Here is a 144,179-nt window from a genome sequence, read left to right on the forward strand (position 1 = left end):
TCCTTATGGTACGCTAGGGTGCTTACTCATGCCAGTTATAAAAAAGTTGCTTCCTATTAACCGGGTTAACTTTCTTCCTGCTGTTTTTAATCATCACTGAATGATATGCTTATTCCAAGCCAGATCATCTAACTTGTGTCAATATCTAATCAAAGGCTTTGACCTCAAGTTCTTTAGTGAGATCAATTATGCTGCTTTTACTATGAACAACCTCAAAATATATCATCAGTCCACATGTGTATGCTGGCGATATCAGGATTTATTCTAATGGATGTATATATGGGCCACTTAAGAGGCATAAAAGCGGAGCAGCCTTGTTCATGATAAATACATTGAACTATCAAGCTGTTTATTTCTAAACATTTCATTAACTCTAATCATTTATAAGGAATAACTGACTATTTTGAGTGTTTGTCTTAGACTTGAACTATAACAGAGGGAACATGTCCCAACTGTAGTGAATAAAACGGTAAGGGCTTGCAGCAGTAAGCCAGGATTCCAAGAAAAGCAAATCTGTTCTCCTAAATAGGTATCCAGAGAAGGTAACCACAGGTACTCTTATTTTGTTTTGTAATTTCACATTCCTGAAAACTTGCAGAGCTGTCCTCTTTCGTTTTAGCATTTTGTAGAAATGCTAAAAACTATTAATAAAACTATTAATATAAAACTATTAATGATGTCCATTATGCTGACCCTTGATGAAATTTCAAGGGCTCAGTGGCAGACTCTAGAAGGCCTGACTTCGGGGGAAAAAGATGATTAGTCAAATTAAATTAAGTATAAATAACTGAGTTTTGTGAGTTCGTTTGAACATCTGATCCCTTGAAAAAAATATTTTAACATCCTCAGAGTTCTTTTTTCTTATAAAAAATATATGCTGGTAAATCCAGTTGGCAATAACAGTCCAAGAAAGTGTGAGAAACGGCTGAATCGCATTACAGCGAGAAACCTGAAAAGACTTGGGTATGAGTATCTAAAGTAAGAGACTTGAAATCTTTCTGCTTTATTCACTGTAACCTTAAAGCTTGCTATTTGAATTAGTTTTCAAAGCGCTGAACTCATTCTTGAAAAATGAATGTAGACTTCCTGAGACATTGAGATGTTGTTGAAAAAACATGTTAACTCTTCTAGTGGATAGGTCTAATCCGTTACAAAACTGGAGGAGGTGAATGGTATCAGATCTGATGCAACTGATGAGCTGCTTCTTCAACAGCCACTCACTATGATTCCTAGACAAGACAGTGATAGATCAGTATGAATTCCCTAGCTATGGATATAACATAGCTTTGGATTTTCCTTGGTCTCAGTGTAGCCCTGGCAGAAACATGAAAGGCTTTAGAACAGTGTAATTCCATGACTGCTCCATAATATGCTGGCTAGCTTATACATACACTAGTATTATTACATCATAACAGAAATCTTCTTATAAAAAAACTATTACTACAGAGCCTAGTAATGACTGTATGCATTTAGAGAGAAAGTACAGCTTTGGCAAACCACTGATAGTAAGTAATCAAAAAGCAAAACAGACATACACACATTCTGAAGGCAAATCTGATTAAAGCATATAAGGGTTCCAAGTCTTCAGTATATGCTGTTTCCAAGCCCACATATAATGTCATTTACAAACTTCAGAAAAAGAAATTGTCGTTCATCAAAGGTAAATTTTCTGCACTGTCTTTTCCAAGAATCTCTTCAATAAGATGATTAATCAGTGCTAAACAGCAAATTATTTCTCCCTTCCTAACCACTAAAGTTAGGATAGAAAAGATATTGTGCAGTTTCTCAGGAATTATGTAAAACCTGAAGTTTGAATCTAAATAATTATTAGAAATAAGCCACTTTAATTATGTGAATGCATAAAAAGACCTAATACTTAATCAAATATTCCTAAAGCTGTTTATAATTGGAATACTTCTGTTCCGATCCTTTTCAAATGTCACTCCAATAGATATGGTAATTAAATTAATCGAGTCTCTTCCTTGAAATCTACATTGCAAAGAGCACTTGGCAAACCATTTGGATACAGAACTTCCTTCATATTGAATCTATTTAATCATTGTGGTGTTGCTGGGTAATGCTGTGGCTATATACCTTTATAACATTTATCTTAAATGATTTTTCTCTTTAACATACCTCAGAAACCCCAGGTAAAATGGATATTATGTCCACTTCACAGATGATAGAACTAAAGCAGGAATAGTCCACTGGTTTCTTAACACTAACCAATGAGTCAGACCTCGAAACTGAACACAGAAATGCCAGTTCCACACCTTGACTGCCAGTCACTTTTCCTTCCAGGAAACACAATACTGTAAGGCAACTCAACATTTCTTGTCATGCTGTTTCATGCATTTAAATACACTCGCACACATTTCCTTCAGCATACTATTTAAGAGCTTGCTGCTATGGAAAGGTTAAGCAATTTAACATATTTGGGGGAGTTACCTACTCTCAGTGGAGTTATACTTGAAAGCAAGTGCAGAAACGGGAAAGGGAGCAGAAAAGGTGTTGTTTTAAAAGGAAGTTTCATCCATGGTGACCTCCAGAGTGACAGCAAAACTATTGGATGACTTGAACATTCATACATTTAGATAGCTTCAGGGTTATCAGTATAACAGTAACAGCACTTGTGCTAGACAGTTTGCATAAAGACATTACAGCACAAACAGTTCCTAAAATAAACAGTAGACTTTTAAAAATTAAATTACATGTTTTTTCAAATTAGCATTAAATAGATTTACAATATACTAAATAGTACAAAAAAACCTGTAAAAACAATTATAAATAGTGATACTTATGGTCAGATAATAGCATATTTCAAAAGAATGATGGCAAAACATCACCACCTATGGAATCAGAAGGAAAGTCTTCCCTAATTTTTGTTAAACAGTGCTACTAAATTCTCCAAGTAATATTACACATCTAATTTGCACTGGTTTGCATCCTATTTTTCCATTTCAACTTTATTTTTAAGAAATACTTTTGACCATTCTACTTTCAAACAACCAGTTTTAGAACTCTCCAAGTTTTGTAAGTGCCCTTTGATTTACTATATCAACGCTAATATTTGGTCATTTTACTTTCTATGAGGTTCATTATGTTCTATGAGGATCATAAGATAACAGAGAAAATTAGGAGTGGTTATCCAACTAGATATTACTTACGAAGTATGGACTTAGTATAAAAAAAAAAACAATTGTCAACTGAAGTATTGAGAATTATCTCCAATATTCCATGATCTAAGCTTAAGACAAGAAGATACAACAGATTTGTTTACCTGCATTATTTGAACTCTTTCATTTACTGATTTAGTGCATTTCTGACCTATGCAGGTCAATCTTTCTACCGCTTGGTTGCATGCAAGGATCATGGCTAGACATCTGGCAGAAGCAGGCGAAACAGTGTGTTGCGTAGGCATTGTGTCTTTATTTGGTCTTATTTAATTTTATGACGGAGTGCAAACTACTGTTGTCAGTGAGATAACAGCAATAAAGCATGAGACTTTCTAGGAGGCACAGACAATGCTCTCACTTACCCTTGAACCACAGAAGTAGCTTTGTTTTGGCCCTCCTCTCCCAGGAGCAGAACGCACTAAGCGTTCAGATATGTTCTGACTGCCTCCAGATGAAGTTTGAGGAGTGTAACAAGTCATGGTAGATTGGAGACACTAGCGAAATCAGAGGCAGATTAGAGACACTTGGAAGAAAGAGCATTTCAGGAATTTTTCATAGATTTATAGCAGAGAAAACAAAACTGTTTTAGCTTTTGTACTTAGTTAGGCTTCACCATGCAAATACCTACTCCAAAACAAGATAATAAACAAGTATCAACATAAAATTATGTCTAAAAATAGGTAAAAAATAAATTATTTCATTTTTAAATGTGAGAATGCACTTACAACTCATTAATTCAATCAGCCTTTTCCTGTTATAGCTGCTCCAAGGAATTAGTTTTGTCGTAATTTAATACTGATCACATGATTTTACTTTTCAAAATAGTAGGTGTTAACTACTTTCTGCATACTATAAAATCATATTTTTCCCCAAAACCTTTTGCCACTAGGGATATAGAAAGCAAGCCCCCATTAGATCCGTTTTGAAGAGTTAGAGTCAAACCTGCCATATAACATAAAACAGATTGGTTTCAACTGTCTCTATAAAATTTTCAGCTACTACCTGGCCTATCCTGGCTATATATGTCTCCTGAATATACGTTCAGTCACCCTTTTTAACATTCAAATCTATTAATACAGTGTGATCACTTCTGTTTAACAGGTTCACTGCTGCTTGAGTAAGTGGACCGTGGTAGCTCTAGTTCCATAGAAAAGTCTTACTTATTCACATCATGCTAGTTTCTGAAAGTAACAGTTTAAAAGCTACCAACACCATACTTTCAAGTAAATATAAAAGAAATAGTAGTCCTGCTGTCAGCTTTTCAGAGGTATACTATTAGCAAGCCTTCTTTCATTAAGGAGTCACAGCAAATAAGTCTGTTGTCTTTAGAAACAAAATTAAAGAGAGTTTTTTGAGAAACTAGTGAAGACTAATATATCAATTTTCAAAGAAGTTCATCCAGATCAGCAGAATTATTAGCAGCACTAAGTAAAAGATATATGTTACCTGAAAGATAATAAAAAAGAAGTAAAATTTATCAATAAAAAGCTTTTTATCTATCCTAACTCCAAAACAGCCCTACATACCAGTCACTGCACTCTCCTTCCTCTCTTCTAAGCAGCTAAACCCAAGAATTGACTAACTAAACAGACTGCTCTGCTGCCAGACTTCAAATAGACTCTGAAGATTTACCAAAGTGCCTACACCTGAAGACACACTCACCTCCCTCTCCCTCTCCCTCTCCCTCTGCCTCCCCCTCCCCCTCCCCCTCCCCCTCCCCCTCAAGATTCACTCAACCTATTGCAGACACGACCTCCTGATAAGAGACTACTACTACTTAGAGGACAGCCTCTCCTTTACCCACCCAATATTTCTATAAACCAGAACTCTTCAAAAATTAGTTTCTTTGCAAAGGACCAGAGGGTGGGGTTCATGGCTTCATCAGTCTGAAGACAGATATATATTTAGTGGAATTTCCAAAGCACTTCTCCCTACTTCACGCATCATCAATTAAATCATCAGAAAAATCAGTGACTGATGTGCAGCCAACTGCAAACCAGTGGTACCAATGAAAGGTGGTTCTTTCCAAGATTGAAGAAGCAAAAAGAGTTCCTCTTTATTTTATATTTATTTTATATATTTATATTCAATAAGAAGGAGCAAATACTCCGTGAGCTGAGCAAATTCAATATATGTGACGTTGACAGAAAAGCAGTAGCAGAAGTATAAGTGGAGTCAACCTTTCTTCTTTTCCTTCTTGTAAATTTTTTCTCTATTCCCTGTATCCTTAATATGAGCATCCGTGTCCCCTGTAACAAAAGTTTGTCTCATGAACTATCTTTCTTTTTCTTTAATCAAATCTATTTGCTAGAGAGTAGAAAAAAATGTCAATAGGTCAACTTCAAGATAGTGTTAAGTGTAGAAAAAAGAGCTCTACCGATTTTACCATACTTGTCCTTGCTTATAGTGCTTCAGCATCTAGCTCACTATAATTTTTCTAGGTAAAACAGACATGGAGAACCACCATACTATCCAGTAGCAAAACGAAAATAAGCTTGAGAGATGCCATCTATTTTCTGAGAATGAGTAAGATGAGATGGTTGCTAATAGCTTTGTCAGCATCAGCAGCTTCATGGCAGAGGACTGAAAACTTCCAGAGCTTATCTAAGATAAAGTTAAACTTCTTCCGCTCTTGAGAGAACAATAGGTTCAATCTGTAGGCAGAGCTCATTCTCATACTAAGCAAATACCACCACTGATGTTTCTTTACTGTTTACACATTAGCACTAAACGAAGATATAATAACTGTACTTACTATTAAAGCCTAGGTACTTCTAAAGTAAATTAAGAAATCGCTTCCTGGGAAATGGGGTGAAGGCCAGTCCTGGTATGACTAAGAGTAAATAATCGAACTCTCCTCTTTTGGCATAAGATCTTTAATAAACTGTACATCAGCAGCTGATGGGCAAATTGAGAGCAGAAGGCTTGGAAATGTATTCTGAGCACAGAAGGGTCAATGTCATGTCTCCTCATTCTTGGTATTCTTATTGCAAGTCTTTCAGTGGACGCAGATCCAGAAGAGAGTCCAGTCAAAGGAGGAAATTGCCTCTGACAGATTTGTGTCCAGAATAAGGTTTCTCCGTTCCGTGTGACTACCATAGAGATCATAACTACACAAGGGATTCGTCCCATGCTTTTCACAACTGGAACTGATCATGGACTGAAACTGAAGACTTTAAGGAATAAATCTTCAAGATAAAATATTCTCCTTCTGTAATAAATACTAAATCATTTATCTCTCCTTGGAGTTCTGTATTATTAAATGTTATTTGTTAAATTAAACCTCTAACCATAAAAACACATTTCTTGAAGGTTTCTTATCCCTATTGAACTTTTTTTTAACCTTTGGATGGTTTCTATGTAAAATGGTAGACTGAAGTATTTTGGCCTTCTGATTATTTTTTGTGAATACTTTCCTCTAAAGTAGCCTAGACAATATTTATCCAACTTACGCAGGTAGCCTTATAAATATGTGCTATTATAGTTACTAATATTTGTAACTTTTGGTATGTATTTTATAAGAACTATCTGGACATAAAAATTCCAGAATACAAGCAGTCAGTTTGTGGACAAACACAGTTCGTCAGGAAATGACCTTTAGGATACAGCGATAAACTCCCCCAAAGCAAGCTAAACCTCAAGTTCAAAGTTAAAGCAAAACGATTTAAAATTCAAGGAATTGACTCATTGCATGCATGCGGGTTTTATTCTACCAAGAGCAAGTTTTGCCAAAGGAACGAATGAATCAGGCAGAGGCAGAAATCAAAATAATCTTTTGGATGTCTATCCTTTAGTAGTGTGGAATGTTCCCTTGTCAAGGTCACCTAAGTGTTGTATATCACTGCTGAAGGGGAACATTAATTAAAACCACCGATGATGAACACTGCATCTTTAGATGTTAATAAATGAAACTAAATGCTTGCTAGATTTTCCAGAAGTCAATCACAGCTTTAAATTAAATAACACACTAAATACCCCAAACCAGCACACAGTACTTTAGTGAAACTAGTACCAGAATACAAATTCAACAGAACAGTAAATTAATACATCATTCCGAGCAGAAATTTTTTGCTTATTTTTCTCTCTTCCTTTTTATAAGGCTTTAATTCTATTTAATTTTTTTCCTTTTACATAATAGATCCATCAGCACTATCAATGTTCCCATTAATCATACATCCAATGAATTTTACCTCCCTGTTATCCTTGGGTACAGTGCTGTCATGTGGGTTATGATATTGCTATGGAACATCATACAGTTTCCATTTATGCCTCCTGCTCTCAGAATAATTAATTTTTGAGCCAGTAAATTTTTTTCCTCTCCTCTTTATTTGAGCCAAGATTACGGGGGTTTTTTTAGGTTACTTGTATCTTTTTGCTAAGATATGAGGTACATATTCAACCGAGTTCATCTAATTCAACTATTCCACTTTTCATTCTGTACTCCATTGTGGTAAGTGCAGGATTTAATTTTCTAGAGCATAAATAGGTTTCCTGCACTCACTGCCGTACGTGCAAGCCCAAAGACAGTACCAAAAAGTGACAACCACAATGAACTAAACGATACACTCTAACATGAATAAAATTAGAAGACCTGAACACCACTAAGACTTAAAGGTTGCGCCTTTCCCCGGCAGTAACGTGTAGTGGCTTCCTTTCATGCTAAGATTGTTTCCCTCAAGCTTTTCTATTTGAACATCAGAGCAAATGGCCAGCAGTCAGGTCATTAGTGTAAGCCTTTCGGGGCCTGATTTCAATTGCATTCTCTGCTGTAGACGTCGTGGGCAAGACACTTGGCCCAAATATCTAATATTATTCTGTTGCCTAGCTCCTACTGATCTCAGTGGACCAATAGAGCAGCAAATGACAGTATCTTTGCGGATATGAAGCTAAGCTTAAGAAAGTCTTTGTCTTCCTGTGACCAGGAGTACATCCCATCCACGCGCACAATTTATTAGCATATCAGAGCACCAGTGAATGCTACAGATATTTACTTTTTCAATTCCCACAGTGCTCTCTATAAGTTATTTTTCCATGTTATCATAGCACCTGGGACCTAAAGTGAAATCTAAATCACAAGTATAAATCACTGAAAAAATATAACAAAAGACAGATCCTGCTCTAAAAGAGAGATATCTTGGCCTGAGATGCTTTCATTAAGTGTTTAGATAGCTTTAAGTACCTCATATTCTTAAATATCCTATGTAGCTTTAAATATATTGCTTGGTTGGTTGAGATTATTACACTGTGAAATAAAAATAAGGTCTATTTATAATCTCCCTTCTTCCCAAACCCTAAATACCGTCTCCAACTGCACATTTAAGCTCAGCTCTTTCATTAACATGCCTTATCTCTTGGCTATTCAGCCTCCCTTCTTATAGTTATTTTTGTTTGTTTTATCCTGACTGTATTCATTTCAATCTTCTATTCTTTCTCTTGTCTTCTTTTTAATGAGAAAGACAAGTGTTATTTACCTAGCAATATGAAAGAATAAACAATTAGGAGAAATTACCTGTAGTTTAAAGAGTAGAATAATTAATTACGTATCTATACATTTGCCTTCCTTGTACATCACCTCCAAGGTTCGTAATCCGATCTTTTATCAAGACTGAAGATGATCTGAGTTCACTACAGCTGGGCAAGCACCCAGGCAACAAGGGCACTGCTGGGAGAGAAAAGAAAAGCTATATAGCATACAATGCAATTACACTCTTCATGGACTGGACTTGTTTCAGAGCATTGAGATCACTTCTATCTCTGTCTCAAATCCCCTAGTTAAAGAAAATCTCAGCTAGAAAGCCTCACTGATATTCATTAGTCTAGAGTGGGATTTTTGAGAAAGTACTCAGGAGTGAACACCGAAGCAATGGAGTTTTGCCGATTACTTCCATGGGGTTCTTTAAAGTTCATCCCCAGTCCAAGACTTTAATTTCCAGATACTTAAACTTTCTAAAGTGCCACCTTTTAGTACACCTTTGTGTCAGGTCTCTGGCATCTGTGGCAAGTAATACCGCTAGTCTCAAACTTTTTAGAAATCAAAAAACCCTTTTACAACAACAAAAGCTGAAAGACTGGAACCAAAAAAGGAGGAAGCTGGAGGGGAGCAAAAAGAAAGGTCACCTGTCAGCCTCTTTACTCCCCCCATCCTTCATACACTTTGCTGGACCCCTCTCTGGGGTACTATAACTGTTCTTGCACATAAACATGTTTTCTTTTTTGAACTGAGAACTTCTTTTGATCCTGTCAAAGTTAGCTGAATGATATGCTATTGGATTTCGCACCTGTCAGGCCCAGCTCAGCTCTTACCCCTGCTCTCAGCTCGAGCTCTCCCAGTGACTTAGAAGTGAAAAGTCGTGCATCCAGCATACGCTGTCTCACCAGCAACCAGGAGTTCAAACCAGCCCGATGAATTCCTGCCAAACAGCGTGACGAAACAACAAGGACATGGCAAAATCTCTTCATTTACTCACTCAGTGCACAGCAAAAAAGACAGAAAGACAGAAAGACCTCAAATTGTTCATAAATAGGAATTTGATACAAACAAATGAATGCGATTTTCACTAAATTTTCTAAGCCCTCAGATAAGTCACTGACCATCTGGCACTCGGGAAAATAATAGCTCATGAAAATACTTTGGTGAAGCTGGGTATTGAAAAATTACAGTCTTTCTCTTTTTCACTTTTAACTGACTCGTAAAGCTGAGCAGCTTATAAATTCCGTCACAACAAATGTGATAATGACTCCTATCCTCTTCACCTTCTTAAATTCATTTTTTAATAGCACTTTTCAGCAATCCACAGTGACATGTTGTAGGTGGGCTAGTAGCTTAGAATAACTTCTACTAACTTCTACATACCTTCTGATTTCATGAAACATTTGAAATAGAAGCCTGTAGGAGGGAAAACCTTTTGCAGATACATTATTTGCAGGTCATGCTGTATATGCCCCTGTATAATTGCAAGATCACAATGATAACAGTGCTAAAATTAAGGATAACATTTGGAAAAAAACCCTGTATAAGAGATTTTAGTAGTTTCAGCTTTCCAGAATGCCATGTGCTTTGCAGTTGGTACCAAGAATACAGCAGATAATTTTAAACATAACCTAAAATTGAATTTGAACTACAAAAAGAACAATCAAATAAAATACTGCCATATACATTTGAACTATGCCATATACTATGTTCCCAGCCAACAGAAAAGAATATTTAAAATATATATATTTCTGCATCATTTTAAAGAACTCGTGAAGTTAGATATCAAGTAGTCAGTTCTGAAGGCATAGGCTTAATAAGGCACTTACTGTCAGCAGAAGTTTTCTTTGGTGGGTACCACAGCATTCATCACTTTTGAAATCGTGTCTATCACTCTAGGAGTTTTTTAAAAGCTTGTTTTGAAGTACGTTACTGAATGTGTTACTTGATACAGTCTGAAAAAATATAGTGTCTAGAGAAAAAAGTAACAAAGGATGAGTAAGTAACAGGAAAATAAACATATTGTAATGGAACTACATAAACAAGAGTAAAGAGATGCAGGCTAATAGATAATTCAGGGTTATGTGATGTAAAAGAAAAATCTCACTGTTAAGTGAAACACATCATTTGTTTTCTTAAATTCAGCAAATTTTATACATTTATAGTATTATATGCATAGCACTTTTCCGTTAATTGCGAATCAAGCTGGTTGGCTTGCTCTCTTGGGTGCAAGCCTTTGAGCTTGTAAAGCTGGAATTCCTCCCTAGTGTACTGCTAGACTAGGCGACCTCCGCTCCTGGACTGCTAGTCCACTGCTTGACTATTTGAGACTTTGACTACTGCTCCCTGAATATTGAAGCATTTCATACATCTTCTATAAAGGGCGCACAATCTCATACGCTAACTCTTTGGCTACCACTTGCAGACGCTGGAAGTTGGTATGATCACAGTCACAATTAACTTCATTCTTGTTCTCGAAATAATGTGACTGTTGCATGTGGAGAACAGACAATGAATGAGATCAAAGTCCAACTGCTGTTAATGCAAACAGGGGCAGAATGTTATTCCAAATGTTCCGCTGCGTTTTTCAATAAAAAGTACCTCAAGTTAGCCTGACAATATTATTTTTATATAAATACTGAATGTCAGAAACAGATCTGAGTTTATGAAGCTTGCAAATTTTATTGCTACAGGCATGAACATTTTAGGTTTTAGAGTTCTGAAAATGTATTACAAGGAGCTACCTAGCATTTTTGTAGGTGGGTTACCTTCATATGACAGCAATCAGTGCTCAAATTGACTTGAGAATTTGAAATATGTTCCTTGTTTAAAAACAGAAATTCTAGGCTTTCAAACAAAGAACAAAATAAGCATCTACAAAGCAGAAATACAGCACTCAAAATCATAAACTATATAATAATGAAGATGTGAATGCAGTTCCCTGCTCAGAAAATACGTGTCTAGTTTCCTTCCTCTATGATTAAGTCTTACCTATCAAACTAATAAATGGAATCTATCACAGTAGCTGCTAAAGACCTTCATTTGCAGAAAGTAAAATTCAGTATGATACTTGTGCATCAAAGGAAAACAAAATAAATTTGTACTTGAAAAAGCCTTCACACAGTGAGTTGCTCCCATTTCATCCACATACCTATAACGAACAGGCTATGTATTTAGTGTTTGATGAAAATGAGCCATATGATGATATATTAAAGCTGTTGAAACATCAAATAGTTCTCATGTTTTCTTAGTATCTTCCATTATATATTGAACAAGAAGGGTAACAAGACAGACCTTTTTCCTTACAGTGAAGGGCATTTAGATATAGCGGGAATATTACCTGAATGGAAGGCCTGAGTGAAAAGAATGTTTCCATTTGCTCACATGATGATTGTAGAAAAATTTTTTAACAATTTAAAAAAAAAATTTTTTTTTAAATCAGATATCACAACGATTGCTGACAGCTCCAATAGATACCAGTAGGATTAACTGAATCAGCATATTCTCCTTCCTTTTTTCCTGTTTTACTAGTGAAAATAACTATTCATAACTACTGTTAGGATGGCCTCCATTTGACAGCATGCTAATCTGGGAGCAGAATTATTCCTCACAATCAAATTAACAGGCAAAGGAATATATACTACAAGTGATCTAAACATTTTAGAAGTGGGTAAAGAAGGAAGTAAAAGTCTGGATTAGATCGGTTTTCCTACACCTGGCACAGATAACCTGAGTAAGAACTTCTATATATCTTGATTTGTATTCTTCATAGAAAACAGAAAATTACGTGCTTGTTGTGAAGAACAGCTCTTTTAATCATCAAGCTTACTTGTAAGTGTCACTTAATAATGCTACCAAACTGGCAGAGGAAATGATGATTTGATTATAAGTGCCAGATCCACATACAGTAACTCCTGTCACGATGTTGTAAGTTTATTAAGGGGATTCAGCTTGATTTTGAGCTAAAGAGAGAACCACTGTGATCCTATGCACAAGAGGAAAAGACAAATGATAGACTAAGATTTCTCTAGCACTTAGAACCATAATCTGATTTAAATTCTTGCTAGTTAATTTATCCGTGTTATAACAGTGCACACAGCTGAGACCAGAACCGGCAAACAGTAGTGCTTGCAGACATTAAGGACCAGTCACATCCTCTGAGACATCACGAAAATTAGTTCAATTCCGCTAGGCTCCTCTTCTTTTGAGAATGAATAAAAAAGTTTTTAAGTCCTTTGTTCATCTGACCTCAAATCTGATAAAAAAATACATCAGTCACAAATGATTACATTTTGCCAGTTTGAGATATTACACAAAATGGAGACTGTACACCTGAACAAAGGAATGAAAACCGTTTTTCTAAAACGGAACGTGAGCTGATAGGTGGAAGCCACATGAAAAAGGAAGAAATAAGTAAACGAAATAATGCCCGAAATAATACCTTTTTAACAACTAGATCTAATCTTAAAGTTTTAATTTCCTATTTAAATTTGCTCATAAAGAACTAGGTGACGAATACTAAGAAGGAATTCCCTCTCTTTTAAGGCTAAAAATATATTAGAAAGTTCAGTTTAAGTTTCTACCCTACTCTAGAAATGTTACTACTCTTCCAATTCTTTTCTATTGAAAATATATAACTTTTAGCAGTTTGTATGTATCCTGAAGTAAAATTTTAGACCAGTACAGTTTCTGATTACAAATAAACTAAGAATGCTTGCTTTAAATATGCTTGCTTTAATAAATTACTCTTCTACAAGGTTATTTATATTACTAACATTCTTTCACTGTGATTTGTCTAGGGTACTCCAAAATGTTCTTAAACTTCCCATTCTTTCCTTCCTGCATAAAACCAGTCATTTGCATCATAATTTTTAATGAAGCTCCTGCGTGAATGGTGAGTGATCACAAATGAAAAATAACCTTATGGCTAAGCTTCATTAGACTAGCCCAAAGTGAAACATTCCTGCATTTAGTCCATGTCTCCCTTGTTCCCATTACTAAACCCTATTTTCAGAATAGTGGGAAAGAACCTCCTTCTAATGATACTCAATTAATTTTAAAGGAACATAAAAAGATGAGAGTAAAAATACAGCTAAAAGGCAGGTAGGAAGCCAAAAGGCAGGTAGAGAAGTAAAATGTTGCCAGTGTTATGCTACCAATATCCAAGAATTTGCAAAGACTCCGTACGCTGCCATCACTTTTCTTGCCCATAGTAGACAGCCAAATGGTCAAATAATAAATACAGGGCCATGCATACTTACTGTCATCATGTTTACAAGCCCATAAACCTATTACAAATACATTTCCAGCTGCAAGGCAACAGGAAAAAAGCTAATTGATTTGGCACCAGAGAGATTCCTGACTGTAGCAGCTACTTGATGTATAAGCACAGAGCAAACGGTTTGAAAAGTTTCCAGAAACATAGGTACAGAAAATATTTTGTGCTAAAAACTTTCATGACATGCTTTTTATCTAGGTTTATTTCACCATGTTTCTTGTAATGTCTGTTTACTCTTTACTTCATTTTTTTTCTCTCCAAATTGTTTTGCAGTAAGATAAAATCTTCTCCCCTGGAAATAAGCCATTTATGTCACTGTAGCCTCCTAGGAGCCGAGCATCTGTACGTAAAACAATAGCTGAATATATATTTTTATATTAATTTTTGTATTAACTCCTTGTAGTGTTATAAAGCTGTATCAAGAATTATAAACATGGCACAAAAAGTAATACATGATTTTAGACACTGCAAAAACACATTTAAGCTCTATGCTATCATTACTGACAGATTTATTCATAGATTAATATGAAGTTTGAAGATATTTGACCACTTGTTTGGGGGAATATTTCTGGAATTGATACAGACATCAGCTAAGCTAATATAATTTCACAGAAAAACAACAGCACTTCAATTAATCTGCTCTGAGACATCGCTGATAAAGGAGAGATATTTCAATACTAAAGTGTATGGTATTGCCCAAGAAAGTGGGGGTTAGTGTAAACGGCAAACTTCATGAAAAGCTGGAGAGAGAAAAAAATGTTTGGTTGAGCCTCAGCAGTGAGTTTTGCACTGTTACAGGTTCATTTCCTGAGGCCTTTCTTCCTCTAAGGCTTTCGATGCAACATAAATCCCTCCAAGATGACTAATGTGCTTGACTTTATCAAGGCAGCTATTTTTTTGCAGATTCTTGCCTGCCTTCTAAACAACAAAATATTCATGGCAAGATCTAGGAAGAGTCTTAGAATTTATTGCAGGAATATAATCTAGTAGGGCTAGAAAAGCCTTTGAACGCATGTGAAAGTGCATTCACTTAACTGAACGTGTTGGTGAGTAGCCAACGAGGCCAGTGAAATGTCTGACAGAAAGGCTATGGAGACTGGGAAAGATGTTTGAGAACTGCTCTAAAACCCGAAAAATCCTAATGTCACACCGTTAAAGCTTACAAACACTACATGTTCTGGTGAAATGAGGATGTGACTGCAATCTGGTCTTCTGATCTGAGTATAGCACAGCTCTGTTTTATAATGTACTCTATAACAGTCCCTAATGTATCTATTCAATGAACCAAAGTACATAGTATATCTGGATAAATCTCTTTGTCTATGTTTTCTACAAATCATGCTTTCATCAATGTCAGCCTATGCTTTTGCAAAAATATTGCTGGCATAAATGGAAGCAAACCCACAGGAAACATATTTTTGAAAAACATTCCTGGTATAGAAAAAGTTGCTAATAGTAATGACAGTTTTTTCAGGCAGCCAAATCCATTAATGATGAAACTCATTCACAGCACTCTTTAAAATAAAGTTATCTTTAGAAATTTCATAATTTAATTATCCAACTCCTCTTTAAAAAAATTCCTTCTAAGAAATAAAATAGGAATACGACATGACATATAATATTAAAAACAAAACATAAAAAGACATAAATGAAACATTTATAGATTCATTCCAATTGCACAGATGAACCTGCCCACCATAGCTGCTCATGGAAGAACTTTGATTCCTATAACATTTTAACTAGCATATTGTAAATGACATATCCTTTGAATAGCAAAGACATCAAAAGGTAAAGGAAAATGACTATTTTTAATGTAATGGAGTATTACTTTGGTTAAAGCAGTGAAGGTAATGAAACCATCTGATTGTCTATACGAGATAGGCAGAGTCATAAAGAGTTTTATGGCTATATTCTGAGCAGCTGCTCAGGTCTTGTCTAATTGGAAAGATGCATTATAGCCAAACTACATGGCTTAGTGAAATACGTTTAGTATTTTAGACAGGAACGAAGCAATAGCATATCTTACACGAGTAAGTAAGAAAAGTTTCTTAGCTCATAAATTACTAATGATTATCTAACCTCAGTACTAAATTTCACCGTCTGAAGATGTAACTCCAACAATGTTTTGGGGGTTAGTACATTCACTATAGTGCTAGATATTTTGGTAGAAAAATTTTAGAAATCTTTTCTTTCGTTCTCATTTTCTTCATCCTCTGTTCTTATGTTTAATTTCAGTGTCCAGAGCCAAAAAAAGGATTCAAGGACCTGAAGTGAACCAACGCATTAGATGTAGGCACCCATATTTAAAAGTATGACTCTTGGCACTCACCATCCTAACAGGGCCCAGACGCTGTCAGCACGACAGACCCCCGTGCTCCTGATCGTACTCTTCTCCCCGTAGAATCTCAGTTTCCACCAGGCTTCTCCATATCACCCCGCATCATCAGAATTAACACACTTTACATGCTGCTCCCTTCCTCAGTCCTAGCTGGTCAGGCTGGTAAATGTTTTTGGAGCATATGCTCCAAAACACTAGTTCTTTTAAAAAACATTTTTAAAATATTCACTTCTGACACAGGTTCAACGCCTTCTTCAGCCTGAATAAATTCAGACCTACATGGCATACCTCCAATGAGCCTATACTAGCCAATTGCCTAAAAGCTAAGTGCTTCAAACAACTTCCGCATTTCGGATTGCAGCTTTCTTCCTAAAGCAGGTCTGTAGGCCCCGATCTGGCCAAACGTGCAAGAGGGGCACCTCAAGGCAGCATGTGTGATCATTGATGCATAATTTTTTGCCTGATGCAGTACCTACTGCCCTTAAATTAAGTATTTAAAAATTAAATTCACTGACGATAATCTCTAACAAACACATTTTTAACGGGTATCTTGGTGGTGTCTAGTAACAGCACTCTTTGCAGTACATATGAGATTATGGCAGAAAGTGAGTAAAAGCAGCAGCTCCCTACCACACCTGGGGATCTCACCCACAGCTTGAGCTTTACTTATGCAGCCTGTGGAGCGCCGTAGCGTGCTGGGGCCGGGCTGGTGACCCCGGGTGAGGATCAGGCCTGCTGAGGGTGGCTGGGCCATGGTGGGGCTGGAGTCGGCTCCGCTGCAGCGTCGCGGGACAGGGACCGATGGCCCCAGCTGGGCTGGGCCAGGCGGAAGCCTGAAACGATGTGAAAAACCAGAGCAGGTATGTTTTACTCTTATCAGTTAAATTCATCCCTACTATGAAAATTAAAATAGCTACACACAAGGTCAGTGGTTCATATACAGGAATAGGCATGGGTGAGCTTCTCCAGCAAACTTTGAGCCAATCATTCCAAACTGAGTAGGGTTCAGATCTATGAGTAGGATTCAAAAGTAGTTTTAATAGGTAGGTAAGTAGTAAGTAAGATGATCAAAAATTCTCTCTTCTATCATCTGGAATAAGAGCATGAACACTTCTGGGGGAAGAAATTCCCTTATTATCATTTTATTACTTCATAAAATTTGTTCTACTTTCTTTTGAAGCACCTGCTACTAGCTATGAAGTAAATCCAAATCCTGGATTGAGTGAAGACTTCTTTGATAAGGGATTGTAGGCAATTTTGTGCTTTTTTTGTAATTTAGAAATAGAAAAAAGGAAGAAATGGTATTGTAGTAATGCCCCTTTTTTTACTGTCATGTTTTCACTTTATAGATACTAATTTGAGGAAGGACCACTTCACCATCTAGTCTGACCTGCTGTATCAGTCAGTCAGGGAAAATTACCTCATATTTTCTGTAACAGTCTCTACATTTGCTTGAACTGTACCTCATCAGTAAGGAAGATGTTCAGTCTTAATTCTGTATTGTAGTGATAACAAGTCATCAGCATCCGTAAGGTAAGTTGTTTTCATGGTTAATTATCCATACCAATATATTATGCTCTACTTTCAGTATGAATGTACATCTGACTTAAGCTTCCTATCATTGGATTTTATGTATCCTTTTCCCTGCTCAATTTAAGAGCCATCCACTATCAGAAATTTCCTCTTCTCCTTCTGCCAAACAGTTCTGGATTCTCACGTAGTGTCCCTTTTTAATCTTCTTTTGGATAAATCAAATAGATGGAATTCAGTAAGTCTCACTCTAGGATCAGTTACCTTGTTTTCAGATCATTCCTATGACCTTCACGTCAAATCTTTTCCAGTGATTCAATATCTTGTGTTTCATTACTGATAAATACACCCAGTGCGTATATACACAGGGATCCCGTTCTTGCTGCCAACCAAAAAAAAGTTCACTAGAAATTAATGGCCAGCTGATTCTTAACCATTACCCTAAACCCTTTTCGGAATCATTGCATCTATGGCACTCCCCTTTACATTTTGAGCATGACTTACATTCTTTAATATTAGATGTATAAATTTGTGCTTAAATGTGATACCAATGACAATTTAGCAATTATCTGAGGATCTGTCCAGTTTCCATTTTACAGAATTAAAAAAAAAGGGTTTGTCACAGTCATTATGTTGAATAATATTTCACAGTGCAGAATATCTATGAGAGTCTACCCTGTTTTTCTTTTAACGTAAGTAAGAAATGCAGCCTGAATTCAACTGGAAGCTCTTTGGCAATGTTACTAAATTCTGGGTAGTAAAAGGCTCCTAAATAAAGAGTTAGATACTGGAGAAATCAAGCATGAAGTGTGGTAGACAGCTTCAAGCCATAAACAAGAGAGACTTCTCTTTCGTTTGCAGACACTCTGCAACAATGATGGATATTGCTGTGAATTTAATTTTTGAATGAATACTGCAGATCTGATTATGTGAAATAATCTATTAATCATTATATTTTCTTTCAAATAAATGCAAAAGAGTCTTAAGCCACAAAGAGCACATACTCATAATTATTGTAGGTATTCTTGCAATTCCTATTTCACTTAGATACCAGTTTCTTTTTTAAATTTATAATACTTAGCAATGAGATTTTCACTTTTCATACCCACATAAGGCAGAGAGAATAACTACTATTTATTACAGCTATTTGCTTCGTTACTGTACATGAGCCTGGATAAGAGAGTATCAACAGAACATTTCTATTATTAAATAGGTTGCTATTTACCTTTTTAGTTTCCCTCCTACCACTTTATGTAATATAATATCTAAAAATGCTAACTTGGGCCATCTGTTCTTATTCCTATTTCCAGCAGACATTTTTTTTTTGTTGCTGCATTCCCTTAGTTTGACTCATTTTAGCAGTACTTACTGAGGCTTATTCTGTGACATTTTGCTACAGGGAAATTCCATGTTTATTTCCATACAATTTAATAGACCTAATCAAAAAAATGAATATGCAAATTCTGGAAATAGGAAGACCTTTCAAAAAGAGGATGGTTAAAAAAAGGAAATAGTCTACTTACAAATATAGACTTGAAATATTGGAGAGCTGCTATAATGATGTTACAACCCAGAAGGAGTATTATTATTAGCTTCTAGACACTATAAAGGCACTGCCCAGATCAACAAATAGAATAAAGAAATAATGATTCAATTACCCTAAAAAATGAACGGGGGCAGAACTTGATCTCTATGAAGTTTTACAGATTAATAGTTTATTCCCTGCCAAAAGGAGAACAGAAATGACTAGAAATATTTGTACATTTGGATGGCCTTTCAAGCAAAAAAAAAGGAAATCTTTCCATTTCAACATTTTGCTGTCTATGTTGGGGAGAAGGACAGGAATAAGTGGCATAAAGCTGGCTAAGCATGGTTGGCATTACCTTTGGGATCCTGATGCCAGGAAGAATTCCCTTTAGCAAATTTTCTGTCCCTCCTTTGCAACAGTGTAAAAGAATCAGGGTTACGAATGTGATCTGACAGCACGTATCTGAAAATTCAGTTAAACTATCCATGAACAATAAAAAAGGATGTAAATAAGGAAATATGTCTTGATGTATAAAGAATTCCGGGTCCTTTGTTTAAAAGAGCCTAATTTATTTATTTTCCCAGGACTTCCTTTCACAGCTGCTGTGAAGAGATTCCCTCCCCCCCACCCCAGCGATTTCTTTCTGCAGGACTGTGACTGTAATGTCCATTAGCGAGGATTCTTTTGAAAAATAGTCTCCCCATCTGTTGTCTCTTTCAAGCAGCGTTAAGTAGTATTTTTCCTCCCTATCTACATACTCCATTTCCACTGTGCAGCAGCACCATGCAGTGAACACCTCGGAAACCTAACTGAGTGGAGCAGTCTCAAATAACACTTAAATCAAAGCAAGAATGATCTTGCCAGCAAATGGAAGTTATACTCATAAAAAGAAAGACGGCGTCTATTAGCGCATCCTAACCTGTGGGTTTGACTTAAATCCCTTTGTATCTCAGTAATGCCGTCTGCCTGAGAGTAATGCCGCTGTTTGTTCTCTGTTGCCTGTGCTCCTTGTACCGGCGGTGAAGCCTCAGGGAGAGGAGTGGGAGCTGGCAGGAGAGGGCCGCAGCATTGCTCCTCCTCGTCCTGCAGGGAGCCAATGGTCCGAGACTCACCGGGCCACCCGCCTGGTCCCCTGCCTGGGTGCTTCAAAGCCAGACTCTGGGAAGCGGGGTAAGCTTATTTATTTCAAGAGCGGAAGGAAAGACATTTCAAATGTAAAAAAACAATTTCAAGGCCAGTAAGTTAGTCAGCTTTAAAAGAAGACAAACTCTGTGGATTTTTGATTTCCTAGATCTCCACAGAGGTCTGTGAGAATTCAGGTTTGGATCTAAACTTGGGAGCTTTGCCACATCCCTCTGTGTTTTGCCCAAGATCTGTTTTGTGGACCTCAATGAATAATAAATAAATAAATAAATAAATAAATAAATGTTCTGCTAGTGGGTATGCAAACACGCTACTGCAGAGACACCACAAGTTGCTTCTGTTACTGAGGCTTTTACTCTGAAATTACATAAAATTTAATTAAGAAGCATCTCGGAAAAAAAGTCACTTATTTCACTTTAAATTACCAGTTTAAATAAGGATGCAAGCGCCTGCTGCTAGACATGCAGATATAAAAATATCAGGTTCGCCTGTACTTGGGGATTCATTCTGACATCACTGTTCTTGACTGTTCTGACCAAGACGAAAGTGCTCAATCCATTCGTTTCTCGGCTTATTCTCTGGGAGAAGTATGAAAGAATAAATCAATATTTGCTGGATAAAAAAGATCAAAAGTTCTGGGAAAATAAATCTGGCTTTATAGCTTCTAGAAGAGCATTCTTAAGAAAGGAGAGTTTATAAAATTAAACTGATAATTAAAAAGTACTTGAAAGCCTTTTTCTAATGGTTTCTTGCAGTATCAATTCAGTAGGGGATCAGTACAGTGTCACAGGGCAGAATGATACATTCTCAAGTGGATGAATTTGGGGATTTTCCCATTTCAGTTTCTACTAGATTCTATGTATCTGACAGTGGTAGTCGGTACAGGGATATTCAAAATTCATCTCTCTTGTAGTAGCTAGGTTAATTCTTTTTTTCTTGTTTTCATTTTTATAAATAATATAATTTTAGTTAATTTTAGTTCAAGTCCTCTGAATAATAATGCATCCCAAGGCCTTCACACTCCAAACTAGGTAATGCTGCCTTATCATTATTATCACACTATCAATTTTAATAATAGCACAATTGTTTAATAATTACCATTGCTAATAATAACCATTATTATCCTAACCTGACTTGACATAATAGTTTTGTATGTTTAAATTTATTTGAACTTACATAACTTTTCAGTTATTTTTGCTCTAAAAGGCAGTTTCATTTCCTGATGTTCTAATAGGATTTTGTTGATACATGGAGTCATTAGTTCTAATCGCATTGTAACAGCCCCTCTGATAATAAAGCCTTTAAAATAAGAGCACTGCAAAAGTAGCTTCCTTTGAAAATAAAGGCAGTTTACAGATTTTTTTCACCACAGAAAGGTACACCAAGCACATAGCATACAAAGCAGGCACAAAAGAAAAACGTAAGAAAAATACAGCTCCAGGAAGCTGCTAGTGGTTGTATTTTAAAAATAATTTTATTATTTTTTAAATAATTACTTTTTCCATTTTATGTAAAAGAAATATGAATTACAGTTCCTTAGTGGTCCGTTTAGCTAGCAGTTCTGTGTTTTACATTTTACGGTTAGTCCGTTCAGCACTAGAGGAGACCGGACGCACCCTCAACAGGTTGGTGGACGCTGCAGTGGGGCAGGCAGTCGCCACGCTCGAGGGCAGGATTGCCGACCAGAGCAGCCTCACCAGCCTGAAGGAATGGGCCAACAGGAACCTCCTGAAATTCAGAAGAAATGCAACACGCTGCACCTAGGCTGGACTAATCCCCTGCCATGGTAAGGGCTGGGGACCAGCTTGCCCCAGAGTAGGAAGAAATGGTGTTAACAGCGCACCCTGGCACTGCTGAGAGCCATCAGGGTCTGGAGGTCATCATGCCCCTTGCCTGGCCCTCGTTAGACTGTGCCTGAATTTTTAGCCCCAGCTTGGGGCCCCCAGTACAAGAAAGTTATTGATAAACTTGCATGAGTGCCCAGAGGGCCATGGCCCTGGGGAAGGAGGGTTTGGGCCATGTCAGAGCAGCTCTCCAGGGCCTACGTGGAGGCGGCTGGGATGGCAGCGCCAGGACCCTTGCCTCCCCAAGGGCATGTGGAAGCCCAAGAGGAAAGGGTCGTTAATTGAAACAGGGTAAACAATATTTCACTACAGCAATAATTAAGAAGTTGCACAGAGAGGCTGTGAGATTTCCATCCTCAGCGGTTTCCTAGACCTGGGTAGACCAAGCGCCAGGTAACCTGGTCTGGATTTGGTGCTGGCCCTGCTTCGAGCAGGCGGCTGGACAGGAGACTTGGCACCACCCTGCCCTGCCAGGGTCTTCGGAGTCTATCAGGAGCAGCCCAGGGTTGCACCCAGGCCTCAGGTTTCAGCCTGCCACTAAGTTCATTTCTACATGACAGATTTTTGAGGGAGATTTTGCATTCTCAGTACCACCTTGAAGTTTTGTACAGCTGAAGAGAGGTCAAATACTAACTTCCCACAATTCATAAAATTGTATGGACTTAAAGGAGCTCCTGAGAAAATAATCCAGTAAATCTGTGGTAGCCAGTTAAGGACAAAGATGTGAATCATCACAGTAAGAGAGATTTTTTTCAGTATACATTTGACCTACTAAGTGAAATGTATGGATGGAATAAAAATATATCACTTAAATTTCTCTTAATGAGCCAATATTTGAAATCTATTAGGAAGTTCATATTTTGGGGCATTATGGTCCTTGAAAATTTACAGTCATGAAGAAACATAGAAATCTGCTAATATAAGTAAAAGCTAGAAACTAGTCTGCAATAGAGATAACCAAACAATCAGCATTTCAGTGGAAAGGGAATGATTCAGATCTTATTTTTATTTCATTGTTACATGGTCCATGTTATTTATAGGTGCAAAAGAGGACAGTATTAGAGAAGAATGCTACTATTTATTGTTTTAAAAGAAACAAGCAAAAAAGGCAAGCAAATAAACAAACAGGAAAGAAGAATAAAAGCATTACAGGTCTCTCTCAGTCCCTGCACTTCGAAGAGATTTCCGGTGCAGACACAGTTCTAAGTAATATAAGACCAAATAAAATGAAACATAATAAGAATCAAGATTATCTCAGAAATATTTTCCTGAAAATCATTTCTTAGCAGTGGACTTTCATGTCAGAAAACTGAACTTGAGAGGTGGAGATGAAAAGAAGCCATAGACTTTACATAGCATCCTTAGAAATCACTTCTTTTTTCATTTTCTTTTGATCTTATAAGCAGTACTCCTAATTTTCCATTACTTTTTCTCCGTTTGCTTTTTATCTCATACACCTAATTTCTCATTACCTTTAAAATGCGTGGTTTTCCTCATTATTTTTCTCATCTAAATCATGAAAAATGCATCAGTCTTTTTTTAATATAAAGTAGCTTCAAATGTTTTCACTGCCCTTTGACCTACTAAATGAATGGATTTCTATCAGTTCCTACAGATAAAAGATATGTAGAAGATTGTCTTTTTACTTTTATGTTTAAAAGCTTGTCTGAATGATTGTCTGTTAGTTTAATTTTAGTGCATTATTTAATGTAAGCCTTTAGCTACAACACAGTATATATAGCACTTCTAGATCAGTCACGGCAAACAACATTGAAGGGACCTCATTCACCTATTTGACCTCAGCAAATTGCTCCAGTGCTTCAGGAGTCCTGCTATGAGAAATCTTTTCTGAGTTATGCAAAGATAATTAATCTAAGAAGCTATGCTAAATCTCCCGCGTCCTACACATCAGAAATATCAGCTAGCCTCTTCCCCGTTCCTTCAGTACATACTTGAAAATTGACATAGTTCCCCTCAGATTAAACTGAATGACTCCATTTTTGGCTTTCTTACTTTGAAAGCATGTTTCAAGATTTCTGGTCATTCTTTTTGGACTTACTGAAATCCATCCTGTTTTTTTCAGATACACGTCTACTTTTGAATGTCTGCTTGAATTGTAAGTCCTATTCTCTACACTGGCCCTGTCCCACCCACCAGCCCAGCATGGTATCCTTATGGAATTTAGTAAGAATATTAATCATTTTATTATCCAGATCATTAATGAAAATATTTAGGAATAAAGGTCCAGAATAAGGACCTGAAGAATCCCACTCAGACCTCCCTCCATTTTAAGAGCAAATGATTGAAAATTACTTTGGGAGAAGAGATTTCTAGAACTAGATCGTATGTCCCTAGTTTGCTCCAGAGGATGTCATACAGAACAACCAAAAGCGACAGAATGTTTATTCCCAATCTGCTGACACACACGATCCGTCACCTGGTATAATTTCTTTTCCAATGTCTGTTTGTAGCCACTGTTTGGAATGCGAACCTACAAAAATACTGAAGGTTTGTTTACAGAGATCAAGAGAGCTTACTCTGAAACAAAAATATGGTCACGGTATGAAGCTGTGGTTTCAGACTTTATCATTAGCTTTGTTGTGTATTTGCTGTCTCATATAGGAGGATGATTTATTGTTTCCCCTTTATCTGACATTTTCCATATAGATTGTATGTTCTCTGAGGCATAGACCTAAGTACATGTTTGTACAGGTCAGCATGATTCAAGAGGGGACACCAGTAGATATTATATTAAAAGAAACAAATACTAATTAATTGACAGTAAGTGATTGCAATAGCTTAGAAGATCTATTCACTCCTTGGAATTAGAAAATCCATGTAAAAAATCCATGTTCTAATCAGAAAGGGATAAAAAGCATAGACTCCAGCAGTTCTGGATGAAATGTGTATAGCTCACATTCTCTTCCAAACAGAACTTCTCAAGACTTTACACTTAGTGAATTTTGTTGCCAAAATATTTCAACAGATATTGACCATATTCTCACAAAATTTACCCCAGACAAGAAAGAAATGAATTTCAGCTCTAAATATATCAGCAGAACGTAAGTAATAAAAATGATTACATTGAATGAATAGATACAAAGATCACTCAGTCCTTAATTTAATGGTGTTAGTATTAATTATTAGCTTATTTTATTTTATTTGTAGTTTATGTGTAAGCTCACTGTCTACACACCCTATTTCCATACAACTGAGCATAAAAGAACGCTGATTGCAATTTTTTCTCAGAAAAATATAAAACAATGTGAGCGAATATGAATGGCCAGTCTTGTAACATCATACTCTTTACCCGGTGTAAATTGCCAGAGCATTATGAGAATTTATACCAGTTTGGTTTTAATCCCAAAATTAGATCCTAAAAATAGTTTCTTTAGAGCGTCACTTTTCTGTTGCCCGTGCTCCTATGAAAACGTGACAAGTATAGAATGTCTGCAGGATCAGAGCCCAACTTATTTAGCTTCACAATGTTTTAATACCATGAGAGAAAGACCAGGAAAGGAGGGACTGCCAACACATTGAATGGCTTTTATATATTCTTAGACAATGTCTAGCTAAAATGGAAATAATTTTCACAATCAACTTTCAAAATTCTCTTCCATTGAGAACATTTTCTATTCACATAAGAAAAAGAAGACAAGCAAAACGGGTGCAGGTATCAGATAAAGGACAGAAAGAGATAAACATGTCCTGAATAGAAGTTAATACCTTTCAAATAACTTAATTCAGCATTATATAAAGCAAAATATGGACAGAAAATAAGCCAACCATATAGCTCAAACTCAGAGATGGAAAACAGATGATGAATACTATGTTGATAACCATTTATATTGTCATGTGTGTTCTTACTCTTGTATAGCTAATATAACACTTTAGCACCCAATTAACTAGTTTGTATCTGTTCTTAAAATTGGTGAACAGATTGCTGCTTTTTTTTTAGTCTCTTGCTGTTACTGTCCTCCTCTAAATGGAGAAAACATTATTTCCAGCCTATTATTTACTTTCCACATTGATTAAACCATTAATATTTTGTAGGAAGGTATCAAAAAGCTTTTGTAATGATTATACAGAATGCACAGGACGTTCTGTTGGTGAGGTTTCCTGCAAGACGTCCACACCGTAGGCTGCCCAGAGCTCAGTACTCTCAATCCGTTCCTGACACGGGCGTTCCAGCTCCACTTGAGCTGCGCAAAAACATACCTGTGCCCAAATGTATTCCTCTGCGGGTGGCTGGATGTTTTTCACTACATTTACTTAGGGAGGAGATAGAGCCTTGCTGATGGCAATAGACTTTCAATATTGCGGGCACACGAAATAATGCTACTTCAAAACAGATCTTAAGATGATGTAAATTGTCCCAAGGCAATACAGAATCTGGCAATAAAGAGCTTTTTGCGCTGTATCTGAACACTAAATAAAATGTCATCTACGCTGTGTGTCAAATTAACCTCTCCAAACCAAAGGGATGACGATCACAGAAAAAGTCCATGAAGCTGGGACTGACCGAGAGAACGGCATGCTGTGAGCGTTCGCTATGTTACCAGCCTTGCACACTGGCATCTTAAAGGACTCACTGATGAACAAAGTTAGGTTTTTGTATTGCTAGGTCTCACCTTTATCTTGCTAGATCTCACTTTCCGGGAACGAGATGAAGTCAAACACACAGTAAAAAAGTTGTCTTTAATGAGAAAATAATGGTAACAATCGTAAAAAATGACAATTCGACATTAAACGGTTTTCCTGCAAGTAACGATCTTTCTTTCATTAATGAGAACAATAAAAGGCTACACCTTTCTGTGAGAAATAAGGCCTGTATTTAGATAACCGTAGCATTACAAAAAGCAGTTAAACATGCTTCTAATTCTCATCAAAGTCTGTGAGACTTAAGCTTAGGCTTTATTCTAAGCATGTATTTCAAGCTGCTTCCTATGGTCTATTGTCAGGAATTTACAGACTTTACTCTTCTGAAAAATATATATACTTGCGGAAAACCTGATAAAATATATCTCTCTGAAGGAAGCAATCATTCTTAAGACAGCTGAGGTCAGTTATTTTCTTTTTCTTTTTTGTGCAGAAACTGGTGTTGCTGTTCTTGCTGCGTTATAGATTGCAGAAAATTATTAACTGAAAGAACCTAGTTTTCCTGGGCCTATAAGAATTTTCATTCTTCATCTGGGACCAAGAATAATATTGTAGATGTGTACAGTTTAAATGAATAGAGTTTAGCATCATCAAGAGCCCCACTGTTTGCAAGAATAAGCATTAAAAAACTTAAAACCATACTCTGTAAAGAAAGTGAAAACACTGAATTGAGCAACCGAAGAAATAATGCATGACTCCATCCTCCATTCAATAACCAGACCCCACAATATTACAGGATGGGAAGGAAGCTTTGTCAGAGTCAGTGGGAGGGAGGGAGAAGGGGAAAACAGTTTGCAGAAAGAGTTTTGTTTTAAGGGAATACTAGATGTTTACAGTAAAAATAGCTTTTGTTAAAGCTGTTGCTGACAGGAGCTTGTAAATCAAAGTACTGTGAGAGAACTCTTAGCCAAGAACATATTTTCTTTACTGTTTTAAAACAAGGTCAAAGCACGTAAACAAATATAGTTTTGGGGGGTTGTGTTTTGGTTGCATTTAGACTATCAGCATTTTTTCTTGTAAATCAGGTACTCAAAAAGTGATTGTTTGAAAAAGAAATTATATGAAACCATCAAAATAAAAATCTCTCTGAAAAATGTTCAATTTGCATAAGAAACTGAAATAAGACATTTCCTGTATTTTAGAAAAGAATTCCCATTTTTATTGCCAGTGTCTAAAATAATTCTAAAAGGAAAAAAATAATTTCCCCAACAGCACAAGATTTTTTTAATTCCAACAATGCAGTAGGCTGAACCTGCTGAAAAATCGGCCTTAGCTTAATGGCTTTCTTAAAAGAAACTATTTACTATTTACACCTCTTTCATCTCATTTTTTTTATTCTGACACCTCAAGTGAATTATCGTAATTGTAATTAATAGCACTGAGACAATGCTTAAAGTATACTTTTTCAATTAGAAAATAAAATCCATCTGGAGTCCTACTTTGATAATCTAGAATATCCATTTTCAACACAATGATATGCAATCTGTCTGACTCCATCCAACATGAAATAAAGGAATGTCATAGTGAGGTTTTGTTTTAAAAAATTATTATTTGTAGTTGTATCACAATAAATAATTAGATTTAGGTTTGCCGAAGCAGACAAATATGTATTTGGATATATGATGCACTGTAGTTTAGAGTTCATTTACTTAGTATTGATATGAATTTATAAATTCTCACATTTGCAGCAATGTTCAGTTAAACTTGATCAGAAATATTCCTTGAAAAGCCTAAATTTCCTCTCCCCTAAGAAGTGAATAATCATCTCCACGCTAAGATCTTAGTCTGGCACTGAAGAGTGTACTCTCTATTCGCTCCACCTGCATACTGCTCCTCCACAAAATCTCCGCGATGTTTTGTGCACATAAATTAAGACAACCAGACCTTGAAGTCTTCTAATTGCAGACTCACCTTGCAGCCCCTTGACTGGCAGCAGTCCTACTTCAGTACAGACCTTTTTCAGTGAGCTCCTAAACTAATGAGATAGCAGGAAAACATACACAACCACATACACACATATGCACCGTAACAGCCTCTTAAAACATCAGATACCCTTTCTTCTATGAGCTGCATCTCTTCTGTAAGATTAATTTAATTTTTAGTTGTTTCCATTCTTTGATATACATTTATTTAGCTATCGGTAAGCAGAAAATGTATTATGAGATAGGCCTGGGAAAAAGTGAGAGATTGTCTCAAAGCTTAGAATATAGCCTAAAAAAATGTTTCATGCTGGATGCTCTTTTCCTCGGGAATTCAAGATTAATATATTTACCCAGGACTAGAATATGCAATGGGAATCTTGGAGGAAACCAAAATGCTATCAGTATTGTTACTACTACTATATATTTATATATAGTTTTAAACAAGCTATTGTTTAAAGTTTGTAGATTCATGCACTTCAAAAAGCTTTTTTTCTATAACTAGGATATCCCATTTCTGGATGAAAGTAATTTGAAATGGCTCGTATATGTTTCTAAGCTCAAAAGATTAGTTGATTTATAATTAACAATGTCTTCTAAATCATTACTAGGCAACTGAGCTACCTAGCACTGGAAGCTGTTTCATTTTCTGCCTTAAAAACATCTTTAACATAGCCTATAAAAACCAAAGTCACCTCTTACCTAAATCTTATGCCACCTGAAAGACAGTGAGACTAGTTTCAAGAATGTTTAGTCATTTTATTTTTGGTCTTTGTCTAAAACAACATGAGCAATTACAAGCTGAAACATAAAGGACTTCAGGATAGGGAACACGAGGTAAAAGAAAAAATACATGTAATCTGTTTCTGAATAACTTGGCAACATATTGGCATTGACAGTGTATTTATTTTTTAATTAACATATCTTTTACAGTCCTTTAATTTTTTGCATTTGTTTTTTCTTATCCATCCTTTTGTCTTCTTTGTTAACATATGATGCAATATTTGATACACATGAAAAAGTGATTTTAGCAGTAAGGAAGAGCAAGATTTTCTTTGGGCTTAGAGACACAGACACCTAGTGAAATCAATGGGAGTTGGGAACCTATTTGTAACTACTAATGGCCCTAGATGAGCTGTCTGCCGAAGTAGGATACCCTTGCGAATATTATTCTGCTCTGAGACGGAATGCATGTTTTTTGAACACTCATTTCGGGGTGTAAATATTTTCAGGAAGATTTTTTTTTTTCCATTGTAAACCTCTAAGTCATATGTTGCATAGATATGTGCACATTTCAACTTGAAGTGCTCAGGAGCAAGTTAATACGTGGGACTGATTTATCACACAAAGTGTCAGGAAAACATTTCACACGAGGTAGTGTCTTCATGTAAATTTGTTCCTTTGCGATAATTTACTGTGACGAAGTTCTAAAACATCCCTGTCTGATATGAGCTCGTAGCCAAAAAAAGTAGGAGCCCATACTTCAAAGACAAAACATGTTCAAATAGGAAAAAGCCCATCAGACTTTTGTTTGCTGGGCCAGTTACGTCTGCTATATATAAACAAACTTCTCCCTGCAAAAGTTGTCACAATACCCAAAGACTATAATATTAAAATGCATTAAGTGTCAAACCTGGTTTTGCTTTCTCTTCCCCCAGGCAGAGGGTACAAAGACAAATTTGCATTTGCAATTACTTACGACCACAGTTGCTATTGCTTGTGTACTGGCGGATCAGTTTTATGAAATGTAGCCAAGTATTCTGAGAGTTAAATGACTTCAGCTGTGAGAGCTACTACCTAGGAGAACAGCGAAACACTGACTTGGCCTTTACACGCTCCAGGGACTGCATCAGAGGCCCCTAACGCCCACTGCCTAAGGTAGCGTCTAAGGGTCAGTTGCACGCATCTGAAAATAAAAAATATAACTAACTGATGAATCTGAGCTGAAAAACTGATCTTAAAACAACACAAGTTTTAATATGCAGAACAGTCTATATGTTTTAATGCATATTCGTGCATCAAAAGCCAGTAATAGCGCCTGGACAACAGGAATAAAAGGTACACTGCCTACTGGCATTATATTGCCAATGGGCCATGTTTCTCTGTACACCTTAATGAAGTCTAAGCCCTGGAGGATTAGCATAACAGTGTGACATACCCTCCATGTGCCAGGAAAACCAGAAAACAACTCTTAAGACTTGGCACCAGCAAGTCTGTCTTCTCTTTCCGAACCCCTGCCTCTCTTGAGTACCATAATCAGCTGGATCTCTGGAGAGAATCTGTGTGACGATTTTGTAGGAAGTCATGGAATTATTTTCAGAAAAAAAAAAGAATGTGAAATATTTTGCTACTGGACAAATTTCAGTAAACACAGCATAGTGCAAAGCTAATATTCCATATATTCCAGCAGTCGCAATTGCTGTAGCTAAGACCATGAAAGTCTTTTGCACAGTTCACATTCTTAGGCCAACTACAAACAATTCCTGATCAAAATACACACAGCATCATCCCTCAAAGGGATTTTTTTGATAGCAGATGAGGAAGACTACAGCAGTAAAATCACAAAGGTGTCATGTTCACAGGTTAGGAAGGGAACCATTAGCAAACGTTGATGCTTGAACATACATATATATACATATACTTGTATATATATTTATATATATTTATATATATTTATAGTGGGAGAAAATTTGGAATACTGTTTATCTCAGAAGTGGTTGTATTTCACAGGTTGGTGAAGTGACATAAGAATACGGTCATTGACTGGAAAATTTAAGAATTAGGTTCATAACTTGTTACTTTCCTTGGAAACACTGATAAACATACAATGTTAGTACTAGATCTGGGCTTGAATTATAGCAGAAGGACAAGGCAAGGATCAAAGTGTTATTTCATTCAACTAATAATGTTGAATAATCTCCTACTGTTATAGTTAAAGATACGGTGTTTGGAAACGAAAAAAAGTTAGTTTGATACTGAAGGCTAGATCTGTGGGTTTTGAGGCTCTGGGGCACCAAATACTGTAAATTCCTACTTTGTATGTACATATTTTGTTCTGGCTTTGGACCTTGGGAATTGCTAAAGTGGCCTGACTATTGACAGGTTTGAGCAGGATCCAGGTGTCAAACCCAGTTCAGGCTAGACTAAGTCCAGACTGAAATCCTGATGCTTTTATTCCATTGGGAGCATTTCACTTGCTCTCCATTTGAATGTCAGTTAAAAGAAATCTTTCTTTTTTTTGGAATTTGGGGTTTCAAAATTCGGCAAGCACCAGCTTTTATAACCACCTAATGTTTCCTTTCTCTCCGGGAGGCACTTCCTGTAGTTGTCTAGGCTGATTTTATTAGGGGGAGGGGAGATGAAAACCTTGCATATTCCCCCTAATCCTATCACACACTAAATCACCTCATTCATACTGACTCCACCAATGCTGCTTTCCCCATTTCCTGAGTTACTTAGCAACAACCATCCCTCCCTTTCCACTCCCCCGATCCATCCTTTTTTATCTTCCCCTTTGCAATCACGATTTCCAGGCTGTTTAGAAAAATGAGGATGCTCAGCAGCGTAGGGCAAGCTTTTCCTTTCAACCTCTCTTTTTATGCCTGCCAATTCCTTCTCGCCTCCAAAATGAAAATCCAGGTTGCCTGCATATGTGTAATCAAAGGTTAAAAAGCATCCTGGCTGACACCACGCATGTGTTAATCTGTGCTGCAGCAGAGTGCATCATTTCCACTTTGACCTCAGAGTTAATCTGCATTCAGGCAGAAGCTCCATTGCTTTATTCTTTCTTTTCCTTTTTCCTCTCGTTTACTCGTTCTCCTGGTGCATCGGATTTTGTTGCATGTGTGTGAGTGGTCCTGTAAATGTGTGCATGTGTATGCGTTCCTCCTTCCCTCGACTGTTTTTATGCTGCGAGTGTGTGGATGTGGTTTGTTTTTTTTTTTTTTCCTCCCCATTATATTATTCCCCTAGATTTGGAAGCTGCTGCCTGCTGCCTGAGCTGACATTTTTTGATTATATCTGCAAAGGGCTTGTGCAGATCTAATTTCTGCCCCCCTGCATATTAATTCCCGCAGCTGGGCGCAATGTATCATCCCACTGACGGGACCTGGTAGGGAGGGGGGGAGAACCACTACCAAAAAAAATTAAAGAAGGGGACGGATCCATCTGCAACCAAGAGGAAAGGGAAAAAAAAAAGAGGGGGGAGAAAAACAGAGATGATTCCTCCAAATCCAACAAGCCTGGGGAGCACTGCACTCTTGAATCCTGCATTTTCTCTCAAAATGATGGTGTGGGCACTTGTGCTGCTCTCTCTCATCCAGTGGTAAGATGTGCTTTCTGATTCTGTTTGTTGGGGGGGGAGGAGGGAGGGCTGGGGGGTGAAGATGCTGTTTGCAAATTCGCAGAGCTGTAGCGAGAATGCCGAAGGTTTGGATAGTGGCATTACATTCATCTACCTCCTAGCAGCTGCAGTCTTTCAGCGTTTTATTTCTCTTACATTACTGTCGCTCTGAAACGGACAGGGAGGGTAGGCAGCGGGTGTGCGTGATGGTGGTACGCGCCGGCTGTTCCTTGGAATTTGATGCCATGTTAATGAAGCCTTTTCTCTCTGAATTATTGCCTGCTACAGTGCACGGAGTTATCATACAGCTGTGGTTTGTGGGCAGAATGTCAGTGCTTTCGTGCGCCTTTCCACCTAGGCAGCCACATCATGGCTGTGCCTGGGCTCCGGGGCTCCCAAGCGCTGCGCGTTTTTTCAGTCTCTGCCGAGCCAGCGCAAGGATTTAGGACCAAGGACAGAGATCCAGTCCTCTGCACAGCCTGCCGGCGACAGGCAGCTCAGTGCCGCCTGCATTTCCCCGCTAGCGAAATGCTTTTCATGCGATGGAGCGAGCCATGGGAGGTTATAGAGTGCTTGCTGATCATATAGCCAGTCATATTAAACAAATATTTACAATAGCATTTTTCCACGCACACCGACACGCAGACTGGTGGAAGAAAACCTGTGCATGCTGCATATGTGTATTGCATCCACAAACGCAAATAGGTAAAAAACTTAACAGCAGAAGAAGAAGGAGTTTATATGCAGATGGGTAGAAAGTGCGTGTGCTGGGGGGAGTGAGGGCTGCTGCAGTGCCAAGCGTTACGCTGAACCAGGCATTCTGGCACAAATTTGTGGACTGTGCATTTAACAGGTTAGATGAGAAAGTAATACTACATTGCAAAGTACCCGGCCTTTCAAGCGGTACAGACTTTTCCTCACAGTTGCACAAGCCCTGCTGTCACTGTCACACTAAAGTTAGTCCCCACTCCCTTTTCTATTACTAATGCTCTCTCCAGACAGGCTCCTTGTTCACATCTACCTTCTCTTCTCCCCACCTTTCCCCTGGATGCTGCCATACTAAAAAGTGACTTCTGTTTGCTTGCTTTTTCGTTTGCCTGCTTAAGAAAAATCAGAAAATGTAGTTGTACAGGTAGGATTTTATTTCTTAGTAAATTAAAAGGCCAAAGCTATTAGCCAGGGAAATAAAAAGTTACTTATTTTTATAGTAATTCATACAAAAAAGCTTGTGTGAAGAATTCCCATGGAAAGAAATGCAAAATGGTTGAAAATGGAGCAGAAAGTGTAATACAACTTGGTGAGCCTACAAGGAGGGATACTTTGTTATCTGGAGTAAGACAGCTGTAAGGCTCCTCAGACTTCGTAAGAATTGTTCACAATCACTATGAATAGAGCAATGGAAAATGAACTTTTACAGGATTTCAAGAAAGCAGTTCACCTGAATAACGTACAGGTCTCCAGCTGAGGTGATGACACCTCTGTTTATATCATTTCCAAAGGGAAAGAAGAAAAACACATGAAAGTGTGTTGTTTACACAAACGCAGGATCTCAGGTTATCTGACCGTAAGACTTCCACTACAATGATCCCAGATAGTTATTTTAACCCCTTTTTTCTTTTCAGTCATCTTGCAGAGTAACATAGCCCGAGAGGAATTTCCCAAAATTATTTCATGAGCTTTCAAAGAAACTACTTGTAATGGAAGTTAATGTTTATCTCAGCAAAAGGTTCTAGTTTCTGTTCATAACTATCTGATAGCTAAGATGGTTCCATCTGACACCTTCCTGACTTCATATTTTAAAGAATAAGTAGTATACTGAGAAAAAATATTAAATAGGCATGATTAAAGAGGAAAAAATTCTTCTTAGTGCAGAGTGAAAATATTTTAATGCATCAACATGAAAACAGGATTTTAATTCTAATAATGAGGACAACTTTCTCCTTCTGTTGAGGAAGTAGCCTTAACACTAGTTTTCGAAACTCATGGACAAAGCCAGAGTCAGAAAAGTTAATCCTAGATGCTGTTTATTTATAACCAGGATGAAAGCTGTCTTTGTTAAAAAACTCACCAAACAGTTCAGAGGGAGGGGAATATCCTTTCCTCACGTGTCACTTGTTTTGGACATTCAGATTCTTAGAGGCCAATGTGACTGAACACTAACCTACGTGCTTCATGTTATGCACATGAACAAATGCATTGACATCAGTCAGAGTACGCACAAAAGTTTAAGTACTTGCAGAATCTGGCCAAGTAATCAAACAGAAAAAAATGGATTACTAATATCTTGCAGATCTTCTTTCCCATATTGATACAAAGAAGTTATTTTCTGCAGAAGTCAATTGTTGCAACTCATGGACATTTTAAAAGATTAGAGAAAGAAAACGAAAGTTAGGGTATCATTCCAGCATTACTCAAAGCAGTTCAAAGTTTGCTGACTTCAGCAAATTGTGGTTTCCCTCAGTTCAGGTGTCACGCTACACCATCGCAATATTTTTTAAAATAATTTTATATCATTAATTTTATCACATGCACAGACTACATCCTTACAATTGTGCACATTAAAGTATTAAGAAGTGCTTTCATCTACTTTTTTTCTGTATCACGCTGCAAACTTCCTGCGTAAAGTTCCCCTGTCCTTCTTTCACTCAGACTTGCTTAAGAGCTTCGCTCAGTCCGTCCTTTTGACTGAAGCAGCGTCTCAGTGAAAATGAGTCAAGATCTAACTCTTCATTTTTGAAAGTTGCGCATTCAAATACTGGGTTTTAGAAGGAACACTTTAAAAATGTAAATCAAATAGTTTAATATTTGCACTCATTGCTATGGGGTTGAATTGGAACTAACATGCAGTTAAACTGACTGAACTTATAACTGAAAATTAATGTATTTTTCATGTAATAGAGCAAAGTTTCTGGTAGATTTAAAGCTATACTCTAAGCATTGTTTACATACAGATTTTATTTGTTATTTTTGTATAGTCCTTTGGCTTAACAAACTGTCAGCAAAAAAATCACATAAGCACAGTGCAGCATAATTGTCTGGCTCTGAAATGCTGGACTGTGACTACTTTTAATTGATTACTTGTCAGTGTCCAAGTAGTCACATGGCAACATTTCTATGCTACAGCTAGATACCTAAAATTGAAAACTGGTAAGATCCAGCTTAAAAAAGCACAGTCATAACTCATAACACTCATATTAACACCAAAATACTCTTGTGAATATGTGAATGTTTATTATTTTATTAGCATAGTTACTCAGTATGGGAATACATAAAAATGTTTCGTTTTTGTAGAGCCCTAGCAGTGTGAACTAGGTTCTTGCCCTGTAGGGTAAGAGATATAATAACCACGATTAAAAGGGACATGCATATCCCTAAACCGGAGAGTCATTTAAAATTACTGTAAAGGTTGTTAGCATCGGTTTGGTACTAATTCTGCAGCTGTAGCTACTCATACACTAGCTTCCAACACCTTCACACACTGTATAGCACTTATGTTAAGTTAGAGGTACCATTGAAGTCACCAGGAGCATTGTTGGAATAGGATGTTTCTCTGCAGGAGATGTTTCACAAGGAATGGTCCTACGTAAACAAAATGTCATGACAGAAAGCGTGAATCTATGAGCTGTCAAACTATGTCTTTAGTATTATCGTCTATGTTACCATGAAACTGAAGGTTTAGTGCTGACTGGCCCAGATACTACAGTGTTTGCTTCAACAGAGCTGAAAGCTGTCTGGGAGCAGGATATTCACTCTACTTCAGCACTTCGGAGGTGGCAAGGAAGGCAAGGCTGCCTTTGAGACTTCCATTGCCACGCTGCATTCCTGACTGCTACCCAGTTCCAGCTTTCATGTTGGGGTGCCAGCTGATTCAAAGAAGGAACTTGGAACAACTATTATTGTGGCACAAAGATTACCAAACAAAATGATCTAAACTGGATTTGAACAATTAATTAAAAATTAAAAATTTCACGATCTCATTATTAATAACTTGATGGAGAATAAAAGATTACAGACACTGTTTCCCTGCTGGCAAGTGCATAAGTTTGGAAATGTGAGAGAAGCTCTTTTATTAACATTTGCTTTAATGACTAAATCACTTAACCATAACTTGCATAACAAAATTCATATATTCCAAACTACTCTAGTGAATACGTCAAGGGATGTTAGAAAGTCTTTTGGAAAGAGGTTGAACCTCTGAAAATCTGACAAGTAAAACTTTCTAATAAAAATGAAAAGCCTAAGACACGATTTTATACCTAACTATAGAAAAAAATAGTATTAGAAGTGATTCTACTCTTTTAAAGTAATATTTCCTATAGGATTCATATTGTATGTCTTCTCCACGGCCTTCCAAACCACGCTTTTGGGTCTTAAGCTTAAAGCGTTGTAGGCTTGTATTGATCCAGAAAAAAAATCTTGTTGATTTGGATTGTGGTTGCCTTCTTTTCCTCTTTATGCTCCATTTGCTCAGCTGAGGTACGTCAAGATACTCCACAATAGTCACATACAAATTAGAAAAGGAAGGCTATTCTGATAGGAATGAACAGATGAAGAGAAAGGAAGTATATGTCTGGTCAAAGGAAACTCAATCCAAGCGTCAGTCCCACCATACTTTAAATCTTATCTATTTAAGTTATGACCACCACTTTCTCAAACAATAAACTGAACTGTGAATAAAAAGAAAACATTATTAAGGATTAGATAAAGCATTAGACAGTGGTGAGCACTAACTGACAAACATGCTTATAGGAGGGGTCTGCTGATTTTTTCACATTTCTGTCTCATATTCCTGCTTAGGGAGTATACTGATCAGTACACTACCTTGCAGAGATACATTCAGCTAAGCTCCAAAACAGTAGTTTTAAGGACCTAGGTCAATGACTGGCACTGACCTGCACCAGGGAGATGTACTAGCTCATATGAAGCTCACTCAGTACCCTGTAGCCTTTCCCTTATTATGTTCAGCTACTCAAACAGTAAAATGTTCTATCTTCCTGTCTACCAAGATTGTTTCGGGGCACTGAGTTTGTTTAATCATCTGATCATTTTGTGCAAGCATTAAACAGAATGCCTAGAGTCTACTGTGACTCTCTGCTTCATGGCTGGAGTCTGAACTCCGGCCTTGCCAACTACTGTACCTGCAGCCACACTCACAGCTGCATACAGACGAAGAGACAGACTATGTGAAAACAGCAGTGAATAATACAATACTACCTGAGGGCTGACTTCATATGCATTTGGGCTTAGAAGATATACACATAAAATAAATGATTAACATAGTGACTGTAGAACTGACTTTTTTAAAATTTTCACACTTCCTAGCCTCTCTAGTGCTGTATATATTTTATGGACATTTATTGTACCATAAATTCCCTTAAACATAGATGGTAAGATTTGATTGTCCATTTTCACAATGTTGTCTGCTGAAAATTCAACACCCTACCCTACAGCTAATGCTGAAAATCTCAGCAATCTTAGGAATCTCCTCAAATGATGGACCTAGTTTTATCCCCTGCTTGACCCACTGAAGTCAGTTTGTTGCTAACAGAAAAGCCAGGACCTACGCAGTATAATTTCTTATAGGTAGTTGTGTGTCCCTAAGTAAGAACTGGGAAATAACCCAAAGTTAGATTGTAACTCAATAAGACCCTTCAAGAAGTGTTTCTTACACTGCATAATGCTTTTACTCTTTGCAAAAAGCTCTCAACCTACGATCCAGCTAACTGATTTACTACAGCTATAAAACACTTTTTTTCTATCCGGGTGAAATTTATTCTGTATAGAAGATCAGCACAACAGGAATCAAGTATTTACACTCCACTTCAGCTCACAGACTGTAACACAAATTGATTTTAAGTGATGCAGAGGTCTTATGTTGGCCCTCTGGACGTAAAGGAGTTTCTCCATTAAAGAATGGGACTTGTTTTCTGTGAACAGAAGTTCTGAACAAGAACTAGGAAGACTTTCTGGCAGTCAAAGAGAAAAATGCATATTTATATATCTCCTTTTAGACAAGATGTAACAACTGATGATAGAAATAGATGTCCAGGTAACTTCACCAGAATTAGAGGTGTGCTTCTGGGCTCAGAGGTGGAGGTTGTTTTCCTTGAACAAGTTGCATGCACTATATGTTGAATAAAAACACTACATTCCTGCAGGAAGAATGAAGAAAGATTCACAAGTTCTAGAAAAAAAGTCCAATCCCATAGTCAGGTAGAAATCAATATAATCAATATAAGGATTATGAGGGAAGGAAGATCCTGTTTCATGGAGCGAGACTAAATATAAATTTACTGAGCATTAATGAAATTAGGGAATATGATTGCCCCGATGCATATACTGAACACAGGAAAAAAAGAGTGAAGAGGTCTTAGCTGAAGGGTAAAAGTGATATGAGAATGGAACAGCATCAACTGGCCATTTTAAACATACTGATTTTAGCATTTAGACTCAATATACCTTCTGATGACTTAAAATCTAATGTCCGTTGCATGTTTCTATTTCATATTAGATTATGGTACAAACCATAATGATGCTAATAAAAAGCATACTGTAAGAGTTCACCTGATGTATACACCCATGGAGCCATATTATCTTTGCAGACATTTTATTTAGGTGAATTCCTGTGTCAGAAGTCCTCCAGTGCAATCAGCAGCAGCTATTCTCTGAATTGGGGCCAATTTTCCATGAGTAATGTCCAGAAGTAATCTGCTTGGTTTGACTCTTCCAATTAAGAAGAAATTCAGTTTTGCTCTGTGCTAGAAGGTGGAGAAAACATCATTCAGTTTTACCTTTGGAAACTAGAAAATAATGTTATTTGCTTTTAAACATGCAAAATGTTAGAAATTCATTTATATCAGAAAGTGTAACCATCTTCTTCAATGTGAGAGTGAATGTATATAAAAACCATAATATTGTTTTCATCCATACGGAAAAGGAGTGGGCAGAGAGAGATAGTGGGTACATATCTTCACAAGTTCCAGCATCTGCCAACAGGCTAAAATAAATTGAGGTAAAGGACGGGTGAAGGTGGCAGGTTGAGAAAGCAATTGAGAAAACAGAAAGGATTATATCTACTCTGATTCTGGGGTATTCATATAGTAGTGACTGGAATCTGATACAGGAGTCTTGTCAGACTGAGTACTGGGTATTCAGTCTCACATACAGTGATATCCTCTTGTTTATATGACTGGGTAATATTTTCAGTGTAACCTCTGTTACCTCCCCAAAAAAGAGGAGGATTTGGTGCTGCTCCAAGCCAGTAGTGGGGAGAAATAATTCAGTGACTGCATAAGCGTAAGAGAAATCAAGAAAACACCTTCTCATACAAATGGCACTCTCAACTGCATAATGCTTTACCACTTGGTGTCCTAAGTGACATGGGAAAAGTTGACTACAGAAGCATTTGTTGTCCCCTATCTAAAGAACATAGAGCACCCAATGAAATCATCGGCTGGGCTGAAAACTTACAAAAAACAGTATTCTTTCTACTCAGTATGGTAGCTGCAGAGCCCAAAGGTTTATATAGATTCAAAAAGAAGAAAAATACATTAAGGGCCATTAAACTCCGTGGTAACACTTCAGCATGGGAAATCTCTAGCTGCAGGTTTCTGGAACCTGAGAGGTTTTACCAGGGAAGTATTGCTATATGCTTGAGCTGGTCTTTTGCTTCTAGCTAAGTTTGTGCTATTGGCATTTCTCAAAGGCAGGATACAAGGCAAGATATATGGTTAATCTGACCCAGAATAATCGTTACATTATCCTCTTATGTCTGCAAAGTGATGGCAGGTAATAGAACTTCACTTATTTATACAAGAATCTCAATGCAACAGACTGCTAGGGATGAAAATCACTGATGTGCAAGTCAAATTTTCTTATCTACAAGATCAGTTATATTTTTCTCAGATTTTGTTGACAGACATTTTCACACATAATTATTAATGTACAAGACAATATGTAGGCCTAACTGTGAAATTATATATGAAACTAAATATCACTTCTAAAAGATAGAACTTTCATCCGTTTGCAGATAGCAAGTAAAACATTAAAGCTATCACATTTCAGCAAAACCCAAGTCAATACTATGGATTATTACTATAAACAAAATGTCAACACGTGGAAAGAAAATTATTTTAAAAAATGAAGGAGAATAATAATCATTTTGAAAGGAATGGCACAAGAAGAAGATTTTGTATGCTATTTTTTATGCTTGCATTAGCTCTTTCCAAATGACGTAGGTAATCATGTATGAAATTGTACTTTTTACTGAAAGTCATCTTGGACTCCAGCTGAACCCTTGAGATGAAAGGCTAACTGTTCTCTGAGCCATTTATCATCTTAAGCTTTTTGAACACTCCATGTTTTACAGAAAAAGTACCTATCGTTCTATAGACCGATGATGAGAAATGCATTGTAAAGAGGATCGATCTCATGCTTACCCAAAATAACCCTCTGACAGAATTCCCTGGAAATCAGTGGGTGATACCAGAAAATGAATGTTTTCCTTCAATACTGATTCAATGTTACACTGTGTAGCATAAATAGCATGTTCTGGTCATATGATGCTTTTGTTAATCTGTAGTAAGATATCTTTGGATATAAACAGAAGTCTGCCTGCTGTGACAGATTGAGGATTATCTACTAAATCGCACTTCCGCTTAACTTATCTTGCGGAAAAATGTCCCTTAGATTACTTTACAAGGGAAAAGAGAAAAAGAGAAAGAATGAGAACAAGATCAATCAAGAGCAATTAATATTAATGAGGTAATATTAGAAAGCCTTATTAAACCAATCAATATGTTATCCAATATATTATTAAGTACTACTGCACTTCTGGGACTCTCTGGCCCATGCATACTTGATAGAGGAACCGTGCCACCAAGCCACTCTCAGTTATCTCCAAAATGGTCAGATGAAGAGATCAGGCATTTCTTGGCCTCTTCTTGTAGAATCTATAAAAGGATGGTATAGGACATACTCTGCTTTTCCTCTCCACAAAGTGATGAAGACACAAAAGACTTCATGCTGTAAATTAACACTAAAAAGACTTCAACCAGTTGTACAACAAATACTGATGGAGGTAAGGGAGAATGGTTCATTAAAAGAGCTGCAATCATCATAACTTTTGATAGCCTGAACTATATCTCTGGTTTCAACATTTATAGGCCAAAGGGTCATTCTACATAAATTTAGGCACTCTCTGTGCAGAAAACAAATCACCTGACCTAAAAAAGTCAGTAATACAGTCCAATATTCAAATGGCTAGCTAATGCTTATTTGTGGTAAAGGCCACTATTTTTAAAGCAATTAAGAAGTCATTGCTCCAAAGAGATACCAATCTAAGGGTAAACAAGCATGCAGATGTCAGTGAATGAAGAATATCACTAAATAATCAATATACAATTCAAATTACAGTCAGCTTGACTCTGTAGAGATGAATCACTGATATAGATGAGTCCCTCTTAGAGGAACTTAATGCAGAGAATAAGGACTTTACAGATACTATGAATAGGAGGCAGAAGAGAAGGAGATACAGAAGTGATATATAGAACTAGAATTACACAGATTTTTGACTATAGTGACAAGAAGCCTGGTATTACTTCAAATAGGAAAGCAACACAGGGATTCAGAAAGATGAGCTCTATGATTAAACTAACAGCCAGAGATGAGGAATGCAGGGCAGCCTTTCATATGAAATGAAGTTAGGCTGAGTATATGTTTTGGAAGTTAGAGAGAAAAGAGATTTGGCACTCCTATGAGAATACAAAGGAGAAAATTGATAGTGGTTCTTTGTTATGCAGGAAAAGCAGAGAGTTCACAAAGTAACTCTTTTACCACTCTAAGTAGCTTTGGTGAAAGGAATAGCCATGTAGTAAGAGGGTTTGGAAGAGAAGGTGAGGAGTGTGAACCATGTAATGGTATTTACAGCCGAGTAGCTGAACTTAAAACCGAGAAAACATCTTTTCACTTCTATGTGAAAAACTGAAGTAATGCATTTTGTTCCTACAGCCTGTGAGACCTGTGAACCCAACTCTGTTTGTGTACTACAATTGTGTTTTGTAAGGTAATAGATGAGCCACTATTTTGCTGGAAGAGGAGGATTTGGAAGAGGGGAAGGTTACCAGTGGCAAAATGCTCTGAAGATCTTAGAATGAAAACATAAATACTGCTGCTTTTTTACTGGACCAAAATAATTAAGTAGTGTCAAAGACAGCATTGTAGTGAATAACCATCTACGGATAGTTGTAAGCTTTTGGAGGCAAGGACAATCAACACTACATTCATAATGTTTTCTTATTTTATTTTCCTGATTTCTAAAGGAAAGGCTCAAAAGCCTCACTAAGCTGCTTTAAAGACTTAAAGCATGTGCTTAAAATGACTTAAAATCTTAATAAATCTCTAATGTAGCACATGAGATTAAACCACTACAAATGTCACAGGGCAAAATTCTGAACTTCCAAGTCCAGTGTAACTAAGCAGGCTCCAAGCTGTATTTAAGGGACATTCATGGGCAAGATAAAAATACTGTTCTCTCCCCGTGGTTGTCTTGACACAGAGCCACAACTCTGCCTCCTTGATGTCAAACAACTTGTAGAACTAAGATACTTGTATTTTCCCCAGGTGAAAACAGTGTTTCTTTTCTCTCCCAACACACCACTGCTGCCTCCAGAGAGTGCTCATTTCTCAGTAAGAACATTAGCCAATTCCAAGTTATTCACTGCTATTAATATCCAACTATTCCTAACATTTGACTCCTCAATAAGGATTATTTCTACAATGAGTTCCAGAATTTACTATTCAGTCATCTAAGGATTATCTGTGTGAAAGCAAACCATATACGGATTTGATTTGACAGGGGAATAGGAAAAATTTCAACCTTAAAGATTTCAGAAAGTGGATTTTATTTTAAGCTTTGCAATAAAACTTGTCTTTGGCCAGAGGCCAAGAATTTTAGCTCACATGGTAACTTTGAAAAAGTTTTAAGTGTGTGAAGATTTTTACAGAGTATTAACAGAGAAAATTGTTTGCAGCTTTATTTATATCATTTCTTAAGGGAAAAAGAAAGAGGAAACATACTATATCTGTAAAATCAATTATTCTGTTACAGTCTCCAAAGCAAAATCTCTCTTATTCTCTCTACATTAGACAAGCAGCAGAGGTGATTTAATTCATTGCAATATGTATTCAGACTAAAGAACGAGAAACATCTGCTATCTGTAATTGTGTTAACTACATATGTAATGTTCTAAGCTTCTCAACAAAATAGTAATAAAAGGATTTAATGAAAAAATTGGAAGCTTAATAACCAAATTATGTCCAATCATAAATAGTGCATATCTTAAACAGGACTTAAATAGGACTTGTCATTTTAGTTTACCTGTAAGACTTCCACACAGCACGTGAAGAACGTACTTCTCTCACAGAGCCCTCATGTCTGGCAGTGACAGCTTGGGAGACAGGGGCTGAGAGGCAGCTAAATGGGTTCAATCCTGCACAGTTCTGAGCATTCTGGCCTTCATCCAGGAAAGCACTTTTACTTCTGTTGAAATGTTTACTAGCAGGGTTTTCTGCATCAGGACCAGAATACTGAGCAGTTAGCAGTGTGAAGAACATAATCCTGGAAAATCTGACAGACGTAAGCAAGAAATGCCAACATTGCCAGTAAGTGTATTCAGGTTATATCCTCTCTTCTAAATTATTTTACTGAGAACGTTCTCTGGAAAACTGCAGGGCTTGGCATAGTACCTGTGCTTTATTTAAAAAAATATTTTCAGGCACATTCACCAAAGTTCCTAGAGTTGCAGGAGAACAAACTGCATTTAGAAGCTTTGCTTCACTGGCTTCCCAGGGAATTACTTCTCAATAAGAGAAGTACTCTGCCAAGTACTCTGCATGAGTCTGCGGCTCAAAAGAAGGTGTTGGACCTCTAGCAAATGAAACTGAAGATGGATTTATCTATGTGAGAGATAAGCTTTGATCAGTAAAACAAAACAACAAACGAAAAAATCCTTCCTTAGCTTCTGATCACTTTCCATTAATTTTAGGATTTTACCCTCTTTCCAAGTTTTGAGGTCTCCATCCTCACCTGATGGTCCTATCCGGCATCTACTCTAGCCATGAAAATACTCCTCCTGTTTTTAGAGATTGATGATGCGACTTGGTAAGATCCACCAAGGCCCAATGTAATCTCTGAATCACCCTCGTATTGTCAGGTGTTCTACATTTTTTACTTAAGAGCCACCTGTATCAAATCAAGCCAAGCAATTCATCTGTACCCACATGGAAGGGGAGTCTGAAACCATCTGCCCTTTGCCAATTACCCCATTCCTTGTTGTCCTGCCACTCAATGCTGCTTCCCTGGAGCATCTTCATGGATCTTGCCTCAGGGTCTGTATACTCCATGGCCTCTATAAATGACACCACTTGTGTGCAGGGCTGATGTCCCTGAAACGGAGTGCCCAAAGGCTGGGTCTGGACTAACGCAAGACAAGCTAGTAATGTCAGAAAGTAGCAGTTGCCTGTCACTGCTTGGACTAGTGCCTAGTCACCTTTAAAGTTTATTGCTGGTGCAGCGGCCTTGGTGGATGCTCCGTGGGAGCTCTGAAAAAGGGGCCAAGGAAACCTTGGGGGCCTGGACACTGTGTCCTGAATACGTGGACATTTTGTTTTACATTTGAAAAAGGCTCTGCAGCACATTTACTGGATCCATTGATTTAGCCACAGCCTAGAGCTGTAGTGAAGGGGTGGGGGTGGAAATTCCTCTTACATAATCTTTCTAAACGAAGGAAGTGTTTTCACCTTTGTGTGTCTTTCTGTTCTTTGTATAGTTCTCTATGGTATCTTCTGCACTCTGCATCATTCCATTGCTAAACGTATTTTGAAACTCTATTTACCTGAGTCTGCATCTCTGAGACCTTGATGTGGTTTTGCCCCTCTAGGAATTTCAGAAATAAATCAGTAATAGTTGTACCCTGTAATCTTTGTTCCCCATGCAGTTTTGCTTAGTAATATTTTTGGAATTTGTTTATGGCTACATCTACCACTATTTCTGACCCTAGTAGCCAGTTCCACACATTAATCAAACTCACTCATATGACCTTTCTTAGCTTCTGCTTGTGCTCAGTTAATGTTCTCATTCTTGCCCTCTTTCTGAGTTACAAAGCATCTGTCTTTCTCTGTCCCTGAATATCTTCTATTTCTGAAATGAGCTCCTAGCACTTTTGTCTTTAAAAATTTCATCCTTCTTGATCCTGTTTGATCAGAAGTGGAGCAATGCCAACTTATAAAATAAAATTCCAAGATATTTATGAGGGAGTGCCAGATAATGTGTACCAAAATATTTCTGGAGGAAAAAGAAAAGCCTGGGAAGTATATGTTTGTGTATCTGTGTGTGCTTGTGTGTGTGAAATAGGAATTGCTCCTACTTTCTTGGTGTTTTGACTAGCTTTAACAGTCACACCTAAATATACGGGATTGGAAGACTTTGCAATGATCATTAAGCCTAATGTCAGGCCCACTCAAATGTCAAAAACTTGAGAGCTACATAGAATTTGCATGGTATGTGCCTTACATTTTTACTTCTTGGAGTCTGATAGAAGGGGCAAAAAGAGAGAAATAAGACAGCAGCTGAATAAACACATCCTCAGTTTCTTCTCAATAAAGTTGTTGAGTCAGTTTATTATTTATTAGTTACCATCATTAAAACAATTTACCAGTTTTCAAAAAACAATGTGAAGTTCTTTCATAAAAAGCTGACTATAATTGATAGAGAGATTTTCTTTCTGCGGAATGGATAGCCAAAGCATATAGTTCACTTCTTTTTCTATACCATGGCATTTCTGTCTGAGATTGTATTCCAAAACATTTGTCATCTTGGGGGCATAAATAGGAAAGGAAGAGGTAGCAGCTCTGCATCAGTATCACCCTGGAAGGACCATTTGTGAATTGTAACTGCGTAGCCCTGTAATACAGCATTGCCACTGCTAATAACAGGCTGTAAGCTTTCTACTGAGTTTGCAAGGCCTCAGCCCTGAGGCTTGTCAGGCCTGCTCTGTCTGAACTTTTCTTGACCGCCCTGAAGCTTTGTTGTACTTGGTTTAGCTGTGACAGCAATTTCTCTAATTGACCAGCTGTCTTTGGGTAATTTGTTTTATTTTTATTTATCTTTGTACAGTACAGTCATAGTTTTAGGCAGAGAGCAGTAACTAGGAGTTTTACGCAGAAGGAGACATTACCGAGCCTAACACAATGATGCGGTGTAGAAGGTTACAAGCCTAGTACGACAGCAACGGCCGTGAGAAGTGGAGACACAGGATGTAGCGTAGAGAAGTACAGGCATGGGGTGACATGCAATGGGGCACAGGCTGGCACTGGAGTCCCCACAGCTATAAACAACTCACAAATGCTCAGTTAAAGAAATTCAGACCTGGACCTGGACAAAACTGGTTTAGGGGTAACAAAGAGAACTTGCAAGTGGTTTGAATTTAGCCAAAGGATAAGTCTTTGAGGGGATCTTTGTATCTTCACAAGGGACCAAAGCCCATTCTGTGCATAACTGATGTGGAGGCTTCCAATTTACTTCCTCTTAAACTCATCTAATTTTTACACACCAAAGCCTCTCTGCAAACCAAACAAATGTGCAAGAAGTCCTCACATACTTGGGAGATTTGCTTCAAGGCTGCTCTACTGCTCTGAACCAAAACACCGATACAGACACAGCCTTGTGAGGGACACAACAAGCAAGGCTTATGGAAGGAGCAAATCTGCCAGGAAGTCAGAACACAGCAGCAGAAGTGTAGGAATGAAACTTGGGTTCCTTATAGTCTTTTACTATGCAGAGATGGAAGAGGAATTCTGCAGATACAGATCTATCAGCTGATGTGCTACTGGAGGGAAGAAATACTACCAGCCATTCCCTCTGAAGGGGGCAGGTAATATCCTCCTATTTAAGAATGGGAGGCTGAAATACAGCTCTAACTGTACTATGGGATTATGTCCTGACCCATTCTTTTGGGGGAAGAGTTTTCTTCAGCCCCAATATGAAGGAGGAGACTTCCCACAAAATAAAGTGCTACTTTGTGGGATTAAAGGCCAGAAAATTGCCACTGAATAAGCTTATCTGGGTGCATATAAAAAGAGAGGTTCTGATGATCCTTATCCAGAAGCTAAGATGTTCATATCCTCTCCCTCCTCCCCCCTGAACTAGGGAGCCCCGGACATAAAGTCATCTCAGTAATACCAACCACAAAGAGAAGTCCACCAGAATTCTATAACAAAACCAACATAGGCTATTTTATCAGAAAGAAAAAAATTACTTATGGGTATATTCAGACACACTTGTTGACAATTTTCCTACTCAGCCGACACAGAGAAATTAACTTGCCACTTATACTCTTAATGTATCACACATCTACCCTGTGATCAGGACTAAACTCCACATCCACCCCTGCACAGTCTGTTTCATGAGCATGAGTGCAAATGGCGTCTTGCATGATATAAGTTAGTTTATCTGGGAACACATGGGTTACTACTGGTTACCATGCATTAAAACTGAAGTGAAATCAGAAGCATTGTTAAAAAAAAGAACCCAAGCAGTTTGGTTTTCACTATTTGCTTACACTCATTTTGTGAATGAGTTTGCTTCATGATGAGTTAATTAAAGAGCTGTGTATGAAACAACCATTCCCTGTTCATTCAGCTCTTCCTTCAAGACGTGTTTCTATCTGATAAACTTTCACTAATGATCCTTCCATGATCTGAAAGGAGTAAGAACTAAGAATATACTCAGAATAGACCAAAAAAGACATGCTATACTGTTTTTAATTATACATTTGACTGTCTCCCTCATCATCCCTTGCTTCATGGAAGATAGGGGCTATAATGTGGCTGCTAAGTGTGATGGCAGTGTGATTCCCAGCAAATCTCACTCCCAGCAAGGCATGGTTAGTGAATGTTTCTTCCTTCTGAATACAATGGTTTGCCATCGTGTCTAGACTCCAGCAAATGCAAGTAGTAAGGCACATATTTGTGCCTATTTATGTGGTAAAACTGGTATATGCTTAGATGCAGAGACGATATAACTTATCTTCACCAACACCTTTCACCAAAAAGTACGTTTACAGCAAGAAAATAGATTTATTCATAAGTGATGAGGTGTTAAGATTAGCTAAAGTCCACTCAGGTGTGAGATGCAGTCCAAAGGTGTCCCCAGGTGACAAAAACACATTTGCATGCAATAATACTATGCTAGTGTAGCGGGATAAGATAAGCCAATGCTCTACTTGAATCAATTAGCAGGAGTGGGAACTGTAAGAAAACTGAGGAGTAGGTATACTTCAGCAGGAGCACTGCTGAGCAAGCCTCAGAGGTGTTCGCTTTGGCACAGGCAGATCTGGAGGACAGGACTTGTGAGAGTGGGGATGCCAGTTCTAGGAAACAGGGTGGAGTGTCTCTATTTGGATCGATGTCTTAAGCCTGACTGATAATCTGCAAATGAAAAGGAAGAAAGAAAAATGTTGACATCATGGATTGCTAAAAAACTTGTTTTGTTCCCTGCATCTCTGTCTAAATTTATGAACTGCTTAATTAGGCCATTGACATTGCACTGTCCAGAATAGACACGTTTGATCCTGCAGTATCTTTGCTCTAGTGCAAGATCAGGATCCCTGCAAAACTGAAGCTGTACCCTCAGTTGAGAGCACAGGGTAATCTAACAGCTGATAACAAAGGTCTGGAAACCTGTTATATCCTCGGCTACAGCAGGGCCTCAGCACTGCATGTTTACACTAAATTTCAACACTCATAAAGGATTTCCTGATGTAAAATAAGTTACTTCTCACTTTCCTGCACTTAAGCCATAATAGAAACACCCTAGTTCAGCCTTGTAAGAGGACGAGGAGACTGTAATCTCTTCTTTATTCTGTGCTCCGTGCAGGGATATTCAAGATCTAACTCTCTATGCTCAAATTGCATTGTTATTTCTGTGAGGATTATACGCTATTCTGAGATCAGAATTATGTAGTACAGATGCAGCGATAATCTCCAAGTCAATGACTTTTTTAATGTTACCCGATAAAGAAAATGCAAAAAGAAAGGAAAAAAAAACACTTTGTTTTCTCATGAAAATAAAATTTTAACCTTGTTAATGACAAAAACAAAAATCATGTCCAACAAAAGGCTTTTCCAAAGCTGAGGAAGGCAGATCTGTGGCATTTATGTGCTTCCCAATCTTAACTAAGTAATCCATTGTAAAACTGGTGGAGCACGGGAACTTTTTTCACAGCTGCCATTCTAATTGCTTATAGCTTTGCCTTTCTAATCAGCATTTATGACAATATTGTCAGGCACAAATCACTAGGTGCTCTGTACAGTGAGGTATCATTATCCCAGTGTTTATTAAATGACTTGGCTAAATACAGCAAGTAAAAGGACATAGGTCCTTTAATTGGGATAAGCATCCAATGTTCTTGATTCCCAGCCACTACTCTATCGTGCTTTGCTGTGTACTGAGAGACACAGAAGATGGGAGGGACAAAATTCACTGAGGGATTTCATTTTAATGAGGATTTATATTCTGTTTAACTTGAATTTTAAACATCACATTCATGATGGGCAAATAAAAGGTATTCTAAATCTCAGGAAAAAAAAGTTCAGGAGGGTTATTCAATAAGCTAAATTGCTAAAATTTGGGGCATCTCCAATCATCCATTGATAAATAATGGGGTGAAGTTGAGTGCATCATGAATGATTTACCCAGAAGTGACTTCTCTCTGGGTGAAATTGCCATGCTGACAAAATACAGAAAAAAGTTTTGCAAGTTTTCTGTCGAAAAATGAATAAGAGTGTGTCATGGAATATTACAGAACAAGAATCTTTATTCTTTCATTTTTCAAATTTAATTGAGCAATACCATTGTTTTCCTGAGTTATTGTTGTTTAAACAGATGGTTGGAGGGCGCTTGTGTTTTCCTAATCTTACTCACTGAGATTTGAATCAAACTCTTTGCACCTCTTGTTAAATTATAGTAAGATTTTAGAGCTATCTTTTCTACCTTATTAGGGAAGAGAAATTACATATAATGTAACAGATGACAATTTGATACAGTAAAATGTAGCCAGGAGAGATGATGAGAGCTCACGCTAAAAAACACCTAGTCAGACCACATTTTCAGTAACAGCCATTAACTTAACTCCATTTCTTGAGCTCTGCCAGCTATAGCTGAAATCTACAGGAGCTGAGTAATAGCAAAAGGAGACAATCATGCCCAAAGTGCCTCAGATTTTGCATGCAGAGATGAATAGAACAGTTTTAAGAGAGAGAAAAAAATAAAAAAGGACAAAAAGAAGGAAAACCAAAAAACGAATCTTCTAAGGTTCACATAATTCCAAGGCTATACCTTTTACAATTAGATACAAATAGAAGATAAACCTAAGCAAAATCTATGATGCAGAAGATATCTGAGATTATTTCTCCTTTTTCTGTTCATTTCTATCTGATGCTTACTTTCCCTGTGGAACCTGTGGCTGCTCTTAAGTGCTTGCTATTTAACTGTGTAGCAATAACGACTATAAGAAGAGAGATATGCAAGTAGATTATATAACCTCCAGCAAATAAAATGTAAGAAAACATACTCATACAAAATTCCAGCTCAAAAAATTTAAATAATTGTCTTAAGTTACGGGGGTTGTCTGAATCATGCAAGAGCCATCCCAAACTCCTCCAGAGTTCTTGCCAGTATAAATGTTGCTCTTCCAGTGCAGGCTGTTCAGAATGAATGGTGTGTGCCTGTTTCTGTAACTGTCTTGCCTGTTCCTTACTGGCTATACATGTTGTTTAGTTCCTCTGCTTTTAGCTAGCCTCCCTGGGGGCAACACATATTTCCTACCTTTGCCAGAAAGTCTCATACTGTAGTGTAATTCCATTTTGGTCAAATATATCAGCCTAACCTGACAGATCTGAAGATGGAAGTCCTTTATCAACTTACTCAGTTAACATGCCTACACTTTCTGCTGCAGAAATTGCTTCTAGATTGTCTAGAAAATAGACATTTCAGTCTCCAGTCCCATTTCGTTCTTTGCCAAGATTGCTAACACTTGTGTTTGCTTCTGCTAATTCTGGTGACAACTGGCTATGAGCCCATTTAGTTTATACCAGAAATATTTAAAACATGATAATGACCTTCATGTTTATTCTCAACTTGAATTCAATCAATTGCATAGATGCAGCAAATCACAGGCCAATTTTTCAGTACAGTGAATTCAGAGTAGAAAACAATGTAAATACTATAAACCAAGGTAGCACTCTCAATAAATACACGCCAGATGTTTTTTTTAAGCATTTCACAAACTTACAGGCAGCAAACAAAAATTAAGTTGAATTTTTCATTTTCAACCTTTCTGTGTAAACACTGCTGTAGCCAAATTCAGCTGAATCCGTATATATGGAAAAGAGATGCTTTAAGTGCAACTACTAGGGGCTAAAATTTACGATGTGATAACAAGCAGTAGCTAATGTGAGTGAATGTCTTGGGGCAGATACAGAATGACTGTAAGATAAACCAGTCTGCTAAGACTGACAGTTTTATAGTGGCTAATAAAAAACCTGAATGCCAAGCAATATTTTAGTAGAAGTCAGTGAAAAGATTTAAGAACTGGACTGCGTTACTCGAAATGGCTGGCAAGTGCCAGTGAGGACAACGTGAGCTGCTGAATGACTGGAAGAAGGCCTATAAAACCCATAGTGTGACACTTGGTTGCTGTGTTGCCAGATACCATCTTACGCAGTGCAAAGAATAGTGCAAATATTCACAGGAATTGGGCGAGGCTTTACACCTCAGTGGAGGCAAAATTTTCAAAAATGACTTAGCATGGATTATTTGACTGCTGACAATCTAGGGTCTGCGTGTACTCCCAGTTGTCTGCTGGTAACACTCATCTGTGCTTCTTCAGTGATTCCTGGGTTTAGATCACTTGTTCTGCAACTTGTGGGCTCAGTCCTCGCTTAATCTTAAGTGTTTCAGCTAGAACTATTTATTTGTGAGAATTACAGATCTTTATGCTTTTTTTCTCGTACACTCCAGTACCTCTGTGGCTTAGGAGTGACTGAGAAACTGAGCTTTGCTTTGTTTTTAAATAGTGCTCCTGGTTGTGAAGGGAAGGTGACAGGTGTGTGCCTTTTGTCATTTCTAACAGCGTTTTCTGTTATGTTAGCAATCTAGGACTTTAGTCCGATCATTTTAGGAGAAGCTTATGAAGTACCACACCATATTTCTTTTTCAATATTTTAAATGATTTGAACAGGTCACGGAATGATAGCTTTAGCAGGAGCAGTTGTCCAGCAAATAAATGATCACGTACAGATGACCTACCTAAAATCCAGCCTACTGAAACCATTAAATAGGGCTTTACCCACTCTCTTTCTCCTTCTTGTTGAGGGCTTCCCTAGCCTCCCTTGCCACATGACTCTGTTAGGTGGCCAAAATGCAACTAATACACCCTTATGACCAAGTCTTATCATGTACTGGTAATGGACATCTACTTTGAGACACGTAATACAGCTTCACTATCCCATGAGATGACATCGATCTGGATTTTTGTCATGTGACAACTTCACTTTTATTTACATAACAAAGGAAAGGTTGGCACATACAGCCCTCATGCATCTCCATGAGAGTTTGCATATGCCAGGCCTTTTCCAAGGGTGGATATTTCTGCTACAGAAAAATCCTAGTTTAGCAGTTAGAACTACCCGCATTGCCATTGTGAATTTCTTTTTATTTAAGAATGATATGAATTTCCGTTTACTTTTGTAGAGTTTGAAATTATTGATTTATTTTCCAGTGTGACTTACATGATGTGATAGATATATTTCTTCTCCCATAAGAAATATAGAAATATCTTGTTTAAATTGACATCCAGCTCCTCCTTCTTGAAACCTGGGTACTAGCTGAGTCACTCTGAAGGTGATTAAACTGCTGATGAGACTGTTGGGAGTACATGTCCTTAAGAGATTGGGAAGGTGAGGAAGGACATGTTAGCTGGGTGTAGCACCATCATTCTGCCATCAGAAATTGGTGTTCACTGATTCAATATAACCTTCCAGGTGTCTCTGTAGAAGACTTCAGCTGTTGGCAGATCACTTGTGTTTTTAAAGACTTAGCCTTTATTAAGAAGGGTTCATGAGCACCACAACCTGCACTGTCAAATCCTCCTAATGCAGGTCCTCCATAATGGCCAAAACATTCCCCATGCTTCCCCCCTATTTCCACTGCGACTCAATCAGTATCAAACTATTGCAGCTAGATTATTTCCTTTCATCAGACTCTGAGAGGCTATTCGCTCTCGAGTCCAAGAGCCGAGCCTGCTCCGCAGTAACCAAGCTTCTCTGGAGAAACTGTGACCCTAGTGTTTCGAGTCCCATATGGCTCTCTTGCAACATAGCTGTCACCCAGTACCAGACCTGCACCCCTACCAGCGCCACAGAGCACTAGAAGGAGGCAGCAGGACAACAAGACACTTTCTCTTTCCAATTTCTCAGCCCATAACTATCAGCATACTTTCCATTTCCCTTCAGGGAACTTCTGAGTGCTCACTGGATCTCTCCCTTTACTTCCTAAGCAGAGCACTAGCCGGGGCTAGTGAGTTTCTGTGGATGATGTGGGTAACAGCAAGTAAATTATTTGGAAGGAGAATAATCTTTACATAATATGATTTACCATTCTTTAAAAATAAAGGAAGGTTGAGTATGGCAGTGGACATACAGTAGGAGAAAAGAAAACAGGTACCATTTTTAAGGCAAGATACGAGGCATGGTCCTGGGCACAACTTCAGGGTTTAAACAACACAAATAGACAGAATGGAAATGTGAACAGGGAGAGAGAATTTGGCCCATGGTTTTCTGTAAACATTTTCTATTTTATTTGAGGTAGTTTTACTTAAAATATGATCAGCAGTCAACAAAAGAGTATAGAGGTATGGTTACATTTCCGCAGATACTGTAATCTCCTGCAAATACTCTATTCTGTACACACTCATACATCTCATCTGCATACAGCATCTCTGTGTCTGCAATGGGAACATCGAATATGTCCTTCCCTCTAAATGACTGTGTTCTCATCATGAATAATGTATAACATACAGATTAGGGTAATTTTTTATGCACATCAGAGAATGAATTAAGTTGACTATTCATTAAGTTAAACAGTGCTGTTAAGTAAGACAGCAAGCTTTGTTTCAGTCCTTCACTGAGAGGTAGAAAACATCCATGTTTTAAGTGGAAGATTTATTGCATGTATGAGTAGTTCATTAAATCTTTGTTGCAGGCCCTGTAGTTTCTATGGACTATTTGGTATCAAAGACAAAATTGGTCAGATTTTTTTGACAAATAAACTGGAGTTTTTAGTTGGAGCTGAACTAATTAGTTGATGGCTATCCAGCACTCTCAGAGGTCTTTTTCTTTAGGCACTCTGTGGCCATTCCCATTCTGCTTGCAAACAGCAGTGCAGCAGCAGGCAGAATCCCACAGGGATAATTGACTCTTTTGTGAAGTTTCTTAATAGAACCCTTGGAAATGGTTAAAATTTGCTTCCTATATTTAGAAAAGTTAAAGGACACAGTCACAGCAGGTATAAATCAACATATCTTGGTTGAAGTCACTGGAATTATAGAGATTTTGACCAGCTAAATATAAGACCTCATGTCTGAATGTTGAAAGACTGAGCATTCATGGTAGGTTTTTGCTTCAGAGAAGTGTACCAATTTCTTTCTACTACTTTCATCATCACCCAAATAGCTCATTAAATGTCAAGTTGTGAAAATCATATTCCTGCGGATCAGGAAATATTTACTTATTATCCCTTTTGAATGATTTCTCACTAATAAAATTAGATGTTCACAATCTGTCCCTAAGTTTAGACTGCAAAATTATTGCTGCTGACTGTTATTTTTAAATAATCTATAGTGTATCTTGACTGACATATGGTAGTGTCTTTCCAAGAAATATTACATATGATTCTTATGGAAGTTATGTAAGACTGTCTCTGGTCTAGAGATGTTGTGGAACAGAAAACTGTTCCTATGCAAGTTACCAAAGTAGTGGATAAATGAGAGATACCATGAAGACTGTTAAAAGTTATACTGCTGGCTTAATGCAAGCAATTAACAAAAACATAGTAGTTTTGTAGTAGATAATCCACCTTTATCGTGAATTTTGAACCAAAGAATTTAAGCCAAAAGACTCCAAAAGATAATAAATGTAAGGACAGCTAAATGTCACTAATATAGCTATTCTTTGGATCTTGCTAAAATGATGATCAATTTTATGTAGATCTCAATCTTAATTCCAAGGAAGTGAAAGAAAAAAAAAATATTGAATCCAAAACGAATAGGAGTGGATTCCCAAACTGTAATGTGGACATCCATGTTTTCAAACTGCTTAAAGGGCAGTATATCAGCGCATTAACAAAGTCTTTGAATAACAGGCTTTGCTTTGTCTTCTGGACAAGATTCAGAAAGGAAGATGGAAAAATATCTTTTCCTAAGATATCAGTGATTTCTCAGCACAGATATCCTCTGGGACTGACTCAAGTAATTGTCTACTATTTCAACATATTTCCAGCATAGAAATACCACATTTAGCATTAAGGGATCTGTAAAAGAGGCTGTGCCAATGAAATGGATCATCTCTTCATTAGTTCTTCATCCCTTGGTAGGAGAAACCAGTTCTACCAGCAGTAGGTACCTCTGCCCATGGAGAGCAATGAGTAAGTGCTGCCCAGACAAGAAATGTACAGGCAGTAAAGACCAGCAAGGATCTGGAGAATCTGGCCCTGAACATTTAGTTAGTGTAATTGGTTTGTGCTTAAGTTAAACCTCACCAATGAGCACCCAAAAGAGCTATATAAATGTTATAAATCAAGTAACAACTTCTCTAATAGAGAATTAGGATTTGTGTGTATATTTTATAGTAAGAAAGCTAAGAAGCATGAGTTGAAAGTTTTTTTAACCTCTTGCATGGTAAAAACTTCAGCGACAAGAAGCTAAATAGACTGTACATTTTGTATGTAATTGTGGAATGAGTTACCAGTTCCTAGATCTTTACACATTTTACCAAAAAGTGAATTAAAAAAAAAGTGACTCAATCTTGTGCTGTTATCCCCACACAAAACTCCCTGTGGTCTAAATTAATGCCCTCTCTGATCTAAATTAATAAATGCTTATTAACATTTACTGATTTCTGCCCTCCAACTGCTTTGCAAAGATGTATTTCAAGTAATTCGACAAAAAAAGTCCCCCTTTATTTCAGGCACAGTCATGGTTATATATGTAAGTAATTATACTCATAGGAAGCTCATACAGGCTCAGCTGGCAGAACTGAGCAGGCGATGGGCCAGATGACCTCCAAAAGCCACTTGTAACTTGAATTAGTCTATGATTCCAGTTCTCAAATTCAGATTCTGACCCCCTTAGGCCCCCTCTTTTTCAAATGGGGAAACTGGGTCTGTGTGGAACGGTCTGGCACACATTTTGCAATAGCATTACTGTGAGAAGTGGAAATACCCCAGACAGTAAGAGTGTATCAGCGTATGAAGCATTTACTTTCAAAAATAACACTGTAATTTGCAAAAAGGTAAATATATTTCCGCTACTTACTATGTGATCACTAGATTTGGAAACCTCTAGCAGTCATAAAAATAAAAACAGATTTCAATAAGCATTTCAGAATAATCTAAGCTTTATCAAATTTGTTCTGGACATTAAAAGCACTTGCAAAATTTAGGCCATATTATCAGAAAGACTAATCTGACAGTCTTAAGGAGATGAATCAGGCTTTGTCATTATAACTTTCATTAGAATTAATGGCACTTGCATAGCTAAAGCCTTGCTCATCTGGGTAGAGATGCACCTCTGCTAGTTCTAGCTTGTATACAGACGGACATTTAGACAATTGGATATCCATGCCGATTTATGATCCTCTTGGAATTCAGATAAAAGCTGGAATTTAATGGCCTTTTCCCCTAGTTACATTTACTGTGTACCCTCTCCTCTCTTTCACACTAATCTCTCATAAAACATTTTCTGCTTTTTCAGATTTGGAGTGCCAAAAAGGCTTGAAATGGCAGATGAGCAAGTAGCTATTTCTTTCCTACAAATCATTATCAAGGGGAAATGGAAGCCTTAGGGCTCACGGGCTGCTCTTCCTTAAGGTTGTTCAAGTCTTGAGACAAGCCCTAGAAAAAGATATGCTTTTTCATCCTTTATTTTCACTATGTCCAGCGCACGAGGCTCTACTAACTAGCTCCTTGACTTTCAAAGCTTGCTCATCCCCTTCACAGCCAGGGACACATTGTCTTTGTGAAGGACGTGCTTGCTTTACTTTTTCTTTTCCCTGTAGAAGGACAGTTCTGCTTGGGAGAAGGGATGTTTAACTGGTTATATGACAGAAAGATGGCTTCTTATACATAAAGTTAGATTTATCCATTCATTTTGTGCAGAGTGAAAGCCTACAATCTAGTGTCTCCTGTTTGCAGTGACTCTGTTTAAAAAGCTTCCCTTTTCTGCAGGAGGGAGAACCCGGCTTCAGTTACTTTCCTTTGGATTGCAGCTAGAGCTCGGAAACTCCAGAGAGCTGAATAAACAAATGTCCCTCCCCAATTTGATTAGCATGGCCTCCTTGTCTCTACCAGCAGAAAACTGCGTAGCACAACACCAATTAAAACTCAGCTTTTGATTGCTGGTAAAAAACTGCAGGTTCAGGCCTGTGCAGCTCTGAAGCTGGGCTGGGGGTGCCGGGAGGCGGCAGCGGGCGCTGCTCCCCAAGCACAAGGACGGGCAGGTTAGCCAGCGTCCCGAGGAGCTTCCAAGCCGAGCCCTGGCAAGCGCTGACCGGCCTCTCTCCTGCACGCGCTCGAGAGACTGCACAGACTCTGGCTGAAAAAGGAGTATAATTAAATTTGCTGCTTTTGACTCATTCGTACCCAAACCCCACACATTTACAGTATCATTGAGAGTTTTAAAATCCAGCAGTGTTCAAACTTTGTCATAGAAGCAGGTCAGGAAAGAAGGGCACTGGCATATTATGCAAAAAAGCTTACTCAGAATTGCCTAGCGCCATGCTAGGCGTTCAGCTTTAATTACCACTGACATTCTGCAATGAAAATATCCATTGATGTCATATTCTGAATTAATTTCTATATTCTCCTCTGGAACTGGAGGCATTGATTTTAAAGAAAGCAAAACATCCATTAAACATAGGCTATTCGTTTCTGATTCCAAACTTGCCCCTTTTTACTGTGCTAAGCAGGTTGAATTATACCAGATCTGGTGTTATACTGCTCAGCAGCAGAAAGAATAGCAGACAGACTATTTTTATTCTCTCTGGGTTTTAGTTAGAGAAAGTAAAAACGAAAACCACTGGCAAAAATTTGTGCTGAACCTTCCAAATGCACAACAAGCTGAAGTTCATCAGAGCGGAGAGAGGCTGTGTGACAGTTTGTTTGAATGAATCTAATTATTGGTCTTGTCAGTAATGTGTTGCATCAAATCGTTCTCTCAAAGGGAAGTAATGCAATCGCACTGTCTACATACTAAGTGATATTTTGGTGGAGAGTTGCATAAGCTAAGTGACAATTAGGTTTGTTTCATAATATGTCCCACCTGAGTCAGTGAGAGAAAAAATACACATGCCAAAGGTGATAAGCACTGATGTTCCTTTGGATAGAATATGATCTCAACTGTACTAATAGGAAATTTTGCTAAAGTGAGCTGTAAACTCAACTGTTATGTGACATCCTTGCTGTCAGTCTCCTTACATAAAGCAGGCTACTTTTCAATGTTTTGTACAGTACTATTAAAACCAGGATTATGTGTGTAATGTCAGTCTCCAAATGGGTTGTCTGTAAATTCATATATTTCAAGACTTTCCTTTTCCTCATTTTTCTTTCTTTAACAGTTCCACTCAAAAGGGAGATGATGATTATGAAGATTACACCTCAAATAAGACCTGGGTTTTGACTCCCAAAGTCCATGAGAGTGATGTTACTCTTATTTTAAATGGCTTGCTGGAAGGATATGACAACAAGCTGAGGCCTGACATAGGAGGTATGTTGCTTTTCTTTTTAGCCCACTTCTGATTAAGTGGGCTGATTAAGAGAATTTTCACATTGTATTATGCTACGCAGGAAGCAGACTCTATTTAAAGTAGTTACGAAAACAAAATATGATGTAGTAAAACATCAGTGTCTCAAAAAGTAGCCGTGCTTTTGGAAGCTGGCGTCCGTCATTAAGATTGCTGAATACATCCTGAGACGCCTCTTGAGAGCGTTCTAATTTGCTCAGTCAGGCTGCCTGCAATCATCCATCTGCATAAGAAATTTGGAATTTAACTTTTGAGGAACTAAAAAGCCAGTCTGTCTCTTCTTTACATAGCTAAGAAATACTGTTAGACATTGTTAGTATTGTTAAACAACAGATCAGGAAAGGAAGGCCAAAGTGAGGATAATGTAGGCTGATCCTTGCATGATGTGACGGACGCAGAGCCACTGAGAGCAGCCAGTCTGCATTGACTGGTGCAGCATATGCGCTCACTGGCTCACAGGGCAAGAAGTGGCTGGGGAGCAGAGGAAGCATTTCCAAAAGATAAATTTAATCCAGTAAGGCTAACCCTCCCTGGATTCCCCTGCAGCCAGTGTAAATAGCCAGACTCCAGTTCGGACTCAAAAGGGAAGTCTTAGCTGCTCTAAACCACCTTTTGGAGGAACCTTCCCCTCCCCTGGTTAGAGAGGGAGTCCAGACAGACGAGTCTCCCCGAGTGGAAGCCGGTCAGCCTGAGAATGTCCCAGGTGTGCAAAGAACAGCCAGGCGATACCTCTGTAGAAGAGGTTACAGCAGGAATAATATTATGGAAAAGAGAACTCACGGGTGAGGCAGGCAGAGAGCAGCAAGCTTAATGAGGGAGGCTGCTTCTACCAAGTTTATAGAGGCTTATGAACCAGGGAATTTTTCCACCCTGAGGGATGACATGAGTTTTTAACCTTAAATGCATGTATATCCTGTAAATTAGCAGAGGAATTTGCCTCATTCTCCCAATCCAAGACTTTAGAGAACAGAAATGTATTAAGCATTCATAAACAGCATCTGGAAAAAAAAAATCTTTTAGCCAAGGTGTATGGGAATAATATAGTCACAATAGAGTAATTTCAAAATAAATGAATCTAACAGCTGTTTTTTATTCCTGTTCTAGAGCTTTGAGTAGTGTTGTTGCTTTGGGCTCATGAAACTTACTTAGCAGCAGCCATTTCTGCAGGCAATAGCAGTCATGTTGTATTTGGCGTTATAGTGTAAAATCAGTGATGCAACAAATCACAAGAGGAAAAAGTTTGCCTTCTCTGATAGTGTTTTGTCAGATATGTTGCTGTGATCGGACACAAAACGCACATACTCTCAGTCAGATATGACTCAGTCTAAGGTAATGACACTGGTTTCAATATTGGCAAATGATATAAGAACTTGTCCCACAGTGTCTCCATCTAATTTCAACTTGGAGATGTCACTGCCACTGTATATCTATCGTATTATCTTTTTTGGAGCTAAACATTTGAACGCGAGGCAACCATAGCCATACAACAGAGGCACTTTTTTGCCTGTGTTTGACTTGTATGTAGTTCATTTTGACCTTCACTCATGCTAGCAACTCTTGTTGTTTCTCTTGCAGTTAAACCGACAGTGATTCACACTGATATGTATGTAAATAGCATTGGACCAGTGAATGCTATCAATATGGTAGGTAAAAGATTGCCACGTTTAACTGTAATTTTAATGTTCACATTATTACAAAGCCTACATCATTTCTGAACATTATAAAGCTTCCATTATTTTTGATGTCGTGCTTTATCTGTATTATCTAAAAAGTCTCATTTTACTATTACTATGGAAGTGAGGACTGCATTAATCTATATAAAATGGCAACTAAACTGTGTGCTGAAAAAAAAGGCGTAATAATAACTTAATAGTTTTACCACATGCTCACATTTATATGACTGTGCTGCACGTTTCACTGCCTTGTAAGAATCTAACTCTTGTAAAACTGAGCTTCCAGACAAATTAGGCAAAAACATTCACCAGTGATACTACCATTCTTGCCAGCAAGAAATCAAAAAAGCCCCAATCCTTTCTCCTCTCCTCTTCCTGAAATTCCTAATGAGAAGTTAAATTATACGTCCATATGAGGGAGAGAGAGTTCTTTAGCATTACCACCACAATTCCTACTTCACTCTTACATTTTCTATGTGTAGAAAGAAATCTCAGATTGTTTTTTTCAGGTCTATAGTTCCCTTTCCAGCTACTGGCTTGCTAGTGTGTCAGGGAGAGCGAGTCTCCATAACTTTTGTCATTAACTGTGGGGCGGTGGAAATTCAAGGCCAAGTCTGTTCGAGTTATACCTGTCACAGATCCAAGGGAGTAAGTAATTCTTTTCTAGTTTGATCAGACATGGGTTGAGATATGGGGACACAGGATTAAAAAGAGGACCTCAATGACTCACTCACATTTTGGGTCAACCTATCCATAGGAAAATAATGAAAAAGAACAAGTATTAAAAAAATAATCTTTGGTAGACAACACCCTCAAAAATTGCCAAGGGTTGTTTTTCATCAATTCTATTATAGTCTATAGTTCATGTGTTTTTTGTTTGAAGTCAAGGAAAGCATATCAGGAGTAATGTGAAATGCTAAGTGCTATGTTTTCATCAGTATTTCTGGTTAACACAACAGGAATATACAATTGATATATTTTTCGCCCAAACGTGGTATGACAGACGTCTGAAGTTCAACAGCACTATAAAAGTGCTCAGATTAAACAGCAACATGGTTGGGAAGATCTGGATACCAGATACATTCTTCCGAAATTCCAAGAAAGCTGATGCCCATTGGATAACAACTCCTAACAGGATGCTCAGGATCTGGAATGACGGCAGAGTGTTGTACACACTAAGGTATTTACATCTGACTTTACTTCAAATTTCTCAAGGGAAGGCCAAGTAAAAATGTATTGATACACAAGTCCTGTGAAGTCAGGCCATTTGATATTAACTCAAAGGGAAAAAAAACATTATTTTTTCTATCACTTATTGGTACAATCCTGAAAAAGGGAAATACTGGAAGGTACTACTTGCATGTAATCTATTCAGAATGTTTGATATTGACACAGTAAAAGAGTTTCATATCTACCTATAGATTGCAATGTCTGGCTCACAAATAGTCACATTCTTATGTCAAAATCAATATAAGCACCATTATAGTAATTTATCTTCATTTTCATGTATGTTTTATTGTCTGCAAGTAATTTGGTCTCTATTACCTTTTACCTTTGTATTCTGTTAAAGTGAGGAATGTGAAGTATCCTTGAAGACAATATAAGAGATATTTTATGTTTGTCAAAGGCTTCTATTCCAACCTGATTAGACTTTAGCTAGATGAAGCTCAACCCTGCAAAATCATTTGATTCCTTAAACTTCTTGTGAAAATAAAGATTCTCTTTGCAGCATTGGTCATTTATGGTTTAATCCAAAACCCACAGATATATCCTGTTCCATTAATATTTTCAGGAATCTAAACTTCATATGCTAATCTCCAGGTTATTCAATGATGTATACATTTTTTTCTTTTGAGTCAGATTACCTTTATAAACTTTTCAATAATTAACAGTTACATGAATGCCTACATTTAAAAGTTACATATGCAATACATACTAACCTAAATGACATACCCCCAGTGACCACAAGGAAAGGTATCTCCTATGTTTGAAAAGCCTATATGTATTTTTTATTATATATGATATAATATTTGGCTCTATGCAAAACCCAGATCAAGACAGTATCTGTTTAAGAGAGCATATAATTTAAAATGAGAGTACATAATCAAAGACCTTAGGCATAGGACCACCGAGCTTCAGATTGCATTTTTTCTAAGTGTTTCTGGTTTTCTGCTTTTTTTTATTGGATTCCAAAAAGAAAGTTTTGAAGGAAAGTATATTCATTAGCATTTTAATAAACAGATATGAAGCTTTGGTTGTTAAGCTTTTAATATCGAAAGAACTGTCCGAATTACAAAAAGAGTTTCATTTCATAGTTATTTTACATTCATTACACACTGCATCACCAGAAGAGATAAGAGAATGATTGGAATTGAAATCCAGTGCAAATCAAAGTCAGTCTGATAAAGAAGATGCTAGATCTGCTTTTGAAATGTTAAATTGGACTTAGCTACACTACCTCCTCTTCAGACTTCATTACCTTTCTCTTCAAACCATTCAGCTTCTCTCATTAGAAAGAGATGTATCTGGTAGATCTTTAGAAACACAGTTATCTGACATTAATGTATAGTTAGTTGTTCTAGTGAGTCACAGCAAGCACCAGTAATGATTTATCCCATATCCTGGATCAACTCAAAAATGAAATGCGACAGTTTCACTGCAGATCTACGTTAAAGAAAAAAGGCAAAATATCTTTTTAGGAAACTGAGGAATGCAATGTTCTGACAGATGCACATGTGAAATCTTGCATAGAACATGTGAGAGACTAATTATTACTGTTAGTTCCTCATGTACCTAAGTATTAAGCAACAAACCTTGAATAATTTCCTAAAAAAACCAGTAAGAATCTCATCATTTGTGAAGCACATTTTTTGCCAATTGTGCCTCTCAAAGTAAAATAACTAATTCAGACTAAGGTTTTTTGTCAAGTAGAAACATGAGTGAAACTGGCTGGGGATGGGAAAGTTGGGACCACCTGGGCTGGACCATGACCATGAGCTGGTGGAGTTCAGGATCCTAAGAGGGAAGAAGACAAGTAGCAGGATCACAGCCCTGGACTAAAGGAGAGCAGATTTTGGCTTCTTCAGAGGTCTGCTTGAAAGAATTGCATGTGCTACTGCCCTGGAGATGAGTCCAGGAGAGCTGGCTGATTTTCAAGGATCACCTCCTCCAAGCACAGTCCATCCCAATCAGCAGGAAATTAAGTAAAGGTGGCAGGAGGCCTACATGCATGAAGAAGGAGCTTCTGACAAAACTCAAATGCAAAAAGGAAGCATTTAAGAGGTAGAAGCAGGGACAGGTGACCCAGGAAGAATAAAAAGACACTGTCTGAGCATGCAGGGACGGACTTAGGAAAGCCAAAACCCAGCTGGACCTGGGCTTTGGGATCTGGCAAGGGATGCGAAACGCAATAAGAAAGCTTCTACAGGCACATCAGCAGCAAAAGGAAGACTAGGGAAAATGTGGGACCTCTGCAGAATGGAGCACGAGCCCTGGTGACAAAGGACATGGAAAAGACCAAGGTACACAATGTCTTCTTCACCTCAGTCTTTACTGCTAAGACCAGCTTTCAGCAATCACAGGCACTTGAAACCAGAGGGGAAGTCTGGAGCAAGGAAGACTTACCCTCAGTGGGGGGTTTGGACACTGTCTCCCACAATATCCTCACTGACAAACTGATGAAGTACAGACTAGGTAGGTGGTCAGTGAGATGAACTGAAAACTAGCTGAACTGTCCAGCTCAAAGGGAAAAAAGAGCGTTTTACTGTGAGACTGGTTAAACAGCAGAACCAGTTGCTGAGAGAGTCTGTGGATTGTCCATTCTTGGAGATATTCAAAACCTCACTGGACGCAGTCCTGGGCAATCTGCTGTAGTTGATCCTGGCTTGAACAAGGGAGTTGAACCCCCGGGATCTCCAGAGATCCTTGCGAACCTCGGCATTGCTGTTCTTCTGTGATCTATGAAAACTGGCTTTCTGCTCATTAATGAAATCAAGTCATCAAGATCAAGAGAAAAAATATAAAAACAGTAGTAAATCCGAATCCATCTCAGATTCAAACTATATTAATTATATTCACCAGAGAAAAGGCAATATTAAAGGAAGACCTTAGCATTTTTTTGATTTGTATTATGATTATCTTGAAGTGAAACTGAAGATGGTGGAAATGAGGAAGAAAGGGTAATATGCTAAGCGCAAAGAACCCGTTCTACTTCTGTGTCAGAGACAGGACTTCCATTAATTTCAACGAAAATTAGATTTACTCCTAAATCCCTAATGTAGTTTCCTTCTGACTTCCTCAACTTGGTCACTAGTGGCCACAAGACCCCTTTACATACTAAAGTATGAGACACAGGGAAACAGATGCATGGAGCACCTGCATGCAGGAGCCAGGAAGTAGAAACAACTCATAGAGTTGCTCATTTGGACACCAAGGAGCGACAAAGAATAGAAAGTTGTATTTTTCATGGAGACTCAAGGAGCAAATAAATAGCACTCTGCTCTTCTATTTTTTTCCTCCCCCTTTCTCATTCTCCCTCTGCCCTCCATTCCAAAGCTGTTTCTTCTCATGGATTATTTGCTATTAATCCATCTATCATGCAGCTCATGACAGGGCTGCAGCTATGTATAGGCTAGCAACAATAAAGGTACTGAAGGCAAAATGGTAGAGTTTTCACTAGGCACATCAGGAGATACATTTTCTCTAATTTTGGTTTTCTAAAAGTACATATCTCTGCCTGAAAGATATCTGTATCACCTACGTGACCTGAGTTACTATATAGACTCTCCTAATATTATTTGGAGAGAAACATACATTTCTAGCACATTCTTTTTCTAACTTTATTTAGATGTCTATTTTGGAAAGAAATGAAGTATATCCTCAGAGTGCCTTTTTTTGCTACTAGCTATGAATGCAGTCTAGATGACTGTCTTGGATGTAGATGTCTAAATTTGGACAGAGGACTCACATCTGTCATTTCTGAAATAGATTTTTTTTTTCATGTAAAATACATCTCCATAGTGCATTATGGTGTGTTGTGACATAAAGATTTGTCACTTCTTGTGTGAGATGACCTGTATATTCACTTATGGATTTGCTAGTCATGAGTAATGCTGCCGTTTCAGATGCATAGGAACAAAACTTTAATACCTTATTCTATTACAATTTTGAAAGCAGATGATAAGGACCTTTGTAACTAAGAAAGAAACACTGCTTATCAATAACCATGATGTCTTACTATGTTTGGAATAGCCAAAATAATATATACATGTTGATACTTCCATTTAGGATAGCTATTTGCATATTTCAAAATCTTGTTCAATATTGGTAAGAACCTTGTTTCGCAAGTACACATTTCTAGAGAGTGTTCTGTATATTCTGATCTCTTTCTCCTTAGGCTGACAATCGATGCTGAATGTCAGTTACAGTTACACAACTTCCCCATGGACGCTCATTCCTGCCCCCTGGAATTTTCAAGTTGTAAGTAATATACCTAGAAATATATTCAATCGCTTTCCTGTCCCACACCAAATCACTGATTATAAATTTATATTTACACAGTCAGAGTCAGCTAGGGTTATATTCTTAACTAGACGTAGTCCCATGGTTTTCAATTTTATTTTGACCTTATTTTCAAGTACTTGAATAATATATGTTCAGAAATATAATATAGAAATATTAATATAAAAATGAAAACTTCTGGGACACATATGATTAATTTATGCTTATATCTTAGCATGACAGTAGAAATTTTTACTTTTATCATCTTATGGCCTGATACTTTCTCTTTGCACATGAGAGTTTTACTATTAGCAATACTTGGTTTCAAGGATGTTTGACTTCTTGCAAACAGGTCAAGGAGTGAATTCCTGGCCCAGCTGAAGACTTTTTTGGCAGTAACTGAAGGTTAGGCAAAATTGCATCCTGTCAGGTCCACAAAAACAAAAAAGTCATTTTTGAAATATTTATCTTAAGTGCTATTTTAATTTGTAATAAATAAAATGTGATGTTAGGTAAAAGGCACTACTAAGTAACTTGAAAAAAAACCAATCTATAACTTGCAATATGCAAGTTATAATAATTGCATATTGCAATATGCAATTCTCCAGATTTTCCCAGAAATAGAAAGTGGTAGTTTTCCTCCCCCAAAGTACAATAAAATCCTAGCAATGACTATGAAACAAAGCATTCTGTATTTTCCCTTGCAATAAGATGGTTACCCAAGAGAAGAGATCATTTACCAATGGAAGCGCAGCTCAGTGGAGGTGGGGGACACGAGGTCCTGGAGGCTTTATCAATTTTCCTTTACGGGGTTAAGAAATACAACTGAGGTGGTGAAGACTACTTCAGGTAAGACAACTGATCCATTTACCTTCAAATTAATTTAGGATTTTGTTTTAAAAAAAAAAAAAAAGGAAACCTCTGATTGTCCTGAACTCAGCACTGGCACTTCACAGAACAAATACAGGCTTTTTAGCATCTATGGCATGATCCAGGCTTTAGTATTTCTGAAGAAGAACTCACAGGAAGAAAAATGAATTGTGGTCCATTCTTGGATTCTCCAAAGCTGGATTTCTGAAAGAAATTCCTAGAACTGACAAGAGAAAGCCACTGCCAGCAAGGGGTGGGGAGGCTGGACCAGGCTGCCTCGCCTGCCTCGCTGTAAAAAACAGCATAGGTGAGCCACTACGGTGACAGTGATAAGCAGGAATTGGTTTTAACATCTTACCATCCCCTTCCCCATCTCCCAGAGCAGAATGTAGGCCTGGAAAGAAATGAAATTCAAAGTCCCAACCTCTTTACTACAGCAGCTCCAAGTGTATTTTGTTTCGGAGAACAGGGCACATTCAGCTCTCATTAAAAAGAACAGCCTCGCAAGCCAGAGTCTCAGATGATTCTCCTGCATATTTCCATCTCCTTGGAAACAAGTAATGGAATTTAAAATGATAAATGAGGAAGAACTCAGCTTTTAATAAAAATGGCAATTTAAATCCTACTAACTAAGCAGGAAAATAAATTCTCCTAGACATACATATTGTTGTATTTGTCAGTGGAAAGGAAATCAGTGAATATGAGAAGAATTGCATATTAATATTCTTGTATGTGCATGATATCCTTTGTCTTTGATTTCTTACTTTCAAAAAGAATAGTGAAATGAAAGCAGTTTTTCTTTTCAGGTTGCTTTTGATTTTTACCTCTATGTTACTGTTCTGGCAAATATATTGATTTAAATTCAAAGACCTTTGTGCTTATTCTGACTTCAGAAATATCCCCATCTACTAAAAGAAATAAGACAATTATTTCTAAAAGGTCACCATTGCTGTTATATTCAGAAGGAGAGTGAGATCTGCTACAGCTGAGAGCAGCCTGCTGTGCATTACACTGGAGTGCAAACAGAGAGGCTGAGAATTCAACATCCAACTTGTGAATCACTGGATATTAAGCACTGATGACATGTTTAGTCTTACGAACAGGGTAAAAATGGACTGAAGCCTCCCAGTTGTAGCCACATTTGCCTTATGGCATCTTCTGCCATTCTAGCTGAGGAAGATATTTAGTCAGCTATTCAAGAAAGCATTTGACCTTTCACATTTTTCCCAGGGAAAAAAAAATAAAGGTGCAAAAGAGGGCAAGAGAGGAGCGTGCGCAGGAACCATAGCTGCTAATAACTGCCATTACATGTGACACGGTGGAACTGCTCTCAGAGCAAAAATATAAGCAGCAATGCATCTCACCTCAGACTACCCCTGCAGCAGGCACAGCACGAAAGGCAGAAGCGAGCCAAAGCGTGGTCCAAGGTCTCATCCTGCCCAGGCTGAACACTGCCTTTACTTCAGACTTAATTTGAATTTCTTTTATTTGCTGTTCTTCTTTCTTTTTCTGCTCAAATCATTCTCCAATAAATTGGTTTTGGCCAGAGAGAGAAAGCAATAAATTCTTAACATGCTACAAGCTTCAGATCCACTGTTCCAGCACATCTTGCACGGGTGAATCAAAAGCAGTCCCTAATATTCTCCTATTGGGAAGACAGCATTTACTGGGAAATAAACTAAAAATAAAGGACAAACAGGAAAAAGACACATTCCCCTTCAAAGAGAAGCACTTTTCAGGGGCTAACCACTCGAGCTTGCACTACTCTCCTGGAGTACTACCATAACGTTGTGTCAGTTGTTTTTGATATGGTGACACATACCAGCCTTTTTAATCTGCTTAAACAAAAATAAGTAATTAGCAGTTAGCATGCACTTTAAAGCAGTAAAGAATCACTCTAGTTATCACTAGATTCCTAAGAAGAAATGCTCCTGAAAGCACCTCAGCATGGCTAAGTAGCTTTCAGGAGCATTTCTTCTTAGGAATCTGACCTTCTTAGATCTGCTGGGTATAAAAAACTTGGAAAAAAGTCCTGCTTCTTCTCCTGTCATTTCCACGTGTTTGATTTTCCTTGCTCCTTTTGTTTTTACGACCACAGCTAGGCATGAAAATCAGCTTTGATTTTGATCCAGGTGCATTATCTAAATAATCAGAAGGTGAAATAACAAAATCAGGACTGCTAGTGCATCTGGTCCATCTCCTACAAACACTGTGACACAGCTGGCAGGGCCTAAACAGTGTTCACTGTTTAGTGTGTGCTGGGAACTGCATTAAGTTCAGTATTCCTCAGCCAGACCCCTTCGCTGCCTATAATCACACTCTCACACGTACGTAAGAGTTTTAACAGTTTCTCCAAAAGAAAAGACATAGGAAAAAAGTTCCAAGTTCTTGGATTTATTTGCAGCCTATGTGCAGCCTGCAAGCAAACGTGAAGTGTTCGAATGCCCACACAGCCAAAGTGAGTCTCAGGGCTTTGTGCAGCTAATTCCGTGTTGTGGATGATGGGGTTTAGGTATAAACTAAATGACAGTCCCACTGGCAACGTTTCAGTAGGAATATGAGCTTAGGTACAATGGAGGAGATGATGGAAAGACTAAAGAGATTTTGGAAAGAGGAATATATTTCCCAAAATTCTCCCTCCAAACCAAACTTAAATGACAGGGAAAATTAGAGTAACCCGAACACAAGAAGCGGGGATTAGAGCATACAAGACTTAGCAGTTACTGAGTAGTTGGAGCCTCGGGAGTAGTGTTACGGCATTTATCATGGAGCCAGCTTTCCACACCTGCATTTATTCGACTTCAAAACAAACTCATGGCTCTGGCCACATGTCTCCTGGTGGCTAACACACCCTAGCCCTTCGCAGGGCTCTGGGCTGGCTTGGCCACTGAAGAGGAGAAAAGAATCGCAAAGCATGCTGAAACGCGGTGGCTACGCACTCCGTTACCTCACTTTCTGTCATGTCACAGCAGAACGTCCGCGACCTGGACAGAAAGGGGCAAACACCGTTTGTGTGTAAGGTTCAAAAGATCTGACACGCTTGCTGAAGTGACCACATTTATCTGCAGCTCTTCCTTTGCGTGCCCCGGCAGACGTTAGACAGCACAGCTGTAAGAGGTAAGAGAGCGCCAGATGTTGGACTTGCGTTCCTGAGCAGTTAGAAAATCCAGATAACAGCAGCAAAAAGCAACTGAACTCTTACAAACGGACCCGTTTCTCCTCTCTGAAATGAATCCCCATGAATTGTTACCTTGTTTCTCCCCCTTCTGAACTTCATTTTCTTCCAAAGTCACAGGCAACCAAACAGTAAGACATGATTTGGCTAGCAGAATCCAGGGTCCAGAATAGCTGGGACTGTTAAGAAAAGGTACTAGCAACTCTCAAGTTGCAGGTGCATGCACATTTCCTTAAAATGACCAGATACTCTGTACAGCAACGACACAGAAATCATCCAGAAAGAGAGGCAGTATTCCTCTCCCACCCTTTTTTTACAGTCAGTTCCATTATTTGGAACAAAATGCATAGTAAGACATAATATTATCTGAGTTATATAAAATACTCCATTTGACCTCATAGTCATATAAACTGAGATAGGTTTAAGATTTATTGTATCTTTGAAGTAAGTCCACGGTCACTGTTCAAACACTGCTTACTTAGTAAGAAATTACCCTTTCTTCTGTGTGAACTTTTTGCTCACAGTATAATACCGCAACGGTATTGCGGTTCTCCAATAAAAAGGGATGAGCTGGTAGAAAAGTATTTCCCTTGTCTAGGGTAGAAGTTGGACTGCCATCAGCGACTGAGTTTAGGGAATAAAAATTCAACTTTTCCTGAAATTTGGACGGACAAAGCCATGTGCAGTCTTTATAAACCGAGCTGCTATTTATTCTATAAAATCTTACCTCAATCCTAATGCTGAGGAAGGCAGTTGTTTTACTGTGACACGTTTAGAGTTCATGGTTTATTTTGTGTGTCTTTAGTTATTTAAGGATGTGTGATTTATTAGAGGTGCGATCTACCAGCGTGCACTAGTGGTAAAATAGCTGGTAAGTGTGACAGAGTGGACAGTTAACATCATAGAAAGAAAAAGAGTTGCATCACATCATAACCAGCAACAATAAAGAGAAGAAAACCAAAAAGGACTGCTCCAGCGCAGGACGTCCTTTTACATCTGCACCTAATTCAAACGCATGTGACTTCTTATTTTTGCTTTAAAAACAACATTTGCTATCTTATTTCTTTTCTGACCTTTTAGATTTAGTGTGCGTTAAAAATAAGAGAGATGAGAAAATAGTTTGGCAAGTTCACCACTTGTGAAACATATCAGGAAATGTTGCTGTTCTCCACTTTTTAGATTTGACTTTTCATGTCAAAATTAAAATATAGAGCTCAGCCAAAACCACATCATAGAAAAAAATGTGTCTCAATGTATACTGTTTAGGAGGTACTTCAAGGAAGATTTTCTAGGGAATTCTCTCAACTCTGAGACTCTGAGACTCTTGCTTGATTTGACAAGCAAGAAATGTAAGGTTTAATTTTTCCATTTGTTACTGCAATACAACAAGTGATACAGCAATTTACATTTTCCAGCACATAATGCACAAGTGGATGACACCAATTAGTGAGATGTTGCACTTTGAGAACAGTCTAAAAGAGGAAAATTCCAAAATTTGTTATTTGTTTCTTTAAAAAAAGAAGAGAGAGAGATTGTAGGAAGGAAATACTCAAATGCACAAATACAAAAGGATCAGTAGTTGTGCAGAGAAAACTCTGGGAGCTATAGTAATCCACAAACATATAATGGAGAATGTGATACCACAGCTGAAAATCCTACTTTTTCTGGGATAGGTTGCCCAGGTTGCTGTGGAACTTGGAAGGAATATTACCTCTTCTACTCTGTGAAAAACTGATGCCAAATAGATGCTCCATTCTGCTGGGTTAAAAAAAAATTCACTTTTAAGTGTGACATTTTACTAAAAAGAGGGGAGTCCACGAGACAGCAGTAAGTTAAAGCTTTAGAAAACATGACCTATGGAAATGTCTGGAAGGGTGGAGCTTGTTGGGAAGAAAATGTAATCAGTGATCAAAGGAGAGCTAATGCTAGACTTCTTACTCTGTAGCATTAAGTGAGAAATAATCAGCTGATTTGCATCAAGTAAAATTTAGGCAGAGAAGAAACAAACATACCCTTTTTAAACCATAAGAATAATCAGCACTAGCACAGACTACTTAGGGAGATTGTAAAATACTTGAAATCAAAGGTTTTAAGAAACAATTAAATATGTGTGAGAAAGAGTCTAGAAATACAGTGATCATATCTTAGACCAGGAGGAAAGGACTCGCTTATATCTTGAAAGTCTTTTCATCGATAAGTTTCTATGAATGTCATAACACTACCTTACAAACTCTAGTCCTGCTGATTACTCAATGTTTTTGAATGTACATCAATCCTGTTATCTGATATTGAACACGGCACTATGCACGATAGTTTCTGAATGCGTATATATGCGTATATGAATACTCAGGATAGACAGAGCTTCTGTTATTCACAGTTCATTTCTGGGACTAGATAGTTCCTTTTTCAGCCTGGACATTATCTAGTCCTTATTCGCAGAGCCAATCCTGAATTTTTAGTTAGGTATACAGGCATTATAAAAATAATCGATAAATAGCGGATGAACAAGTTGCACAGTATCCCCAAGACTGGTGAACCACCGTCTGCAAATTCCTTTTTTAGTGTCTCACTATTCGGCCTTTTGCAGAGCTCATGGGAACCGTGCAGTAGAGCCTGTGTATTGCTCCTGACTGATACACAGGGTCAAATCGGTAATGAAATATTTATCTCGTTATGCATCTTTTAAGCCACATCAACAGGTCTGAGTCTGGTTTCTGCTTATCAGGAAAATGTGGTCAAGGCTATTATTTTGTGGAAGAAGACATATTTCCAGACTTTTATACTTTATCTCAATGCTCTGTTGTAATGAAGTGCACTGCTGGCAGGCAGGCAGTTCCCAGTGGTGTCGTAATGGCCCTAACGACCAGGAGTCTTCTCCCTATGGTTCTCTATTTAGTCAAATATGGTATGACAGGTACATATAATATTTAAATATATTTCTGTTGGGAAATAGCCCTGGCATTAAAAATGGCCATAGGTGAGACACCACTGTGCCAAGAAACCCCTGGCAGGGGGTTTCCATAAACAGCTCCAGTTCTCAATACGGACTGCTCATAGCACACGGTATTGCCGAGGAATTCCCTCCAAGCACTGACAAACATTCCCTGTCTAAAGATTTTGATCTAGTGAATAAGGTACAAGATACTATGTACCTGTATGTTGCATTTGGCAGCATTTAAACATTTTTGTACTCACTTTGCAGAGGAGCAACTGATGACATAAGCTGTAAATCAGCAGAGGCTCCAGCCAACTGTGTCTTAGATTGTCTTGTGTATCTTTATTGTTCTTCTGATGGCTTAGGAGGTTATTTGTCTCAATATCCTAGTTTTTTAAACAGCTATATTAATTATTACCTTAGACATGCCAGCTAAAAGAATGTTGTCTCTCTAGGACAGTGAAACATTTAAAGCAGCAAACAGACACAATGGACTAAAAGGCTTTTTTTTAATGTTTGGTGCTTCAATGGAATTCCTTAGCTCCAAGCTAATATCCTTAATATCTTTAGGATACTCTTAAAACATCTTAATAATTGCATCCTAAGATCTTATTCATAATATACATTTTCTTATCATCTCTGAAGAAAGAGAGCACCAGTGAATATTTTTGCTCATAAATTCTTCATTTTTTTCTCATTTAAACTCTCCATCATTCTAATAATTCAGGACTATCCACATGAACCAGTGTTTAACATTACTGTATCTAACGTGTCATTATTTGAGTGAAAATTTAATGTAGAGCTCAGTTATTTAACTTTCACTCCCCATCCTTATGAAGAGTTACAGATGATCTGTGAGCATATGGAGGATTTTTCTCATTGTGGTGGTTTGCATCAGTTTGACAATGCCGTTAAGGAATAAGTGCAGTTTAAGGTAACCAGCCCTGCACATGATTACTTATGAAGGATAATGAATGTGGATAACAAACATTTCTCGAATAAGCCAGACGTTTGTATTTGTCCAGGCATTCATCAAACCACAACAACTAATGAACTTGCTTGCTAAAGCTGTAACTGTCGTAAAGTTTGTTCACTGAAAATAATTAGTCTAGTTCTCAGGATCGCATCTTCAAAAGATGTAGTACGATCTCCTCCCCCCAGTATCTGCTGTATACTCTCCTTTTTCTCATCCCAGTTGGTTAATTGTGTGGCAAATGAGTATTTATAGATGAATTCACATCATTGCATAAATGAGCTAATTGAGTTAGGCAGGCTTTTCCCTTCCTTCCTGCCACGTCGCCATCCGAGGCCTGTGCACGTGCACCTTCTCGGTGCTGTAATGTCACAGCAGCTCCGGCGCACTCGCCCTTGTGCTGTCCCCTGGGGAGGGACGAGAAGTCAGGGCCTAGCTGGAAGCATCCTGAGAGGCAGGTGCGGGCACGGGGGGCTGCTGCGGCCGGGCCAGGACCAACGAGTCCCCTCACCCTCGCACCTCACTGCTCTCGTGCCCCAGCTGCCCTCCTGGACAGACCGCAGAAGCCCGCACAGCCGCCTTCCCATCCCTGCCTCCAGCCTGACCCGCTGTGTCCAGCACGTCGCCTGCCGTCGTTTCGGAAGTCACTAGGGACCCATCCCAGTGACGGCAAAGCCACCTTGACAGGTTCGGTCTGGGAGTGAGCTTTTAACACACAAATCCCACATCCAACAAGAAAGCCTGTGGATCCAAGTAATATATATAGTTGGCTTTGTATTTATACAGAGTTGGCTTTGTATTTATACAGTTTCAGGCTTCTGCATTCAGGTTCACCTGCTGCTATCTACACGTATGGAGTTGAAAGACTCTCGGGTAACGACCCTTTCTGTTTTGGGAAGGGTTAAAGGCTTTCTTAAAGTTCCCGTGGCAGTAACTCAGCCATTGGACCCTCAGCTCTTCCTAGACTCAGTAAAGCCAACTGAGCCACCCCAGCAAAGTGAAGTGACGACCGTCCCGGGCGGGAAGGGCTGCTGGGGCATGAACTTCTCTCAGCATCACCCATGGCAACTGCCCTGTTGCACAAAGGCTCAGGAGGGTCACCTTTACCTTTCTGAAATTTATCTTTCTGAAGATTTCACATCTGACCATGTAACATGCGACGATTGAAACTGAGCTTTAGAAAGGGCAGGTAAGGATAAAAAAGATGAATATACAAGAAACCAGAGAACAAGGGATAATGTGAAGTCTTAAAAGCAATTCCACCAAACCTAATTGCAAGAGCAGAGATGCTGAAGGCAAGATTGGTTTTGTAAAAATATAATTTTATGGATTTAACAAAACGATGACTTCCATAAAAATGTTTGTCCATTTAGCTGCATGAAAAATAATTAGTTTTAGGAGATTTAAACTGTTTAAAAACAAAGAAAAACCATATTTTGAATGTTTCTGATTTCATGACAAAGTCAGCAAATTAACGGACTGATCATATCACTTAAAGCATGTCCTGCAAATAACTTAGACATCATACAAGCATTAGTGTTGCCTATAATGCCTTTGTGAATATATTTTCATAAGTACTGATGACTCTTCGAGATACAAAGCATATTAACACCCCAGTTCCCTGTTTAAAATTCCTGTTAGGTTTTTTTTTTTTTAATCAGACATCATCCACTGATTGACTTTAACAAAAACTGTTGCAAAATCACAAGAGAAAATCACTGTAATTCCATTGTTTGCAACTGGAGCTAGATCTAATTATAATGAATTGTGATGAGAAATCTTTAGTTCAAAAGGATTAGACATAATGGCTAAGCAGTTAAAGAAAAATGGATATTCACAATTACTTTAGCATTACAGTGATTTGGTATATTAAAGCACTTTCTAGAAGAATTTTCTTTAGAGTGAATAGGCATGCTGAAATTATTAATTTACATAAATGTTTTATTGTATGTTTAAATAATTGAACTTTAAGCAACAATAAATTGCAGGTTTCCAAAGCACTTCAGCCTTTGAGCTGTAGCGCAACAAAATAAACTCTGTAACCTGTAAAATGATCAGCAAAGCACTGATGTTTTATTTTCCTATGGATGGGTTTTTTCTCAACTCTTGTTTCATTAAAAAATAGTTTTGTAGTGCAATGATTTTAGGATGATTTCTTTCACTTTTTTTTCCTCATTTTTTTTTCATTTTCCATCATCTTCCCTCTCTTTCTGGGGGAAAAACAAATTCAGGAAGGATCTTTGAAGGTGATGACAACTTAATGACGATGGTGTGCATACTGCAGGGATTGTTCATTTGAAATAATGTTGGATTTACCTGGGGCATTTATAGGTCCTATATAATAAATGCATATGCCTCGAAGGTTGTTCTTGCACAGTTAAATCCCTTCAGTCTGTAAGTGAAATGTCTAGCTTCTGAATCGTATGTCATTACATAGCATTTCCAGTAACCTACTTATCTAAGATGCTGTTTTGTTGCAGGGAGGTGTCACTGAATTTGAATAGACATAACTGAAAGGCAAATTGGATGTAAGACGCACAAGGCTCCGTAACAAGACTATCAGAGTCACACAGCGTTAGCGGGAGCTAATAATACTCCAATCCACTCATAGAGCCAGTGTAAAAAGAATATGAAACCAATTTAGCACCACCAAGGTTAAAAAGACCTTACCAATCAGCTTTGACTTTTAATTTTTCTATCAATTAAAATATGAGAAATAAAAAGAAAATAGACCAGGTTGTTAAATAAAAATGTGTACAATATGTATATGCAACCCTATGATTACATATACGTGATTCTAATTCCCGAATACAATCTTGTAACTTTGACAGCACATTCTCACAGAGAAACATAGTAGTATAATTTTTGGCATAGTAGTAATATTTATATATTTGACATTAGGATCTTATGTTTAATGAATGTTAACCCTCCTTTTTTATTGTTAAACCAAACTCTTAATTGTAAATAGCGTGTTTTAACGTTGCCTTTTTAAAAAAGGCATAATTGTCCTCATTTTGATTTACATAGTAGAAGCTATAAATATGCCACTTATCTAAAAAAATGATACAGCCTATTAAGTGAATTCTTTGCTACTCTCAAGAAGACTGCATAATTAAGGCTAAAGAGCTGCAGGATAAAATTATGTAATAATACTTTCTTCTTCTATCATGCCCTACATAGGAGAATCTTAAAATATTTTTCAAGATTTAATGCATAAAGTATCACAACACCCTTTGTGTGTCTCAATGCAAGTGACTAGACATAATCATGAAACTAGTCAGCAAATTGTTACTCATTTTCTCATATGCAGTTCAAAGAAATGAGAAAATGGTCAAAAAACTTAGGGAAATCATGTATTATTGTTGGCTGTAGCTCATCATTTCTTCCTTTTCTAACCTTGAGAATGTACGTTTGAAGAGCAAGCAGTCAGTCGTACTGTTGTGGTAACAACCGGTCATACAGGGTTGCTTCTGTTCTCTGAGTGTAGGGGTTAAAAAAACAACTTTCATCCCTCACCCCCAGCAAAAGAAAACTCCCAAAAGTGAGCTCACACCCTACCTATTCCAAGTACAGATAGCAATGACTATTTCAGCTTACTTAACATCTCTCTTCTTTATGCAAAATACAAAAAATACAGCCAATAAAATACACAGCCCGTTATTTCCTGCTGTTATCCACTAATATTTATCTAAAAACAAAATAAAACAACTCTGAATCCTTCCAAGTACCCTTGTAGTTCAATAACATTTCGTTTCTTACATTACCATAGCAAACTACTTGACTGAAACAAAGCTATTAGGAATAATCAAAAAAGGTAAAAAATTCTAAAGAAAAAAGTTAATATCTTTGTTGTACAAATGCAGGAGCAATAACCAGAGTAATTTATGAAAGCATTCTGTCACTCCTGCTGTATTTATTCTAGAGCTAACGATTTTGGCACCATTTGTTACTGTTTTGGGAAAAGCAAGAATATTACTGAGTTTGAAGGAACCCAACTACTTTTCTTCTGCCTATTATTATTTTTTTACTCATAATTGTAAAAGCCGTATGACTAGATTGAGCAATATTGCAGAAATAAGCCCCAGACTTTCACGTATGGATATACAAAACGAAGAACTTGGTTGGGGGAATTTACTACTAGCAAATATAGTGCAAATAAGAAAAACTCACTTCAGCTCTATAAACCTGAGAAGAAAAGTGCGAGAGGAAAATATCAACCCCCCTAAACACTGGAACATAGAAACATGACGTTTCTCCCCACTTGTGAACTTGCTCATGTTATGTGCTGAGAGCAAATCCCACCGCTAGCCCCGAGGAGAGGCACCGCGGAAACCTCTCATCCCACACAGGCTATGGCAATTAGTTCATAGTAGGACATAGTCTCGTAAGTGATGCTAACGTTATTTCAGGGCTTGGTAATGACTAAGAATGTCAATGTTTAACTTTCTAGCAGCTGGCTGGTCTCAGATAACCCAGCTGGCACATCATTAGTTGTGGTAGCCCCTGTTCTGCGTGGAGCAGTGAGTCATTTTTTACTTGCTACCAGAGCTCCTGGCAGTTACGTTCTGAAACAACCAAATACAAAAGTAACCACAAACAGATATTCCCCTGCTGAGTTTGCCAGCTTTGGTGCCCACGTTTTCTTCATTAGGCTTCAGAGTTAACTATATCCCATAGACACACCTCTATACTGAGGAGTTGGGAGGAAAAAAAATCTCTACCTCTTCTCCCTCATTGGCCCACCTCACTCATATTGTTACATTCTTAAAAGTTTAAAAAGATTTGTGTTTCCTGGTGTGATAAGAGATTTTCTCTAGGGAAAATTCAAAATTAAAAATGAATAGTTTTGTGAGCAGAAGGAAGATTTCTCACAGATTTGCATCCACAGTAGAATTCTCTAGTGTTTAAGGAACATGTAAATGCCGATTTAAGCATTTTCTGCAGCTGAGGTATTTCTCACAAGTCTTCTCTAGATAGTTGCTCTGGAGTCTAACTAGAACCAAATTCATGCCTTCTTGGGGGAGGCAGCAGCAGATGGAGTGGCTCATGCAGTGAAAAGCAGTAGGGAAGCATTATCTGACAGCGCCTCCAATCCCTCTACCTTCCTTCGACAGCTTTACAGCTTCTGTCTTATGTTGAATGTGCAATAATCAATGTGTTCAGAACTACAAACTGGGATGACAATATGCTTCTCAAAATTTTAACAAAAGCTTAAACAGTACCAGTTTTGATGCTTATAAAAAAAACCTCGAGTTTGGTTTTTGCTTCATTTTGAACTAACTTTCACAAGCTCTGGAAATTCCAACCTCCAGACGGAACTCAAGCTCTAAGATTCCAAATATCCTAGTGAGAATTTTGGGAATTATATTGAAATCAGGAAACAATTAAATCTTCTGAGAGTTTTCAACTTCATATTTGTAGATTTAAGATTAGCAGTTATTTTATGCACGGTTCAGATAAGCATGTTGCCTTTGGGGTGCAGAATTAAAGTAATAATAATTTTCTCATAACCACTGATATTCTGGACAGAGATTCGCCAGCAGACCTGAGACCAAAAATTTTGCATAGCAAACGTTCACAAAATAACCTTTGACTGTAGCTTAGGCTGATTTTACCCATTTTCAGAGGTGCTAAAGTTGTTAATTTGCACAACCTATACTTCAAATAATGTTAGTTAACTGAGGGGGTTTTATTTCATCTGTACTGGCTAAAATCAAAGATAAATGTGATACTTAATATGACTAAATACCAGAGTCACTACCCAAGCACATGACTTGAAATACTACATAAATTAAATGGAAAGAAAGAAGTAGACTTTTAGAAAAGAGCAAAAAGGGCTTGTTTTCAATAATGGCAAAGCTGTAATTCTAATAATTCACTTATCCAGGGAATAGTAATTTGGCGGATATAAACTCTCTTTTTTGTTCTAGACATAATTTCGATGATAGTGGAATTTCTATCCAGGATCACAGTTGCTAGTTCATGGTAATACAACAAATGAATAAATTGTTTAATGTTGACAGTCACTTGGAGAACTTTGTTTACACCTGTTTTCACATCTTCAGACATTGACTTTGCTTTGCTTAAAAAGGTATTCACACAGAGTCGTTAGGATCAAGAGATGGGGAGGAAACTACATCAATACTACATGTATTTTTCAATAACTACTGTCACTCATCCTCTTTTGAACTTATTCCACTACTAGAAATAATAAAATGCTTAGGATTCATCTTGCTGGGAACCGTTTGGGATGCAACTTGAGAACAACAACTGCTGTCATTTTCACAGTTGAAAATGGAAGTTATCAACAAAATTTTGAGTTCTCCTTGTCACTCTTCTGAAGTGCTTTAAATGCTCTCTTGGCTCTCGCTACTCCTTCTCTCCCACCCACCGTATGTGCCTCTGCGTGGCAAGGTGCTCGCCAGGGAAAGGTGCCAACAGACACTGAACCCGAACACAGGCCAGCTGCCGGGCAGAGCTTGTTGAAGGGGGGGCACTGCTATCACCTGACCGGGATGTTGGTTTCTCGAAAGAAACTGATTGGCATGTCCACAGCCACATCCCTTCCAGGAAAGTCAGGGGCTCCTTCACAACAATTTCCATTATGTTGGGTGTAAGAAGTTATCGCTTGCAATTTTATTGCTTTACCTGTTTGGTTTTAACCTGTTCTGCTCTTTTGTGGCACCTGATTTTGCCTCATTTAGAATCTATCTCTATCAAGCTACCAAGCGAGATTATGAATGACTACTGTATTATTTCTGCATCTAACCCATCATCTCAACCCTTAAGTCTTTTATGATAGCAGCCTCCACAGAAAGATAAATGCAAATCCCATTGGGTCACTGTTTTGTGCATATTAACCTCTTCTGATGCCTAGTCATCTTTGCAACCTTATCTCTCTGAAGAGTAAAAAACACAGTAGCTGCTCTTCTAAAAAACAATCTAGGAGACGCTCCAGACATCTAGATATCAGGAACTTCATATTCCTATGCATGGATATATGTGCAGTGCTTGGTGTGGCTTGAATGGTAAAGCTCTGTCCACGATTTCCTCACCACAATTTTCAAAAAATTTTGAAAGAAGAAAGCGTTAAAAAGACATAACCCATGGGATTCACAGTGTTTTATCTTCAGTTTTTAAAGACGAGTAAGAGATTGCACTTTATGGCCTGAAAACATACAATGTAATCCTATTCACACTGTGATGTGGAATGTAGATTCCCAAGGGAACCTGTTTTGTAGTAGCTGTGAACATTATCCTGGATGTGCCTACTTGAGAAATAAATGTAGTCCAGATCCTCAAAGGTTTCCTTATAAAGGGTGAGTCATTTAAATGGATTTGGACCTGAGTGATTACATACACCTGGAAGCTCTACCTTTATTCCTGCAAAGCTGGTTACTGAGTAACTACAACTTGAAGTTGGTATCTGTAGTCTCAGGAGAATTTTTTGCATCCTAAATTTCATCTATTTGACTTGAAATGGTGATACTGGTTATAAATTATTCATGTTTCATTGCTATCTCTTTTGAGACAGGATCTTCAAACTAAGCATCCCCCTCATCTTTGTTCTTCCCTTCAGGCCTGTTGCATACAGGCCTGTGGCTTGCCTCACTCTTGTTCTTGGTATTAACTATAACTTTAGAGCATCATCTCATTGTTTGCCATTTTTCATGATTTCTCTCTCACTGACACCTCTTACTTTCTGAACTCTTCCTTTATTTACTATTTTAACCATAACCTAGTTCTTTCTGCTTCAGTGCCTTTATTTTTTCTTGTTCTTTGATTTAAAAACTCATTTTTTTTCCTTCTAAGAGCTAAAGAGATTCTGGGTTTGACAGCTTATTTTTCTTTCCTCCAATAATTTTACTTTCCATCTAATGTCAATAATCTCCTCTAAAAAGCTCAATAGTTTAAAAATACACCTAAACACATTTGCCATCTCCTTTCTTAGCATATAAATAGCTGTTCTGTTAGAGCTAGCTTCTTCCATTCAATTTCCTCACCAATCACACCTTAGACTGTTTTGTAACACCTATTTTTGGCAGTGTATGTTTCTGCTGTTACATGTTAGCTGTGATTGTGAACAAGATTAATTTGCACATTGCTGAAGGTTTGCACCTGGCTTCTGCAAGACAAAATGCTCAAGAAACCAGAAACAATTTGGAATCTACCAACGGAGCAGACATTGTCCTCAGGCAAACTGATAGCTAGAAAAGGAGGATGCCTGCCTCTCAAACATCAGTCTGCAAAAGCATTTTCTAGAGGAATGGCTCGAACTGGAAACAAATGAATTTGTGATTTTTTTTTAATGGTCCTAAATAGGCATATGCAATTCAGATGAAGGAAAAACCTATTCCACACTATTCTGCATTTCAAAATACAGCTATTTGGGATTTAAAATTTTTCACAAGGTTACAGTACCTTTAGAAGCATAAGCTGTACGTTCACTCTAAGGACTAGTAAAATTGCTTACAAGTTTTAACCTAATTATACTGCGGACACAATAGTTATATTAGGTAGGGATTTAATTTGGAAGAGAAGATACCAAATATTACATGTGTTGCATGCTGGCAGCACCGTGTATTGGGAAGCAAAGTGCAACAGGCAAATAAAGGCAGAGCTGAAGTAGCTGTGCAGGTAATGGGCACAGCTGTGTGTTTCCCTGTCGCTGACAGCCTAAGAAAGCCATGCATCTTACAGGCAGCTGCTTCAGAGGGACAATCTCCACCAGCGTCCGTGTCTCAGAAAAAGGAAACGTTCCTTTCACAGGGGAGTAACGTAGCCCTAGACGCAAGCAGAAACAGCAATTACCTGGCCCGTAAGCGGGCAGTACCTGTGCTGGGGACTCTGACAGCAGCTACGTTTGGCTACACGGTCGCACGGTCCTAGCGGATGGGGATAAGGCTCTGGCATTCCTGGTACACCGATAGACTGGACTTTGTTGCAATTGAATAGTGAGAGCAGCAACACATCACCATTGTAATTAGGAAAACACTAACAAGTACTTCACACTTCACTAATAGCTAAAAAGGGGACACAATCCTTCTCCCTGATCCTCTCCCCTTGCCTCCTGCACACAGACTCAAGACATCTTCAGGATTCCTTCACTCAAACAGTGTTTTTTTGAGTGCAAACTAAACTTTCCAGTGCAAGGGCTAAAAATCGCTGAGTCTGGACTGCCCCAGGTCATAACACACAGGAGTGAGCATGCAGACATTTGTTGGGGCTAGGAGGTAGCTCAGCTGAAAAATCATTTGAGGTGCCGCAAGCATGGCCCCATAAAGTGGTACTGGGCCTGGACAAAGCCTGGGGCAGGGAGAGGTGCATAAGCACCCAGAAATAGCCTTTCTGGATGTGTCCATAGCAGCACAGTTCAGAGGCATTCAGGGGTGCGCAAGACACAGAGTGCAGAGTAACATGTTTTGCTGCTGCTCAGTGTGCACAGAACACTGTACTAACCCAGCTATAACACTCCTTTTATCCTTGCTAATTCCTTCAGAGATAGCTTGAGTAACAGCCTCACAACGCTATGCTCTACTCCTAAATGCATCCTCCCAACTACAGTAAGATGTAACATTTCTGGTCAAAACTTTTCCCAACAAAAATGTTATTTGCAGCTGATTTTTCTGATTTCACAACAAAATCCTCATTAAGAAATTTTGAAAGCTACAGGCTAAGTACTGCCATTTCCTCCTGCTTTTCTTTCAGGGTTTTTCTTTTTATTCTTTCATGTTAGCGCAGTGGTGCTGAATGCCAAGAAGCCAATGCTGAGACTGACGATTTTCTGTTTTGGTATCAAGCTAACTGAGTTAGCTACTTCTTGTTAATGCAGATGAATACTGACATAGGCACTGAAATTCCTACACAGTGGAATTCTTAATCAAGAAACTGGTGTTAGAAGATAGTTTAACAAAGCATGTGAACATCCTCTCTCCCTGCCTCTGTATCCGAGAACATGAGATGTTGTTCAAACACAGAGCATGTACACGTTCCATGGAGCTTCCAGGGGAAGAAAAGAAGGGTCCAGAGAAGAAAAACTGCTTGCTGCCACCCTACAGCTGTTCAGTGGTAGAGCTGGGACTAGAACTGAGATATCTTACTTAGTGTCCTAATCAATAATCCACACTACTTCTTTGAGGTATTTTTGGGCTACATTGTTTTTCAGGAAGCCAATTTATTTTTCAATATGTATCTTTGTTGGGTTCTCGTGCTGGAAGTCACCTTCTGGCCTAGCTCTCTCATTTGGTAGCTGATCACGCTGAGCTCTGACGGAAGTTCGTTTTGATCTGTACTGCTTTTTCTCCTTGAAGTTTTGCCTTCCAGGATCTCATACCCGGGTGAGTTTTAGTCTTTTCTTGGTTACTCAGATTGGTTTCCTGGGGGCTTAAAACAAAATATTCACTGACGAAATCCTCTAAAATATTTAAAGGAAGCCAAAAATAAATGGAATTGAGGTCCTAAAAAAAAAAAGAAAGAAAGAAAAGAATAGTGCTGGAAGTGGAGCAATAGAGCGTGCTGTATTCCTCCTGGCATTCCCCTGGCTCTTTGTGTACTGTGCTGTCTTTCTAGTGATGGCCCTGTGCATTCAGTAGAAGCGAGAGGCTGGTGTTCTAACAGTACTTGCTTGTATAAATATTTCTTCTGCTGGGAGGTTCAGGCAGACTGAATCTGTAAAATCTGAAGCTTCCCTACAGAACTTTGCCTCCATGCATTCATGCCTTCTCTCCTCTGGAGAGAAAGTAGAAGAAAACATCAGGTTTTATTGCAGCCCCAGGTTGTGTAATACTGTCTCTTGGCTAACTGGAAACATAAAGATCAAAGATTAAATGCACTGTATCCTCAGATTCCTCTTCCCTCAGAATGAAAGGCTTTCACAGGAATTTCAGAATGACCTTTGCCATGCAAGACTATTCAGAAAGATGTAAAAGCAAATCCAAGAAGCAGTGTTGTATGAACAGCAGTAGTCCTGTGCAGCCACTTCAGCAACCAGAACATGCACAAAGCTCATTAAAGACAGGGCTGATTTCAGAGAAGAGTTTGCTAACATGTTTGCAAGTCTACTGTTACTGAGGCCAGAAACATTAAATCACTTGTTTTTTTTTCTATTGTGGAGTTCACCACACGGGTCTATGTCTACTTTCCAACTACTAAATGGAAATGTTGGGAGGTCTACAAAAGGTATGCAAATAGCATGCGAGTTTTCCTGTTTAGCAAGTACTGGCAGCAGATCTGTCACCCAGATTCATCTGTGGACCTCAGAGTCCAGCTGCCTCATGTCAGCTGAACAGAGAGGCACCTGGAAGGGAATTAGCCCCGTCTCAGGGCTGAATCGCCCTTTGGAAGTCATATATCTCTCCTAATTGACCATTTACTTCTAACTTCGTCAATGCAGATGCTTAATGTTAGCAGTGGTTAGTACTGTATACTGTATACAGTGGTGTATACCTATATTAATTCCTCAAAGGACCATCTTCTTTTATTTCATTCCCACTTTTTTACATCTTATACTAATCTTATTATACCTGGAGTTCTTCATACTCCCTTTTCATGCAGATCCTTCCCACCGTTGCCTAGGAAGTCCATCTATATAGACCCATGGGGCAGTCTTAAAGTTGTGATTTACCACCTCTGTAAAACCAAAATAACGACCATTTGTGCTTTTTTCCTTGATGCAAACTACTGAAAATTTCAGTATGATAGAATTTAATGCTTTGACTACTTTTATTTCATGACGTTTCATAACCTTGACAGTGTGGCTGATCTCGAGTACCAGGGATATACTGCACATGCTTTAAAGTCTGGTAACAAACCAGTTATCTCCAGTTCTCCCTGTATCTAAGAGCAGCCACAGTTGGATGCCACCAGGAAATGGATATGCCATCTGGATACCTGGAAGTGAATGAAATATGATGAAACCATATTTCTTCTTTACTCACATTGGTGCTTTCACTATATCTCGGAACATTTAGGGTCATCATGATAATAAGTCAAATATTCAAAATAAATCCTTGCCTTAAACATGCACAGAGCCCTTAGCTAGGTCCACTACATATATATATATAATTTTTTTTTTTTTGGAAGAGGACAGGCTTTATTTAGGTGTTCAGATAACAACCAGATAACAACCAAAATAGCCAAGGACACAGGGAGCCTGACTGAGTCAGGCACAGCAAGACATGCAGCAAAACAGCACCCCAGCTGGTTGTGCTGCTTTGACATTCTGGCCCTCTACTCTTTCACATTACTTGAAATTTCTGTCATCCTCACATTTGCTTAACTATTTTCTCCAATATTACATTTATCACAGTAAATCAAACACATCATTTAGGGGGAAAAAAAATGCCCTAACCACTCCTAACTGCTCAGAAATGAGATGCAGGGCTTTCACCCTGGGCTGACGCTTCCTGGGGGAGGGGGGGGGACAGGAAGGGGAGCAGAAGGTTCTTTAATTTGCAGATTATTTACACACTGGAGCATAATGGTCCCTCACAGCAGTTGCAATCTATTACATCATGCTGCTGCCACAGCTGAACACTAATCGCACACACTAAAAATCCTCCTGTGCTCGCTAAAGCCCATGTACTCGCTTAGCTGCTTAAAAAGAAAAAAAAAGAAAAAAAAAAAGGGAAGGATAAGTTGTTTGTAATTATGTCCCCAACTAGAAAAATTTAAGATGAAAATATATAGGGTCAGTAAAGTTCATTTTTCCTTCCAGCTTCCCAGATGGAGCATTAGAAACATAAGCACTCAGTTTCCCCCCAAAACCTCAATAAGTTTCCACATACTGATATTTCTCAGCAAAAAAAAAAAAAAAGTTTATGGTGGATCTTGTCTCTGTGAATTTGCAGGGAAGGTGGGAGCAGCCATAATAGATGTGAATTACTGCCTAGTGTCATTACGCGCTTTCCTGCTATAATTAGAACGTAATGAGAATTGGCACACATTCTCTCAAACGAGCAGAGAAAATAACACTTTGCTTGGAACGAGCGGCCAAGGACCAAACCAAATCCAGAACTGTCAGGCAGAAAGTCATGCCATCCGTAAAGAAATCGCAGTTGCTCGGCTAGCTGCAACGACCCACCGCCTTTTGCAGGAGTTTCATCAGCTGGCGTTGTCGCTGCACACGGACGCGCTCCAGCCCCAGCCCCCCTTCTCCCCGTTCCCTCGGGAAATCGAGGTGTTTGACGTCACACACGTTCACACACAGACGTACACGTGTTACTCTCTAAAAGCAGAAGAAAAGAGGAAATCTCCTCCCTCCGCCGCCGCCATACGATGTAGTCAGGATTCATCCTTTGGGATGGAAGTCGAAAACCCGGCTTGCAGCTACCCCAGTCCCAGAGTTAGTCTTACATAAACGGACTACAGCACCCGCTCTGCCAATGTCTTAATGCCGTTCTACCTCGTTACGTAATCAAGCTATAATCATGGCTTAGAAACGGATATTTCGAGCGGGGCTGGAACCCCTTCGCCTGGACGCCACGCTGCCTCCGCGACAGTCACGAGCTGCCCCGTCCTCTGCTGCCGCCCCGGCGGGCCGAGCCCTGGCAGGCGGAGCCGCTGGCGTGCCTCGCGCGCACGCAGCTGCGGCCCCGTGGCAGAGCCTCTCCTCCTTTTCCCCAAAAGCTAAACATTCAGTGTGTTTAATTTAACCTCATGGCTTCCGGTGATATAAGACTGGTATTTGGTTGCTAAACCTCAGAGGGAAAGAGAATGTCAAGTATTCCTGAAAAGGAAGAGAGTTTGGGGTTTTTTTAGGGGTCTGGTCACGACACAGTTTAGGAATGGATGAAAGAAGGAAAAATGGTGAAAGACAGAAACAAACACAGGGGCATCTAGCAAAGGAGGAGATAGCGAGAAGGTTTCATGGTCAGGGACTGGGGGGCAGTGATCCGATCCTGCCTTTTCCCCAGAGTCTTTTCACTACCGGCTGTGGACATCAATAAATCTCATAAATATCAGCTTACGATCAGCACTCTGGCCAAATTTCTGTGCTACCTTTAGAAAAATTCAGTCATGTGCCCGAATGATCAAATATTTCGGCTAAAATAATTTTACTGTGATATATGTAGAAACATATTGCACTGGAGGAGCTAGTATTTGCATCTCTTTATGTGACAAATGCAAAATTTTAGAAGTACTGTTCTGATAGTGGTGAACTAGACAGGCCTAAGTACTTTCCGATATCAGTTCAGAGAAAAAAAATATCAAAAATGGGTCATTTCAGACTTCAGACAATAAAGTCACTTGAATATGTAAATTCTAAATCCTCATAGAAAATTGTGTGTTTAGAAAGGAATATTTTGTTGTCCTTATACCACAACAACAGTGCAAGACATCGCACTGGCAGCATCGGCAGGCGAACCCAGTACCCTACCACAACAGTCAATGGGCTCTTCACCCAATTCCAAATACAGATCTTGTCAAGGCAGGAAGAGATGGGGGTGGGGGGAAAGCCAAATGAAGATGCATCAAGACAAATATACAGTTCTTAAAATATTTACACAACTGTTCATGCCAGATTAGAGCTGTACTGTACAACGTAGCCCAATGCAGTTTGATACCAGACTGACTTGGGCGCAGAGAGGTCTCGGAGTTGCCCATTCTCCCCTTTTCCTGCCTTTCCGGGGAGGGAGTCATGTGCACCCCGCCGCTGCTGAGCACAGTGCATACCCGAGCTCTGGTGCCATCACCATTTTTGACATGAAATGGTTTTGTCTATATTTTGCCACCCCTAAATATCTTTCTCCACTAGTGGCAGCTGTTCGGCAACGCTGCTATAGAAACCACATGCTACTAGTTTAATGGCATTTTCATGTACTATGACTAAAAATAAGAAACCACATCTTTTCCGTTAAATACTACTATTCATTCTTAAAAAAACATAGTGTGAACTGGGTTCTCTGCATAACAGCAAATGAAACCTTCAGCTATGTTAACAGTAAAGGAGAGATGGAACAGGGATGTATCTATTAGTTATTTATGAGGAAAAGAAGATGAATTCTGCTGCCACTATTGTTCTCATTAAAAATTTAGGTAGCTTATACTCATTATGTATAGTGCAAAGGTGATAATACTTTGGTAATATTTCTATCATACAGGAGATGGATTTATTCTCACAAGTGCTCCTATGATAACATGGCCATCAAAGTCATTTGCTGTGTTTGCATAAGTTTGTATAAATCAATATTGGGAATAATCCTAGAAAACGAAGATCCTGTTTTCCACTGGCAGACTCACAGCCATTGCTCTTTTCTTTTCTGAGGTGATAATGGCCTCCTGTGGCATTATTTTTTATTTGCTGTTTGCCTATGTATAGTCTGTCCAGACAGATGGACTGAATAGGGTTTTCCACACAGGATAAGTCATTTTTTTAATGTATTTGTTTATATTAGCTAATTTGGTGAAAAGGTTCCATTTCTAGCTACATTTTCATATAGTTCTCCAAGCAAACCTTTTAAAAGAAGTTCTTGACTGTTTGCTCTTTTCTAGTTTTCTATTTAAAATTAGGAGAGAAAAAACCTGTTGGCAATGCAGACAGCTGGTGTGTGTCTGGGTCTGCATGCACCATGTGGCTGCTGTTGGCTGCATTAACAAAATTATGCCTACTAATTATCAGATAAACAGTGCCCTGCATTAATCCCAGTTGCTAGTCATTTGATCAGTCCTTAAAGAACAAGGGATAGCCTGAATGAGAAACCTGGGGACAGTCTGGTTCATACATGACCGTTTTCCTCTTTTCTTCCTTGGCAGTTCCCAGCTCTGCCATTCTGACTTCTTTCACAAATGCACCTTACAGATGAAAAGTACAAATTATAGAAAGATGTAATAGATACTTGGTAGCATCTTTTTGCCAGTTATTAATTCATCACCAGTATGCTCCTATAGTATTTTCTCCACAGATTTTTACATTTTTAGGCATAAGAAGTGAAAATTATGAATATTATCAGAATTATTAAAACCCACGCAGATGTTCTTAGTATTAAAGGATAGCAGAAATCCTCAAGGTAACCAAATACCCAAGCAAAATCCTGTTCAGACCCTGGGACAGAACATGGCCAGTTATGGCAGGAGACCAGCCCGTGCATTGCCGGCCGCATGAGGCGAGCAGCTACCACGTTTCAGCACGCAGAGAACTTCTGGGGAATTTAGGTAGCAGCTGGTCTAACATAGCAACGGAGTGTGAGCAGAACTGCACGACGTACACCACAAACCTCTACAGCGCAAGCATCCATCTGCTTTTGTGAAGGGCCTCTGCCCTTCACAGGGGCCAGTAGCTTGGTAAGAAACAGAAATAGTATGGGACTAGCCAGGATACAGTTGTCTTATAAACTCTAATAAGCCTCCTTTGTCTACGGACACGTTGGTTATTTTCAGAAACTTGTAACTTAGCCACACGTGGATATATTTTCACAGAAATGCCAACATGTAAACAGGCGAGCCCTTCACCTAATCCCACTTTCCTGTTCCAAACTCCTCCTATTTAACAGAAATGAAACAATGAATTTTCTCCACTTCAAAACTCTAACAATGAAATGAAATGACACATACAAACAAAATCAAACTTGGCCAGGTGACCAACAGGGAATTCTTAAAGGTCTTTCGGGGTTATTTTAATATTTTAATATTTTAAATATAGTAGTGTTTAAGCAACGGAAAAGAGAATCTTATAACAGTATGAGTAAGACAACCTCAGCTATAAGTGTTGCTACCTAAACTGTAATCAAGGCACCAATTTGCTGTGATGTTAGAAAGCTGTTCTTTTCCCTAGCATTTGTGCTAGCTTCCAAATCACTTCCGAGTACAAATTAGATGCTTGTTTCCCCGGTACCTCACACTTTGCATAGTCACTTAAACATGCATAAAGAGAGTACTAATAGGTATAATTTCCCATTCACTTTACACAGGTATAAATGATTCCACAACTACGAAGCAATGAAGAATCACACCCACTGTGCTGATTAAATCAGTTAAGTGCAGTGTACATCCCCCTGGCTATGCTTCCTGGCACTACTAATTCTTTCTATTGAACCTTTGGGACTTAGGCCAGGACACAGACACAGATGGTTCCTAAAATCAGGAATTCCCTTCCCTTAAGGCCTAACAGAGCCTGAATCCTGATATTCAAACACACAGCTCAGTATATGATGCAAGTGTATAGCAAGAAGCACTTCCCAAGCTCTGAAGTTAGCACAGTCTTCTTTGATGTTGTATAAATTAGGGTGGCGTAGCATCCTAATTTTGGAATGGCACAGCACGGGTTTGAAATAAACCCTTTCACAATGGTTTACTATGGTCACAATCACTGGATACGGACAGTATGCATCTCCTTTTCAAAAATATCTCCTCCTCTACAAGAAGTGATTTAAGGCCTGTGCACTTTTTCTGTGTGTATCAGGGGCTATTGCCACCAAAAGAAATCTTCAACTTCCCATTCAGAGCAGCAGCATTAAGAGGCTGTTTCACAAGTCAGAATCTTGCCCTGGGTCTCCTGATCTTCAGAACATAATTGGTGGGAACATGCATCTAGTAGAAATCATGATATGAGTATTTATATAAGAGGGCAAGCATAACCTGGTTAGCATTTTCCCAAGGGACTGCATTTCAAATACATTGCACTGAAGAAACTGATTAACTGATTAACTGCTTATTACATCTTCAGAAGAACAGGACGATATCTATCTATATATACCTACATAGATGAATAAAGATGAATAGGCTATAGGTTTTACATAGGGAATCTAAATGTATTACTAAGGATTAATTATTTTGCTTTTTATCTAATAGGATTATTTTTTCCACGGAAATTTTATTTTTCTTTAAAAATAATTTGAACTGATTTGATTTATTTTATATTTGCATTAAAAATAAGCATTTTCAATGTAAACTAAATTTGGAAATTATCAAGGTATTGTTTTATACATGTATATAGTAACTATACACACCGCAGAAGGGGCAGGGCAGAGCATGGCAGGAAAATCTCTAGTGAAAGGCCAAATAATCTAAAATCTTCTAATCAGGGTGTGTAATGTTAAACACTTAAGTATGTTGTCTTACTCACAGAGATACTGCCAGGTCGCATTATCATTCATTTCTAGAAAAATTCAAACATATGTTAGCCCCCAAACAGCAATCTGGCAGCGCTGAGGAGCCTCCTTGCTGTGTTAGACAATACTGGGTAAACAAGAGCCAGAGATCAGGGAAAGGGGACAAAGTGATAATGAAAAGATTAGCGATTTACCAAGTGAGAGCTAGTGAATGACACTGTGGTGAAGATCATCTGGTCATTTTTGACTAAAGCAATGTCTTAGTTTGACAGCTTCATACAGGCATCACGCTAGGAGTGCAAATCACCTCAGGCACAGAGATAATCTGTAAGTAACAGACAAAGCGTACTGAAGCTGGTCCCTGCTGAAGAGCAGAGGGGGCCATGAATAAAGTCAGAGAAAACAAACATAGATAAACAGGGCTGGGCAAAGATTTTCTTACAGAGGTAATGGATTTCACTCATGAAAAGTAGGATTAAAACAAAGTACTGTCTAGCCCATAGACTCTGTAGCACTTAATGCACTTTGTGTTTTGGATGTGCATTTTATGACAACTGGTATTAGGTCCTGAATTGCCTATCTTCAGCCTTGCACTAACTTGTATACTTCTATAGTATTATGTGTTTGATTATTTCCAGAGTGCTTTTCTTACTCAAAATCTCATATATTCAAAGGGCCTGTAGTCATGCCACTCCAACACCACTTACATAAACTAGGGGACACCTGGCAACCTTTCCTAGCACATTCTACCACTTCAGTCCTGTTTTTCCATTTGCTTTATTTAAGATTGCTTATGTCACTTCAAGGTTGGAGGGGATATTCAGTACATCATAGAATTATTGGCTTGCTTTGTTACACCATTTCCTATCTTATGCTTGTCATTCTTACCTTACCTTAAGAAATCATCTTATCTTATCTTACCTGGAGAAAACCATCAGTAGATCCCACTTCCCAAACTCCGAAGGAAACAAATAAACAAAAAAAAACCTCTCTGTGGAATTAATATTATTCCTTTCTTCAGTAAGATTCTCTGAAATAGTGGAATTCACAACACAGCAGAGTGTTTGTAGCACCAATAGGCCTCTGGATCCAAAGGCAACATCGAATTCAGAAAAATGTATATATCCTCAAATGATTCCTCAGACTGGCCACCTCCACACTGCCTGACAAGTTATGTTGGATACTTAAATTTTGACTTCCTCTGATTTAACTTCTGCATTAGTAGAAACCTTAAAGCCCATTAGAGTTCACCTGGTTTCTTTTTATTTCCTTCAGTCAAGCATTGACTGCCATGAGAAGTAAGGTCTGGCAGGATACTTCTGTGGGCTTTGTCTATAAACATCAGGAGCTGCTATAAAGTGTTTCCTGTGGAAAACTCTGGAGTATTTTGGGGTTTTTAAGTGTATATCCATTAGGAAAGAAAGGATAATTATTGTATTAAAAGCAGAATGGTATATTGCTATGAATGCAACGACAATAGCAAAGCCCACCATCTCAACCAGGTCATTCCAACAGCATTCTCTCCGAAAAGTCAAAGTATGGTTTAGGCATCTGATTCATGTGCAGTTCAGAAGATTACTGAGGAATCAGTATTTCTTATGTAGTCCGTGGAGAAAGATGCATCTCTTGGGGTGCTGAACAGACACCTATGTGGAATAATTTAACTTCATTAACAGAGAAGATACAGATATCCTTCTTTGTGTCTACATGCCATCAAGAGTCCTCAGTATACACTGAAAGGAATTCTTATTCAGGCTCTTTTATACTGTGGGGTTTACTGTAGAGAAGCCTTAACTTCACATCCTTACCATCTGTAAGGTCGGAAAACATTATTTGCATTTTACAAATTGTAATTACATTACTTTTATGTAATGGCGACTGCATTATTTTCACCCAAAGGTAAAGTCTTTAAGTCAAAGGGAACATTTCCATTAACAACTAGCAATTTGAGATTTGAATTGAACCCAGCTGTTATTTTTAGTTCACAGTCTTGTTGCGGCCATCCCTTGAACCTCCAAGAGCAATAACTGTCCCGATGTGTCTGCAGTTACAGAAACATTCTTTCAGATTGTCCTCAAGGCTGAACTTCAGCTGTTGGCTCAGCTCTACTGAAACGGGGTCTTACTTTTTTTTTCTCTCCCAGAAGATTGGTAGGGCTGGCTGAGAACTATGCTGCTTCAACAGCAATCTCACAACTATAAAAACTAAATAAGTTCTTTAAAGAGGCCTTGTATATAGGAAGAAGCAATGACATCTGTGAGATGTGAACAAATCTAAAACAATTGCATCGCTTTTTACCTTTCTGGAACATGTTAGCTATTTCTAAATACTTAGCTAAGACGGCCAGTACCAAAAAAAAAAAACAGAGGGAATTGTGTTCAGTGAGATATAAAACATTTCCACTTAGATCGTCTCCAGAAAGCGTAGCAAATACTCTGTGACAGGGCACGGATATCTCTCTATGGAAATGGACTGGCCACCGAAGTGCATCATTGGCATAACAGTGACAATTCCAGGTAATGTTTCATCACTGCCGAATGGATCAAGGACTGAACAAGTTTGTTAACATTTTAAAAGTTCTTACGTACTACATTTTGAAAAAATGTATTTTTATTTTAAAATAATGCACAGAATATTTTTAAAATATTATTGTAATAGCTTACTATATAAAAACACTGCTTGCATTAAGGGGAAAATCCAAAGACATCTCCACGGTTTTCTAGAGAAAATCTGATAAAAATAGTGTATGTGCAGAAGATCTACAAAATGGAAAGACCATTTGAGGCTACAGTACATATAAATATGTGTGTGTATAGATAAATATATATATATATATACACACACACACACATTCATCTGTTATTCACATCCACATTTGGCTTGGATTGCATATATTGTTACTGAAGAAGGAGCCTCTACACGAGGTCTTCACAGTATGCCCTTATCTAGGTTAGTTGGATTTATGTTTATTTTCTCAGCACAGACGTTGGTTTGGATTTTCCTCTAATATTGATAAGCAACCGTGCTGGCTTGTGTATTAGATCCTGATATTTCATTCTTTTGAATGAAAGATCCTACAAGATGAGAGCGCTAGAACTACCAAAACTGTTGTCCAGAAAGACCAGTCCCAGTGCAGGACCAAAAATGTGGACAAAAAACACTAAAAAAGTAGGATCTGATACATCGGTTCAGCTACTCCAGAAGACAGTCTACCACAGTTGCAACAGCTTCAGAAAAAGAAGCAAGAGCAGAAAGCAAACAGATGATTTTTATTTCAGTCCTGAATTAATCTTTTGTACCTTTTTATAGTCTCATATATGTTTTGATTTATATTTCACCTCTTTCTTCTGGTAATTTTTTGTCTCATTAAAGAAATAGAATAACTCTGAGCATGAAAAAGGCTTTCTCTTAGAGTCTGTTTGCTTTGAAGTAATACAGCTACTGCTTAAAGTAATTTCTACCATAATATAGCAGAAACAAAGCCACTTTTGAAATACCAAGGCTATTAATAGTATATATCAAGGTAAATCAATAAAGGAATTAATTCTCAAAATGGACAAAATAATTACTTTCCCGAAAGTTAATATATGATCCACAGAGAGGAATGATTTATACTGTAATGTTATGGGTTCAGTTTTATGGTAGTCCTAATCAATATTTTTTGTGTATATATAGGACATACACATACAATGCAAATACATCTGTAAGTTAAGGGAAGAATCAACTATAGTTATTAAAACATGTTACTTGCATTCAGTAATATCTACTTAATAGACTGCACATCATTAGTTTTAAGTGTTTGGTCTGATAATAACGTAATATAAGTAAATTTCAAACAAGTTAATTCATGGGTATGGATCTTCGCATTGAAAAAAACAGAACAGCAAAAAAGAGGAGTCATTCTGGGAAAATTAAGATTTTAATTATGCCTTAAAACATATGTTTAAAACTCTACGTTAAGTAAAGGTACTGATCTAAGCAAAACAGACATGAGCCACAGAGTTTCTCTGACGTCTTCAGTAAAGTACTGGATTTGCAAACTCTCTTCTGTCTCAGTTCAAGACTGCTCTGGATTGCATTTCACAGAATTGGAATGAAGTCTTCTGTAGCCTGGAGTTCTGCAGTTCTTTGGGAATCAGGATTTCCCAGGATAGCTATAACTTGAAGTAAAGATGAGATCTGTTTTCTCTTTTTTTTTAGCTCAGAAGAAAAAAAGTCAAAATTGAACCTTTGCTCTGCTCCTGAATACAGCAAGAATTACTTAGTAGGTTGATAGGAAAAAATAAATTGGAAATTTCTTGGGAAAAGTCGGTTCAAATTCTCTTAAGAGGAGACAATAAGAGAGGAGATCTGCAGACAAATCAAAAATTAATTAGTGACATAGCCTTGCCCTGAAGAAGAGTTGAGGACATGAATAATTGAGAAAGTACATCTGAAAGCATGCATTATTTGCGGGCAGCAGCAGGGGAATGGGAGGTTTACTGGACCACCACCAGACACTCAGCTGCCATAGCAGGACTATACTAAGCATTTGCAAGTTATGAGGAATGACTTGGTAAGAAAGCAACCTGCTGTGCTATGCAAGAGAGGTTACCCTTGAAACTGGAGTTCAAGTCATCTAAGTGAACCTGCAAAAGTGTTCACTTTCACAGTGTGGAAAACCCACCAGTTCTCGAGGTGTACCAGCACGGAAGAAGGGATATGCATGTATTTGCCTCAGTACATCTGGTGAAAACGTCTAACATACACAACTCAAAAACAGAACGTACCCTACCTAATATCTAGAAAGTTTATGGGGGTTTTAACATGTGTTCTATCTCTATATGTTTTTCTTTTTCAGGAGACTATGTAGTCATGTCTGTCTACTTTAACCTGAGCAGGAGAATGGGTTATTTCACTATTCAGACTTACATTCCCTGCACACTTATTGTGGTGTTATCCTGGGTCTCTTTCTGGATTAACAAGGATGCAGTTCCAGCCAGAACATCACTGGGTGAGTTGTTTTATCTTCCCACTTTTATTCAAGTATCATTGACACCTCTGCAGATCACTAGCTTGTAAATGCGCGACATTTAATTTAACACAAGTTCTTCTTATCACTTAGACTGATGCATTCATTTCCAAGGTGGAACACAATCCAAATAACATTTGCATCTCTTCCTTTTTGCTATGTTAGATCCTAACTCTGTATATTGCAGATTGGCTACAACAAAAATTAGTTTCTTTTCTGATGACAGCAGTACTTTTTCTAAAAATCAAAAAGATGAGAAACATTTCTGGATTTAGGGTCAGGGACATCTTGGTTTTGTTTGCTCTATTTCCACATCATGGTAACTAGCAATACAAATGAAATCAATACCAAGAAGGAATCAATCTTTCTGGCCGTCTGCATGACACCAGTAGGAAAGCCACAGTATAGCACACCCTGACTTCTACTTTAGGGACTATAGGTCAAACGTAGCCTTCAGATCACAAAAATCAACAGAAATTGTTGGTACTATCTGAATTCCTACACCATGTTGCCACGAACGTGATATACAATTAATCAGAATTAGCAATTTCTACACAATCAGCAACTGTTTCACAAATAAACTAAGGGAGAGGTAAGTTTGCTTGTGGAAAGCAGGCGTAAGCCATAAGAGAATTAGCAAGGTAGGCTCCTATGACTGCGGAAACAGTTAAAAACACTTGATTTTCTACTCCTACATTAAATCTATGTGTGTAAGAATCATTTTAGTTTTTACTTCTGCATTTTCATTTCACTTCTGTGTTTTCATTTTTACAATACAGAGCATGAGAGTGTAAAATGAGAAACAACATTCTCATTCCAGAGCTCCTTTGAAAGGAACACAGGACTAGACGACCACTGGTTCCCATGACAGAATGTTTTGAGCGTTTTATTGCCTTTTTGCACTCTTCCTCCAAAAAATAGGTTATAAAAGCTGCTATCAAGAAGCATAAAAATCAATAAATATATAGAGCTGTTATTTTTAATTTTGCTCAGATGTACAATATAGACAACTCTATTGAGAACTAGTCTATTTGCACCACTGAGGAAGTAAAGGGGCCAAAAAAACAGTGGTATGAAATGTGCCATGTATAAATGTGATGGATTTTAGCTGTTCTGATGCATTTTTAATGTTCTTCATAAAACAATACAGAGAAAAATGTTCTGAGAGGAGAAGAGATGGCAAGGCACAGAACAGCACTTCTCATTTGAAGTGGCCTACATGCAATCACATACACATGTCCTCTTGCAGTTCCTACTGGATTAAGTGCTTTCTTAAGAATTTTTATGAATTTCTCTCAAGTAATACCTACAAATGTGTTTCTTACTGACAGTGCTATCTTTACTCAGCAACTAAAAACAAAAGAAATTGACCTCAATATCACAAAAAGTTTAAGGAATGTGGGCTTGAGATTACTTTGAAGAACGGACTAAAATGCTAGGCATATTTTTATTCTCTCTCCACCGCGGTTTTCTTCCTCTGACACAAGTTCTCTTATTTCTCAGTCTACATTAAATTAAGTCCCTAAACAAAAGGACTCCTAAAACCAAACTAAAAAACTCATTTCTTAGAATCAGAATCCTTCTAATCAAAACATCCTGCAAGGCAGGCCTTGCAGTGACCATGCAAAGATGGTTCATGCTCCCTCTTATTCCCCTGGAGCTCTCATTGAATCTACAATCCACTGCTTGGCATGTGCTTTTTACTATCCTTGCTATACGTCAGAGCTCCAGGCATCCTTCAAAACCAGTCAGCATGAGGTAATTGACAAAATTTCTTTGTCACCTGAAGTAATAATATTTCTGTTGTTTTCTGTCTACCAGGTATCACGACTGTCCTGACAATGACCACTCTAAGTACAATTGCTCGTAAATCTCTTCCCAAAGTCTCCTATGTGACGGCAATGGATCTTTTTGTGTCAGTTTGCTTTATTTTTGTTTTCTCTGCACTGGTGGAATATGGAACTTTACACTACTTTGTCAGCAACAGAAAGCCAAGCAAGGATAAAGACAAAAAGAAGAAAAATCCAGTATGTATCTTTTTTACCATCATGGTATAAAACTCGGTTAGGTTTTCTGAGAGAACATTTAAATCCCACTTTATGCTTGTTTTATTTTAGACTTTGCTATTACATATATATTCTTCTTTGGTATTAATAGAAATGTAAACCTTCACCTTGAGAATGAAAGGTCTATTACAGTTGTCTGGATGCCAGATAAACTAATTTCTTAGAATTTAGAATTTCTCAGAATCCTTCCAACCAAAGTGTTCTGCAAATCACAACTATCCCCCAAATCAGTACTTATGTCGTAAACAGAGCTCCTGCTGTGCCCTGTAAGGCAGAACTATCAGTTTCTCTGTCCTAGCTTTAGTGATATTCTCTGCCTTTAATGTGATGTCTGTATTACTGACTTGATTCTGTTTTTCTTATTATCAGGACTACAGTTAATCTTTTATATTCAGACTATGGCATATGCTTTTTATAATTCCCTCTTAAGCATCCGTTTCCTTCTCATTGTTTCCTTATCTTCTTTTCCTGTATTCTCTCCCTCTTTTATCTGTTTCTCTCCCTTCGAAAAAATGATGTGGTTAGCAGTTTGCAATGTTACTTGTGAGTAGATGGTACAGAATAACAAAAAATATCTATAATAGCCAATATAAGGAATCCTGGAAACAACTTCTATAAAGGCTGGGAAGTTTGCCCAAACAGGGAAAAAGGTTGTTGCTTATTTAGTTCAGGACAGACTTCTCGCCTTTTGCAAGTGAGCTGAAAAGTCTGTTGACTACAATCTGTGAGTGTGCTGAAAAGAATTACTGTAAAATACTAGAGGGAATAAGAAGTAGTGAAAATCTCATTCAAAAATCAAACGTGCCTGTGTAAAACGTGAAGGATATAAGAGCTTTATATTTGTAGAGAATATTTTCAAGTTCGTTTCAGGCACCAAGGAAACACTGCAGACACTTGGCTTTGCTCTCCTAATATCTTTCAAGACATTAGCAGAAAAGAACCAACAGAGAGAGATGTATTAACTAGAGAACATTTCATTACACGTTACTGTTATTTCATCTTTAAAAGAGTGCTGAGAAGCACATTCTAAAAAAATAATAGATGTGCTCTACAGTGTATAAACAGCCAGAAGGTCATCCATGAGGTTACAGAGGAAGAATTCTCATCTAACTTCAGATACGTTAAAGCTGGATTTTATCATAGACCTCTCTTCTGGTCAAAAGAAACAAACAGGCATTTCTGGAGGGTGACTCATCCTGGCCTTTCGGCAATGAGATAAATAGCTGTCTTTATGCACCTATGTCTTTCACTAGCAATAAAAGGATAACTATCTGAAGTTTAGATATCCCATCTAGAGATACCCATATTAGGGTAAATTATGTTAATAATACTTTATGTTATTATCTGTGAACTTCTGGGGACAAACAGAAATTGAAAAAATAGCCTGGATTCTAAACCCAGAATCTAGAAAACCTAAGAGTAGAGTGTTGAAAACCTTATCTACAGAAAAAAGGATTTGGTCTACAAGGTGCATTCATAAAATGTGAATGGTCTCCTCTTTCAAAACAGTCCCACACAAAAGACGGGAATATTCAGGAAATATGAAAAGATCTAAAAGAAGTTTGATACCTTAGGCCTTTGGCCCAGATGTAGTTACAAGAAAGTGAGAAGGCAAAAATGTTTTTTTTTAATATTATAGATACTTGTTTAAATGACTATTACCCCACCCTTTCTATAAATTTAGTCCTTTTAGATTTACTATGTTTTAGAAACATATTTTTAATTTACATTATTTTTGTCTCTTTCTTTTCTTTCTTTCTTTAATTTAAAAAACCCTCTGATTCTCTTTTCTGTCTACAAAATGAAAGCTTCTTCGGATGTTTTCCTTCAAGGTATATTGTTTTTTGGAATGGAAATTCACTGCATGCGACTGCTGAATTTAACTATTAGAGCTTATATGAGAGTGGTGTTGTTGTTGCTGTTTTTAATTAGACACCTAAGCATTCTACTCAAGGTAACTTCCTAATCAAGTAGAACGGTTATATATTTCGGAACAGTTTGTAGAGTTGATTCAGCAGCCCAAATACTGATTCACTGTTGTTCTGAACTTACCCTAAGTTCAAGAGTGACAAACATTATTGGATCACATGAATTGAGAGAGCTTAATATGTTCAAAACATTTGTGTTTCTCTCTTTCTCAATTGCTCATGGGATCCAATGCCACCAGCTACACCAGAAACCTGCAATACACCCTTTTAGAACTCATCTCTAAGCCCTCTTCTTAACCTTTGTGATTTTAACCAAAATTACAAAACCAAATCTATTCTGATGTTAACGTCAACAAAATTCAATGTCATCATCTCAAATGCTGTTCCTTATGCAAAAGAGTCAGAGTTTTGAAAGGGTTCAAGATGCATACATTTTTTAATGCTGTCACTGGATCAACACGCTCTTAGCAAATATATCCAGCTACGTTATACATCTGAATCTTATCTTCATTCAGAAATGCAGAGATTTTGTTCTAAATATATATATAAAATGAAAGTCAATAAATTTGCATACTCATGAGATGGAATTGTTGTTATTTTATTCAAATAACTATCAGCAAGAAATTCCGAGGCCTGTCTTTGTCATTCCAGTGTTCACCAAATGCTCAGATGAGTTATAAATGCTTAATTTGCTTCAGTCATTCCAAACATATATGTACAGTTACTATATAAAATTGAGAGCAACCTTCTAGTTGGTGAACATTAGTAGATGCTAACTGCATATACTTGCACAAACTATTGGAGGGTTATAGAGCCTCTCCTAACCTTAATTCAGAAGACCCAATTGTTGCTTTTTTTTCCTCATATATAGTATTTGCCCATGTCTCAGCATGAACCAGTCCTAAATTAAAGAAAATCCTGCATTTCCAGTTGATTATTTCAGTTCCTTCCATGTGCAACACCCAAAATGCCTTCATGTATCAAGCAGCTATGTAAAATACAAAACAAAAGCAATTCAAAATACCATCAATTACATTCCTGAATGTTTCCTTTAACCTCTACTGTTTACTTAGTTTGGCATTGGAGCTAATTGTCCATAGCTGTTAACTGTATACTGATTTGTGCTGCTTACCTCTAAAGTTGAAGTGTATTATGCAACTAATTTGAATAAATTCAAGTTAGTGTTCCCATTAGAACTCCTCAGCAATTTCCTGTGTACCCCACGCAGAATCATCATTCACATGTTGACCATTAGTCTCTATTTCCCTAGTGGACTGGTGATAATAACGGTGTATTTCCCTCCCACATCTTCTTCTTTTTCTGCCGCTCCATCCCAGGCACCTACAATTGACATCCGGCCTCGATCAGCTACTATTCAAATGAACAATGCTACACACCTCCAAGAAAGGGATGAAGAATATGGGTATGAGTGTCTCGATGGCAAGGACTGTGCCAGTTTTTTTTGCTGCTTTGAGGATTGTCGAACGGGAGCGTGGAGGCATGGCAGAATACACATCCGCATTGCCAAAATGGACTCCTATGCTCGCATCTTCTTCCCAACTGCCTTCTGTTTGTTTAACCTGGTGTATTGGGTATCATATCTTTACCTTTAAAAGCAGAATGAAATCAGTGATATGAGCCTTACTCACTGAATTTCTTAGAGAGATGGTTTCCTTTCTAAGTCCACTTGAAGTATTTATGACGCGCTTTATAGTGGTCTGAATTCTTTAGTGCCATAACCCACTAAATATCGATCACATCATTTGTCCAAAAATTGCCATCAGGTTATTGTGAATTAAATATCCATTCAACATGTTGAAACAATTTGAAATAAAAATCATAGAAACAGGTTATATACAGCTATACCTGTTGGAATAGAGACGAGCAGAGCAGACAGGGCAAGGAGAGCATGGTAACACTACTTAGCAGTTGGTACTGCCACTTCAAACACGAGTGACTGCGACTAGAATTCCCAGGTAAAGTACTGTACAGTTTGTTAACGTTGGCTATAATTATGCTATAGCTTTATTCTCTGTGGGCTTTTCTTTTTGGAAGAGTCATCTCTCACTTTGAATAGGTATTATTAAGCTAGAAAAATAACCTCTACTCCCACCCAGATAAAAACAGACCTTTCCTTTTGCTATCCCTTTAAGAGCACATGTACAATGCTGTAAATATTTCAGTACCTTATAGTACATAAAGTCTAGTGCATGCATCTTTTGGGGGCCAAAATAAATGAAACAAAGGTACCATAAAGTATTGTCTTTTATTTTGTGTCTCTGGATGTGCTATTGTAATTGAAATGTGGATAACAATCATATTTTTTCCTTGAAAAATTACCCCTTTCCCCCATGCATGGAAGATCCAAGCAGACAGCACTTTCATGTAAGACATTAGCGAAGCCTTAAGGATTCAAATAAGTAACATGTAGACAAATCTGTATGGCCAATATAATAGTTTATAAAGTATACTGTATGTGTCTGCAGCTGTTGTAGCCTTCATTTTCCATTGATAATGTTGCCGTATTTCAGCCGAATTTCCAGTAATTATGCATTGCAAGATCAGCTACTAAATTCAGTCCATGTGCTTCTACTGTTCTTTTCCCATGTTGAGCTTTACTATTTTTCTCACACAAAGGTTTTTTTCTTTCTTTCTGTCTTTAATCCAGGCCAGGAAATAGCTTTTCTTCTAGTCATTACTTTTATATACAAACCTCAAGTTCATTTTGAAACATTAAACTTTCATCGTGTATACACATACAATTCAGTGCCCATTCATGTCCTTGATCAGCAATAGTTGTTGTCAGTGCTGCTTTTCACTCTGTGAGTACCTTTACTAAAACAAACCCTTATTATGGCTAGCACACAGTTTATAGATAACCTTGAAAATAAAAGGGAACAGAGGGCATATTAGCTACTAAACCATATGTATGCAGTTTGTGTGCATTTAAAACCTTCAACCCATCTGGATGAATCTTGAAATCTATTTATCCACTGGTTTTCAGAACCAATATGATACTCAATTATGCAACCTTAAGCACATGTAAATACTACTGACTTATTTTTTATTTTCAAAGATGTAAAATGTCACCTTCAGGAAAGTAGGCTTGCAGATTGCAAAGGCAGATATATAACTTATCATTATAGAATTATTAATAGCTAAAATGGAGGAAAAGGAAAGTTTTCCAATGTTTGTATAGTTTTGGAAATAACAATGTATAAAAAAGGTATAACTCCTGATCATCAATTGCTCCTTGTCCAATGTATTTGAAAACCTTTTAATAAAGGAATTGCACACACCTGTGGACTTTTTCAATAAAACTGCTGCACTCAATTCCACAGTTGTCTTGTGGTTAGTTTGTTAAAAGCATGCATCAAGGACTAGACTCATCTTTAAGCTGACTCATCAGCTGTCTAAATATAAGCAATTATAATCACCATAACCCTCTGCATTGTCTCATTTTGTAGTCAAATGGCGCACTCACATAACCTTCAAGGTTGGGGTCTAAATCTTTAAAATCATCCTGAAGATTACCCTATTCTTCAAAAAATCACTGAATTGGAAGTATCCTGATAAAAAGAGACGACTTTTGCTTCTCTACTTAAAATATTGAGTGTTTCCACTGCCTGAATGGGTCAGTCCCCTTTCATAAGAAAATATGTTGCAGCTGGTGCCAGACAGATCGTTGAACAATCATTTTTTTGTGGTGGTCAGTGATTTAACAGCTTTCTGTTAGTTCCTTCCATTTACCGATGTTATACATTCAGGATTTCTGTTTTCACCTGGAACTTCCCTATGTTACCAAATTGGTTTTATACACATCAATATGAGATTCGGCCTAAATCAGGGCTTTGAGTTCCTCAGGTTGAGTGTATTTCAGTCAAAATATTTAGATTTTTTCTGTCAAGGTCTCTGAAGTTCAGGATTCAGTCACTCAAAGAATTTTTCCCTAGTTAACCATCGGATTGCTCATGCCTATACAAAGCCTGTGGCACTGAAGAATAAGATGCAATAATGAGGAGCAAATTATTAGGAATATGAGACCATATCACTCACTTGTGCAAGCTGGCCTTCTTCCAGCAAGGGAGAGCACTCATGACTTTAGTTAAAGGTTAATGTATCCCTCATCTCAATAATGCAAAGCATACAAAACAGGAGAGAGCATACCAAACCTTCAGTTAAAGACTGAGTCCTTTCCTCACTAGCTATCAGTACACAGAGAAAAGGAAATAAGCCCTTCATCAGTCATGATCCAACACTTAGGATCCTGGCAGTCTTATTTAAAAGATTCGTCATTTACCCCTGGGGAAGACTAAGTAGATTCAAAAGGACAGTTCACGGAGTAACACGTAATTCCTGTTGAGGAAGCGACACCAAAGCACAATCTGATGCTGGCTGTGCAAAAAGTAAAGTGTTTCCCTGAACAGAGACTATACTAGCTATTCAGTACAGAATCAAAAGATGACCTCTGTATTGTAAAGTCAGGCTGCCATCAAGGCACAGTAGCAAGTGAAATGGCATTTGGGTACGATGAAGGTTATTTTGCTCTCAGAAGAAAACTGCTGAGAAATATATGTATACAGAGAGACACACAGTCCTCCACAAACATATCATATACAAAATTATATATTTTTATATATATTATGTATTACATACTATATATTATATATTGCATATTATATATTAACCACCCCCCCAGCTGAATTCTAGGGAAGAAATTTCCTCCTGGCTCAACAGAGGTGCTAAGATGTTTTCAAGTTCACCACACTGCAGACTGCTACTACTGCACTGGCACACGTGTGCGGGCGTTCAGGGAGCTGTTAAGAGTTTTGTCAGGCGTGCAGTAACAGCACAATTCTTTACCTACTGCCTGTGTTCGAAGAGTATGTAGATGTCCTGACTGAGACAAGGTATTGTCGTCTCAGGGATTATGTCAAATATATATATCAACAGAGAACACAAGCATTCACAAACCTTGATTCTCATTTTGTAAATCAAGAGCTAGAATTCAGAGAGACAATGTAACCTGACAATATAATCTCCTGCTACTAATGTTAGGGCGATAACACAAGACAGAATGTATTTTCACTGTTCAGTTCTGAACGATTTTAACCTCTGTACAGCACAAAAAGGCTCACGCTAAAGCCTCCTGAAGGCAAGTTCCCACCATGGATGATACACACACACCCCCACACACACAAAAGTGAGTAGCCTTTTTCTGAATCCAGTTACCTGCCTACACATCTTTGATTCTGTATTTCTACCTCATTTTCCCGTACGGTCAGATAAATCCATATTCCTGCTTCTCTGTAAAAACCCAGCCACATTACAAACGTTTTTTCCGGCGTACGACAGCCAGGCTGGCCTCGCTTGGTCCCTGCTTGGTCGATAAGGAAGGGCCTCTTGCGGGACAGGAGGAAGCTGCTGAAATTGCAGCTGCAGCTACAGCCCATACAAGCACTGCCGGCAGGCTGCATACCCTAGGTGGGCTCCTATAGCCTCCTCTGGTGTTTTACCACCCTGTGAGGTTCCCCTGGATCAAAGCGTACAAAGGACATTAAAGCTCTGAAAGGCAAGTTTTGTGCTACTTCTTTTATAAGCCTCTACTCTAGAGAAAGAAGTAAAATGCTCACTTAGAGACAAATATATACAGAAGCATTTTCTCAAGATCAGAATCACTCCTGAACTTCAGTTCTACCTTAAATGACTACTTTTGCTTAGCTCTCCATTATTCCCTTTTTCCATAGCAGCGTAAAGGCAGCAGTCACACAGGCCCGGCTGTGCTGTTCAGGGACACACTGCAACATTCAGCACATATTTTTAAGAGATGAAAAATATTTGTCACCTTGAGTCTTGTAGGATTTATGTTTTCAACAGAAGCTAGGTCCGGTATCTATCACTCTAACATGACTGTACTGGTCAAACACACTATGTGCAGCAACTACAATGACACAGCTAAAACAATAAGTATTTGAGATATAGGAGAAACCAAACCCCTTCATTGTGAATGGAGCCCTATTAAACTTTACAAACACAGCAACGATCTCCTCCTTTCTGTGCCCTCAAAGCCTAGAAACATGGACAGTCTAGAAACATGGACAGAAAAAGTAAAAATAGTTATAAAATACTCAAGCAATTGAATACTGTAAGAAATGGACCAAGCAAGCTTTGTTAATTGAACAAATTTTAGTAAATAGCATTACTACGCATGGAACTATAGCTTGAATGGAAACAGTGGAAGGAAGGCAAAAACCTAGCTGTAGCTTCTCTGCTGTGTTTAGTAGGATCATGGGAGAGATTAGCTGTAAATTGGCATTGGAAAGAGGCTAAGCTAGGACCCTTTCTGGTTCGCCAAGGTGTTTCTCACGCAACAGTGAAAAGGCAGGGCAAGTAAGAAGGTCTTTATGGGAGAAGCCGGCAGATGGGCAATAAAAGTAAGGTGTGATGATGACAAAAGCTGAAGTCAATACTGAACTGATCTGCTATATCAGCCTGCAGAGAACTGAGTTAGAGAAACAAATGCAAGAATTATGTACTGGGAACATGAAGGGACTAAAGAGGAAGCCCAAAGCAGCACCCTGAGAAGAGGAGTCGAGAGGCAATATATTCAGTAGTAGAAACAGTAACCATCAAGGCAGAAATAACGACAGTCACAGTTCTTTTCTGATGTGACTAGAGCATGGTAGGGTTTAGGCTTCACCTGCACAGATGGAAAACTAGAGTTTTGTGATGCTGCAGAAGAATACGAACGGTGTTTAGAAATGAATAGATGGGTCTACGGTAAGGACCAAGCAAGAAATAAAGCTGCTTCATGGTCCTCTGCAGCCAGAAAGTTAAAGCCTACTGTAAAATAGGCTAAGGGATAGGAGCCAGAATCCAGCTGTAAGTATGAACACAAGAAGAAAAATGCAAATAAAGAGGATCCGTCTGGATGAAACTTAATTAAAGCCCAGGGGAAAAAGTCATATTTTAAAATGCAAGTGTTGTCTTTCATACAAAATTTCAATTGCTTTGCAAAGAGAATTTAATTAAATCTTATGAAAAACTTCATAGGTAAATCAGTTTATTATACCCATGATAGAACTATTGTTCCATTTACGCAAATGAAAAGCCAATGCACTTTCCTTCCTTACTTACAATAATCCTTTAGATGAAAAGCTCTGGATTTCCTGGTTATACTTTACCATGTTTTTTTCTTTTAAAGTCAAGATTTACAGTGAAAAATGTATCCTTTTAACTTGTAAGATAAAGTTCATGACCTTTAAAGGATCTGGAATACCAGACAAGAACTAAAAGCTTTGCCTACAAGTCAGCATACCTGTTTGAATAATTCATTCCAGAATGTTGAATTACTTCAGAGAAATATGTAAAAAATGTTTGCTTTTCTCATAAGGGAAAAAAAAGCCCAGTATGATAAGACTGGCTTAGATTTTCTCACATTTGCACTTACATAAAATTCATATCCATTATCAAAATGAGAAGGAGGAGAATACGAAATGAAGAAAAATGAATATAGCTTTAATTCAACCAGTATGAAAGACATTCAAAATATTAATCTTTCAACCAGACACATGCTTTGTGATACTAGCATATTGAAATCTATATCTGATGAGATTTAATTTTTCTTGCCATCATATTTTTCTTTAGAATTTCCAGATATGTTCTGTAAGCCTAGCTATATAGTCACTCACATTGCTGTGGGAAATGAGGAACAGCTTAACCTTAATTTACCCACAGGAAAAAAAACAAATTGTTATTTAATTCCTAAATTGATACACAAAGATAGGTACATCTATCCAGCTGATAAGTTTAAAGGATGCCTATAAAAATAGTAGCTAAGGCTATTAACTGGCTGCTTGTAAATCAGGTAGACTCATTAAACGGGATTTAACAGAGCTGGGTATTTTGCAGTATTTAAAAAAAAATGCAAATTTAGTGTAATACATAACTGAAATCAAGATGCCTTTGCCAAAAAAAAGTCAAAAAATCATGTTTGTATTGAAATACAATCCACAGGGTTCTCAGAATTAATTTCAGTGTTTGTCTTAAAGTCTAGAAGTGAAAGACTAGAATGATGAGTTTAGCAAATCCAGGTAGCTTTTCCCTTTCCATAATCTCACAGATCTATTCGGACTTCACAGGTCTTTCTGGTTCTCAGATTCTTGTTGTACTTACACCAGTACTCCTTAATGTGCTGTCTTATGAGATTTCTTGTAGCAAAAAACATTTTTATTTTGTTGCTTCCAGTTCTTTTACCAACCCCTCTGAACACTGACATGAATTTGATAACTTCCTTGCTGATTTAGCAGCTCTTGATCTTTCTGGCATGCGTGATGGTTCTATCCCACAAATCGCTGTCCTCATAGCTTCACCTAAAATCTCTGTGATTCCATTTCACTTCAAAAAAATTATTGCACCTTGAAAATTATCACTTCTAAGGAAATATTAGGTGAACTTCTACAGTAAATGGACTTAATACTAGGGAGCTAATAAGAAGATAAACATAGTGCTGCCTTTAAGCTTGTCTTTACTTGTTTTCAGCAGAGCTGAGACCAGCTCTCATAAGGCCTCCTTCCTTGTACGCTGAATTGCAATAGCCCAGAGAGTACCCTTACGTGCACGGTCTGCAAGCCCTGGAAACACATAATTGTGGCCTAAGCCTCCCGAGAGCCTTGCCCTCCCCGTGTAACGGCACTGCTGCCAGTGTCAAACACCCGAGGCATGCCTTCTACAGCTACTCAAGTTCCTTGAGTATTTCCAGAAAGCAAACATAAGAGATATAGCTGTAATAAATTCATTCAAACCCCAAGTAACACTCCATGAGCACTTTTTGGCTGCTTTCCCTGATTCCAGTAGCTTTGCCAGTTTCTCAGGGGTTTGCAGCAACTCTTTTGAAAGTTATACATTAGCAGAACATACCCTGGAGTGCTCTTGGGAGACTCCCAATGTCAGAAAATCATGGATACAGACAAGATAAGTATGAATTCACCTTGGTACAGGGTCTTGACAACTAAGAGAAAGTAGTTTACTAAATCTTATATTTATAAAGTCTGAATCAATAACAAAACATTTGTTCTTCAGCTCAAACCCTTGGGATATGGAAGAAATACCAGCTCTACAGAATAAAAACATTCACAGAAGGAAATTACAAGAGCAGCTTAAGAAATTGTTATTTAGCTATTAAAGTGTATTTCCCCACTTATTTCTACAGATTATTTTGCAGAAATACCACAGCAAAAAAATTGTTCTCTATTAAAAAAATATATCAAACATGTCTCTATTTTGGATTTGATACAATACCTTAGTTTTTTTTATTTTTAAATTTACTGTGTAGGTATCATAAGTTAGACTTTGTTACAGAGGTGACTGGGCATCAAGGAGTGCAACTATCTGCCCTGTGGGTCCCATGAAACATTTGGCCGGAAGGTAATAGGCAGTTTTCTTGTGAGGGAAAAAAATCTGCAGTGGCACTAGCTCAAAGCACAAATTTAGCCAAGGTCAGTACGGTAGAAAGGAAAACTATGTGAAAGGCCACCTTGCAAACTCTTAACACACATGGAAGGATTTGTTTCAAACTACTCTGTATAATCTGACATAGCTGATCAGAACTTCCTCTATTTAAAGAGTCATCTTGTTCTAGTGTATTAGTCTATGTTTTAATAAAATAACATTTTAGAGATTGGAAGCCTTTTCTGTCCTTTGGAGTATTCACTTTGAAGAAAAGGTAAGGCAGTTCCTCCTTCCAGCTGTAGCTGACCTCAGACCCTATCACTTGTGCGCAAAGAAACAAACCTAGCCCCAAACATACCTGACAGTAGGACTGAACAGAACTCTCAAAACACAAGATGGGTTTGATTAAAATAATAGCTTTCTTCCAAAATGTTCTAAAGAGCCTCCTACCTTTCCATGAAGCCATTTAGCTCTCGGAAAAATGCTCTTCATGAAGGACGCTGCGGCTTGTTTAAGGACCTGTGTGTATCACCAGCATATCCAGCTCGTTGCCTGGTGCCTTCTTACCCATGTTTACTGGCCCAGTGATCCTAAACCAGTGCAGTGGCACAAGCTCCTGGGCAGAAGGTAAATCTGGCAAAATGTGGAAAAGGGAATCTGATTAGAAGAGTCCAGCATTTATACAGCAGAACTTATTTAATGATTCACTGATATTATCTAGTCATGTATATTTGTAGTCTCACCTTGGTTTCTACATATAATTTTAATAATCTGAAATTTTTTATTAATTACTCTACATCACTGTTATTTAGCTATTGACTGCTACTTTTAGTAACGGTAAAAAGAATTACCGAAGTGCAAGGTGGTACCATACATCTTCTCCACAGCTGCATATTTTAGAGCTACTGTTGAATGTACAAAAATACAGGGTGCCTGCCCAGCAGAATGTAAGCAGATAGCTCTGCACAAGAGCTCTGAAACGTAAGACTCATTGGGTCCACTTTTTTGCATGACCTTGTGCTTTATAACGAATTTAAGGATAAACACTGACCTTTCTGAGAAGTCTTAAAATTAATCCCAAACCTGAAATAAGGGTTTTGCTAACAGCTACAGTAAAATTTCCTAGGGGATGAGCTGGACACACACTTATTGTGTGGGCACATAATTTAGCCTTATTCATCCTATCTGTACAAAGAGGAACAACAATAATGCTGTTGTAGAGATGAGCAGTTGCTGCAGACACCTGGGCTTTGATTATGTAAGCAGGTCAAAGTTCGCATCCTATGTACATTTGAGATAATTACTAAAATTCTTGTGAGGATTTTGCCAAATAAATCCTAAGTATCATGTTATTGCTCCTTCCCACTCAGCACAGAAGGGGCTAGCCTTAGCAGACTTGAATTCATGGAAGATTTCTCTTTTCATATATCGTGCAAAGGAAAAGTTCAAGATGAGAAGATCTCCTTTTCAAAGCTGCTGTCATTTTACCCTGTGTTTAGGAAAAATATATAGAATGGAAAAATAGTATTTGGGGAATATTTAAAATGGAAAAAAATTAAATTAACTCTGCAATCAACTCATCTAGGTAAAGAAAGAGAAAATTATTGGCAGCCTATTTCCTGTACTTTATTTGGCCTTCCTAAAATCTTAGGAGATTACGTTTGTAACTTAGAAGACTAATCTTAGTGGACTAAGACCCTCTTGGCCAATCCTATGAGAAGACGACTAGTTTCCTATGTCTTTCTGAGTGTTAGCATAATTCAGTAATTCTACCTTGCCTGAATAATTTGCTATAGTTCCAGGAAATGGATCCTGATACTGCCTAGAAAACGTGTTCACTAAGCATTTTGAAAAACAAAACGGGCGTGTACCAGTTTGATAATTTTAGCAACAAAAACCTTATTAATTTTCATAGTACTATTTAATTCATAGGTTGTAGGTGAAATACTGCTAATCAAAAGTCATTCAACCTATAGTAGAAAAACACAACTCAGTTTATCCTAAACAGATAACGATCGCCTGTTTCTACAGAGGCTCAACAATTATTATCAGCTAGGAAGAATTATATGTTTTTAAAAGACATGCAATACAAAAGGTGTCCTTTATTTCTTAGTATTCTTGTTGAGAAAAAAGATAAAATCAATTATACAGCAAATGAAGGTAAAAAGAGAGCAGGTGAAAAAAGTACATCTCTGAAAATATGCTAAAAGGAAGGAAAGCAAGTTTAAAACCTCACTAGCTGCACTTTTTAGGAATTAATAGACTTGAAGAAGTTTACGTTCCTCTTTTCCCTGTAATCTGAAACACAGTATTGTTCAAAAATCAGAGCTGTCAGAATGCTATGTTATGTACATCAATTAATGTACCTCTACCTGAAGATAGGTTAGTATCTGAAGGTAGCTCTGTATGTCTGAATTTTTATTTATTTTATCTCATACAGAAACATACACAGATCCTCTCTCCAACCTTTTCCTTAAACATCAAATCTTACATTTTTGGATGAATCTCATTTTGCCTATTCCTGAAAGCATGCTTAGATGACCAAAACTTACAAAGAAAAAGTTAGAACATGCTAAATCAGGTGAGAACGTTTTAAAACATATCTACTTACTCATATAAGTAGACTTCAGAATAGTAACTTTCTGCTCCATGCCCATTTTTGTAACTGGCCTGACTCTCACCCACCCATCTCTGTGAGCATGGATGCACCCAGTGAAATCCCCACTGGGGGACCTACCACACAGGCACACAATTGCAGGAGAATACTGTAACAAACTTTGGCAAAAAGCCCCACAAAACCACGAAAACTTCTTTTGTGTTGTGACTTGTTGCATTTGGTTGGGAATTTTGCTGGCTATCCCCAAACTCTCAGAGATAAAAGGGCAGCAACTGCGGCTGAGCATAAAAGGGGACATATAGGTGTTACAAGGCCTTAATAAGCTAATGACTATTTTTTCTGTTTTCAGATCAGTGATGAACATCAGTAAATGAACCTAGCAAATTTTCAATTCAGTGATATGTTTTTCTGGTTTTACCAGACATGCTTATATAAAGCTAAATCTTAAAATGCAAACCATATTCATTAGTGTGTATCTCTCTCATACTTGTAAAGTGTTTGTTTTACCATTTAACAATGGTTCCCATTTGGGAACACCATCTAATTCTGCAATCTTCATCTTTAGTTTCATTGAACTACATATGTTGCTATAGACATTTCTTCATGAAATATCATGCTACGTGGGTGTGTCCTGAGAGCAGGTGAAGCACTGTTTTGCATTTTCAAACTGTCTAGCAAACTGCCTAACATCATTAAGGAGGGAAGCAGTACGAATGTCACCTGAAGACAGCAGCAGCCTTACTTGTCTTAAGGGATTAGTATTTTTGCAGGTTGAGGGATGACTTATACAGATACACTGCACTGTTTTTTCTCTTTGAATCTAAAAAGTCCCCTTTATCTCATTTTAACACATATCTATGACAGATAAGCTCTGTCCAGGCTCTTTCAGGTTATTTATTAGTATTTTAAAATTAATAGTCTTAATTTCTGCTTGCCAGCAGGTAAGCATGATCTCCCATTTCAAAACAACACATATATGGGTAGAGAAATATGGGTAGGGTTTAATCTCTGTCACCCCATAGTGATTCCTTTTTGACTGAGATAATATTGTTATATAAAATTAATGTTTTTAGAAACAATAGCTAACAACTGAATGCTCCTCTAAGCAATTATACACAGCTAATAATGCAAGCTGTACCTTAAACTAACTTGTGGTTGTCTTCAGAGAAGTTCCTTTTGTTACCACATAAAGCAAGGATGCAGAGTCTACAGCTGGTCTGCAAATCTGTATTCACATTCCCTGAGTTTGATCATTTTGAGACTGAAATGCATATTTAGAATCTATGATGAACAGTAAACATACTTCCAAAAGCCTTTTTTCCCAGAGGAGAAAAAGAAAAATGTGAAATAAAAGGGCGGCCACTGGACAACAGGAGGATGAATCAGTCCTGCATTTGTAGGATGGGACGACAAGAGGGTCAGGGAGCCAGACCTCTTGCAGGGAGCCAGCAATTCTGGAAACCACTGCAGAGCTTTCCTCCTATATAGGCTCCACGACCAGCAAGAGAAAAGTGGATAAATCTTTTCACACTCTGTCAAGCAATTCTTCCTACCAAGAACTGACCCAATGATATCAGCAGTGGGTAGGTGGAAATGTAATCGCCATTGGTTCAAGCCTCTTCTTGCTTCTCTTTTTCCCCTCTTTTGGCTGATTCTTTCCCTCCTAGGGCTATTTCAGAGAGAACTAAAAAGTCAGTTTGAGACTCAGGTCTCCTTTCCTACAGATATTAAAACTGTAAGCAAGTGATATGAGATGGCTTTCAAGGAGATATTTAAGGTTGCCTAATGTGTAACAGAAAAATAACTCTAAATTCACTAGCTGGGGAAAAAAAAAACAACTGTATTTTGTTTGTAGAACCACCACAAATTCACTCTTTCATTGGTTCAGAAATCCTCATTTGACTGATACTGTAAGTATAAACGAAGACTGAATACCCCAAGAGTAGAGCAAGGAGTACGGCCAAAGCCTTCTTTCCAATGCAAGCAGAATTCAGGAAATCAGGCACAACTGAGAAAGGATGTTGAACTTGGGTATTTTGACCTTAGTCACCCCCAAGCCATGCACAAAAAATGGGTTAAAATAAAACAAGGCTTGTTACTTCTAATTGAAAAAGAACCTGGTTTCATGATGTGCTTGGACAGCACAAAAATCAGATGAGATACCAAGCCACAACAACAAAATGAGAACAGCATCAAAATAAATTGCCGTTATATCAGATAACACAAGTAAACGATACTGGTTTCCAATGAGTGTTTTTCAAACGTTGGCATGCATTTCACATTCTACTGAAGCTGCCCATGAAATAGCCACTGCTGACTGCAGAGCATCAAAAAGATGAATATTCCTTTGTGCTTATACTTCAGAGAGCACCACACACTGAAATGTAAACATAGCCTCATCCTTCTCACATCACTGAAGAGAAATCTGCTTACAGTTTACATCCCACCATGCAGATTTCATATTACTCTACACATGTGGTTTGGTATTTTTTTATTGCACTCTAAAATATTTCATGTTTTCAGGTGTTTTTGGCCTCAGTTCAACAGTATAGAGAAAATAACAGCAAGTGTGCTCTTGGCTTTACTTCTCAAAAGGATTAGGTACATGTGCAACTGCATCCCTGAGCCAGGGTTGTTGTATAGCACTTATCAGGCCTAAATTTCAGATTATAACAAAGTGAACAGTCCCAGTACAAAGTAGAGCATTTCTGAGATTACTACATCTAACTAGTCAGAAGAATGCTATCATCCTCATTTGACAGAGGAGAAGAAAAAGAAAAGACGGAGAACGTGAAGTTTAAACCAAAACATGTGCAAGAGTCTGTACTAAAAGATGCAAACTGAACTAGAATCCTTTGAGACCCAATCTACGCCTTAATCACAAATCTGTCCTTTCTCTGCCATAAAATGAAAAATCTCTCCACTGGCTTGTCAGCCAGTGACCGAGTTATAAGAGGATTAAAGATGAAGGGGTTTACAGAGATTCTTAAACCACAGATCTTACAGATTCTTCACTTTCTCTTTCATGAAGATTTTATATTTGTTCTCACTTTGTATTTCAGTTTTCCTAATCTAAAATGAAAGTCACTGAGACTGAAATGTATGTTTTGCTCTTTATGCACAGAAAGCACAGCAAAGAAAGCTGTCAGTGAAGATCAAACTGTGAAAAACAACAAATTGCTTAGAGAGAGCAAAGAGAAGGTGTGAAGAGGGTTCTTGCACAAGAAGCAGAAACAATTAAAAAGAGTAGAAAGAGTATGCAAGCAAGCAAGCAAACCAGCCTATTATGCAAACATGGAAGTTTTTCAGTTTAATTAAAATTATGTGAAATAGCTTGTTATCCCTCACAGAGGAGTAGTTAATATTTTCCTGCAAAGGCTCCTGAGTAAACGAGCAGCTTTTAACAACTTCTGCAGCCCTTGTCATTTTCTGTGGGACCATTCATGGAGTAAAGAGTGACACAGTGTAAGCAAGTCCTAAAACTATTCACAGTGATGGCAATTAGGCAACGAAAGTCCATTTCCATTTTCCTGGTATGATAAAGTCGTACACAACTGTAATAAAGCTCGTGGCAGGGGAAGAGGAGTAAACAGAACTTTATTGTGGATAGAAATGTGTTAGCATACCAAACGTCTCAGCTTGCAAAACTGCAGAGGAGGTATCTTAAAGGCAATGCGCTACACAACCTTCTCCCTCTGCTGACATCCTTGAAAACTAACAGGCTGCACTGGTTAGACCTTACAGTGCTCTGTCACAATGGCTGAAAATCTGAAAAAAAAAATATATTCTTTTACCTTTTCCATCACAGAATATGCTCATAGAAGCCCTGCTAATAGTGTACTTCATTGCTACAAGGACACTAGGTCAGAACAGAGTTGTATTCATGGCACTAATAACAAGCAAATAAGATAAAACACTGAGCTGAACAAGCACCGGAGTAAATCAAATAATCTTTGCTGAAAGACATGTGAAAACATCTCAGCTTCCATGTTTAGTACTAAATATTCTGGAGAACTCTCTTACCTTAAAAACAGAACTTATATTCTGTATCCTATATTCCCAAATCTTCTATCCGATTTAATGTGATACTTCCCTTTTTTTTTTTTTTTTTGTTGTACAAATTCCATTAGGGAGATGGCACTGGACTGTAGGGGAAGATGAGAGGTGGGACAAGGCATGTGGAGAAAACTCAGATTGCTGTTTCCTCTAAGAGTTGAAAGCGATGCCACTGGTTTTTGGAGATTGCAAGCCCTTGAGTGATTCCAGCCTAAGAGAAACCACAGTTGTGTCTGGCCTAATTTCATCTTGAGACTATTATTTTCTGGCCTTGATGAGAAACAAAAACATGCATTTGAGAGTGGTCAGATTTTCATAGACGAACCCTTCGACACTAAGTTTTGTTTCAGGGAAGGTAGACTGTTCTAAATGATTATAAATGTTTTCCTAATGCTGACACCATAATGGAATACCTTCACCTTTACATTTTACAAACCACTCAAAGTTGATCTTAGAGAATTATTTAGCCCTTTGAACCACTGAGTTATCCTTTCCAGCCCCTTGTGGGCAATCACTTTTGTGGTTGTTTCATCATGCCCCAAGCCAAAATAAATAGCTCCCAGCTATGAATGGCTGGCTGCTTAAGCTCTTCCCCCTACTCTTCTTGCATTTTTACCATACGGCCCTTCAGAGAGAAGCTGAGAGAAGTTATGTCATATATTCACTAGCCAAAATCCCTGATCTGTTTTTTTCTTAAAACCACCTTGAAGCTTGGAAGATGCAGTGGAACATTATCAGTTGTGCACTGGGGCTCTGCAGGATAACGGTGAGCTATCACAAGCCAACTTTTTCTGTTTTTCTCTTCTGATTGCAATTGTTCACTTTCCAAATTGTAAACCTTGTTTGTTACTTCTTCGTTTCACTGTATGGCTATGCATTCACATCTGAACACAAAAAGCAAGCACTAAACCCACAATTTGTGGCTTCCCCAAAAGGAATAGCATCGTCAATATGTCTGTTTTGTCATGCAATAACTGCAAACACAGATATGTGCCAAAGCTTCTCATATTTGGTTGAGGTTAGGTTTTATGATTCATCTTTTATTTCTGACATATTTCTTTCAGAAATCCCACCCCACAACATGCCATTTGCAATTTCTATAAGGGAACTCTAAATAATGATAAAAGTCAAAAGTCTATAAAGACATAGGTATGCGTTCACTTTTAGACTATCAGTCACAGAGTGATAATGGAACAATGATCTTTCAACACATGCAAACTGAATCTGGACTGTGTTTGAGAGCTACGTGGGAAAAAGACAATCTATCGTTCATTTACAGGAAATTTAACATACGTTTATGAGATAATAAAATAGCTCCATACATTTTATCAAGGTCTGAATAAATTATTCTTTAGGGAAAAGGGGAAGGCACTATATTTAGGCAGATATTAGAAAAATAGGTGACCGAGAAAAATGAGTAAAATAGTGTGAAGCAGGGAAAAGAGAAGGTGACTTTAGGAAAATGGTGTCTCCCTCCAACTTGGCCAGTGTTCAGGTACCTCAGGTGCCCAAACTGGAAATGCAAGAGTTGTCTGGATTGTTCTCTCTGAGATACCTTACACGCAATAAATCTAGGCCTTTGTGATTAAAACTCCCACCTCACTCTGCACCTGATTCCAAAGGTTGTGTAGAACAAGAAACAAGTAACACAAGCGCTACACCATCCAGGTTACCTGTCTAGGAGAGGCAATCCTAAGAAATCCTCTTCAGCAAAAACTTAATATTTAAAAGGTCAGAATTGAAATAAAAAGGCTCCTGACTTCATCCTTAAATACATTTTTAAGGTGACCTTTCCTTTCACCTTGTGTCTCCCATGCAACCCCACCCCACCACTACCCCAGAAAAAACCCCAGGGGTGTTCAGAGGTGGCCAGACAATGGTTTTGCTTCTTCCAGATCACAGGGCTCTGTCGTCTAAACATCCCGCTGCCCCTGCCAGAGACTGGGCAAAACATTCCCTTCTCTTTCTTCCTCTGAGAGTTGGAAAAGATATTACACTATGGCACGCATCTGTTTGGGGTGACAAGCTCCTACAATTATGAGGCAACCTCATGTCACTCTCTACTGTCTTGACCATTGTTTTCTTCTGCAGAAATAGGAAGTGCCATTTTAAGGGTGATAGTTCCACAGACCTCAAGATCATGCTGAGGTTTTGGTGTTTATATCCTTCTTTTTATACTGGTGCAAGTCACTGAAGCTCTAACATCATATTCTAACATTGCGGACACATTTGTTTTCAGTTTTCTGTTGAACAAAATGTCAGCCACTCGCAACCCTTACTCCATTATGCTGTAATTCAACAGTGCTAAATATAGACCAGTCTGACGCTACTCCAAGGTCTCTGGTTGAAGTAGTACCCTGCATCTTCATCCTGCACACCGAACACTGCCTAACAGCCAGCTTTATCCTGGACGCCTTGACTTGGTCTCGGGTTATTCAAATGAAGCTAAGTTAAAAGACGGTATATATTTGACAGTTTTTGGCATAGACAGCAACAGTCATCTAATCTTTTACTAGCGATAGAGAAATTTTCAAACCTTTATCTTTATCTGCTTCTCCTTTTCAAGCTTTCAACTCTGTTAGCCAATGGGAGTCTAAATTTTTGAGTCATTCAAATACACAGGTCCCCAGGGAAAATATTATATGAATGTCATTAACAACATTTTCAGACTATAATAGGTCATATTCATAATAAATCAGACTAATGATGCAACTAAATGGCATCAGTTGTCACTGTAAATGTATATTAATAATATAAAGTAACAAAATATTTGTTTTAATTTTTAAAATCTAGTACCAACAGCAAATTGTTGGGTGTTCCAACCATAAAGTCATGCTAAAATATCCGTGTTTCTTATTTACGCATCAGGAAACGTCCTGTTCCCTACTTCACTTCTCTACCTTTCTTGATTAAAGTAACATTCTGTATATGTTGCACACTTACTCGATATTAGTTTCAGTTGTTTGCTTTGAACTCTTAATTAAGAGAATTTAGTGAACCCATGACAGCTTATTCTTGCCTAGGTTCCCCAGTCTTGATGCAGGCAACCTGCAACCTTACCTAAAAACCTTAAGAGAAAAAAAAATGCAAATCTCTTTCCTTAAAAACATTTCCTTAAATAAATTATGTTGTGATATTATGAATGAAACAGCTGTACGCAAATATTGTGATATTTGATTGATTTACTCTTTTTCTCCCCCAAACTGTCCATGCATTATCCAGTTATTAGGAGTTATGAATTTCAACCTATAGAGAGCTCACAAAACTCGTACTGTCTATTCAAGTATTCCATCCTTGTACTGGGATCATCAAACTCACATTACACTGATTCTGTTCCTGATTATGTGATCTGACCTTTGTAAACTATTTCCACTTGTTAAAATCATATTTTGATTACACATATTTTGGCTACTGTATCAAAATTTGCTTGTAATCAGCATCCACACAAAGAAAATCACACTTGCAAATGAGATTATGAAGAGCCAATATATGAGAGGCAGATACGGTGGATATAATATTCTACTTAAAAGTCATCTAAATGTTTAGAAATAATTCTTCCCCACTATACATTAAACCCTATTTATAAGGCACCAGGTTTCTGTTTTCCGAAAAGGGCACTGCAGACCATACAACCCTATTATTTCATTGCTTGGAGGCTGGTGCCTCTCTCAGGATAGTAGCTATTATGCCAGAGAAAGGAAGACAATCACCTGATATTTCACATTCTTCATAAATCAAACAACTGAGCACAGTTCAGGAAAAATGCCCTCTTTTATAATGTCAAACTGATTTTAAAAGGCACATTGAATGTTTATGAAGTAACAGCTGTACTAAGGAGGAGGATGATAGTATTAAGTCCAGAACACATTAGGTGAAAAAAGGGGAGCCTGAAAAACAGGTTAAGTTATATACAAATGATCATTGCATTATATTTTAACACAGCACAGTTTCCATTCTCCAGAAGCTGTGCAAGACAGAGAAAAAAGGTTGGTTTTCCCTCTTTTCCAGGCCCTCTCCTTCACATCATCAGTTCAAGCGTGAAGTCAGTGTAGCTTGGGCCCAACATCTCAGCAATAGTGTCCCCACTGCGTAGGCTCTCAAGCTCAGCAGAAGTTAAAACGAGCCTTATGTTTTCTTAACAGTCAATGCTGTTTCAACAGTGGATGTCCTGATGGAGAAAAATCCTTACATGCATATTTAGTATTAAGTGCATAAATAGTTACAGGAAAGAATCAGCCTTATCTCTGTTAATAAAGGGTCAGGGTTATAAAAAGATTTATCAAAGGCATCCTGCTCCCTTCCTACAAAGATGTTGTTCGCACTTTTGTTAGAAACTTTATAAATACTGAAAGTTATCTAGACTGGAGAACAGCATATCCAAATACAGAAATACATTACATTTTAAACTCAGAACTAGGACTTCCTTCATTATCCAATAGCTGAATTACAGTTTGGGGATGAATTCCTTCATACGGTGAAATAATCCTTACAGTTAGAAAATGCAGCAGCACCTTCTAATCTAACAGGTCTATGGAAATGATTTTTCAGAGCAAGAGGTATGGTTGTAGGGACTCAGGTAGTCTTGAAATAAACAAAACTTATTTTAACTTTTAATTTTTAAAAGACAAGGAAAAAGCATTTCCTACCAGTTACTAGAGAGCTTTTACAACTTTTCTGACAAATCAGTTTATCCAAATCCCAAAGATGAGGGTCAGTCTTACGATTTTTCAGGCTGAATATCTACAGCTTCTATTCATGGCTAAATACAACAAGGATGCAATGATTTCCTCTGGTCATGATCTGTAAATAATTTACAGTAGGTTCTTGTAAATAATGTGTAATCTTAGGCCTTATTGGCATGTGTTAGTACTATATATTTTGCATATCTGTTTTTATGTTTTTCAAAGCACTAACAAAAATAATAACAATTAAAAATAATAATAAAAATAAATGAAAGTTTTTTTCAACATGAGAACTTCCTTCAAAACAAAAAGTAGTAATGTTTCATTTTGAAAAATGATGAAGTTTTTCCATTTTCTATATATTTCTAGTTTCCTTAAGATAGAATAGTAAGACTTGATTTTTCCTCCTTTCTTATCTAAAAGTTATTCATAAATTAATTCCCGAAACATATCTGATCTCATGCATGGAATCACTGTAGTGCTTTCTGCTCTTAAAATCATTACATTTTTACTTAACCCCAGAAAATAAATATCAGGGACTTGATTTAGAGTGGAGCAGTGCAAGACATGGATTTATTGCGATTTCATAATTCATAGCCTCACAGTAGCAGCATTGACTTACACCAAGATCATAAGGTTACGCAGGAATCTAACCCATCTGTGAGGAAAAACCTACCATGGGAAAATCTCCTCTGACTCTCTATCCTATCTGCCTCTGAAAAGTTGTTTTTCCCATTGCAGAGATTTCTCAGCTGTTCCTGAAGTAGCTATTGAACTCTCACAGAGCACACAGCCATGGCTGAGGCTATTTCAATGTCCCGTGCTGTAAACAGTGGCCGTTCTTAGACAAACAGCGGAACTCCCTCAATCTCAGCACGTAAGTGGAAAGAGAGCTGGAGACGAAGACTTCTTACACCTGCCTAAAGATGAGCTTTCTCCTGTCACGAAATCCTCTAGAAGCAAGCAGGTTATGGCTGTAGTTAACTTTTACCAAAACCTAAGGTTTAGAAATTTGCTTTCCTTTCCATTGATATGAGAGCAAAATCTTCCCAAAACTTGTAGAAGGAAAATGGTCATATTTCTCAAGTGTGCCACTACACTCCCAAACCCCTGAAGGTGACTGGAGAGTCTACCCTCAACCCTCCAGAGGCTTACTGCTGAAAACTTAATCAACAATTATACCTCTGCCAGAAGCCTTGGCCTCAATGAACCAGCATTATTTTTAAATAAACAACAATTTGTAGGGAGTATCCAGTTCAGTCTTTTCTCACAGATATTATCATATTATATAAGTAAATACAGCTGAATGTAAATCTGCTACGCTCCTTTCTTCTCCATCTTCAAGCCAAAATGTCTTAACCTCATCTTTTCCTTAATTTCTACTATAGGCAAAGAGTTTTGCTGGCCCAAGAAATGCCTCTAGAGTATCTCTGCCTGCCCAGAGTTCCTTCACGCAGCGCAATTATGTTTCAAACTTGAAGTAATTTGCACTCACACATAGAATAAAGTAGCTCTAGCTGGATTACAGATTCTAGCTCTTAGACTTCTAAAAGATAACGGAGATACATGGTACATGATGCTGCAGAGAAGTGAGCATTATTCAAATTTGCAATAAGACTAAATCAGCACTCTTTAGAAAAAGTAGGGCTCCAAGCCATAAAACATCTAATTAACCTTTCATTGCAAAGGATAGCGCCTGCAAATCGAGGTTCATGTAAGTCAGCCCTATAGAAATTGGCACTGCTACCATCTCTCTGTGGATGAATAGCAAACTTCACAGCTCTCACCTTTTGGGAGCAGAAAGTTCAAATACATATAGAGAAGTGGTTTTAGGAAAGCCTGAAACTCTGGCTGTGGCCCAGGAAAATGGCCCTTTGTAATTAAGTGTATATGAATCCATTAGGGAAGGACTAAAATTGCCAGTTACTGGGCTGACAGTGACCTACAAAGGGCAGCAGAGTATTGACAAATCTGCCTGGTGCCTTACATAGAAGTCATATTGCAAAATGTAGCCTATTCAGAACAGCTAAACAGCAGTCTTAAGTCAAACGTAGCTTTGTCAGAAAGACATCTGCAGTGGTTTTGGAGACAAAATTGCAATACTTTTTGCAGATGATAGCACAGGAAGACTACGTTCGGGCTAGCTAATTTCATTTTCTTTTTTCATAGTCGCTGAGCCCCACAGCAGCTGGTGAGAACTGCAACTGCTCCAGGTTTTCCAATTCCGATCAGTGAAAATGACCAAAAAGAGTTTTGGGCCAAGTGCCCAGTAACAGCTAGATATTAAAAGTTATTGCAGATGAAGGATAGAAGAAAGGAAACCAATGGAGAAATTATGATTAACAAACACTGCCAAAAAAAACTAAAAGATTTCTGGAAAGTCGCCAATATGACTCTGTAGTGCAATAGATATGAATCAAAAGCTATTATCCCAAAAGGATGGAGTGTAATTTTGGGGGGAGGTGAACGGAAACACTGAGAAAATAGAAAATAAGAAGTTAAAAAATCCCAGCACACTAGTCTTACATCATGTTGTCTTAACGGATTAAATGTAATGCCCTCACACATAACCACCAATGCATTAAAGAATATACAGTGCTGACAAGAGAACGGCTTTGTAGATCTAAATAAATGCTCAACAAAATAAACTGGATTAATTAAGACACAATATTCCTGTGTGCTTCTCCATAGTCAGAACTACTGCAAATAGCATAGGAAGTCAGCTTCTTAAGTTGTTTTTCCACAGTCTTTTTTAATCCCTTTTCCTAGAACTTGCACGAGCAAATGAAACTGAGATTTGGAATCAAGTCCAGTAGAATATATTTTTTAATGTTTGAGGAAAGAGGTTTAATTTTTAATTCAGTTTTTGAGGAAGGTTTAATTTTGTCTCTCTCATTTCACTATTATTATTTGAGCTCTTTCAATTTAAGTAGCACTTCCTATTTCTACTTCCACAGATAAAAATACTGTGGTATGGCCAAAAACCCCAAGACTAAATTCAAAATTCAGATGATTTTACTGGCACAATCTTCTCAAAAAGTGTAGTTTGCTGCAAGTTTTCTCTTTCTTGTCCAGAGAGAGAAGCTAGCCCTTTCTCTAACAGTTCCCTTGCCTACCTCTCTCCGCTCTGTTTTTGAAGTCTCTTAAAACAATACTGAATTTAAAAAAATACCAGCTTCCGAACTTCAGGCCTTCAGCCTTTATTACTTTTCTTGACACATGAAAGGATTTTATTCTCTTGAAGGTGACAAACTATACAAGCCAATCTAATTCTCAAAAGGTCTTTTCAAAGAGATTCATTAAAAAAGAAATAAATAAAGGAGAGAAAGTGGCAGATGTGTAGGAGGAATGGCTGGCAGAACATATCAATCCTGAAACCCCTCTAAAAGAAAGTGTTCAGGAAAGCAGGAGCTGAATTCTAGAAAGAGGCGTCCGCTCTCAAACATCATTCTTTTTAGACATTATCTGTTAGAGTTTCATTCCCTTCCATGTTTGCCAGGTACTTGCTCCTCTGTGTACCCAGGCCTATTTTTCAAATGTCTTGTGAGGGAATCAGTTCTTCTGATGTGCCTGGCTCGTTTTCCGCCCAGACACTCCCCTGAAAGGCAATTCCCAAGCCTTTATGCTTCTTTATCACAAAAGACAGCTTTCTGCTGGCTCACCTATACCTTTTTCTGCACAGTTCCAAAGTGACCACGGCTGGGACACTGTATGGATGGACAGACACTGTATATGGATAGCACATAGATAGACAGATGTAGCTGCAGTTTAGCTCACTTGAGAGCACTTACATTCACACTGAAGTTCGCTTATCAGCCAAAGACATTTCAGGAAGAAAGACTACGCATCTTCACTCGCACTGTTCCATAAATATCACTGCCTATTTGAAAGGGGGTCTTTGGGAATGTTGTCTTCTTGCAAATCATCTACATCTTCACACACTATACAACCTACTTGGTGGCATCGTTTGGAAAATTTTTTTCTATATGCTTAAACAAATAACAAGTATTTTCATAACTCTGTACACTTATTCAACAATATTAGACTACTTCTGCTGACAGGTGCCATGGCTCTGTTAGTTTCTTTATTAGAAACATGTCTCCTTTAAGACTTAGAGAAGCAGAGAAGGGACTGCTCTGTTTTGGTAAAGGATAAAGTAAAGCAAAGAAAAAGAAGGAAAACCTCATGTCTCCGCCCTCATTTGGGCTGACCAGAACAAAAAAACAAAACAAAACAAAAGCACAGATTCATAACATAACAGAAAAGTGAGAATACAAGAAGGAACTCCAGTAAGTTATATAGTGTATTTCCCTGCCCTAAAGCAGGTTCAGCTGTAGCTATGTTATTTTCAAGAAATTTTTTATCTAATCTGTTCTTGAAGACTAGTAGCGATGGACAGTCCACAAAAGACAATGTGTGTCTATGCTTCATTATTTTCAGTCTTAGAAAAATCCTACTGTCAAATATGAATCTCCACTTCCGTGTTTTAAGTTTATAACTTCTTGTGACTGTGGAGAATAAGGTTATCACCGTTTAGGAGCTTCTTCAGGTGCTTGCTGCCCTCAATCCTTGCACCTAAAAAATTCCCTGCTCTTTCACTTAATCATGCCTCATTTTAGGGGGAGGAGTTAGTTTTCTTGAGCTCTAATTGCTCTCCTAGATCTCTTGATATATTCTGTATCTTCCCTGATGGGCAGTATCCAAATGCTGACATGGTCCTCCCACCAAGGGAATGACTGCTGGCTGCAACACAGGCTGCTGCAGCACAAGAAAGACCAACTCCTTCCCTGTCCCCTATCACAGGTCAAAGTCTAAAACAGTTCTAAGAGCTTCAGAGAACATGAGAACAGAGAAAAATAACAGGAGGGAAAACAGAAAGGAAAGAGGCAGAACAATAGAAGGCTACTTTCTTAACTCCCTAGTGCAAGCAAATGAAGGACTGCTGCTCATCTTCCTTCTTCTCAAGGAAGAGGCAATTTGGCTGGCTGCCTGGCTCTCCTGGCTGTTGCCAAGGCATTTCACACAGGGGCACCTAGTGCCCAGCGATGGCCAAAAAGCTGCTAGCAACCATCTCAGCACAATACGGGCTTCAGAGTCCAATTGCAAGTTTCAGTGTGAGGGCTGCTGTTTTCATACTGAATGAGCACAGTCAGTCAAAACTGAGCTTGTAACTTCTTGATTATTTTCCTGGGAGCTGTTATGCACTTGTTCAAATAAAAAGGTAGCCAGCTACTTTTTTCTCTTTTCATCCTCAAGCTGTCTGTAATTTTCTTTATCAACTGAAATGCTCTGTCCTTTTCCTCAGCAATCCTGAGCCTGAGAGTCTCATTTGCAGAGGTTTGTCAGAAGTGCTTCACGTTCAAAATATGCATGAGGTGTTAATAAACTAAGTCATGCAATGGAATTTTTAAAGTTTCCGATTAGGTGCTTTTTATAAATAACCAATACTGCTTAAAGTGAGAGTGTTCTTTTGGCTGCAAATTACATTTCAATTGCAAATGCATTTCTGTGGACATTTTGGCATTTAAAACTAGTGAGTATACACTGGGTAAGATTTGTTTCTCAAATATTATAGAAAAGTTAAGAGAAAAAAAAAACAAACATGAGATAAGCATTGAAAGTACAAGAAAGTTCTGGGCTTTGTTTCTCTTTGAAGGCAAGTTCCCGGTTCGTCTAGCTCAGTAGCACAAAATAATGGCTAAGATTCAATGGTTTCTTTCTTAATGTTTCAGTAGCTTATAGGGAGGGCCCATGCCTCCATCAGGACACGCCGCCTCGCAGGTGGGACCCAGCTCTGGGTCTCCCTGCAGGGACTGCGGAGATGTGTCGGAGCCAGGTTCTGGGAATCCGGTCAACATCTGGGAACTACGAAAAAGGCAATATTGTAGTAAAGTCCCAGTTGCTAACTCCTGCTCAGTCACTGCCTTCAGACTTTACTGATTCATCTCTGTCAGTGACGAGTTTTATTCCTGCGGTGGATAAAACTAATTCTAAAGAGTAATTACTTTGCCTCTGGAAAACGTCATGTGTCAGGCAATTTCCAGGAGAGAATACTCTTAAATTACTGAAGTTGAGAAGAGACCTTAGTTTTCAACAATAAAGCATAAACATTTTTAGCAAGTAGCAATTCATATTAGTTCAAATGCCATTTAGTGTGCCTTTGCTTTAGTTTTGGCTTATGAGAAAGCGTATCAGTGTATTTGGGAAGTCAAATAAAAGAGTCCCCAGACACCCTCCTGTTCACACTGCAAACTCCTGTCACATGGCATGGGATTAAGATTGCCTAAAGAGACTTTCCTGACAGGGTCTTCAGTTTAAATGTGGATAGTATCAATGAGGTGTTGAATTCAGCAGTGCTGAGCAGCATTAGATAATACTCATGCACACTTAAAATACACACAATCAGTTGTTGCGAAGACAGGTAAGCCTTCCAAACACATGGCATGGTTTGCAGATCAGAAGCCATGTCCTGATTAGAATAAATACATTTTTTAATCTGCTGCTTTACATACTTCACCTTTCATTCTCTCTTAGCATGACGGTAGCGCACTTCATCTTTCCTTATATCCTTTATCCACTATCTACCACTTTAAGAACATTACCTATAAATGTTAATTCTACTCAATTTAAATTAGGTGGAAAGTATGTTATATTTATTAATAAAAACAACCATGTAATTTAGAATTCTGCTGAGCAGACAATACAAGCAGTATGAAAAATATTAACCATAAATGACAAAAGCTCTCAAACATAAAAAACTCAAAATAGGTTTTAAGATAAATAGCAGTAGATACTTTCACGCTAATCTGTGATAATATATTTCAAAAGTTATGTTTCCTGCTAGCTTTTTCATAGTCTCATTTTACAGGGAGTGAAATAGAGCTAGCTCTCATTCTATTTTAGAAAGAAATATTTTTTTCCTCTCTATTTCATAAGCAAATTATTTTCCTAATTCACTTACCTTCAATCCATACCATCATCGTTTGCCAAATTGATTTACTTCCATAATCAATAATATTCCACACATTTTATGAACAAGACTCGGCAATAATAGTCAACACAGATTTATGAATAAGACTCTCGATAAAAGAAATTTACACCAGTTTGAGGTGTACATTTCCCAATAGCAAGCTAACACTGGATATACAGAGAAATTCCCTTCTTTTTCTGAGATTCAACATGTTAAATTAATCTTGAAATCTATTCAAAACAGTGATGCTGAAAGAATCTGAACTTAATTTTTTTTTTACTTTATTTTTCATAAGTGTGTTGAGGCAGTGGATAAGTTTATGTTGATTCTTCCTATCAATACTTTCTTGCCTTGAAAGGGAGGAGAAAATAAGTGTAATTCATCTTCACAAGCTCCCCCTCCCTCTTTTCAAATGATTTGAGTCCTAACTGTTTCCTGTCCAGGAGCCTTTCCAGTACATCCAATAAAAGTCCTAAACCTTTGTGTTCAAAATTGTTAAGCCAGTTGGAAAAGGGGAGAAAAATGTTTTTAATTATCTTTTAATCAAATGTAAAACTTCCAAAGTTATGTCTCCAATACTGCTAATGCATCACTTTAGAGATGCTGCTTTAAATTCCACTTTCCAGGAAGACCTAATCAACTGTTAAGACAAATATTTAGCTCCAACAACTAGATGTTTTTTGAGGACCTAAAGCAAGGGTGAAAAAAATTCTAATTTGTTGTGAAGCAAGTGTTGATGCTTTAGATAAAGGTAAGTGAATTCATTTCTGAAGTATGCGCTGACAATAAAGCACTTAATTTAACCATATTACAGCCCTTTTCACAGTCAAATACAGTGCCAGCACCAAACAGCTGCAGGAAGGCAGGAAAAGTCTGATGTGAAAGGGCAAGGTGCAGCAGGAGGGAGGGCAGCAGAACTGCTGTGAAATGGCATCCTCTCTGAAGCTTTCTTTCAGAGAAATATGATATATGATTTATTGATACATGATTTGCTCAGTTTTGTGCCGCTCATTCAGCAGGATTCGTTTAATAAAATCTTTGGTCTGAACAACTAGCCAAATATTTAGAGACCTGGAGCTTGTTCTAGTTGGGAGGAATCTATTCCCACTGTTTGCAAATGCGATATCAAGCCCTACAGCAATTGTTGCTTGTTTTTCTTTAGATCTTTAACAAGACAAAACAGCCCAGTTGTCAATCCAGTGCCACAGCTGAGGTACCATTAAAAGCAGTGGAACTGCTAGAGCTACCTGAGTAACATATGATTTGGCATTTGAATATCTCCACTATTTGCCCTGTTTGCAGAACAAATATCTGAGAATGTAAGGGAGTCCCATGCTTTTTTCTACATGACCTAAAATTAACTTTACATCATTATTTGCCCAAATTGTAAAGACTGTTTCTGTCTTAAATTTGTTTTCTTACACTCCTCCCCCTGTGAAGGGAAAAAGGATCGGTATGATCTACACTCACCAGACAACCGAGTTTTGTCGGAAAAGTTTGGATTTCTATTTTCATATATCTGTGTTAAATTGCAGTGGGAACCCCTGGAGGTCAAAGCAGACCTCACTCTCAAAAGCTGCAGCATGGCTCATGAACTATCTTGCGCTGAGAGTCTTCATGTGGCTTTCGTGCTCAGTACTAGTACAAGTCTACATGGAAACACTTAGCTCCAGTAAAGATCCCTGGAAAGACCTGCACAATACAGCTTACCTGCGTGAAACACAACGTTTCTGATCAATAATAAGGGATAGCGATGCTAGAACAGTTTCAGCTGATAAGAAGGCAATTCACTAAAAGAAGCAATGCAGAATATCCTACAGTTCTTTAGCTGTTTTCTGAGAGTCATAACAAAGCCATTGTGATTATGAACAGATAACATCTGGACATGCTAGATAGATTTTTATGGTGTTACAAAACATCTCAGGATTGTTAGTGTTACGTAGATTAGTTGCAGCTCTGAGATATCAGCAATAATCTGAATTAGAATATCTGGGTGCTCATTGCTTACACAGCCTGCAAGCCCTTTTAGGAAGATGATGATGTGCAACTTCACATTCAGATGCATCACTCACAAATAATTAACTTGGCTTTTTTTAAAAAACAAAAAACAAAAAACAAAAACCTCTGACTCAACTGTTTGGGGAAACTGAGCTAGAGGCTGTGGCTGCCTGGGAAAAACCTGGTTCCAAGTGAAGCTACCAATTGCAAATACTTTACAAAACACATTCAAATGTCAAGTCTACGTATCTTTCCTCTCCTATTCTTTGTGCTTTCTATAACCTGAGCACATTCTTCATCTATTTGGACCGATAAGGAAGCAAATTCTGGAATCAAGGTTCTTTGATACTGAGCTTATAACAGTTGTGCTTCCTTATTACTTACATTGGAATAACCTAAGAGGTAGTGTGTGTTACGATATGTGGAAACATCTGTATGCTATCACTTATCATCTATCAAAGTCAGCCAGACCTTTGCAGCCATAAACCCTGTTGGTTTGACCAGGACCGTGCCTATTTCATAACTGTCACATACAAACTCTACTGTGCAGTTGGAGGCCATTTGTATCCCAGGCCATTACTTCTGCAAATAATTTTTAGAATTTTGCTTTAGACAAATACATGATGGTCATATTCAAATAATAAAATACAGTTGAAAATTTGGTTCCTCTTTGTAAAAGAGTAGAGGATCTATCTGACTACACATACCACCTACAGTGACTTTCTAACAAAATTTCTGCCACTAATGGATAACATGCACACTTTTTTCCTTAGCTACCTTACAGAGTGGTATAATTGTATTTTTGCCATTACATTTTTAATCCATTTTTTAATCTTTTTTCACTTCTTGATATCTTATACTAATACAACACATTTATGTTATATTTTCCAGTTCAGCTTGTACACACCTCACTCAGTTCTAGATATTACAGGGTTGGTCCAAAACAACACCTCATACAGTGCCCACAGCCATCACAAATTGGAAAATAACCTTGCTAGACTCACCTGTGTTTAAGGAGGTTAAATGCAGAGGGTTTAAAAATAAATTAAAAAATTAAAATCATTCTCATTGTAAGGAAAAAAAGTAAAAGTGAATCACTTATTTTGAAGTAGGTAAATCTGCCTACAGATACTTTTCTTCATGCTAGCACATGGGAAAGAAAAACTATTTCAAAAACTTATTTTGACTTCCCTGCTTTAAAAGTCTTTCACTAAATCTTGGGGCCAGAGCCAGAGTCAGCATATTTTCTTTTGATTGCAGTGCTGAGTTTTCATTTTCTCAATAATGGATTGAACTTTGTCACTATAAAAATATCTCTCTGGTGCATACAGTTGTTTGCATGCTTAAAGGAATATTTCCTGTAGTAAACTTGTGTCCAAAATGATTACTAAAGAAGAATGTTTTATAAAAATGTTGGAGCTCTTCTCCCACACACATTCACCTTGATTTAAAAGGAACTATTGTTTAAAACTGACAAATAACTTAGAATATTTTGATGTATAGGGTTTTTTCCATTCATCTGTATGTAGCCTGGTTATTCTGTAAAACATGCACAGATGAGGCTGCAGACTTCCACCCTGAGGCTCCTACAAAGACAGTTCTCTCATAAAGCGCTCAGGAGAGAGCAGATAACTGTTGCTCATAGATTATGCTATTCATACATGGACAGTGCAGTTCTTGCTGTTGCATTTTTAATATACTTTTTCCTCATCTATACACAGTTTGCATTTTCAAATGTACTTGCTGCTATCAACATTGTATCCCAGTATTTGACTATTGAGGTGAGTCACTAGTCATCCTGTAAGGGCACTCCTACTTATTTGCAAGACTGAAAGTTCACTTTATTCTCTGCTAAGTACTTTAACATAAAGTCGTGCATTTGCCATCAAATGAGAAGAAAGAACGTATGTACATAAAAAACACTTAAACCTTTCAGCGGGGACGCCAGCTTCCCACCGACTCATGATGTTAGCTTCCATATACTCTTGGTTAGTTTGTAAAATCTATTTTATTCACTTCATGGCTACTGTTTATGTTACACGATTTCCTTTTTTAAGCTGTCCTTTGCTGAGATACCAAAGCCAATGAAATAACAAGTCAAAATTCTAAGCACTAAGACAGCAGCTCACCAGGTCATTTTTTGTTTCTTTCTGAGTAGTTTTCTGGCCTGTAACCTTTATGGTCTCTTGTTATGTTTGGTAAAGCATCTGTGGCACAGACTGACTTTTCACCTGTTTGTACAGCTAGTATAATGGCCAATACTATGCCTAATAGCAGTTATCATAATGACGTTAATTACAAAACAGGCTTCTTTTATGTATCTAAATTCCTTTAAAAATCCCTAACTTCATCTCTTAAGAATTAATGGTATTTACAACATTGCACATGGATGAGGAAAACATCTCTGAAATCTAGTAACTACCATTTTCTTTTATCAGTGCGTGTTGACAAATCAATCATAATACATGGGCAATTCTCTTTCAACATACACGTTATCAAAAGAAACATTGCAACTGCGGGGCTGGGGAAAACCGGTTTTATAAAAAGTCTTTCACAGCTGCAGAATAAATAGGCTAGTTTTGCTCTCTTTTCATCATCATAAGTATCCTTTTGGTTTTATATCAAAAGCACGTGATCACTGCACCCAGTACTGCCTATACCAGGTTGGCCAGGCTTCACACACAACTAGACACGCTCGCTCCAGCACTTCCCCAAACAGTGAGAATGAATAGCAGTTTTTAAAAAACATTTGAAACGTGTTTGTCTACATATCTGTCATTTTTTTAATGGGGGCAGAGAGGAAAAAGAACAATAAAAAAGCCTTTCCAGATAGGAATAAAAAGCAATTAAACAAATCCTGAGGGTTACCTGCAACAACAGCTTATCCTGCGGGTATACTGGCAGCTGGGCACATCGCTGTCTTGTCAAAGGGAATTCTGGTCATCTAATTTCTTTTAATGCCTTTATTTTCTTTTGCCAGCTTATTCAAACATTCGGTATCGGCAGGTACGCATGTGGTACTCAATACCTGAAGCAGTGCACACTCATTCTGCAGTCATTTCATCATAAACTAGTTGAGAGATATTTGCTAAAAAGGTACGAAGCGGAATCAAGAGCATAACTTTCAAACTTTTTCAAAAGAGAAGATTTTTTGCAGAAAATTCAGAAAAAAATATTCTTCTGCACAAGCCATTAAAACTGAAATTGTATTGTTGGCTCTTCAAAGAGCCTCCAGTGCTAACAAGCTACAGCTGGGGAGTTAAGCCAAAGGCATTCCAGCTGCAGCTGAAATGCTGAATTTGGGAGCAAACACACAAGGGAGGTGAAAGGTCTGGTTTTAAACTTGTTCAGTTGAGGGGAATTGTCACAAACTATCAGACCGCTTCCTTGAGAAACAAACTGTAGGCTCCTAACACAGGAGAAGAGAAGGTATTCAGAAGGCATTAAGTCAAAATTTTCTTGTAGCTGTGTGAGAAACTGTACAAAAATGGCTAAAAACTTCAAAGATCGTGAGCTTGTTAATATCCTGAACTAATTAGCCAGCTGCAAAGGTCAAGGTTGAAGTGAAAGGAGAATAACAAATATATAATGAAAGCCTGGCTCATAGGGAAGATGTTACGGCTTAGAGATAGTAGCTATCGCTGTACTGCCCGCTCCTGTGACTCTCCAGAGCTATCTAAGACATCAAAATATGTATTTTTCAGAGACAAAGAGGAGAAATGGTGAAGTCAACACTGATGCATGCTAGCCTCAATTTATCTCAAAGGTACCAACTGAGCTGCCTGTGATTTAGCTTTGAAATCCAAGTTCAGTATTTCCAAGGTAAAAAATGCAGAGCATAGACATTTGCTAAAAGAACATGCTGAAATCCTTTAGCAAAAAAAGAATTCTGGATAACTATGAAATGCCTTTGGTTTTGATTTAAAAAATAAGAATATATATAGTAATATACTAATTACTACCTCATCATGCACTGAGTAACAACAGGATAGGAATTTTAAAATTTACCTATTTAAATGAATTTCATGGCACTAAATTTTCACTTGGTGAAAGACTGTAGCAGGGTTTCAAACATGTACGCTAACTGACATACCAGTAGTTAAAATAGTGAATTTCAAAGCAGAATAAATCTGAGGAGTAGAAGTTGCTGGTACGCTGTCTCCGACTGCCACTTAAACACTCATCCAAATGCCATTGCTTTCAGGATCTGAATTTCTGCAGTGAATAACAGCTATTTATAGTCACGGAGCTCTATTCGCCAGCTTGAGAGGCAGGAACCAGCAGGGGGGAAACACAGTAACTGCAACAGCAGTGGTAAAACCAATATTGGAAGAAACGCCAGTCCTTCTGTGAGAGCAGTTTAAAGACTATGTTAGGCACCTCCAAAGGAGTTCCCGCGCTCAGTGTGCGTGTGCGGCCTCCTTTCCACAGGTATCGCAGGTATTCAAACATTAACCAACACGTTTCCTGGCAGAGAAATCCCACCCAGTTACCCTAATCTACGCTACTTGAAGACCTGGCCTTGTGCTTTTGCATTTAAACAGTTTCATAAAATCACCGGGATCTGTAGTCCTTACTCCACGCGTTCCCTTGCCTTTGCGCATGCGATTTTAGGGCCTCGGTCTAAAGCAGCAGGTTTTCCCTTCAGAACGTAAGAGCATTTCTAACCACAGTTAATCTCTCAAGGCAGTTATTTCAGCGAAGCATCGTTCACTCATAACCCTTTATTGATTTCTATGCTATGACTATTTTCCTGAAGAGCACACGCTATAAACTTAGAACATACTCAGCATACCAACGGCCAGGCCCAAAGCCTACCGAAGGCCACACAAAATAGGTGCCATTAGGCTTGCTTGTAGCTATTAGCCAAAGATAACAAAAGATTCTTTTTTTTCTAGTGGCCTAAAATTAAATCTGAATAACCAGCAATCATCTCTCTTGAGCATATCAATCAGGGTGCAATATGTTTTGCATGTTCACAAGGGCTTTTGAACCACTGTGTTTCTTGGTAGATACTGCATCGATTTTGGGCAGCCAAGGGATGATAGGCAAAACGTCTCTCTCTCCACCTCTGTCCAGGTTCTGCCTTCTCCTGCCTGCAGCACCTCCGAAGGGAACGGGGCTGGCTCTCCGCGCCGTCCCCGGGTTGCCTGCTGCTCGTCCATGTCACAGCGCTTCGGGAAACTTAGCCAGGTACGTTCACGTTTACATCTCTTTTTTTTCAAACCAGAATAAACATGCTCCTAAATGACTCTTTTGGCTGCAAAAGAATTTTAAGCTAAACTTTAGAAAAGCTACTCTTAGAATAAAGAAAGTTAATATGGGTGATACATCAGTATGACCAACACCTGTAACAGATAAGGTTTTCCTGTGTAAAAAAGCTTAAAGGAGCACGCACAATGCAGTAGTTCTGTAGGACAGCTGCATTTTCATGCCCACCATTAACACTTGCTTTTCCGGTGGGATGCAAAAAAAAAAAAAAAAAAAAAAAAAGATTATTTCCTTTACGGGTAGTGGTAAATCCTCAACCTTGACAGACTTTTGTCATTGCATACCACGTACTGAATTTTTCATCTATTGAGTTATTAAAGAACTCCTGCACTATTGCCTCCTCTCTTGCCTCCTCCAAGCCCAAAGCGCTTTTTCAGGCGTAGTTCACGTTCCAAAAAAGTTACTTTCAGTTCTTTCCTGAGCTCTGCGTAGCTGCGGTCTTTGATCGCAGCCTGGGCAGAGTGTTTTGGGGGCGGAACGGCTGCCTGGGCACCCACGCCGCTGGGCCCCTCCGCACGGGCGGCGTCGGCTGCGAAGCCGCTCTGCCCCCCGGCGGGCCGCCGCTTTGGTCCAGCTCTTCCTTCCTTGCAGCGTGGTGCTGGAAGGCAGCCCGCACCGCAGCTGGGGGGCAGGCCGTGGAGGGCCGCGCGCCCTGCCTGCCTGCCTGACTGCAGCTGAAAAGGCCGCGTGGTTCGGGCGGGCGCGCTCACCGAAATCCTCACAAGCCATCGTTGGCTTAAATGACAAAAACATATGCGACTCTGGCCTCATGATAGTATGATTTTCTTGAACATTCTTCGCCTTTGGGGGTTTTCGTTAGAATTTGGCCATTCTTCCCCTTATCTTTGGATGAATGCAGGAGACGTACGTTTTCCCCAAATTTAGAGGCAAATTTTGAAAGAAAGATCTTTCTGTGAAAGGAGTTAAATGGTCCATTCTTATTTCAATTATTTTCAGAAAAGTCCTGCTGTTGCAACATTAAATAAAATTTGATATTAATGAATTCTGTCTGTAGGTGGCCTATTCCATTTGGTATCACATTAAAAAATTCTCAAACACACACTTCTGCTTTTACCTACCATCATCTTTGCTCCTCCAATCAACAGATAAGCAATTGCTTGATTACAAAGCAACTAGCCAGAGCAGTAATTCTTTCTCAGGCTGCTGAAATTACATAGTTTTTTCTTTATTACAAAAATGCAAATGCATAGAATTTTTTTTTCCCTGTCACTCACCCAAAAAAGAAGAAATGTGATACTCTGGAAGAATAAATGCAAGATTTTTGGAAGCCTCTTCAACGATACTCAGTAACACTGAAACAGAACAGCTGAAGAGCTTGCAGTATAGCTGTCTCTTGGCAGTAATCATTTACTCCAGCTGAATGCTAACAGCAATCATTTACTCTAACTGAATGCTAACAACCCTTTCTTGAGACACAGTGCTATCATCCTTGCACCTATTGCCTACAGCAAAGTCAATATAGTGCTTCTAAAAATAATAATAATAAACTTTTCTTTTTTAAAAACTACATGCTGCAAGCTGGTTTAAAGCTGTACATTTTGAGAGGTCAGGGAACTTGGTATGTGAAGGGCTGGGCACTTTCAGTGTCCGTACTCACGCGCACTCACATACGCACGTGTCCATACTCACTGCTCTGCAAGACACTGAGCCTGAGCTAATAACCCTGAATTCAGCTTGTTTCCTTGACAGACCCCGACCTCGGCTACATTACTACTCTCTGCAAATATACTGCTGCACTGAGACCTGACTGTACCATTGCCTTTTGCCCCACACTCTGGTTACTGTAGGAAGACCTACTCTCAGGGACTAGACTGCGACAGTAGCACTGGTCGCTACTGTTTAGACGGCTGGGGAAGCAGGATCTCAAAGACCGACTATATACCAACTACACTAGACGTTGGAGCTGCCTTTTTTTTTTTTTTTTAATTACATCTTGTAAATTTTCTTAGGTGAATTTCCATCTTTTAAGCAGAAAGCTCACCAGCATAAATACATGAGCTTCACATCACTGTTTCCATCTCACAGGACTTCTTCGCAGGTTAAATAACATGTTTCGTTACTCATTTTTAGTCTCAGACATTTCAGTTAATTCAGGAAATAAAGATACTACTGAAATATCCACTAGTGACAGGAAGACTCAAACTACAGCATCCTGTAAGAAGAGTCAGACAGGGCCATTAACAAGCAAAGAAATCTTTTCAAATGAGTAAAGCAGGATTTTACATATCCAGTGAAGAGGCAGTTTGCTCGCTTCCCAGTTGGAGTGCCAGCTGCAATAGTGCAGGTATGACTTACAGAGCAAGACCACAGAGCAGGACATGAGCTCCCAGTCGGCAAAGGAGCCACTGTTCTGAGCTCTGCCCCTGCCTCAATGCTAAGCAAAGTTTAGCTTGTATTGGCCATACCAACTAATCTATCCCTATTATTGCCAGCTATAAATCTAATTCACATTCTGTATTGCATAAGAGAGAAATACATTTGTTGTTATGCCTTTTGAAAATACAGTATGTTGCACACTGCGGTGGTGAATAGTTCATTGCCTAGTTAACCATGCATGAACACTGGTATTTGTCAGTGTTGCAGGCAGTCAGGCATGTCCGGTACAGGGCTGTTTAGAACAGATCTGGAATAACATTAAGCAAATAAATACAGCGCTTCATAAAATATTAATGATTGTCATAAGCAATAGAAAACATCACCACACAGAACAAAACAATGGGCTTAAAACACCCACAGGGAGAAGCAAAATAAGTTTCATTTGCAAACTAAGTATGCTTTGGAGATTATCTTACAGTGGTCAGTAAAGTAAGAGGTTTGACAGGTGGCCAGACTGTGCCGTCCTTTCTACAAGGTCTGGCAGACTGGGAGCCAGGCAAAGGATAGCCCGTTTCATGCATGAGTGCTTACTTAGAGGAATTATCCCAATAAATGTGAGTTACTGAGCAGTAACAGGAGCAAGAGGTTTAAAGTCATGGATTAAGGTTTTTAGACTCGATGGTATATTCTGATTTGAGGAGAAATTATGGCATTTTCTGTTCCTCTCAGCTAGCTTAAACTTAGTTAAAGAATTAACTAGTTAATTAACTAGTTAACTAGATAGCCTGTTAGGCAAAAGATCACCAAGAAAGAAAAGAAGTAGGGGGAAAGGATATGAGAAATGTAGCTGGATATGTATTTTAACATGCCTTTCAATGCAAGTAACTGAAGGCTGACCAGGATGGGTAAAGCTGGGGGAACACATTAATCAAAGCAAGTGCAGTGACAGGTGATTTCACCACACGTTTGAGGTCCTAATCTAGGATCGATGTTCTAGCTCCACCACAAAATTTGTCTAGAGCCTAGAGCAACTACTCACCTCCCTGTGCCCTATTCCTCACTCTAAAAATAAAGACAGTTCTGCCTCCCTATCCCTAACTTTCCAGTGAGAAGTCCTGTGCTTTTTTGTTTTCCTTTTTTTTAGATTCTTAAATTCTAGAGTAACATACGTCTAATAAGTATGAACATCTAGATAACGATTTCACAAGTGCAACCAGGCTCCATTTCCCTCAGAATATTATAACTTGAAAAAAAAATTAACTATACAGCTGCTATTTTTCTTTCACAACAACTTTCTTACTGCTCCTCAAAGGAGTTTTCCCTGGTGGATAACAGACATACTCCGTGCAAGTCAGCACAAGAAATGATGTGCCTTTCATTGGTTACAAAATTTTCATCAGAGAGGGAGTTGGGTATCTCTATGTGAACAGGATAATATTTTGACATGGAAAGCATCTCCTCTGCTTAATGTTTTAGGGTTGGAATAAAGAGTCCTACACAATTTACATTTGCAGCAATAAGGAGAAAAGCATCTTTGCTTTTAAATGTAGGTATCATCTTTAATTCCTCTATTTTCCCAAGCAGAAACTCTGCAAAGCTGGAAAACATTAAATTTTAGGGAGTTTAGACTGTATTTAAAACACCACAAGAGAGCCACTACAAGCAGGGCATCGTTCTCAAGAGCAGGCGATGGCGCTCCTCTCCTTCTGGGAGCATCAGCCGCAGGAAGCGCTCCATGCCACGGAGCTGCCGGCAACATCTTTCACGAATTCAGGCACCCTCCTCCACGCTTCCTATTATAAATTGTTAAGAACCGTGAGTCATTTCCCCATCAATATTCAGTTAAACCCCTCATTTGTCAAGCACGGTGCCCTATTTACTTCATTGTATCTGGTGACTAAGGATCTAAATGGTCTATAGGTGAGAAAGAGGTAACAGAAAGCAGCTAAACTAGGTTCTCTCACGTTCCTACGTGCATCACCAGGCTGACAGGTTACTCAGGATCAGCAGGTTTTAGACTGTGGCCTAAATTTCAACATCTTGCCATCGTTTTCCCTATTAAAATCACAGTTTAAATAGAAGCGCAACATTTCAGACGTTTGAGTCATTATCAGTTTCACTCCCCTCCATGGTAGATCAGCCACTTGTCCCTGTTGGCTAGCACTGGCTCGTTCTGTACTTCTGCTGTCTCTATTTTTCACTCCTTACAAGCATTAACGGAATGTGAATATTGTTTAGGTGGAGGTTTTTAACCTCCAAGAATATCCCCATGAAGCGATACTTTCCATTCTTATATTTATTCTTGTTCTTTTGCTTTAATTTAAAATAATTGCCTTTATGGTTTAAATTTAAACCACTTCAAATATTTCAAGCTTTTTCATTTGTACAGCTCAGTTCTTCAGTTACGTCTCACTTTTCAACTGCTGCGGTCACTAACGCAATAAAGATTGGGCCTAACAAAAACAAGTGTTTCTTCACTATCTTAAATTTATTGCAGTCACTCACAGTACTCTTGTCCTCTCTGCTTCATGAACAAACTCCCCACGGTCTGAGTAATTTACAAGACTTGGTAAATTTGTCTATTACTCTTAATCAGCTCCCCCTTAAAGGAATACTTGTGCTTCATGTTTTGAATTGCTTTGCAACATGAATATCAATTTCTCGGTATGTTCAGCACAAAGTGGTGCTAGGCTGGCTTTATTTGATTTGTTACCCAGAAAACACTTGGATAATCTAAAGCCTTGCCAAGCAGGTATGGTATCTCACAGTATGAAGTATTTTTTTATAGCTAGTGCAAGATTATTCGTTCTCATTTTCTTTCGCTTCTGGGGTCTTGGGCACATATTCATGCTGTTAGTGTCATTCCGCTTCTGACTCTGTGAGCAGTCATGTTCATAACAGAACTCACATATTTCGGTGGTGGAGTTCACTGTAGATAAGTTTTTACATAGATGGCAACTCTGCTTAGAATTTATTTGAGGGGTTGGAAATCAGTTTTGGAGATATGAGACTATTTTTAATAGTTCAATGAAACAAAACCAAACACAAATCAACACAACAGGGGGAAAGTATTATCCTGTACAGTACACAATCTTTATGACCACTCAAGGGGCAGGATTTCAGTCAGAAAAATTTAAGAGATTGAGAACATTTTACTTAACACTGCAGAAGGGACAAAGCCCAAAAGTCACGCCAACTTTAATACAAAACTCCACACACAACAGTTATTGTACCGTAAAGAACTTTTCAGCTAAGGTCTTCATTTTTTTTAATTAGGAAGTGCAATTTGAAAATCCTTCATGTTTCCCATATGCATAAAACAAAATTCTGTGATCTTTTCTTCAACATGGAAATAATGGAGAGACAGAAAGAAATTAAGAACAATAAAGAGCATGAATCTTCAACTCTAGAATATGTGTGACACATGCCAGATACTCAGCTGCCAGAAAGCAGCGTAGTTCCGTAAAGACAGCTCAACTACAGCGATTTACATCAGTCGAAAATCAGCACTGAAATGCTAATTTAAAAAGGTTGCACTGAAAATAGAGGAAAAATTCCCAGCTAAAAAGCTACTTTCCCTCATTTCCCAGCTGATCACAAACAGTTGGCCAAATACACCTCATAAGATAACGAGTAGTAATCTCCCTGAATATATGACAGCGTGTAGGACAAGAGGGTCCACATTCTTCGTTTGTGTAAAGCAGTAGCAACCGATTAGAAATTGTTGGGATGGGGGGGTAGTGGGGAAGCAGTGGAAAACGTCCTTTTCATTGCTTGCAAGCCAAAGTATTACTCCATTTTTCATGAAAAATTTTGTTCACGGAAATTCTTTTAGAGAAAATTTAAACTTCCATTTTGTAAAATTTACTCTTAAATTCTGTATGGAAGCAACTTCTCTCCTCCATCCCATTTCATCCCAGTTCTGCTTCTACTCACAGCTCCACTAGGGATAACCAAGTGCCCCCTAACAAAGATGCATCTTAATTTGTTTCCAGCTATTCTGTACTTTAAGTTTCAAAAATAGTTTGTCAGATCAAATTTATATCCATGAAATTTTACAAAACATGAAACAATTCTAACATTGGAAAGGTTCCCATTAATTTCAGTATGATCTGCAGCATGCCTTTAGCAATAACTGCCCGGTTTTTCTGACCACATATCTCAGTTCATGAAATGTATTTTGGGTCAAACCTTTTCCTTTTCAGAGATTTGTTGAGCAGCAGCTTTATCTCTGTGCATCTCCCCAAACTACCAGCTTATTT

At 38.1% G+C, this 144,179-nt stretch overlaps 1 protein-coding gene and 1 long non-coding RNA gene across 3 annotated transcripts; one reads left to right on the forward strand and one right to left on the reverse strand.

The window, feature by feature from the left end:
* Positions 1–32,387: 32,387 nt before the first annotated feature.
* On the forward strand, positions 32,388–105,869 carry GABRG2 (gamma-aminobutyric acid type A receptor subunit gamma2). Of its 2 annotated transcripts, XM_009690271.2 has the most exons (10): positions 32,388–33,209; positions 60,174–60,322; positions 61,935–62,002; positions 62,992–63,212; positions 67,428–67,510; positions 68,243–68,380; positions 98,372–98,524; positions 100,364–100,569; positions 102,417–102,440; positions 103,874–105,869. In XM_009690271.2, exons 1-10 carry the CDS (start codon positions 33,103–33,105, stop codon positions 104,147–104,149), a joined length of 1,425 nt encoding a protein of 474 aa, XP_009688566.1. In that variant the 5' UTR covers positions 32,388–33,102; the 3' UTR covers positions 104,150–105,869. The 2 variants fall into 2 exon arrangements, with proteins under 2 accessions (XP_009688566.1, XP_009688567.1); XM_009690272.2 differs by lacking the exon at positions 102,417–102,440.
* On the reverse strand, positions 39,147–44,655 carry LOC138069129 (uncharacterized). The gene is made up of 3 exons (XR_011143936.1): positions 44,605–44,655; positions 39,792–39,985; positions 39,147–39,379 (listed from the first exon to the last, which is right to left on the reverse strand). It is a non-coding gene; the product is annotated as an uncharacterized lncRNA (long non-coding RNA).
* Positions 105,870–144,179: the final 38,310 nt, after the last annotated feature.

This window comes from Struthio camelus, chromosome 13 (genome assembly GCF_040807025.1).
Source record: "Struthio camelus isolate bStrCam1 chromosome 13, bStrCam1.hap1, whole genome shotgun sequence".
Classification (NCBI taxonomy): domain Eukaryota; kingdom Metazoa; phylum Chordata; class Aves; order Struthioniformes; family Struthionidae; genus Struthio; species Struthio camelus.

What these genes read in the sequence shown, in the direction of transcription:
- GABRG2 (XM_009690271.2), top strand. Translation starts at nt 33,103, where the DNA reads ATGATTCCTCCAAATCCAACAAGCCTGGGGAGCACTGCACTCTTGAAT. An exon ending in AGAGTGTTGTACACACTAAG is followed by an intron (nt 63,213 to 67,427) that starts GTATTTACATCT and finishes CTTTCTCCTTAG; the next exon opens with GCTGACAATCGATGCTGAAT. An exon ending in ACAAAAAGAAGAAAAATCCA is followed by an intron (nt 100,570 to 102,416) that starts GTATGTATCTTT and finishes ACAAAATGAAAG; the next exon opens with CTTCTTCGGATGTTTTCCTT.